Source organism: Vipera berus (assembly GCF_964194415.1).
Source record: "Vipera berus genome assembly, chromosome: 1".
NCBI lineage: Eukaryota > Metazoa > Chordata > Lepidosauria > Squamata > Viperidae > Vipera > Vipera berus.
The window spans coordinates 75,277,134-75,421,312 of NC_138202.1; the positions used below are offsets into that span (position 1 = coordinate 75,277,134).

The following is a 144,179-nucleotide window of genomic DNA, read 5'->3' on the forward strand; positions in this document are numbered from 1 at the left end:
GTATAATAGGCAGAATGTAATAAAGTAGTTAGCTTGAACTTTGCGTGTGTGGATCTAGCTGCTTGTGCCTAACGGGCATTGTATCTTAACAACCTACACTTGGTAAATCTGGCAGAGAAGGATCCCATTCCTAAAAAAAAAATGGGCAGTTACCTTATTCTTCCTTAGGCCCACAGCAACATCCCTTCTCAGTATGGGCAGAATCAAAAAGTACACTGTCACATAGGTAATATGGATACAAGCCATAAGCCAAGGGTGTTATAGGTCATCCCCAGCATTTTGTACTTGGGAAAACATTTAATAACTAGTGCCATGCCATAGCATGCCATAGGTGCTACTTTGCTAAAATAGTTTTCATCCTTAGGCAGCTAAATTTTTAAACAGTTATAATTTCCATATATCTGAAAAGGCAGCTCCAAGTAGAACACATTATAGTCATCTAAGTGTGAACTGATTGGCTGTTATGCAAGTCTCATATTCCACAAGAAAAGGTGGTTGGTGTACCAGATGAAACTCAGTGAAGGTCCTGCTGGCCATGTTTGTGCTTGCTTTCAAACAGGAATCATGAATCCGGGAGAAACCCAGTGCTCCATCAGATGGGAGTTGGACCAAATCTAAAATCTGTGTTGAAACTGCCATGAAGCCAGAGGGACTTCTGGACCTATGGCTATTCTTTTTGTTTTTTTACTGGGATTTAAACTGAATCGGTTTCATCCCATTGAGTCCCTCACAGCTTTCATACATCAGAGTAGGATTTCCACTGAGTCTGCTGCTCAGCCAAGAAATAGAGCTGTGTATCTTATCACCTGCGGTTCAGTTATGCTTCACCCCAAACCAATAGATGACCTTTCATAGTCGTTTCCTATAATGTTAAATGGAAAAGAGACAAACCCTGCAGTATCTTAAAGACGGGTGGTCAGGTACTTAACCTCTCATTCCTCCAGCATTCCTGATAAGGGCCCATTTTGTTAGGAAGAAATAGCACCATTTTATTTTAAAAGCAAAAATATATATATCGGGGTGTCAAACTGGCGGCCTGCAGGCTGGATGTGTCACGCGCAGGCCACGCTCACCCCGGCTCCGCAAAGGCAAAAAAACATCGTGATGTGTCACATGATGCAGTCGGGTTTTACACCTGGGATATATATTATTAAAGGTTGTGCAACGCTGGTAGCTCAACTGATGATTTCAGGAAGAAGCCCATCGCAGCTTCCTTCCAGGTGGTTGGTATGACTTCCCTTTTTCTAAGCATTTACTACCCCTAAAATGCAGTTGCCTGTTCTTTTCTCTGCTATCTCCAATAAACTCCCAAGGAGGCCGAGCTAATACAATGTAAAGCTGTCCATTTCCTTGGCTTCCACAGGTTCAAAAGAGTGCCAGGTTGACTTCACAAGAGATTGCCTCAGTCACCTCATTGTTTTCTGACTGTGATGTGTCCAATTCACATGAGCAATTTTATCCAGAAAATGCCTAGCAAACAAGTCACAGTGGCTTGGAAACCTGGTAGATTCAAAGATACTGTAAGGATATTACTTTGTTTCATGCTAATCCCTTCCACTCCAAGTGTCAATGTTTGTCATAGCTCCCTTTTTTAAAATTTCTGCTTAGTTCCCTTTTCATTTTCTTCCTTTATGCTTCCATGTTTCATATATTCCTATGTTCATTTCTGCACATTCTGTTCCCCCGAAGAAAACAGAAATAGCAGTGAAGTATCCATAAATTATCTAGCTTCTCGCAGCCTCTTGTATTCTGAAAATAATGTTCTTTGGGCTCACGTTTTCAGGAAAAGCTGATTGCAGTTCAGCCATTGGAATGAATGCTGTCTTAAGTAAACAGCACACTTTTTTCCCCTTTCATATTACAGAATAAGGTACACTATGCTAGGATGGGGTTTTAGGATGACTGTCAAATGACTGTCAAGTCACTGGCAGGTGACTTGACACAGAGAACAGCGGAAATACCGTAAGCTAGAATAATGAAAATTGACAAGCAGTAGTTCTTCAGCTGTTCCTCTTTCTTCCCCCAATCCTTGGTTGCCAAGAAACAGCCTGCTTTTCTCTCTCTCTCTCTCTCTCTCTCTCTCTCTCTCTCTCTCTCTCTCTCTCTCTCTCTCTCTCTCTCTCTCTCTCTCTCTCTCCTCCCCCCCCCCCATTATTTCATTATTTATCTCTGTCATGGTCTCCCAAAAGTACTTTCTTAACTAAAAATCTCCCAGCGGTCGCAACTTTCCTTGTGAGGTAGATAGAACAATCTCCTAGTTGTTTTGATTGTTCCTTTTTGCATTTTTATCAGTCATATAGCATTCCTTTTTTAAAAAAAAATCCAGTTGTCAAAGCTGAAACAAAATACTGTACATAAAAGGCTTGTTTCTAGCTCTATCTAGTGGTCATCCCACTGGAAATAATTCTAGTGAATAATTTTTCCCCCGTTAATTGGTTGAAGAAAAGCTTTTTTTCCTTTCCAAGCTCTGACAGTTCAGCTCCAACCCCCTTCAGTTTGCGTTTGCCACCGTACAATATAACTTGTGGAAGAAAGGTTCCATTTGCCCTCTGATATATTTATATAAAGGCAGCGTAGAGGGAAGGAGATTGGTTGCTCAGGCTTGCTTTCTGACCTTGGGGGTTACCAAGTCTGACATTCCTGTGAGATCACATGACAAGGATTGGCGGGCACAGCTGTCCCCAGTGGAAGGGAGGGGCTCGGGAGGGGCCATTCCGATTGAATTTCACTCCAGCCACTTAGGCTCTTTCCTTCTTTCCTGGCTGTGCTTTCCTTGTCTTCCACTTTCTTTGTGACTTGGGTTGTAGGAAGCGCTGATAGGATAGCAGCACCGAGGATGCTATTCTAGACGATCAGGGTGGTTGCTTCAACGTTTGGGTTGGGCCTTTCTTCCCATCTCCGATGGACATTCCTCCAGGCTGAGCCATCTGAGATTCTGGTGGGCCCTGAGCTTTGGCACCAAGCAGTCCATCCTCTTGCTTGAGCACCAACTTCACTTGTCACCGTTTCTTTTAGCCCATCTAAACAGACACTCCGACAGGTCTGCTGCTCTTCCGACAAGTTGGTATATGCAGCTCCGGAGCACGAAGGCGATGGGACAGGACCAGACAAAGCAGCAGATAGAAAAGGGACTCCAGCTGTATCAGTCCAGTCAGACAGAAAAGGCCCTTCAAGTCTGGCTGCGGATTTTGGAAAAAAGCACAGATCCAGCTGGCAGGTTTCGAGTCCTGGGTTGCCTCATCACTGCTCACTCGGAGATGGGCAGGTACAAAGATATGTTAAAGGTAAAACATTCTGATTGGCTGCGTGTCTTTTGCTATGTTACAGAGAGGGTGGCGGATAGAAAAGTAGGGCTTCCAGATTACAGTTCGGCCACACTCGAAACAGCAAACGTAGCACTAGTTAAAATTGCAGATACTGAAGCCCTGGCAAATTCTTACCTTTGAAAATTGCCATTCTGCATTTCCACCTGCAGTCCTAGACCGAGTGAGCAATTTACATGTTTCTCATCTGCAGAATTAAGTAATGTTGGGTGTTAACAAGGTTAGCCATTTGCATGCCTACCTGGGGGCTGTGTGGTTTTGCAAAGCTGAGATGCGGTGTGCTGTGGCGCTCCTTTGCTTCGCAGAATTGTCAGCTGTATAAGATAACTGTAGGTTAAACAGTGTGTTTGTGCGTGCACGTGTGTGTACACAAAGACATGTGCACACAAAGCTTATACTGTGATGCTAGAGAAGGTATGTTTCCAAATGGCACATCATTAGATTTTTTTTTCCAGTATTATTTATTTGAATGGAAAGTTTTCTCTTTTTTTTTCTCCCTGTTCAAATCACTACTGTCAAACTGTGATGGTTGCCCTAGAAGCTGCCCAGATCGCTTTTCAGAATGAGATGGGCAGCATATAAATCTAATAAATAAACAAATTCACTGAGAAGTTGTTTTCTTTTAAATGTTGCTTTGGAAGACCTTAAGTTTAAGATCTTACTTTTGGGAAAACACTGTGGAAATCTTTCATCATTTTCATTATACATTGCCTTGATTCCAAAAGTCCTTTCTTTTTAATTATTATTTCTGTTTGAGGGGGTGAGAAGGGTTTTTATGAGGCAATCCAGAGAGCCGTGCCTGAAATGAGATGCGAATTCGGATTTTCCTAATCTCTTGCGGATGCAACCTTAGTTCTTCTGGAAAGCAGGAAAGAGAAACCTGTGGAAAATCTCAGTACTGTAGTACTGAGCTAGAACCCTGCACCCCCACTGGTGTTTTACTGGTAGTCCTCAACTTATAACAGTTCATTTAGTGACCATTTAAAGTTACAACAGCACTGGAAAAAATAACTTGCGACCGTTTTTCACACTTACAACCATTGCATTGGTCACGCGATCAAAGTTCAGATGCTTGGCAACCGACTCTCATTGAGGACTGTTGCTGTGTCCCAAGGTCATGTGATCCCCTTTTGCAACGTTCTGACAAGCAAAGTCAATGGGAAAGCCAGATTCACTTAACAGCCGTGTTACTGACTCAGCAACTGCAGTCATTCAGTTAACAACTGTGGAAGAAAGGTTGTGAAATGGGGCAAAATTCACTTAACCAATGTCTCAATTTGGGCTCAGTTGTGGTTGTAAATCAAGGGCCACCTGGAGTTGCACTTTAGAAACATCCCCATATTTGGTTAAAAGTTATATAGACTACTATATTTATATTGTACAATTTGGGTTGCAAATGGTTTTAAGAAGTTTATTAAGGGATCGAGACTGATAAGCCCGTGGGCTTTCAGTTAAGGTACATTTGTGTTAATGGGCCCCTTGACGAAAACATTTAGGAACAGTATTTCTTGCAGATGTGGTAACAACTAGGTTGTAGAGCAGAGTTTTAGTAATTACATCCACATCCAAATGGGATCTATAAACAGTAAGCAAAAGACAGGTGTACAACTACTTTTGGAGGGGCTGATTAGAGATTTCTAAAGTTAATTTTTCAATTTATGGGAAGATTTTTTTAAACTAGCCATGAGAGATCATGCATAGAACAAAAGAATAGAGTATTGTTTGAACAGTGGATACCATATGCTGATTGGATGACAGGAAAAAAAAAAACTCACATTATTTTATAAGAAAAGAGTTCATCCATCCATGTATATTTTGAGGAGCATCCTGGATTGCAAATTTGCATTATCAGGCTAACTTTCACTTGCCTCTTTGCTAATAAGATGTTACAAAAAGCAGGGGGAGAGGAATAAAAAGACTTAATGTTGAAGTCAGTATATCTGCATGTTCATAAAATGTAAGTTCCATAAATTCGCAGTAGTTTGAACCTGATGTGATGAACTGACTCCTCTCAAAACTATTAGGATAAAGTCCATGGATGGCATTCTTAAAAATATAATATGCAAGTACATATTGTTTCAGATGCATTGGAAGGGGACTGTGTATATTCAGAATATCTATATAGCTTTTATAAGGTTTAAATAGAGCCTTGGTGGAGCAGTGGGCTAATGCCTCCTTAAGTAACACCAGCTGCCTGCAATTAGTGCAGGTTCGAGTCCCACCAGGCTCAAGGTTGACTTAGCCTTCCATCCTTCCGAGGTAGGTAAAATGAGGGCCCAGATTGTTGGGGGCAATTAAGCTGACTTTGTAATAATGCCGCTTGGGGGGAGGTGTGTGTGAAAGCCCTAATAAGCAGGCATATACACAGAATGAAGGCTACTGCTAAGCTTGTAAGCCGCCCTGAGTCTTCGGAGAAGGGCGGGATATAAATGGGATTAAAATAAATAAATAAATAAAATAAATTGGTAACATATTAAAGTAAACAGGTTAAATGGGATTGAAGGGGGGGAATCTATTGGGATCCTGAAAGGGATTTTCTGATTGTTACAATTTATTTTTATCCTTATTTCCTCCAAAGCACTCAAGTGAAATCTGTTCTGTGAACTCCACTGCCAACTGAGTATTTCAGTCCGTATCTCCACAATTCTGGTCTAACAGTACTTTCTGTGCTGAATTAGCTCTTTAGTCCATTCTGGCAGGCAGTTGTGATTTCATCACAGACCCAGATTGTTGGGGGCAATTAAGCTGACTTTGTAATAATGCCGCTTGGGGGGTGTGTGAAAGCCCTACTAAGCAGGCATATACATAGAATGAAGGCTATTGCTAAGCTTGTAAGCCGCCCTGAGTCTTCGGAGAAGGGCGGGATATAAATGGAATTTTAAAAAAAAATGCTTAGTAGTGCTATGCGAAGCATTTGAAAGAGGCCCTTTGCAATGCACATTCCAAAGAATATGGCTCGTTCAACACTTTGCACACCGGTATCCTACTAGTAGTAACTCATATACAAAAATGCCTGTTTCAAATGCTTTGCACAGCCCTAATGTTCAGTAACTGGTTTACAGAATACACTTTATCTATAGGGTTAAAGGGCTTGTCCAGGCAGTTGCCACAAAACAGCACTAATTCGAAAACACATACATACATACATACATACATACATACATACATACATACATACATACATACATGATAGTGGCACTAGCTGTAAATCACCCTGAGTGCTAAGGCAAGAACACATCAGCGAGAAGCTGACTTTGATATGAGAGGAGATAATATGGCATTAGAAGGCCTGTAGGAAAAAAAATAAAATATGGTTTGAGCATGCAAATACATAAGGCTTTACTTTAATCTATAAAGGATATTAGGAAAGAGAAGAAACTGCATTTTCTTCTGAGCTATGAGAATAAGAGTTAAAATAATACTTCAGAAATACAGCACCACATACGTACCTCTTTTCATGATTTCCCCTTTGTCTTCGAGACAAACTGTCCGTCAGGGTTAGAGATGTCTAGAGGAAGGGAAAGGAGCTTCTTCTGAACCTTCTCCATTCAGGACAGCATTTCAGTTTTCTGCCAGAAGTTAACTGAAGACTGATTTTAAAAGCATCCTATTGCTTATACCAAGAGACGCGGTGGCTCAGTGGGTTAGGACGCTGAGCTTGTCGATCAGAAGGTCGGCAGTTTGGCGGGTCGAATCCCGAGTGCCGCGTAACAGAGTGAGCGCCTGTTACTCGTCCCAGCTTCTGCCAACCTAGCAGTTCGAAAGCACGTAAAAATGCAAGTAGAAAAATAGGGACCACTACGGTGGGAAGGTAACAGCGTTCCGTGCGCCTTTGGCATCTAGTCATGCCGGCCACATGACCACGGAGTCGTCCTTGGACAAACGCGGCTCTTCAGCTTTGAAACGGAGATGAGCACCGGCCCCTAGAGTTGGAAACGACTAGCACGCATGTGCGGGGGAACTTTACCTTTTATTGCTTATACCAAAATAGAGACTCCTAAATATCCGGATGCGGTGGAAGTAGTTTTGTCTAGCATGAGTATCAGGCATCTGCAGCCCAGATGCATTTAATCTCTTGATCATGTGTAGAGAAACAAAATCACCAGGACTGGCTTTGCACAAGAATCTGTAAAAACACATCAATAGGAAATAAAAACAAGAGGTTATTTAATGTAATATGATTGCATTATAGTTATTTAGCTTGCTTACACAGTTTTCTTTTTAGCTTTTCTAAACTTCATTTGTAAAAAAAAGACCATATCTTTTTCTTTTTTTCTATGGATTTTTTTTATTAAAAATTGGATGATTTTTTTTATCAAAAGCATGTGCAAATAGGATACCGTATTCCTTAGAATTTGACTGCTTTCCTGAGCCACTATTTTGCACATGGCACTATTTGGTGGAGCTTAACTTTATAGCAAAAAACAAGGTAAATTTTGTAGCCCTGAGCCTTGTCTGCCACAGAGTAGGTCCAAATTGTCAACTCCAATCTTGATGTGATTAATGTGAATTCATTATGGTTGGTGAAAGTGTCAAAATTAGCCAGTTTGATTAGAGAGAGATTATAATTACATTTATCAGTGACTGGAAACCCCTTTTGAACTTTTTGCTGAAAAAAACTGAACTTATGACTTATGGGTTTATGGGTAGCTTATGGAAAGAAGGAAATTATGAAGTAACCTTAGAGAAAAAAGTGTAAAATATAAATGCATTTATAACTGCTGCCCAAAAGATCAGAAGCCACTTCTTTATCATTTTTTTCCTTTTTCTATTTTCTTTTACTTATTCACCATTCTTTGTTATTTTCTTTCTTTTTTAATGCCTGCATCTTGTTAAAAAAGTCATCAATAAAATTACACAAATTCATTATGACTGAAGTTTAGGAATAGATGTGTTGGTTCTTAAGTGTTGTGTTCTTTTGCTAAAAGTTTGCAGTCATGCAGATTGACACTACCCGAGAACTGGAGGATCCTGACTACCTTACTGAGAGCTACCTGAATTTGGCACGGAGCAACGAGAAGCTCTGTGAATTCCCCAAAACTATCTCCTATTGTAAGACCTGCCTGAACATGCGAGGTACAACACTGGGCCTGCAACTAAATGGCCAAGTCAACCTCAGCATGGGCAATGCCTACCTTGGCCTCAGTGTCTTCCAAAAAGCTCTGGAGTGTTTTGAGAAAGCTCTCCGGTACGCACACAACAATGATGACAAGATGCTGGAGTGTCGTGTCTGTTGCAGTCTAGGAAATTTCTACACACAACTCAAAGTGAGTATTGCAGAAATGACAACGGAAGAGAATGTAGATCAGAAGTTTTTAAAAAAAACACAAATGGAAGAAAAGGAGACACTTTTCCAACTGTGTGAAAGATTGTACAGATGGTAGATTGAGTGCAGTGGTTTCCATCTGTTTTCTTTCTGTGAACCCCAACTTTGCGTTCTGAAGCTTGTGAGGACCATCACACAAATCAGAGCTCAAGTGCATGCCACATGCATGACTCCTCTAAAATGGTATCTGTGGGATGTCAACATTAAATAAAAAATAATGTTTTGGTTAGGTAAGGCCCGAAATCTTGCAAATTTGCTTAGTTTCTCAATTTTTTAGAATTATGAGCTAAAACCTTGAGACATTAGGGAAAACATACCAAAATATTACATGATTTTGTAATATTGTGGAATTTTGGCTATTAGTTTGGTGCTCACACAATGTCCTAGATACAACCCTTTGTAATATCTTGCCTCAATGAAGCTATTGTTTCAACTCATATATTTAGATGGTGAAAATCTTCCAGAAAAAGTTGTTGTACCACAAACTGCCATTTGTGGACATGGGTATTATTTATTTGTCAGAAAAATGTTGATTAGCTAATGGGAAGACTTTAATAGTCTTTTTTTAACATTTTGGCCATCTAATTTTATCATTCTATTTTATTAAAGACTATTTATTTTTGGATATCATGAAACAAAAGAACACTGAGAAATCACAGTATGTATCAGTAATATTTTTCACCAGTCTAACAAGAAATGAAAGAAAGAAGAAAGCCTTTCTGCTAATTTCAAGGATTTAATCAAACAGTCATTTTCATAATATAGCTTAAGGCAGAATCACACAATATGGTTATCTGCTATCACATGCAAAGTATTCTATGTTAATGCCTATAGATTCATTTGTAAGAAAAGATTAGCAAAAGTATAACTTAATATCCATTACATATTGAGGTATGTAAAGCTCTTGGAGAATATTCTTTATTTTGATAATGTTTTGAACATGAAAGTTAAAGCTTTTTGCTATTTCTAGGAAAATTCATTCCATCAACTTTAACTTTGCTTATTTTGGTTTAAATTTGGACAAGTTTACTTACAATAATCATTTTTCAATCTTCTCACTGTGAACTCAAATGAAGTGCGAGGACATGCCTTATCTTAACAAAGACTTTGGATATATAGACTATAGTTTTACTACTTAGTGGAAACTTGCCATATTAAACTTTCATTACATATTTCAGAATGTGTGCATGTATAATGCACATGTTTACAGTACCATCACCAGTTCATTTTTTAAACCAGAAAAATATAATTAATGGGGTAATCTTATATTCCAAGGAGCTCACCATTCCAAATTCCATATTAGTGCTTCTTAAGCAGGCTGAAACCATGGCTATTTTCACCATAATTTTTAAATCAATCAATCTAGGTTACAAATTGTCATAAACCTTATTCCTTAGTGAACTTACATCCCACCGTTTACCATAGAAAAATCAGAATCGATCAAAAAAGTTTAAAAGATTTCATAACTTCAAACAATCATAGCTTTTACCATTTCTGCAGCCTTTCTGTGTCTTTCTTCTCAATCTCACTCCTTGCTTCTTCTTCTTCTTCTCCTCAAGGACTATGAAAAAGCTCTGTTTTTCCCATGCAAGGCAGCAGAGCTGGTGAATGATTATGGAAAAGGCTGGAGTTTGAAGTACCGTGCCATGAGCCAGTTCTACATGGCTGTAGCCTATCGGAAGCTGGGGCGCTTGCCAGATGCTTTGGAATGCTGTGAGGTACAAGCATGGCTTCTTGGAGTGGGGGGAAGGAGTCTGTTGGGTAAAGTTAAATGGGTCTCCGGTTTGGGAGGGTGTCAGTTGCATCACTTTTTGAAGGAGGCAGATTTGACCACTGTGAGTCATACTTTAATCACTTTTTTATTTAGACTATTGCAGCAAACTGATTAGTTCTTGGTGTGTTTTGTTGGCCATACTACAGCCATTTTGCAACAACAGTCCATTCAAGTTGTTTTTGGTTATGAAGCCCCAGTATGGGGCAAAAAAACCATCTTTATAAGTATCAGTACATGCCACTATTTTTATAAGAACTCAGATTCTTTTCTTGGGTGAAAGAAAGTGGCTTTTGAATTGCAAAGGAACCCAATGAAACTCCAAAGCAATGGCAAAGTATTTTTGACTGTTTGAGGAAGATCCAAACTGCATAACCTACCTCTTCCTTCAACCATTTATTTTGTTGAAACAATTTGGAAGAAGGGATGCTGTCTTTAATGTGGGTTGCAAACAGGACAAGACCCCCTTTTTCCTTCACTCAGACGCCCGTTTCTTAGAATAGTCACAATTAGGACTTAGTATGTAATAAAAGTTCAAATTGTGATTCTGAAAGCTTCTCTTACTAGGAGTCAATGAAGATTGCCCTTCAGCATGGAGATCGTCCTTTGCAAGCCCAGTGCTTGCTTTGCTTTGCTGATATCCATCGCAGCCGTGCAGATGTACAGGTATGACCCTCTCCTATGAAACAGGCTGTCTGAGGGCAGTAGTGGACAGCGACTGACACCTTTTCTTACAACCCCCAGACAGCTTTTCCCCGCTATGATTCCTCCATGAGCATCATGACTGAGATTGGAAACCGTCTGGGACAAGTTCAGGTGCTGCTTGGTGTAGCCAAGTGCTGGCTGATTCAAAAGGACCTCGACAAGGTCAGTAACAGACTGTAGTAAGAAACTGATTAGATACAGTCGCATTGTTATGAACCAACAAAGTGGGCTCTAAAATGCATGTTGTTTTTTTTCTATGGACAGTCTTTCCACATAGTAACATCCATCCTGAGGAAATGAGTATTCAGCATGTATTTTAGGCTAAAACTGTTTATCTAATGTACCTTTTAATCTGCAAGATGAAATACACTAGGTTGTGTGACAGTTCTCTCCAAGCAATTAAATAAATGGAGTACTGCTGGGATTCATCATGGGTTACCTTAACAAATAGGATTCACTCATTGTAGCTGAGCATCTGATCAACTGAAAATTGTTTCTCCATAAGATATGCTGCTCCCAGAAGTGTATATGCTGTTTTCCTTCTTATATTGCGGAAGACACTAAAAACCATTGCTTATAAGTAGGCTTTAGGCCCAGAATTAGAACCTGTGGGCTACCCAGCTAATTTTATGGCTATAGTTGTTTTAATATGGATGAAGAACATTATTAACCTTTATTGGGTTAATTAACTATGGTTTGTATACTGCCCAGAGTCCACTGATAGAATATATATATATAAATATAAACAGTTATGTATAATTTGGGTACCATTAAATCTCGTCTCTTGGCAATTTCATAAACATGGGCAGTTTTCTTGGAAGCATCGGGAAAGTGGTTTGAAATTTCTTCTTCCAGGGTGTTTTTCAAATTCCTAGGGCTGACTCAGGTTTAGGGCTGAGAGTGACTGACACTAAATGACCCATCTATTCCTGTGAGACGATGAGAACTCACTGTCTCCCTGCTCTTAGTCCAGTGTCTTTAATTACTATAGCAAACTGGTGTGTGTGTGTGTGTGTGTGTGTGTGTATATTTTTATAAAGTATATACACAAATAGTTTTGAATATGCATAGTAAAGGTAAAGGTTCCCCCGCACATGTGTGCTAGTCGTTTCCAACTCTAGCGGCCGGTGCTCATCTCTGTTTCAAAGCCGAAGAGCCAGTGCTTGTCCGAGGACGTCTCCGTGGTCATGTGGCCGGCATGACTAGACGCCAAAGGCGCACGGAACGCTGTTACCTTCCCACCGTAGTGGTCCCTATTTTTCTACTTGCATTTTTACGTGCTTTAGAACTGCTAGGTTGGCAGAAGCTGGGACGAGTAACAGGCGCTCACTCTGTTACGCGGCACTTGGGATTCGACCCGCTAAACTGCCGATCATCTGATCGACAAGCTCAGCGTCCTAACCCACTGAGCCACCATGTCCCTTTGAATATGCATAGTATGTAGCTATTATAGAATAAAGGAAGTAAATGTTTCCTAGTATTATCTAGACTTCCAGGGATTAGGTTAATGCAGTTTTCCCTATCTTGGCACCCTCGGGTACATATCATAGATTCAAGCAACAAGTTCTTCAGAACCACCACATATTTCAAGACATCATCTTGCATACCTTGGAACCTCACCCCCCGCTCACACCTATAAACACTTCATGGCATGGGGCCTGATTACTTGATGGACTATAGTTTTTGCCAGTCCCATACAATTGGACTGACAATCCAAATTCCTTTGATTACACGATGTCGTCTATCACGACCCAGGAAGCATTCCTTTTTTGTTTTGGCACTTTACTCTTTAAATAGCATCCCTCCTTAGACCTGCATGGCTCCTGCCCTGATGATGCCCTAGGATTTCATGTGTCTGGTTTTTTGTTTTTGTTTTTTCCGGGATGCACATGACTTCTATTCATACTGTTTTATTGTTGTATTATCTTTTAACGTTGTAAGCTGCCCAAAGTCTTATGGAGTTGACTCAATACATTTATGTTTTGCTTTCTATAGGCATTAGAAAATATTGAGAGGGCTCATGAGCTGGCAGAGGGACTAGGAAACAAAGTAAGTTGTCTCATCTGCATTTTTTTTACTCTGTTCATGTTCTTTGTAATGTGTGCGAATATATGTATGTCATAATTTTGCCTAAAGTGGAAGATGTGTAGTTCCTGACTTTTCTGAATGGTAGGGTATTTAATTATGATTTGGAAAGATGATGTTAGAAAAAACCATATCTTAACCCAAAAATCGTGAAACATTTTGAACCTATGGTTTTGGGGTATCAGGGATAGCCACACAAAATTTTCTCGCACTGAGAAATCCAAGCCTTAAACATTCTATGTTGCTAGCATTATTCACATGAAATTCTTCAGAAGGGGGCATTTTTGCAGGGTATACAATTATGGAAATATGAAAAAAGAAGTGATTGCTGAATGTATAAGACAAAACGATAAGCAAAGAATGAAATCCCCTATTTTCCCCCAAAGTGAGCAGTACAAATAGGAATGGTAAGAAACACAATTTGGGAAGAGGAGGCAACAGATGGCCAAAGAAAAGAAGGATCTGTCTGGCAGTTGGTGAGCTTCTGCTAAGTAAAATAAAAAGAAGCAGAAAGGATGGAAAAGAACATCACATTTCAAAAGCTGAAAAGATGCCATGTTTGGGATAATCAGGAAGTAGGAATGTGTTGGGCCCATAGATTGCCTCCTTTGTAATATTTTTCATGTGATTATTTTTCTCTTGTCTCTTATGCAGCTTTGCCTGCTGAAAGTTCATTGCCTATGTGAAGGGATCTATCGCACAAAGGGTCAGCAGAGGGAACTTCGTAATCATGTGGTGAAGTTCCATGAATGTGTTGAAGAAATGGAACTCTACTGTGGCATGTGTGGTGAATCCATTGGTGACAGAAACCACCAGCTCCAGGCATTGCCCTGCTCCCATGTCTTCCATTTAAAGTAAGGGGCAAAAGGGATGAACGCAAACCATGGTGGAATAAGAAAAAAACAAAACCCTAAAGACAAAAAAGGGGAGGTAATTCCTCCGGAATGAATGAAACAAGGAAGTTCTGTATTGGGATTCATGATTTTAAAAAATGCTTTCTACCACTCCATGGAAACAACTCATCTCTAAAAATTTTATCCTTGAAGCCGGGATACTTTTCCCAAAATTGATTTTTAATCTGCTACTTAAGATTTCCTTCTCAAGAATACATCATTTTATCAACGTCTTAGCTGGCTTCTTATATCCTTAAATCCAATTTTAATGACTTAGGCGTAATATCTGTGTACTTAGAAGTAAATTTTAGTCCTATTGCAATCAGAGACTTAACATTCATCACATTTTATTCTGCATTGCAACAAGTCGTGTTGCTAAGCACAGAGAGCTGGGTTATCTCCAAGTAGTTTGTGAATATATAGTATAGTGCAGGGGTCAGCAACCTGAAACAGTGAAAGAGCCACTCGGAACCAGTTGCCTCACAAAAGGAAAAACTGGGAGCCGCAAAAAATGTGTGCACATGCGCGTACATGTGTGCATGTGCAGAACAGGGTTTGACCGAAGAGTGGAGCCAAGGCGAGATATGCACCTACCCTGCATATTTGAATTGATTGAACTTTTTTTAGTCCCACTTATTTTATTTTTTTTGGACTGCACATGGCAGAGGACTGGGAGCCGCAAGAGATGGCTGAAAGAGCCGCATGCAGCTCCGGAGCCGTGGGTTGCAGACCTGTGGTATAGTGGATGGAGGAAGAGGGGAAGGAAGGATTCATTATTGCAGATATAACTATTAATTTTTTAAAATATAAGTACTTAAATATCTTTAAGAGACCAAATGTTATAGCGATATGTTATCCTCAAAGCACAAAAAAGCACCAGTTAAATGATGTTCATATTATTGGTTCCCTTCTTGAAGTAATCATTGCGAAAACTGAAATGGTTCTCAATGAAGGTGTTTATTCTTCAAATAATTTTAAATGAGTGAAATTCCAATTAAATTATTGTTTCAATTTGCATTGTTTATTTTAAGCATGTCTTAATTATATTTGTTTATATTGCATTTCTTTATAGGAACAGAAAGGTAAGATAGCTTTAAAATACCTATATTAAGGAATATGTTACAGTATTTAAAACAATCACTTCAATGAAAAATGCAGGAAATCATAGCAGAAAAAATCATGACCACCTCCATCAGAATTTGGAATATAAAATTGAGTATTAAGACTCCTGCCTAAGATATCCCCTACTGTCTTTTCCCACTGCAGGTGCCTGCAGACTAACAGAACACGAGGTTGCCCCAACTGCTGGCGTTCATCAGTTAAACCAGGGTTTGTTTGATCTGCTGATGAATTGATGACTTAAGAAAATTCATCCATTAGGTGTGAAAAGACAGAGCACTGGAGCAGTTCTGTTACAGGATCTAGAGATGAAACCCATCATATAGATAAAAAATCTCCTGCAGAATTGATGGAAAATACACAATCGTGGAAAATGTCATCTCCTTTCACACATCTGAGTTGTGAACCTCTTCCAGGAATTCTGAATCATCTCTTTCAAGGCCACCTGCTAGAATAACCACCTTTACTCCTTCAACAACTTGTTAGCTTGACCTTTCACAATCTCAATTTGATTTTAATTTTAATTCTCTGCTTCTTTTGCTAGCTTCCTTCAGGGCCAAGTCTGACACTCATACTTCACTTCAGAAGTTGTGGGAGCTTCATCATTGGAAGCTTTCAAGAAGAGATTGGAATACCATCTGTCAGAAATGGTGTAGGGTCTACTGCTTAGGCAGAGGGTTGGACTATATGACCTACAAGGCCCCTTCCAACTATTCTATTTCAATTCTAATTCTAATTCTATTCTGTTATTCTATTCTATTCATTCCTCATGGGAAGCATACTGATCCTGCCTACATGATGCTTCTTGGACTGGCACAATATTACTTTCTTGTAGGCATGGTGACAGCTACTCTTTTCCAGACATTGCTTGAAGTTACTTCAACTTAACATTCTGATTGATATTTTTCGCAATTTATATGGGTACCTAACAGCTGTTTATGCTTTAAAACAACTAAGCCATTCATCATGTGTCTTTTTCCATTTCCAAAGAACTTTTCTCAACTTGATGCTTCCAGAATTTTTAGGTAACGTGGGAATTTTGCGATTCAAAGTCCAGTTGTCTGGAAGGAGTCAGATTGGTTAACTAATATGTCATAGTTAAGAGACTGCCTCTCAGCAATGTAACTCTTTCAGTATGTCTCTGTTTTCTGTGTACAGCTGTATCCTTCAGGTTCTTCTGAAAGTATCTGATATCTTTAGTTTGCTTGCATTCTCACAGAACATTCAATTTTTGCATGGGACTAGGGGAAAAAAGCCTTACAGTGTCCCAGGGAACGTTTCTTGCCCTGTATTCCTTTCCCATCATCTTGCAATGTTACATGGGCAGTGATTGGTCCAATCATGGAATTGTCAGCAATGTATTTATACTTTCTGTAAACTGTTTATACTGAAATAAATAAAGTCTGCCTGTAAGTCAGTGTTTTCTAAAGTTGTAGCTATGTTTTCATCTTTTAGAAACTGAAGAAAAGAAAGAAAAGAAAGAAAGAGAAAGAAAGAAAGAAAGAAAAGAAAGAAAGAAAGAAAGAAAGAAAGATGTATATTGACTAAGTAATATAGGTGTTATTAGTAAGTGTCACCCTGACCCAAAATACAATATCATAACACTGTGTGAAGAAGCTGTTTTAGGAGAGTGGGAAGAACATTATAAGAAATTCTAAATGTTGGTTGTGGGAGATACATATATATGAGTCGTGGGGAAATATATGAGTGAGTCATCTGAAAGATGGCCCAAAGGCACTAGCAGAGAAGGGTCAAGGATGGATGCTTGTATGCCCAGGGCACTACAATATACTAAGGAGCCAGAATAGTTTAGAGAATTATATGTTGGAGGCAGAATTCAAGAGGCTGGATGTTGGAGGAAGGAGTGGGAGAGAGAGATCAGTAGGGACTCAAGAGAAGGAAGGAGGTAGAATGCCAATATAAAGGAAATGAGAAGTATGGAATAAAAGTAGAAGTGAATTGAAGCAACTGGGATACAAGGGTCGTGGATATAAATAGGAGATAGAAAAGTAAAAAAATACAGTTTTAGAAGAGATAAAATTAAGAGAATGAAAGAGTTAATAAACCATAGATTAGCTTGAATCAAACTAGGTAAAAGTAAACTGGTAGTCTCATAAATTAAGATATGGTATCACTGCAGGGATATTAAACTAGAAATAAGGTAGCAGAGAAACAAAATATAGAAATAAAAATACAAAATTATATAGTATAAAGAACAAATGTATGAAAGACAATAAAATAAAAGCTATGGAATGAGCGATGGAGTAATGATTAAAGTGTAGCTGAAAAGGTATAGCAAAAGTTCAAAGTTTATTTGACAGGTACTCGTCAATTTGTTGGAAATCCAGCCCTTCTATAACTGAGTTGTGGATGAACATCTGTGAACATATCAGTACCACGTTTACTCAACACTAAACTGCTCTAACAGATATACTCACTCTTCTGATTCTTTGATGTCTAACAATACACAATTCTCATTATTGGGAAAGGGGAAGAACAGAAATCAGCCATCTTTATAAAAAGCTTTGCCTCCTCTCTAGTGAACCACTGTCTTTGTTTTGCCTAAATTTGTACCAAACCTGAACTATAACAATCTTAGTAATGCTCCCCATCATGATAAAGAGAGCCTAGTAACTTGCACAAACATTCCAGTATCTTTTCTAATTCCACCAGTACGCAGCCATTTTGTTCATTTGACCTGACCATCTTTTTACTGATGTAATGCAGTAGAAAAGCAAGTGATGGGTATTAGCTATTAATTTGTTAATGGAAAATGGAAACATAGTCCCCAATACCATTTTGCGTTAAGTACTTAATAAACATACTTTTTTTTACATAAACTGTCTCCAATCCTGTAAGCCGTAGCATTTGTGATCAGTTTCTTTTAAACAACTGAAAAATACTTTATAAAAACATAGATACCAATCTAGTGTTCTCCAGGTTTATTAGGACTACAACCTCCAAGACTACTAAAAATAAAAGCTTTCTTGATAAAATTCTATGGAAACATATTTACCTCTCTTATCTGGATTTTCCAGATTTTTGCATGTCTTTGCTACTAAATACTATCAGCAATCTTGTTCCTACCAATATAAAAGGGGGATGTGAGTAAACAAAATTTGGTGCTTGTTTCATATATTCCATAAGGTCATGAATTGTGTGAAATGTCCATGTAACAGAATAATCATCTCTTTACATTCAGTATTTAGTTGCACCATCTTTAGCTGGAGTAACTGCAACCAGATTCTTCTTGTAATTGGTAATCTCTCTTATGCAAGCTTAATTTTACCATTACTCGAATACTGAATCATAGAAAAATATTAGCATGTATGACATTGCTCAAAGAAAAAGTCAGTGGAGGAGACAGTGATTTTAAGCAAATTCATGATACAGATCATAGTGATGAACTGTTGCTGGGGAAGGAATTAGTATAAACCTCTCTATACAGTAGAACTCAGAGTTATGAGTCCTATGATGCAGATAAGTGTGGGAACCATAAGAGTATGCCATGATCCATCTACAATGGTTGAAAAGCTAAGCAGGACTTGCAATGCCTATGCTAGGAATACCTGGAACCTGTCTGCATTTGAAAGACTGTAGCCTCTCAGTACTTCTAAATGCCAAATAGCACCTGAATCTGTATATATACCTCTCAAGCATGAGATTTAATTCAAGAGATCCTCTACCCCTCTTTTTTGTAGATAAAGTGGTTTGTTATTTTAAAACTGAAGGCAAAGCCCTGAGAAAACAGAGTATGCTGTTGTGTCTCAGCTGGAAAGAAACTACAAATATTCTCTTCGAAAGTTCTGATAAGCAGCTGGAATTACCCTACAGAAACTGTTCTACTTCTTTTGTTATATCTAATATTTGTTCTATCCTTATACAAGTGCATTTTGTAACAGTCCGGAATTGTATATTAGGCATGTCCTTGTATTCTCTTCTTTAACATCTTATAACAGTGGTGGTGAACCTTTTTAGAGACCGAGTGCCCAAACTGCAACCCAAAACCCACTTATTTATTGCTGGGTGCCAGGTGGGTGTGGCCCACTGGGTGGCTGTGGCTGTGGTGGTCATGGAAGATGGGTGAGTGTGGCCAAGGTGGGTGTGGTCACCTCAATGTTGCTCGTGGGGAGCGACACCTGTGGGGGGTGGGCAGGGTTGGGGGAGCTCCAGGAGGTCTCTGGCAGGTGGGGCAGTAGGCAGGAGACTATCCTGTGGGGTGAGGCGAGGCAGGGTGGGGGTGCCATTGCCATGGGGCAAAGCAAGGGCTGGGGCAGCTGCTGCCTGACACCATCAGCCCCCGCACACAGAAGCCAGTGAACGCATGGGGGCCAACGGTGTCCGTCAGTAGCCACAGCCTGCTGGCCCCTCGACAAGTGCACTCTGGGGCTCCACAGCCCGTCGCCAGCAGTTCAAAGAAGCCGCCTCCAAGGTGGATGGTCGGCCAACAGTTGAGGAGGTGATGCAGTGGGTCTTGCTTGGGAAAAGGAGAGCATGCGAGGCCAGGAGGGACGGGATGGGGGGGGGAAACCAGCCGTGCCGGGATGCATTCAGCACGTGGGACCTCGGTGAATTAGGCGGCTGGTTGAAGAGGGACAGTTGCCACCTCCGGGGCATGGCGCAGGTGCCCAGAGGGCTCTGAGTGCCGCCTCTGGCACCTGTGCCATAGGTTCGCCATCACTGTCTTATAATAACCATAATTAGGATGGAGAAATTCTACTTACCATAGCACCATCTTCTGGTCTACTGGGAGCATTAGATTTTTAATGATTTTTTTAAAAAAACTATTGTATCTAACTTCTGCAGCATCAAAATGCCTTTGCATTTTAAAATTAAAAATGTTATAGTTTGATTTTTATTTTTTCTGTAGTAAGATTGATCTAGCTCAGGGGTAGGCAACCTCGGCTCTTTTATGACTCATGGACTTCAACTCCCAGAATTCCTGAGCTGACTCAGGAATTCTGGGAGTTGAAGTCCATGAGTCATAAAAGAGCCGAGGTTGCCTACCCCTGAGCTAGCTCATAGAAGGGGAGAATGGCCTTTTTACAGCCTTCACACTATAAGACCAAGCGATTCCATTAGATGGGTGATTTTATTTTTACCTTTACATTGGCAGTAAAGCATTGCAGGTTATCAGCCTTCTCTCCCCACCCGCCACCTCCCACACACTTTCTGGAATTAAGGGACGAGACGCTGCCTGGAGATAAATGGTGGTAAAAGAAACCAAGGCACTATCGCAAGGAGGAAAAGTTGATTTTTACAAAACATTTCTTGCCTTTGAACACATACTCAAACAGCTATCCAGGCCTAAGATACAAGCACCTGTAAGAACGCCAAATTAAATTGAGGGTATTCTTAGTCTAAATCAGTGCTTTTTCCAACTTGGTAACTTTTAAGATGCGGGAACTTCAACTCCCAGAATTCCCCAGTCAGCATGCGAGAATTGTTTGTGAAATAAAAAGGGTTTGAAAACTTGAAAACCATGGGTGAAATTTCAGAACAACACTGAACGCGTCCGAGGTCCGCTCACACAGGTAATGTTTTCTTCCAGAAACCCGAGAAAATCGGCCTACGTGAAACCACGTGCGACTCTTGTCTATTTTTTTTTATCTCTACTGACTCAAGGCGGGCTTCCGCTCTTGCCCCTGACTAAGATGGCGGCGAGATCACCACCGCGGAACTGAGAAGATGCCATCACTCAGCAAATTTGGACGCGACCACGTGATCAGGGAACCGCAAACTTGGTAGATTCGACAAGTCGCTCAAGCTAACTAATCAATTGAAAGGGCGCCGGAGACCAACGTGGTGGCGGCACTATCCGAAAAGTTTTAGTTTTCACGGCAAGAGAACAGGACCCTGGGCGCTCTTTTTGTTCCACCGTGTGGTATCTGCTACCCGGAATTCAAACGTCAGGCCTTCTCCTGAGGAGGAAAAAAAATGGCGTCGGTGTGGGACGAGGCGGAGGTAAGTAAAGCCGGGGACGGGATTGTGGCCGAGAGGGAGAGGCCGGTGGGCAATAGTCGTGAGAGCAGTTGCCTTGTAGTCGGGGCTTGCAGAAATTCCCTCAGGAACCGGCGTGGCTGGGAAGGTCCGTGGTGGGCAGAGGCTGCATGTTGCCTTTTGCCATGACTGGCTGTTTCTTTCTAGGATGGCATCGGGGAAGAGGTGTTGAAGATGTCCACGGAAGAGATCGTCCAGCGTACCCGCCTGCTGGATAGCGAGATCAAGGTAGGTTTAGCCGGGGGTTCCCGCCTTGTGGGGGGGCTGGACTTAAAAAGTTTCTCTTCTTTCTAGAACAGGGGTCTTCAAACTTGGCCCTTTTATGACTTGTGGACTTCAATTCCCAGAATTCCTCAGCCAGCTTGTCTGGCTGAGGAATTCTGGGAGTTGAAGTCCACAAGTCATAAAAGGGCCAAGTTTGAAGACCCCTGTTCTAGAATGCCTACAAATGGTATGGGTGCTTTTTTGTTCTATATAGCCTCAACCTTGTTTACTCTTTCCGCTATGTATTCAAAATGGACAGTGATTAGCATTTATATGTATGTACTTATGTGTATGGGGTACGTAGGTGTATATGTGTGTGTACAGCAGGTGTATATGTGTGTTGTGTATGGGTAGATATATACTTTTTGAGAGCAGGCAACAGAATTTCATTTTTTAATGTTGGCCAGTGTGCTCATAGTAAAAAATGACAATAAAGGTTATCTTTGCGATTCGGGGCGTCTTGAGTATTTCATGTTTTTTTTCCTCCAGCACCAAAAGCTACACTTAGCAGGCCTTTCTTTTGATCTGCTTTTGTAGACAGTGAAAAGCAAATGTTTTTAAAAACGGGCTGACACCAAATTGCTCCCAACACCTTTTTAAAAGCAACTAGCTGAGGCTCCTTTGACTCCAGCAGCGCTGTCTGGGAATCAATGCTTTCTGAGGAATTCTGGGAGTTGAAGTCCATCCAAGTTGCTAAGGTTGAGAAACTCTGCTCCAGGGCAAAACCACCTGTGAGAAGGCTGTTCTGTAACCTTGGTGCTGATTCTTAAGCAGACTTATTGGAGAGAAAGAATGCCTTGATTATAGCTTGATCAAGGGCAGATTTGGGCTTTTAAACAACAAGGTTGCAGAGAGGTAAGCAATAGCGTGCAGTCCTGGTGAGACAGCAAAAGATTCAGTCTTGTAAATGTTAGAAACTGCAACTAGGAGATGCCCGACCCTTCTGGAGGTAGCCAAGTGACATGGAGGCAGTTTGAAGACTTCTCTCTCTAGCTTACCTTTGGTGTGGCCCCTGTTACAATTTTGACAAGTCAGTACTACCAGAGCTCTTTGTGAGGCCACACCATGTTCTCTAGAAATCATTGTTAGGATTATGGCGGGCCTGCAGAACTCACAGAGGAGAAAGTACCACATTGATAACAGATAATTAACCAGCTCTGCAAAGAAATACCTGGTGTGCCAATCAGCTGTTAGATGACTAGTGGGGTGGCAGCAGTGCTGGAACTGGTGGTGGCAGTGTGGCTTGAATGCGCTTGGCAGATTTATTACTGCCAAGATTTTCTTGGGGCATATTTATTACTTTTTTTAAAAAAATGTTGGTGGGCTGCATTTGTGCAGGCCAGGATTATGGGTTGCATATCTCTGATGTAATCTGTTTCTACCATTTAAAAGTCAACCTTTCTAAATTTGTTCACTGAGATAACAGATACAGAGCTTAACTTGGCTCATGGAAAGTTGCCCGTTCTGGTATATTCCCACAAGCTGTGTCTCCTATCTTTATACAACATTACACCTGTGTTGTGGTATGAAATAAAGTGGCCTTTATTTCCCTTATTATCACATGAATGCGTGATAGCCAGATACTGCTCCTTGTTCAGTTTTCACAGGGGCTTGCTACACCACATTTTTAAAATAATTGTTGATTTGGTGTTTTTTTCAAGAAAATAAATTCTACAAAACCATTTACCTCTATTAAAGCCAAGTAATTTTGCTATTTCATGTTTTCATTCAGTTCCTAGTCTTTCCCCCATTTTCATTATCTCTTTCCAGATTTGCAGGGAATTAATATTTTTTTAAAAAATAATTGTTCTGAATTTTCAGATCATGAAGAGTGAAGTTCTAAGAGTAACTCATGAGCTACAGGCAATGAAAGACAAGATTAAAGAAAACAGTGAAAAGATCAAAGTGAATAAAACTCTGCCATACCTTGTATCCAATGTCATAGAGGTATGTTTCTTATTGTAAAATATATAGCCTATAGCATCTATAAATATTGTAATTTTGTTGTGAGTGAATTCCTTGAAGAAAAGAATTGGAAATGGGTTAGGCAAAAATGAGATTATTATAACTTGGTCCTGCTTAAAAAGAAGTCACTTTTTAATAATCTGACTTGATATTCTTTCTTTGTATAATTTCTCAGCTGCAATCCAAAACATTTGTAAAAGAGAATAATGAGTCTTATTTCAGAGTAAGCATGTATACATCAATGATTACAATCAAATCAGGAATCCTGTTTTTCAAAAAAGAACTCAGGAAAATTTTGGAAGAAATGATTTTTGAAATGTTTTATGGGATGACAGGTTACAGATACAAGAGTCAAATTAATTTCTATTTTGCTAACCTAGCTATTTTCTGAGAAAGGTGCATATTTTTAGTACAGTTAGGTTGTTATAGGTGAAGTTGATTCCATAAACATTTGCCTTTCAGGAAGAAACAGGATCACTGCCATAATTTGCTTGTTAGGCTAAAATAAATGATCTGCCTGATTGCACCAACTAGGATTTATAACAATAAATAGATGATTTTATTACTTTATATTTTATTTTACTTATTTCTGTGAGGACCCTGCTTTCCTCAATAAAAGAAAACTTACTTTTTGAGAGGTGGGTCTATAACATTTTGTAGACCTTGTATAGAAGAACCTCTGCACTAGTTCTGACTAAATATCTAATGCCTTTATCCACTGCTGGGAATGATAGGAATACATATTGTGATAGCATTGTATGCTTGACCAATGTAACTATGTTTACATCTGATCTGTTTGCATGTTTAGCTGCTGGATGTTGATCCCAATGACCAGGAAGAAGATGGAGCAAATATTGACCTTGATTCACAAAGGAAGGGCAAGTGTGCTGTCATCAAAACCTCTACTCGACAGGTGAAAACAACATAATAAAGTGCTTTTAATTATATAAATTTATGGTGTTGCCTTATATTAATAAAATTCAGCTCAGTATTGACCATTCCACTGGCAGGGGCTCTCAGCGATGTGTGATGCTTGACATTCTTCTCACTAATGAGACCTAGAATTGAATATAATTTCTTGAACATGGAAAAAAACAGTTGAGTTATACTCCTATATGGTCTGATTTGGTAAATCTCATGATAATCAAAATTAATCATCTCCAAATGGATGTCCTCCAGATATGCATCTTTCAGCTTCCAGATTTCTCAGTAATGGCCATGCTTAGGAATTCTAAAGTTGCTCATATATCTAGAAGAAGTCCAGTTTGGAGAAGGTTAGTCTAGCTCATAGTGTGATCTGTTAAGAGCCTCCCCTTTTCATGTTCCCACTCAAGGATGTGTTTAAAATGTATTGAGTTCAGACATTTTTGAGGTTAAAGTTTTAAATTGAAATGTTCTTCTCCTTTGATTTCTGTCATTTTAAGATTATATGTTAGATGCAGAATATATTTTAACTGCTTTGTTCCTCTTTACATAAAAAGGCGAAGTTGAAATAAATACTGTAATTAAGATAAACTATTTTGTTCTTAACAAGCATCTGCAGTTTTAATCCAGGAGATCCTACATCTAAAGTGAAAATTGCTGCTAGTTCACAAAATAAGGTATGTGAACAATTCTGATAAGATTTAGGTCAAGCTGAGAATATTTTTGTTGCCTTTTCTTCAACAGACTTACTTTCTGCCTGTGATTGGCTTAGTTGATGCTGAAAAGTTAAAGCCTGGCGATCTAGTGGTGAGTAGTTACTATGCTGCGTAAGAATGAATAACCAAACATACTTTGTTTTTAAAAACAAAGCAACTTCACTGATAACCCAATGTTTCTATCACTTTCACATTATTTGTAAGCTTGCTTATTCCAGTTAATCCTTATGACTATGCAGTCTTTATTCAATCATTAGTAGGTCTCTTGCAATGTGGTTGGGAAGTATTTTATGCTGATCAACAGTTTCAAGTATGACAGATAATGAATTCAGATTGCAAATGCCTATAGTTCTTTAACAGAAAAATGGCCTAATATTGTTTTAGTAATATATATTTAATAATATTTATTTTCTCTAAGTCTAAATCTTGGTATATTTAATTTCCGCTGTAATTTAAATTACCATTTTGTATTGTACCATCTATTGCTTTTTTCTCATCTCAAAGCTGTTTAGTGCCATGAAATAACAAAAAAGCTTACATCTTCTTTCTCATTTTAATAGAACAAATTGATACAACAGTGCTCATCACATTTAATGTTCTGAAATAATAATGTTAGGGGCAAATTTAATATTTCTTAAGCTACTGAAAATACTGGATTCTGCCCTCTTTTTTCCTCACCTGCTTTTTCATGTTACTATGGAGTGAATCCATTTTGTTTATAATAGTAGTAGATTTCTCTCTTCCACCCTCTCAATAACTGCATGAGTAAGGTGTGAGAAAAATGGGGGAGAGGTAGAATTTTTTTTAAAAAAGCCTTTTTGTGGATTTCTTTTTGCAGGGAGTAAATAAAGACTCCTACCTGATTTTGGAAACCTTGCCCACAGAGTACGATTCAAGGGTGAAAGCCATGGAAGTGGATGAGAGACCTACAGAACAATACAGTGATATCGGAGGGCTAGATAAACAAATCCAGGAGGTAAGGAGATGTTATTAATTCCATTTATTTGGCTTAATATTTGCATAGCTTGGAAAACATTTTAGATGCTTTTGTAATTTTGACCTGTTCCGTAATCAAGATTACTGAGCCAGCGGCAATTCAGCAGTTATGAAGATGATTTCATTTACTTTTTTGTTTTTACAGCTGGTAGAAGCGATAGTTCTGCCCATGAATCATAAAGAGAAATTTGAAAATCTGGGAATCCAGCCTCCTAAAGGGGTGCTCATGTATGGACCTCCAGGAACAGGAAAGACTCTTTTGGCCAGAGCTTGTGCTGCACAGACAAAGGTAAAACTGATGTGCTTGCTGATGGCTTCTCAGGATGTATGTAATGCTTCGGGGGCGGGGCGGGGGGGGGGTTATTACTAAAGACATTGTACTGACAAAGGACCTATTCCCCTAATTTTTAATTTAGTATTCTGTGTCTTTGATAGATTTCTAATAGCTCTGTTGTGGTCTACGAAAATGTATTCTCTGCATGTTTAGTTTTTCTTGGATTTTGTTCTCCAGCACTTTAAAATGGCTATAAAGAAAGGTAACCAAGACAGTAAGGAGCCTAGAAACCAAACTTCAGGAGAAGTAGTTGAGGGAACTGCAGATGATTGCTTGCAGAAAAGAGGAGAGTAATGGGAAACGTGTTAGCAGTCCACAAAAAGCATATGGCCAAAAAAAAATGGAGCTGTTTTCTGTTTTAATTAAGAACAAGACAAGAACCAACCTGAATCTATTAAGATGAATGTATAGTTAGATTTATTGAGCAATGGAAAGATTTGTTTAAAACAATGGTAGACTCCCTCTTGCCATATGTTTTCATTTTGGGACTTGGATGGCTACCTGTGATTTAATGTTTTCCACAGTAAATATGGGGCTGAACTAAATTGCTCTGACATTATAGATTGTAGAAATATGATATTTAATACCATTTCTTTTGTTAACTGGAGTACTACACTACAGCAGAACATAGAGAACATATATCCTATTTCTTGCCTTGTTTTAGGCTACATTCTTGAAATTAGCTGGTCCACAATTGGTGCAGATGTTCATTGGTGACGGAGCCAAGTTGGTCCGAGATGCCTTTGCATTGGCCAAGGAGAAAGCACCTTCTATCATCTTTATCGATGAACTTGATGCCATTGGCACAAAGAGGTAGGAGCTGTATTCTCAATCTACAAGTTTTGAGTTAGAGCCGGCTTTCTTCATATATCCCAACTATGGCAATGGTGTTCCTTTGGAGATTGGTTCTTAATTAGTATCACTCCCAACTCTTCAAGGATATATATTGTATGCATTTTTTTTATCTAACCTACAACTAGCATGTGGTAGGGAACAAAGTTCAGAAGATTACACATGCTATATGCTGGCTACTATAGTAGTAAAACCGGATAATAATTGGGAAGTTTTTTGTTTGCTGTAAAGTCCAGTGTGAAGTGTACCTATTGAATAGCAACCGCTTATGACCAATTATGAGACAGTTCATTCTGTTACTGCCAACTTCATTTTTAATCTGTCAATGTTCTGTAGCTTTGAACATGTTGACAGATGCTTTTAGATTTTTTTCTTGCTTAGCTTCTTCCCCTTCAATTTATATTATGCCCCTGCAATTCTTAGGTTTGCACTCACCTGCTGGCATATTCTCTTGTTTATTTATTAAATTTTTGTGCTGCCTGTGTTTCCTCTAAGGTGACTCTGGGTGGCTTACAAGTTATAAAAGAAGTTGAAAAATAATTAAAATATTAAAACATTTAAACCATACAGATTAAGTTTACAAAAACTATACTAAAACCAGAATTAAGAGATGGACGGGACAGGAATGTGGTTTTGCCGCATCAGCTACCTCCAGTGGTAATCACCCCCCTCATGGGCCCTTGTTGTTAGCTGCGAAGTCGTGTCCGACCCATCGTGACCCCATGGACAATGTTCCTCCAGGCCTTCCTGTCCTCTACCATCTTCTGGAGTCCATTTAAGCTCATGCCTACTGCTTCAGTGACTCCATCCAGCCACCTCATTCTCTGTCGTCCCCTTCTTCTGTTGCCCTCAATCTTTCCCAGTATTAGGCTCTTCTCCAGTGAGTCCTTCCTTCTCATTAGTTGGCCAAAGTATTTGAGTTTCAACTTCAGGATCTGGCCTTCTAAAGAGCAGTCAGGGTTGATCTCTAGGACTGACCGGTTTGATCGCCTTGCAGTCCAAGGGACTCGCAGGAGTCTTCTCCAACACCATAGTTCAAAGGCCTCAATTCTTTGGCGCTCAGCCTTTCTTATGGTCCAGCTTTCACAACCATACATTGCAACTGGGAAAACCATAGCCTTGACTATACGCACTTTTGTTGGCAGGGTGATGTCTCTGCTTTTTAGTATGCTGTCCATAGCTTTCCTCCCCAGGAGCAAGCTTCTTTTAATTTCTTGGCTGCAGTCCCTTTCTGTGCAATATTTTGGATTTGATTTCAAAAGGAAACATTTTACTGCAGGAGTCTTCAAACATGGCCCTTTTATGACTTGTGGACTTCAACTCCCAGAATTCCTCAGCCAGCATGAGGAATTTGAAGACCCCGCCTCAAGAGGCTCTTTAGTTCCTCTTCACTTTCTGCCGTTAGAGTGGTGTCATTTGCATATCTTAGGTTGTTGATATTTCTCCCGGCAATCTTAATTCCAACTTTTGATTCATCTAGCCCTGCCTTTCTCATGATGTGCTCTGCATATAAGTTAAATAGGCAGGGCGACAGTATACAGCCTTGCCGGTCTCCTTTCCCAATTTTGAAACAATCAGTGATTCCATGTCCAGTTCTCACTGTTGCTTCTTGACCCGCATATAGGTTTCTCAAGAGACAAATAAGATGGTTTGGTACTCCCATCTCTTTAAGAACTTGCCACAGTTTGTTGTGATCCAATCAAAGGCTTTAGCATAGTCAATGAAGCAGAGGTAGATGTTTTTCTGAAACACTCTAACTTTCTCCATGATCCAGCGTATGTTGGCAATTTGATGTCTAGTTCCTCTGCCTCTTCAAAATCCTGCCTGTACTTCTGGAAGTTCTTGATCCACATACTGCTGGAGTCTAGCTTGTAGGATTTTAAGCATAACTTTACTAGCATGTGAAATGAGTGCAATGGTGCGATTGAACATTCTTTGGCACTGCCTTTCTTTGGAATTGGAATGTAAAGTGACCTTTTCCAATCCTGTGGCCACTGTTGAGTTTTCCAAATTTGCTGGCAAATTGAGTGTAGCACTTTTACTGCATTGTCTTTTAAGATTTTGAATAGCTTAGCTGGAATACTGTCACCTCCACTAGCTTTGTTGTTGCTCACATTTCCTAAGGCCCATTTCACTTCACATTCTAAGATGTCTGGCTTGAGGTCAGTGACCACCTCATCATGGTTATCAGGGACGTTAAGCTCGTTCTTGTATAGTTCTTCTGTGTAATTTTTCCACCTCTTCTTAATCTCTTCTGCCTCTGTTAGGTCCCTGCCATTTTGGTCCTTTATCTTGCCCATTTTTACATTAAATGTTCCCTTCATCTCCAATTTTCTTGAAAAGATCTCTGGTCCTCCCTATTCTATTGTTTTCTTCTATTTCTTTGCACTGTTCATTTAAGAAGGCATTCTTATCTCTTCTAGCTATTCTCTGGAATTCTGCATTCAATTGGGCGTATCTTTCTTTTTCTCCCTTGCCTTTCGCTTCCCTCCTTTCCTCAGCTATTTGCAAAGCTTCCTCAGACAGCCATTTTGCTTTCTTGCATTTCTTTTTCTTTGGGATGGTTTTGGTTGCTACCTGTTGTACAATGTTGTGAACCTCCGTCCATAGTTCTTCAGGCACTCTGTCTATCAGATCTAATTCCTTAAATCTATTTGTCACCTCTACTGTGTATTCATCAGGGATATGATTTAGTTCATACCTGAATGGCCTAGTGCAGACATGTCAAACATAAGGCCCGGGGGCCAGATCCGACCCGCGAAGTGTTTTCATGTGGCCCGCGAAGCCATCCTGGAAACAGTAAGGGAATGGCCCCCACTGCCTTGGCCCTGGCCCAGAGACCCTCCTTCTGCCAGAGACCCTCAGATCTGTCCCACTCCTGCCCAGGCCCCCATAGGCACCCTTGATATGAACGATGTAGAGTTGGCCATGCCCACCCAGTAGGCCATGCGCACTCTAGCCACACCCACCAGTAGGCCACGCCCACCCAGTCCATACCCACCTGGCCCCCTGAGGGCAACCACAATGCTGATGCGGCCCTCAATGAAATTGAGTTTGACACCCCTGGCCTAGTGCCTTTCCCTACTTTCTTCAGTTTAAGCCTAAATTTGGCAACGAGAAGCTCATGATCTGAGCCACAGTCAGCTCCTGGTCTTGTTTTTACTGACTGTATAGAGCTTCTCCATCTTTGGCTGCAGAGCACATAGTCAGTCTGATTTCTGTGTTGACCTTCTGGTGATGTCCATGTGTAGAGCCGTCTCTTGGGTTGTTGGAAAAGAGTGTTTGCTATGACCATCGTATTCTCTTGACAAAATTCTATCAGCCTGCGCCCTGCTTCATTTTGTACTCCAAGGCCAAACTTGCTTGTTATTCCGGTTAACTTTTGCGGCCTTTAGATTTCGGTTTGTTCAGAATTGTTAGTCTGGTGAACTGTTTGTCCCTGGGAGCATGTGATTCCTAGAAGCTGCTCTGTAAAGTCTTCCAGCCCATTTCTTGGCATAAATTGAAGAGCTGATAGATATTTTTGAACATTCTTAATATCTGGTTCCAAAGTATTTCAGAAGGCTTAGTTTCCTCCATGCTTCTTAATGTATGTTTTTCTTTTTATTCTGATAATGGCTTAGATTAGGCTACATAAGAGAGGGTCAAATCAATTTTATCTTGATAAGTTCTTTTAGCTTTTTTCTGTCATAATAAAGATGAAGTTAATTTGTCAAAATAAAGTTTGAAGCTACTTTTATCTGCTAGTATCTCTTTAAAATTGATTTTATTGGTTGCTCTTTGCTGCTCTGTTCAAATTTGATGTGGTGTAATGCTCTTGGATGGAAGAGCAAAGGATAGAAACTATGAAGAGTCCCTGCATTTTGCCCACTGTTCTACAGCTGTGGCTCTACACTGAAATCCAGATACATGGCTCCTAGTAATATTTCTTTTCAGGTAGAAGAAGGCAGTATTTGAGATTTTTTTTTCTTATGGTTTTCAATTACGATTCTAAATGTACATTGGCAACAATTTATGTAAAATTAACTGTCAACCGAAGAACAAAGCTCTATGACCTCAGCTGCTTCAGCATAGAAGAATACAGTAGATTAAATCTCTTTCCTCAATTGGTTCATTACTGCTGATATAGAAGGAAACAATATTTACATAATAACATGGTATGCTAAGTGTATGGGCTATGAGAACACGGAATGATTTTTTTGTTGTTGTTGATTATACTTCAAAGCAATGTTTTAATTAAAACTGTACATGTATATCAAAAGGTAGAAAGAAGATTTCTACAGAAAATGTGTAATAAAACAGAAAATGCCTAATAAAAAAGAAAAGTTTGTTTTTCCCACCAGATTTGACAGTGAAAAAGCTGGTGATCGTGAAGTACAGAGGACCATGTTGGAATTGCTTAATCAGCTTGATGGGTTTCAACCCAACACACAAGTCAAGGTAACTATTTGCCCGTTGTTAATATATGAAGCAGTTCTGTGACCAAATAATATTTGTAAACAGTTATTAATGTTAGAAATCAGATCGGTGACCAACCTGAAGTTTTTTAATAGCTTTAAGTCATTATTTTTAATGTGAAATGAAAATAAGTATCGTATCATAGTTGATCTGGGGGATACATGAAAACTATGGACTGCTCGCATCCATTACCATGATTTAATGGTGGTTGTATATAGAATCTGTGTCTGCCCAACCACAAAATGATGTCCTTTATCCAGGTGATTGCTGCAACCAATCGTGTTGATATCCTAGATCCTGCGTTGCTACGCTCAGGACGGCTAGACCGCAAGATTGAATTCCCAATGCCCAATGAAGAGGCCAGAGCCAGGATTATGCAGATCCATTCACGCAAAATGAATGTCAGGTATTAAATAGAAGGGGAATGTAATTTGGATGACGTTGGTGAACTATGAATTATGGAATCATTTTTATTCAGTGTATGCAACAATCAGTTACCTCAGAGTATGGCATTAACTAAAAACTATTACACTTTTTCAAAATTTTAGCTATTTTGTGAAAAGCAAGTTTCTAATCTGTGTGACTGTGAAGGTAGTACTAAAACATTACAGTAGTCAAATACGAGATGTCACAACAAAGGATGAATTTTAGTTTCAGAATTAGGTCAGGTCTTTATTTCTTGTCCTTCCCTATTTCTAGGAAAATGAGAATAAAGTAAGGGCAAAGTGGTATGGGTTATGTTCAACATTAAGTCATATCTTTCCCATTGAGATTTTTTTTTAAAAAAAATGAAATTCTGTTCTCTGCAGTCCTGATGTGAATTATGAAGAGCTGGCGCGATGCACGGATGACTTCAATGGTGCACAGTGCAAGGCTGTGTGTGTGGAAGCGGTAAGTAGGTTTGGCCAGTATTTTTACCCTAACTGCTGACCTATGGAGAATTTGGACAATAAAAGAGTTATAGTTTCTTATGTCAACTATATTGCACTTTTGCTGAATGCTTTTTCCTTCCTTGGATCAGGGAATGATTGCCCTTCGGCACGGAGCAACGGAACTTACCCATGAAGATTACATGGAAGGAATTTTGGAGGTGCAGGCCAAGAAAAAAGCCAATTTGCAATATTATGCCTGATTTTTGCTCCTGAATTGGATATTAAAGCCTTGATACAAAAAGCTCTGTTGTAACTTTTGCAACTGAATTATATGAACTTCTTTCACTTATGAAAAAAATAAAATTAATAATTGTTTCCTCTGACTGAGACTGCTATTATATTTGGCTGGAGATGGAGAACAAATATTGATTGTGCAGGATAGTCGTGTATAGGAAACATCTGTCATTAATCTCTTTAAACACCAACGTGTATACAACCCTGTTGCTTTTGTGCTTGAATTTTTGGTACACTTGCACAATTTATCTTTGGTTGTTAACAATCAGCATTTCAGTTCTTACCTATGTGGATTCTGAAGACACCTATATAAAATTTCAACTAAAGGCAAAATCTAAACTATTTGAAATGAAACTATATTTGTTTTTAACTCTGAGGTAAAACTTAGGTGTTTTTTTAAAAAAAATTAACTTGAAGGTGAGGAGCAACAAGGAGCCAAAGATTTCTGTAGGGATTGGGAATATCTCAATTTATCTTTATCTCTCTCTCTCTCTCTCTCTCTCTCTCTCTCTCTCTCTCTCTCTCTCTCTCTCTCTCTCTCTCTCTCTCTCTCTCTCTCTCACACACACACACACACACACACACACACACACACACAGGATAACAGTGTTTGAAGTTGATACCATCTAGAACACAGGTGTCAAACTCACCACGTCACGTGACATGACATATCGCAACTTTTTTTTGCTTTGACAGAGCTGGGGTTGGCGTGGCCTCCATATGATGCAACCGGCCCGCAGGCCAGCAGTTTGACACCCCTGATCTAGAACAAGAGGTGTATATATTTCTGTCACCACAGACCAACATTTTCTCCTTTGTTACCCCTGTTTGGCTTTGAGAAAACAAATTGATGCCTGAGTATATTCATTGGTAAAGACCAGTGCGGAGAATTAACTGGACTTCTCTGCAGTTTCTTCGACCACATTTAGTACCCTTGTCCAAGGCTCAAACCATGTTTGTAGCTAGTTTCCTGCTTTGAATATGAATACACACATATACATACACTTGACAAATTTTAATGTCATTTGGTTTATTAATTTGGTATATACCCATTGATATCTTTCACTCATCTTTTATTTGTTTGTGTGTTGTTAAAGGGTGTATTCTTCCCCCCCCCCCCCCTCAGTTGCACTAGTTTTCTATTTGGACAAAAGTTTCCTTATTCACTGAAGAAAATTTCTTAACTCTTAATGTTCTCTCTGATGTTATTTGATAACTTATCCTCTTAAATTTGATAGCACTTTCTCAGATTTGATCCACAATATACATTCTAATATGTATTGCATTTTTAAAGTAATATTGTGGCATTTTGGAGACCCTCATCTTCTTGATTTTCCCTTTTTCTTGAACAAATGATCTCATTTTCTTTAGAAAGTTTTTTTAAAATCATTTTTGTTGTAGCTTTGTGGGTGTCCTTTCCTATCAGTTCAGTCACTTTTTGACAGGACCTTAGTACTCCCTAAGTCTCTATAGATTCTCAGTCGTCCAGGTCATGGTTCTCTCAAAGGTACCTTTCAAAAGGCAACTGGACTTGGTTTTTTCCCTTAAAAACAAACTGGAGAAGTAAAACGTTTTCAAGGAAAAAACAATCATTCCTTTTATGGTTAACCCTTAAATTGTCTTTAAGGATATAAAACATGTTTTTGTGAGGTGGAACATCTGTTTTTATAGTAGAAGGGTGATTAGCAATAGCACTTAGACTTATATACCACCTCATTGTGCTTTGTGGCCCTCTCTAAGCGGTGTAGAAAGTCAGCATATTGCCCTCAGCAATCTGGGTCCTCATTTTACTGACCTTGGAAGGATAGAAGCTGAGTCAATCTTGAGCCGGTCAGGATTGAACTGCTGGCAGTTAACAGAGTTAGCCTGCAATATGCATTCTAACCACTGCCACCACAGCTCTCTTAGATCAGGGGTCTTCAAACCTGGCCCTTTTATGACTTGTGGATTTCAACTCCCAGAATTCTTCAGCCAGCATGCCTGGCTGAGGAATTCTGGGAGTTGAAGTCCACAAGTCATAAAAGGGCCAAGTTTGAAGACCCCTATCTTAGATTAAGGTCTTTTTTTATAGGTGCGTGTTGAATTTCATTGCCTATCTGAAAATCACTCCATTAGAAAAAGCATTAATAAGTTCTTAGAGTTAAATTTGTTTGTGGGCCTCTTGCATATAACAAGTCTATAAGTTTATATGAAAATGCTGATTTGTTGGAATATATGCTATCGTTGATAAGCAGGCTGACAATTTCCCACTAAATAGCCTCCCAATGTATTACAGTAAATCATTATCAATTCCTGCTTCCCTCTGTTCATTTGTTAGGTTGGCTACATGTGTAATTGGTAGACAACAGTTTGCTTACCTAGTCAGATAAACTATATAAAATAGTAAGGGGGAGGAAAAGTCAGCAGCTCCTTATTTTACTGCCAAATTGATCCTGATTCCAAATGCCTGTTTACCTTGAGATTTGGTTCCCAGGACTGATACTGGTGCTTCCTTATTCCTGTAGAGGTACTAAATATGATGTAACAGGGTTTCTTTTGCATCTATAACACGCAGAAGAAATCTAAAGCCAGAGAATTTCTCTGCTTTTAACGTAACCAAGCCTTTTAATTTAATGCCTCTTGAAATGTACAACTTCCATTTAAAAATCACACTTGCCATGAATACATTAACTTTAGCACTGAGTAATTAATTACATGCCACTTCAAAATACAATGTAAACAGCCCTTCAACAAAGGGTTCTGTGCAGTCTTTGGGGGAGGCGATAAAGAAGTACAATGAGGAAAGACCAGGGCTTCCCTTCAGCACCATTGTTGATGTTCCTGAGTTAGGCTCAGCTTGTTAATCATCTGTACACTCTGGACCCCTCTTGTGAGTTATGCCTCTTTATGTGTTAAAAGAGAATGACAGATTTTTAGGGTCTGTGCTCCTTTTCCAAAACAAAGTTTCTTCTGTATTCTGGAAGGATTGAAAGTGGACCAGAAATCTCAGGTTGCCTTTTAGAGAAGCTACACGATTTGAAGAGTGGGCGTGTCTCCCTTGCTCACTTGGCCTGTGATTTTTTTTTCCCTTGCAAATGAACATAGGGCTCCTACTGAATCAGCAAAAGATTTGTTGCAAGGGAGCAAAGAACCACATCAGATTTGTGCAACCCTGAACTGGTCGGTTTGGGTGATTACATCATTGCAACTTGCCCCCTTGTGGAAATATTCTTCAAGCATCTGAAATCTAATACGCACTTTACTCCAAAGTACCTAGTGCATAATTGACTTCCAGAACTTACAAGATACAGATAGTGAACAGCCTGGACTGAGAATATTTCCCTCTGAATGTTTAAAGCCTTCATCTAAACCAAGGTTTGCTGCAGGGTAATGGGCCAATTCCAGCATTGGGTCTCTGCGCAAAAGAGAATCAATTCTGAGACTGGGTGTATTTTTCCTTGGCTTTCCCTTATAATTGACCTTCCAGTTCTTGGAAATAAAACTCCTTGGCATCAAACAATTCACATTGGCTTCTGCTCCTAAGAAAAAGCTGATGCCGTTTAAACGATCAACAGGTCTTATAGCACCACAAGCCTATTTAACAGAAAACTGCCTCTTAGAAAAAACAGGAATAAGAATTAACCCAGACAGTTGATGTGAATCAGAAACAGGCAGACCAGAAGAATCACGGGCTGGCATTCCTCCACGCCTTTGCCAGAGCAATAGAACCCCTTAGTTCCAACCTGGTTTGCAGATCTCAAATGTCCACACTGTGTTCTGGTAACGGGCTTTGGGCTAATAAGACACTCTGGTATTCACATCACACAGCTCCGTTTTCCTGTCTAGGTTTCTGTACAACAGTCCGAGGGGTATTGAGAGAGGGAGCAAGGGTGCATAAGAATCCGGCCAGCAGCGTCAGTCCCAGGCCGCCCCAAGCGCAGAACATGGACCAGCCATAGCCATGGCTGATGTCCTCTGGCAATCCGTAAACGTATCGAGGGTAGCGAGACAGCTCAAAATTTATCCCTGCCACACACGTGCAAAGGGAAATGATGCAGCATGTCCCTGAAAAGGAGGAGAAGAGAGAGAGAGAAAAAACCAAGAGCAATGTGTAGTGTCTTTCCTGCCAAAGGCAGAATCAGGCATGTGAAGCTGCCCGTTTTTATCTTTGTCAGCAGCGCACAAAAATACAGAAATGAACTTTCTTGTACAGGCAAGATTCCTGATTTTTCCTCAGGCTCATTACTCTTTGATTCCTGTCTCTTCCTTGGCATGCAGCTGTCTTGACTGACTGGGTGTTTTTTACTGCTGTTTTGGATTCTTTGATCTTTACATTTTGAATACTTATCTGCAAGGAGATCCACAGGGTATAGTCCCAAAAGTCAAAATGGCTGTGATGGTACAGTGGAATCTCGCCCGTTTTTTGTGTGTGCTGCACATGCAGCAGACATATAAATAAAAGGTGGAGCCTCAGTCACACTGTTGTGGCCACCATTGACTTTTGGGACCATATTCTGTAGACACCCTGCTTGTCTGAACTCTTCTATCAACTGTCGTCCCTTTAAAGTCAGACTGCATGTTAATCTGGCCACGCAAAAACTGCACCACAATGCACTCAATAAAAGCACTGTAATATTCAGATTTTAGAGAATGGTTCTGGGGATTACTGCAAAACTTTCCAGGAAAAAGACTGAGCATATGATAGAACTGCACTGCTTCTATACAACCCTATAAGTAGCAATTTTCATAAAAAGCCACTAACCTCTGTATCATCTAACAATCCCAATGCTAGTAATAGAGAAGGGAAACACACAGTCTTTGTGGTTTTACTCTCTTATCTTGGTAAATAGTCATCACTCCTACATCTCAGTAGTTAGTAGTATTTGTTGACATCAGTTCCATGTAATTTTGGTCAGCTAAAAAAACCATTGTGTTTTTTTTAAAAAATATTCATACGCTTTGATGTTGTAAAACTCAAAATGTACTTTACACATACTGTAAATATGCATTTGCACTAATATTAAAATTCAGAGAAATAGGAGTCTTTAGTTACTGCTTTGACCCATGCAATTTTTTCCAACCTGAAATGCATGTGATCTGTTTCTAATTTTGTTATAAACCAATCGACACAGACAAATCATCTGGTGCTTTAATCATTTTGTTTGTAATTATCTTTCAGGTAAGTAAATACAACAGGGGCCAAGCATTGCTTCATTTTTTCTATTAAGAAGTTTAACCATTCAGTCCTATCAATATGAAAATGGTAGGTAGGTAGGTAGGTAGGTAGGTAGGAAGGAAAGGAAGAAAGGGAAGGAAGGAAGGAAGGAAGGAAGGAAGGAAGGAAGGAAGGAAGGAAGGAAGGAAGGAAAGTTTAGTTTGCTTGTTCTCTTCCTTTTGAGCTATCAGTTCTTTAATTGCTCCCCTATAGCTGTCCTTTTAATAATCATCAGATTGTTCTGTTTGTATTAAAGTAGTCCAGGGGTGTCAAACTACCGGCCGGCGGGCCGGAGCATCACAGAGAAACCGCGCCCATCCCATTTTCGGCAATGGGAAAAAGTTCCGATACATCGCTCAACGTCACGTGACGTCGCGAGTTTGACATGCCTGAAGTAGTGGGTTGATTTCTAAACCAGTGACTATTGATAGGTGTAAACGTTTGATTGTTTTTTCTTTATTAGTTTGTATTTTTAGTTTATGGTTGCATTTAAAAAAAACATTGTTTTGTTAATCATTTTTAAATAAATTAAATTGGGAAAAATAAAATTATATTTAAAAAAGCAACCCTCAGACTGTCAGCAATGAACAAAGCAGAGAAACTTTTCTAAATTTGAAGTCTGAATTAATGCAAAGGAGAGGCAATAAGGGGAGACTTTTTAATCAGTACTTTAAAAAGATAGTCCTCCTTCTGGCTATAATTTATCTTCATACTAGGGAAAGATTATTCATGTATTAATTCCTGCCTCTAACAACAGCTTATAGCACAGCCATAGGAGAGTGTTGAAAAGCTAACAACCCAAGAAAGGGAGACAGGAAACGAATTATATCACAGAGGCAAGCTGTTCAGTTGATGCAAAAAATTTACAGCTATGGTTTCAATGAAATGTGGCCTTCCAACACTTGCCTCTAGACTGCCATAGAAAACCCTGAGGCCTTTACGTCTTCCTGCAAACCATGCTACTATAGCTCTGAAAGATTGCTTTAGAGATGGACAATGTGGGGGCTCCGTTAATTCTGCACGGCAACTCCTAGCATCCATCAAACTAGCTCTGTTAGCAAGAGCTAGTGAAAATCGGGGATCGGTAGTATCTGCAGAGTTAAACAATGCCCATGTAAGGAGAGGAAAACCTTGTATCTAGCAAAGAAACCACAGCATACTCTCTTCATACTCGCGAATCAACATTGCGCTAGCTTTCTACATATTTAACCGGTATGGAAAGTTTAGGTTACAGCCTATTAGGTGAACACTATTATTTTGTTCGTTCATTCCTATGACAATTCTCCAAACATTTTAAAGCTGAGTTGGTCAAAAAAGTATTTGAGTTGGTAAAAGTACCATACAGTGGCCAAGGGTTGGTAATGACTGACGATGGTACAACTAATGGCATTCTCGCTTCTGTGTTCTTTTTTGTCTATGTACTTAATTCCTCTGTTAAAGCATGGATTTATTGCATATAATACATAATACAAATGCCAGAATTATATCCAAAAATATTTTGAACAATAATAATATTTTTTAAAAAAATTACCTCCCATAAGGAAGAGCAGTCCGGCTACATATTGCATGAGCTCATGTTGTTGACAGCAACCCAGCATGCCGATGATCCATCCAAAGAGGATTATGGACACCGCCATACCAATGAAGCCGGCTGTCATTCTCCGCAGGTCTGAGAGGAGGCATTGTTGGTGCATGGAAGGAAGAAGAAGGAGAACAATAGAGGAAGAAAACGCACAGAGAGTCACGTGGACAACTTTAGGGCAACTTTTTCAAAGCTGGCGCCCTCTAGACCAGACATGTCAAACACAAGGCCCGGGGGCCGGATCCGGCCCGCGAAGTGGTTTCATGTGGCCCGCAAAGCCATCCTGGAAACAGTGAGGGAACGGCCCCCACTGCCTTGGCCCTGGCCCAGAGACCCTCCTTCTGCCAGAGATCCTCAGATCTGTCCCACTTCTGGCCAGGCCCCCATAGGCACCCTTGATGCGAACGATGTAGAGCTGGCCACGCCCACCCAGTAGGCCATACACACTCTAGCCACGCCCACCCAGTAGGCCACGCCCATCCTGGCCACGCCCACCCAGCCCCCTGAGGGCAACCGCAATGCTGATGCGGCCGTCAGTGAAATTGAGTTTGACACCCCTGCTCTAGACTGATGTGGACTAGGGTTTCTAGCTTGCAAGAGCCGATTAGCATTCTAAGTCTAGCACAAATAGGCAAGATTAAGTGTAGAAAAGGCTGGTTTACAGATCTGCAACACGGGTTCACATTAGGGCAGGATATTTGTGAATTTTGAGAACTGTCTAAAGCAATGAAGAAAGCGAGCCAAGCAAAGCCTTAGTAGTTCCTAAAAGTATAAGGTCTCTTTCTTAACTGAACCATTATCTTGCAAAGAGGGAGGGATTAACTCTGTAAATCTGCCCCACTGAAAACATTCTGTTGGTTAGTGTTGTTCTCTTCTCTGGGATCATCTATGACTCTACGAATAGGCAATTTCCTTGAGTGTTCAAGCAGTCAGGCTGTTCTGTAATGCAGCGCAGTGCAGTACAGAGCAACCAGGCTGTGAATATGGGATCGTCTATGATTTGTCACAGAAGACATTATGTTATGATGTGATACTGCCATAGTCTCAGAGGACACTAAGTTATGATGTAATGCTGCCACTGCCTCAGTCTGATTGTCTCTTGACAAGAGCTCATAAGGATTCAAGAAGGTAAACAGACCAGGCAAATGGGAGAGGAATAATGGGAGTGGCCTAATAAAATGGATCGAGATTGTGGCAGTGAAGACATGGGGGCATTGCTAGCTAAGGTTTCTCCAATCTTATGCTCTCCAGATATATTGGATTTCAACCACCATAAAGGATTTGCATTTGCACTGGAGAGCAACAAGTTGGAGTAATACTTTCCTCTGAATTAAGGTAGACGATCCTTCCACTGAACTTAGAGTTCTAGTGATTTTCTGATCATATCTCCATTGCTTCCTTGGCAAAATATATATTTAAAAAATGGATTGCTTAGTCAGGACAGAACTTTACTTTTGGGCTTTTTTTAAATTTTTGAGAGGCAGGTGTGGCAACAAATAAAGTTGTGTCACACAGTTGGATAGGATCAGAATACTGGTTTCTTTGCTTGGGAGAAGGAGGATTTCCTTTTTCACCACATGGGTCAAGGCTATTTTAGAGTTTACCTAACAATTTCTACAGATTTCTGACCATAAAATAGCAGGAAACTACTCAGGTGGTTTTAGAGCTTTAGGGCTGCCAAAATGTTTTGGCAGAGCTACATGAAATCATGATTCAGCCTCAGGTTCCCTTCCTGGTATAAGGTATAAACTAACCCAAAATGATGATCCCAGAGAAATGAGCTCTTGAACATTATATAATAAGCATTTATAGCTGGCTTAAAAGTCAGGAACACTTGAACAAAAACATGCAAGATTCTTCCTGCATCTTTCAGTCCAGAATGAAATATGTGCCAGAATTTCCTTTTCCTTGCTTTAACTATTCAGAGCCTTCTGAGGAGAGATACCATGTTTCCCTGAAAATAAGACCTGGTCTTATTTTATTTTTCCTGCAAAAGAGGGGATGTCTTCCCCCCCCCACTGTGTCGCCTTGCGGTGGCAGCACCCACAGCCCTATCCAGCAGGAGTCCACATGGCCACTGCCAGCCCACTTCTTCTGTGGCTGGTTGGTGCCGCTTGCGAGCGTGCCTTACCCCCAGCCTCCGTTTCACTGGCAGAGGCCTTTCCTGAAGTCCTCTGCCAGTGAAAGGGAGCCTGGGGGGGGCAATGCATGTGTCAACCTGGAGCTCCATTCTGGACTGCAGAGGCCTTTCTTGAAGGCCTCTGCCAGTGAAATGGAGGCCAGGAGCAATGCGTGTGAGCAGCAGCAAGCAGCCACAGAAGAAATGGGCCAGCAGTGGCCACGCAGGCTCCTGTTGGATGGGGCTGCTGCTGGTGGTGCACTGCAAGTCAAGGCAGGTGACGGGGCATGGGAGGCCTGGCTGTGGGTGCCCTAAGGTATGTGGGTGTGGGGCATGCGGAGCCATCCCCCCACCCTCGTCCTAGCTTTTTACCCCAGAGTGGGTGGGGTCTTAACTAGGGCTTATTTTGGGGGTAGGGCTTATATTAGGAACAAACATAAAAATCAAGCTAGGTCTTATTTTCGAGATAGGTCTTATTTTCAGGGAAACACGGTAACTGCAGAGCAGGTAGTTCGCTTCTAGATAATCAATTGTTGCTGATGCTCTTTTCTGTGCTTCCATTAGATGATTAAGAACTGTAATTCCCTACAACCATCCTTTTGAGGTTTTGCTTTCTGGTCATTTTAGATGTAAACATGTACATTTTCAGCCATCAAAGAGTACCATATATTTATTTCAGTCCTCTTCAACTGAATAATTGGAAATTCTGGGGGGAAAAATCTGGAAAGAAAGATGGTAAATGGCTGATTTAGTTCCTTGCTTCTGAAAGAATCCAAACTATTCCCATGCAAGCAACTTGTTCCACTTATATTTTCCTACTTCTGGCTGAGGTATTCAAATGTGAAATATGTAAACAATCCAGCGGTCCATCCTTGAGCAAACATGAAATGTGCTTGTTTTTGACACATATATTAGCTTTTGGCACATATAGAAAACTAATACATCTAGTACAAGAATATCTCTCTCACTGAGATGCTAATGTTCATGTCCATCATTGTCTACAGAAATAAAGCATGCAAATACACAGAGAGAGAGAGAGAGAGAGAGAGGGAGAGAGAGAGAGACAGAGACAGAGAGAACAGAAAGTTCTAGGTGAGACCTGAAGATGATTCACCCAAGTAGCCATTTGGTTCTGATAATGCACATACAAGGATGTGCTTGGGACACTTACGAAGAGCATGCCATTCATCCTGGCGGATGGTATTGGTAACATTAATAGGCAAGTTGCGTGGCAGAGAAGATGATGTGTAGTGATATTTCACAGCTGTGCATCGCTGAATGACTCCTGCAAAGACAAATTCAGTATGCAATTGGGGATTCTGAACAATGACATTTGTAACACTGCTTTCCCTTTACTGTCCTTAAATCAGATTAAACTTCTACTGTAGCCGAGAAACTGAATTAAGAAATTACTGATTAGACTCACCCCCCACCATGCTAAACTGCTATTTGTTTTAATTTTAGGGTGAATTTTTTGCATTTTTTTTAAATTTATTGAAAAAAGATTAAAATACAAAATACCAAAAAATTTATAACCACAACAAAAAGGATATTAACCAAAAAAAGTCTCTTAAAAAAAACCACATGTACACATAGCATCTTCCTTAACTGAATGCTGATTGGTATCGTATAACAATTTTGGTTTCCCACTCCTTGCGAAACAGGCCAAAAGAATTTTAAACTGTTAAACTATTAAATCTACTTACAAATTGTTAGCCTGTCATTAATAAACTATCTTAATGACCAAGTAGTTAACAGAAAGAACAATAATAATGAACGTATTATGTAAGAACATGAAAATTATAAAAATTGTGAGCATTAATAGGAGAAAGACAAAGTTGAAATTCCAAAACCCTCTGTTAACAAGCTGTTATTGTAATCAACTAGTAGAAAATTTACCAACACTTCAATCCCTAATCATCCCAAATATTAACCTTAATTGGTTTTGGATCAAATATCCAAGGCTGTTTCTTTATACTATTTCTTATCAATTGCTGATTAACTGAATACAATAGGTCCAGTCCCCAAAGCCAATCTATCTTCCCCTAAAATTCCAGATAAAATCATTCCTCAATTAGATGTATTAAATCTGTTTCCCAATCTTCATCAAACCCTATTTGCCACGAAAAACCATTTGCCACTTGTCAACCCAGAGAGTTCTTTGCTATTATATAAAAGTACAGTGTTACACTTCTGGGAGGTGTGTGGAGTTGGCTCTCTAATTTCTTCTTGATGCCCAGGCTCTATAATTTCTGAGTCTATATTTCTTCCTGGACAGTTTATTGCTGGGAAATCACATTTCTTCTTCTCAATGTTTTCCACCATCTGTGTTATTTCCACATCTGTATTTCTTCCCAAGGAATCTGCTGTTTTAAAAACAAATTCTTCTTGTAGGCTTAAAAAATGTAATGTCTGTTTTTTAAAAAATGTTTTGTGCAAAGTTTATAAGTTCATTAAACTCTTTTGAAAAAAAAAGTCAGCCAAGGATTGCATCCCTGTTAGCCAGAATCTGTTTTCTCCCTTGGGTGTCAGCCTCCTCCTTCTCTCTGCAATCTGATCTGTTGTTGGCTCAAAGCAGGGAGGGAGCAGGGAGGCAACGAAAAAGATATGGAAAATATTTCCTGGACATTTGATCCAAAATGACTTTGCAAGTTAATAAAGTACAAACCCAAAGTCCCCTGCGTGTTTCCATATGGAAGGCAGAAATGAATGAGAACAATCAAATAAATCAAAGAAGGAAAACGAAAAAGGAAAACAGAAAGAATCCAGCAGGGGTCGAAACAAATCAGCATTCAACCGGTCAATTAACATTTTAAAAATAAAAAGCAAAAGTTCAGAAAATGAAAGTTAAAAGTCCTGGCTTGCTTACGAATACATCTGCTGTTTGGAAGAGGTGTAAAAAAAAAAGGGCCCTTGACTTTTCAGCTACTCCCTCACAAGGAGTTGCAATCTTCAAGATTCCCCTTCCTGGATGGGTCTGCAGCTGTCCAAAAGTCGTCTTGGGTCTTTCTTATGTGCCCCCATCAAATCCAAGGGGCAGGGCTGTCCAAAAACCCAGTTCTGGCAGCAAACACAACAGATCGTGGGTAAGAGGAAGAAAACTTTCACCCTACAGCAGCTATTGGAGAAGGAATCAAGCTAATTTTAGTTTCTTAAATAAGCCATAATATTCTGTTTCATTAGTTATAATCAAGCCACAGTGTTTTAGAAGTTTGTGATACTATACAGAACAAACAACACCATTTTTTTATGACCACAGTTGGGACTGACATTTCTGTTACATACTAAGGCAGTTGTTATGTGAATCATGACCTTTTTGCCCTGCTTATTAAGTGAATCACTGCAGTTGTTAAGTGAATCATGCTAATGTTAAGCAAATCTGGCCTCACCCATTGAATTTCCTTGTAAGGAGCTGGCTGGGAAGGTCACAAATGGCAATCCTATGACCCCAGGATGCTGCAATCATCCTAAATACCATGCCAGGTGCCAGGTGCCTGAATTTTGACCAATTGAACATGGGAATGCTACAACGGTCATAAGTGTAAATGTAAGGATGGGTTGTAAGTCACTTTTTTTCCATGCTGTTGTAACTTAACAGTTCCTAAACGAAAGGTTGAAAGTTGAGGGCTACCTGTATACTAAGTTGATGTTGCTATTGTGCTGCTATCTCCCATAATGTGCTTTATGATGATTATGATCATGATTTATCACTTGTTGCTTGTATGTACACTGAGAACTTATGCATCGGAGGCAAAGTTCTTCTATGTCTAATCACACCTGGCTAATAAAGTATTCTATTCTATTCTGTTCTGTTCTGTTCTGTTCTGTTCTGTTCTGTTCTGTTCCGTTCCGTTCCGTTCCGTTCACTCCGTTCCATCCTATCCTATCCTATCCTATCCTATCCTATCCTATCCTATCCTATCCTATCCTATCCTATCCTATCCTATCCTATCCTATTCTGGAACTACTGATATGCAGTGAGCTAGGTTGTCAGTTGTGAATACATTGAGAGCAAAAATGATGTCTGCTTTAGAAGAAAAGAGCAGAATTCAAGAAGCTTTTGAATTAATATTGTGATTTCACTCTTGGGCACTTTTGAATGGAACTGTATTGTATACTATGTGACTCACAAAGGTCTTCTATTAAATCTGCCCACAAATGGCCTTTTATAAGTTATTTTGCACTAGATAATCATTAGGAAGCCAAACCACAGAATTGGCAACGCATGACTCTATTGTTAATTGTGTAATTTCAGTACATTACACAATCCACCTTTCCTTTTAGCACAAATTTTACTGGCTTTGGTAAGTCAAAGAGGATTTAGGCATTCTAAAATTCTGGCATGAATTAATTCCTTATATTTGTCTTCCCAGCATTATTTCTGATTGATTTGTCATCACTTGTTTCAGTTACAATAAAACTCTGAACCAGACTCCTAGTTTGGTCCTAGAACGATGGCCCCCAACACTCTTGCCTTGTTCCAAAGTATGATTCTAACTTATTTGAATCAGGAGATGTCCAATCTAATGTAGTCTTTGCAAACCTAGAAAAAATATCTGTTTAATGAACATTAGGCAAGCAGTATTGCTTTTTCTCAGTTGTAAGGGAACAATGAAAATCAGTAAAAAGCATAATTGCATTGCCTCTTTGTTTAAAGGTATAAAAATTCATCTTTGCTGGCTTTTTACAAAGGGAAATTATGACAGAAAATGGATATTTCAGATGTGAATAAGTGGCCTTTCCAAATATGATTAAATTTTGGATGTGGTGGTGGTGATGGTGATGATAATGCATTTTTATTAAACTAGATAATTCATGATTTGTTAAATTGTTTCAGAGCTATTTCTTTACTAGATTTTTCAGTGCTTTTAACAATGGCAGAACTTCTAAAGTACTATAAAAGTTCTTCAAAATTCAGGGAGATATTAAGAGATGCATCTGCCCTGAAAGTAGCCCAAGACAAACGGTATAGCACAGTCAAACATCAGCAGTTGACCACAGGAAATGTTTTATGAAATTTTGTATCGTGTCACGAATGGTAATTAATGGTAATTTTTTATGTCATAAAACGTTTTATAAAAATTGCCAAATTTCAGTTCCATTGGGACCATGGGTCTCAGATTTTCGATGCATTCTGTAAGTTAGCCCACTTAAGTTGCCTTTGCTGACAAAGTTCTGCCCTATGATGCAGCACTTCTGCCAGTTAAAGGTTATAGACGCAAGAGTTTTAGTAGTATATAGATATACTTCAGCATCAGAATGGTAGTAAGACCTTTCTATGCACATGTAATGCAGCCCCATCACATAGCCATAAGCCTCAATCTCATCAGGCTGGAATCGAGTCAGAATTTTAGAGTTAGAAAAGGCCTTTGTGCTGTTGAGTTTTTCAGTGCAGGGATCCAAATTAAAGCATCCAGGATTGGTAGCTGCCCCAGACTCTGCTTGTAAAAAGAAAATGACACGTTCTCAGTTTTTGAAATCATCCAGTTGTTTACATTAGGGTCCTTCCTACCATGTTTCTCCTTCCTTTTTTGGTTATTTTCTTGTAACTTAAGACTCCTACATAGTTTGTTGAAGATTGTCTACTGATATTTGATTTCTTTTAAAATGCCACTTCAGCAGCCTCTGTTGTGGGTCCTCAGCTCGTCCAAAGTGGTGTCACAGGCGTGTGCTGACATCATCATACTAAGGCCACTTGCATTTTTGCATCTTGCCATTTGACTCACGGATTTAAGTCACAGCATTTGTGTGATAAATAGAATAATAACTTTAGAACAGTTATTCTATAACTTTAGATGTCATGCCCTTCCTTTTATCTCCTTCATCTGCCTGAGGGTGCCCATCTGCTATTTAACCAAGGTCTATAATTTCTTCATTTTAGTTATCTTTCTGAAACTTCTTTGCAGTTCTCCTAGTCTGAATTTCAACTGGTAGCTAAACATGACATGGTGCTTGTGTATTATAGAGAGATTAGTTTGGTTCCTGCTATTGTTAGGTACAATGTTATAATTTGTTCCTTCCCCATCTGTGCAGAAAGAAGTAATAATTCTTTTGACAGCCTGTCTCTCTATCTTTCAAATTACAAGTTCTGGATAAAAGCAGAAGCACATTCTGTGTTTCAAAGGGAAAATAATTCTCTGCTCTGGTGCTCTTTTTGATTGACTTCAACAAAATCAGAGGATCCAGGACTTCAAAACATAAATATACTGTATATTTTTTCTTCTCCGCATATTTGGTCCTGAATTGGAGTCATTCTCTATTGAGTTTTTCAAGTGTCTTCAGTGCTTCTGGTACAGAGATGTAATGGAGTAATTTGCCCTCAGATGTGACATATTCAGGACATCATCTTGTTCTGAGGACAGTTTTTCCTTTAAAATCTCCTGAAGGCAGCACAAGAAGCAACGGATGGAAACTAACCAAAGAGAGAAGCAACCTAGAACTAAGGAGAAATTTCCTGACAGTTAGAACATTAATCAGTGGAACAACCTGCCTCCAGAAGCTGTGAATGCTCCAACACTGGAAGTTTTTAAGAAGAGACTGGACAGCCATTTGTCTGAAATGGTATAGGTTTTCCTGCCTGAGCAGGGGGTTGGACTAGATGACCTCCAAGGTCCCTTCCAACATCATCATCATCATCATCATCATCATCATCATCATTATTATTATTATTATTATTATTATTATTATTATTATTATTATTATTATTATTATCAACAACAACAACATCATCATGATTTCCTATTGTTGATCCAAGGACCATTGGTGCTCTGATGGTCCCTATTGCAAATGTCAAAATAAAAATAAGTATCAAAAATTATCAAAATCTTGGGCGTTTTCTTATTCAAAAGTTTGAGGGATTTTAGGTGGATCCACCAATATATCATGAAGCTTAGCAATTTGCCATTGTTTCTGCTATTGTATATTTTTTAAAAATAAGTATTTCTTTTATTGTTTAACTGGGGACAATCTGCAGATGCGACTGGGGATATTGGAGAAAACAGGTGTTATCTGCAATATTGACTCTTGAGGTACATTTATTATGTATCAAATTTATATGATAGGCCTTAAACCTTACAGTCGGGGCTTGATGGCTCTGTGGTTAAAAATGCTGAGCCTGTCAGCTGGACCCAAGTGCTACATGACACGGTGAGTCCTGGTACTTGCCCCAGCTACTGCCCACATAGCAGTTTGAAAGCATGCAAATTCAAGTAGATAAATAGGTACCACTTTGGGGGAAAGGTAATACATGTAGTCATGCTGGCCACACAACCACAGTAGTGTGTTTGGACAACACTGGCTCCCTCAGCTAAGCAACAGAAATGATCACTGCCCCAAAATGATTAGAGAGAGGAAAACCTTTACCTTAATAAATCTTCCAGTGATGGACACCGTGATATGTGTAAAATAAAAGCTGGGAATCAGTACCTTATGAATTAAATTCTAGATCTGTGATTATAGCAGAAATGCTGATGCTAAAATAATAGTAGCACATATGAGATAGCTCTGTCTGTGGTTTTTCAATGCTCAGTAAGATAATTACCCATAGGAACTTGGAACTAAAAATAAATATAATATTCCCAGAGCACTGAGAGGATACTTCACAACTGCATTATCTTATCACAACAAGACGTGGATTAATCAATGCTGTCCACCAAACCTATTGTTTTGTAGTATCAGGAAAGCAAATCCAGTCTACTCAACTGAAAACCATCCTAGCTCAATGTATATCATACATTATAAATATCACATGTCTGTCAATTTCTTTATCAGGCCGATACCTACAGTAATGTCCAGCTTAGTGTGAAGGGATGTCACTTCATTTAAATGAACCCTTGGAATGTGGAAATTATTAATTCTTACCCAGACTCATGTTCTTCTTCCCTTGGCCATTTGTCTTCCCTTAGCCTGCCTTTTTAACATTAAATTTGTCTTTATCGAATTGATACCTGTCAAAGAAATCTGAACTTTTTGACCCAAGGATCACACTTAGAATTTGAATGGCAAGTGGCAGGGCCGAGTACTCTCTATGTAAGAAAGAAAAAAGAATGACTAAAACTGACTAATGTTAAAATTTAAATGCAGTTAAGTTGAATAAAAAGGGCTACTCCTCAAACTACAACCACAATCGAACCCATTTCCATTGCTAAGGAAGGCAGATGTTCATGAGTCACATCTCATTTTATGACATTTTTCTGCCACCTTTGTTAAGTGAATCACTTGCAGTTGAATCGTATAGTTGTTAAGTAAATCTGGCTTCCCCCACTGATTTTGCTTGTTGCGAGTCGGCTGGGAAGGTTACAAATGGTGATCACATGACCCCGGGACTTGTGGCCATGGGGACGCTGCAACGGTCATAAGCATGAAAAATGATGCATGTCAATTTTGAAGTGCTGTTGTAACTTTGAATCATCACTAAACAAAAGGTTGTAAGCTGAGAACTATCTGTATTCTTCCCATATGTTTCATGATTTACCCCTCCTGTCCTGTTTTAATTCATTCGTTTGTTTACTGGGACCTCTATGCTATTCCAATCCAACAGGATTCTGTTAAAAAGTACAAAGTAGTAATAACTACCATAGGGTGCTGGGAGTTGCACCCAAGGAACTATCTTCAGTTCTGGGACTTTAGATTGTGCTCCCTTGCTGGCAATTAAAATTCAATAACAGTAAATTTTAATTTAAAAATTAACTCTTTTGAGTTCTAACCTAAGAGTGAAGCTTACTACTGTCTTTTAAAAATGTGCCTTTAGCCAGCAGAAGTTGGTTTATTATATGTCACTCAGGAAACTGCTTCCTATATGCCTAAGGTGAGTGATATATTGTGGTCTGTGCTAAGATTAGGCAAGGAAAAGAAGAAAAAAACCATAGCCAAGAGACCAGATACAAATTGTGAGGTCAGGACCCTACTATACTTGCTGTGGACATGGATCCATACATTCTTCTCCTGCCCCAAAACCACAATGGCTAAAGTGATGTGATATTTTATTGGGAGGTGTGAATCTGAAGGCATGTTACCCTCGTAGGCTGGCAGCCTCCAAAATCTATTTCACAAAATGGAAGTCACAATCCAAAACAGAGTTAAGTTTAAAATGCTGGATTTAATGGGCTTATACACACCTAATGTGATATCAGATTTTAGCTTTATTATCTAATATGTGCATTAGCTTTGGCAGAGTCACAATGGAGAGAGAGGGAGACCAAAAGAATTGGTTTTAAATTCCCTGAGATCATTGGTGGACACAGAAAGCTTTTAGCTAGAAGGGAGGAGGGCATATCAGTAAGAAGAAAATATTACGCTGGGGAAAATCAATTAATAAAATAAATGAATTGCCTTTCAGCGGATAAAATCAGCATGGAAACTTAACAAAGGCAGTAGATACATACTGTATGTGCGAGGATTAAATGCAGGAGAGCAGCTGATGGTTTTGTAATAGATTCTGTAAACAGAATACTGCAGCTTTACTTTCACTACAAAGGTAGGAACAGGAGAATCTCAACATTATTTAGCGCCAGAGGGCTTAACAAAGGCAGTGTTTGACAAATCCCTTTCCCAAGCACAAACAACCGTAAAAAAACAAGCAGGCAGGAACAGGAAAGGGAAAATGGAGGCAGGAGTAATATGTGGAATACACAATATTCTATCAAATGCTGGTATCTTGTATTTGTTTCCAGACAGAAAGATCTAAAGGGATGAATTTTGAGAAAGGATTCTAGAGATGCATTTTGGGAGACAGGGTGTGTGTGTGTGTGTGTGTGTGTGTGTGTGTGTGTGAGAGAGAGAGAGAGAGAGAGAGAGAGAGAGAGAGAGAGAGAGAGAGAGAATTTCAAATTTAAGGGGAAGCAAAGGAGAGGCCAGGCGTTCTAGTCCCACCTTAGGCCCAAAGTCAGACCAGCCTCCCTGCCTTAAACCATTTCTGAAATTGTACCATTAAATCTGCAAGGTTTTGTCCAGGCAGGTGCCAGGAGTAAAAAAAAAAAAAGGACCTGAAGGCACATACCTCAGAAAAGGAAAATAATATATGGCTTCTTTACAAATATAATTGATGTTTACTGGAACTGGAATTGTTTACAATCATCCGTGCTGGCCCAGTGGTTAGAATGTGGTATTGCGGGCTAATTCAGATCAGTGCCAGGAGTTCGATCTTGACCTGTTCAAGGTTGACTCAGCCTTCCATCTTTCCAAGGTTGGTAAAATGAGGTCCCAGATTGTTGGGGGCAATATGCTGACTCTGTTAACTGCTGTAAAGCACTGTGAACCTGTATATACTGTAAGTCTAAGTGCTATTGCTATCTATGGAGGAGCTTACCAAACTAGAGCCTGCAGGAAATTCTATGGTAAAACGTAATCATACTTAGTTCTGTTCTTTCGTAGATGCCATAATGAAAGCACTCCCCCCCGCCTACTTTAATGTAATAGGACCAGGGCTTTTTTTTTTGTCATAGAACGCTCAGAACGGAGTTCCGGCACCTTTTTTGGATGGAACCTTGTAGGGTAGGCAAGACGTGTGTGAGTTCTGGCACCTTTTTCTTTTACAAAAAAAGCACTGAATAGGACAGAGTGTTCTACAACAATCCCAGAGAAAATGACACCCTCACCAGCATTGGTCCCAGCATATCTCAATTTCCTCTTTCACTCCAGTGGAAAGGCACTAGTGGCTGAGTGTTCCACAGGCAGCCCAATGGCATGAATTACTCTGCCAGCGAAGCAATAGGCAATGCTGGATTGGAGGACTTTTCAAGTAGTTTCAACCAGCAATACTTTTGCACTCTAATCCATTGTGAATTATTCCCAAACCACCTCAGACAGTTTTCTTCCAGGTTTCTTCAGATTTTTATGTGTGCCATATAGTTTATTGTTTAAGAATGATTTTTATGGGGGGGAAATGTTTTGGAAATGGATGAAAAAGGCGAAAGAAAATGTTGCCATCAGAATGAATGATTTAAGAAAACTGATGTGGAATGAAACTGAAGGGAAGAAATGCTAGATGAAGTATTTTAGAGATTTGAATGAGAATTCCAAACAATTGAAATAAATATGATCACTGTTAGTGTCCAAGAAAAAAAAATAAGGGAAGCAAAGTCCTAAATGCTGTAGAACGTTGAAAACTGGTAGAGCTTTAGGAGCAGAAGATATAACAGGAGAACTGTTCAAATGCAGAAATAACAGAATAACAAAACAATAGAGTTGGGAGGGACCTTGGAGGTCCTCTAGTCCAATCCCCTGCTAAAGCAGGAAAGCCTATACTAGTGGTGGCGAGCCTATGGCACGCATGCCAGAGGTAGCACTCAAAGCCCTCTCTGTGGGCATGCACGCCGTTGCCCCAGCCCTTCTTCCTCCCGTGGCCCCCTCCTCACCAGCAGCCCCCCTGGAGAAGAGTCACCACCAGGCGCGGCCCACGCAGAGCAGCCCAGCCAAGGACATGGCAGCCAGGCAGCGGGGACAAGACTCTGCCCTCAGGCCCCATCCCACGCAGATGATGCTGTGGGGCGTGGCCAGAGGGCGTGGCCACTATAGCACTGCAGGACTGCCTGGGCAATCTGCTGCAGTGGGAGGTGGAGGTGGTGGATGGCCCTGCAGGCGGATGGGCAGGCTGAGGCTGGGGTGGGGTGGGGCAGGGAGTGGAGTGGGGGGCAGGGGTAGGGGCAGGGGCAGGGCAGGCAGGCAGGTCGAGGGTGGGGGTGGGCTGGTGGGTGGGGCAGTTTTGGGGCACTTGGTCTCCAAAAGATTTGCCATCACTGCCCTATATCATTTCAGACAAATGGCTGTCCAGTCTCTTCTTAATAACTTCCAGTGTTGGAGCACTTACAACTTCTGGAGGCAGGTTGTTCCACTGATTAATTGTTCTAACTGTCAGGAAATTTCTCCTTAGTTCTAATTCTCCCCTTGATTAGTTTCCACCCATTGCTTCTTGTCCTGCCTTCAGGTGCTTTGGAGAATAGCTTGACACCCCCACCCCCCTTCTTTGTGGCAGCCATTTAGATATTGGGACATTGCTATCATGTCACCTCTACTTCTTTTCACTAGACTAAATATACCCAATTCCTACAACTGTGGTATGTTACGCTTACAGGAAGGCCTGGAGGAACGTTTTCCATGGGGTCGCGATGGGTCGGACACTCCTTCGCAGCTAACAACAACAACAAATGTCTGTGCATGAAGGCTACACAGGTGCCTGACAATGCAGCTGTTGATCCACAAAGTAGCAAAGCAAAAAGTAACAAAACCCAATGCAAAAGCTATAGATGAATCAATTTGTTAAATGTGCCATGGAAAGTTTTTGGTAGAATTCTAATCAAAGGTCTATAAAACATAACAACAAGGAAAATTTGGTAAATGCAATTTGGCTTTATACAAGATTTTATAGCTTTACCGAGATCCATGTTTTGCTTTCCAGGAGCTCATCAAGTAGTATATGACTGTTGATTTAGAGAAAACATATTTTTCATTGGTATTGAGTAGAAGGGTGATTTCTGAAGATGAGAAGAATCATATATGAAGTAAAGGATAAATGGGAATAAATGGAACGCTTAGCAAATGAGGGAAGTAGTTGTGCTTCACAGAAAAAAAAGCAGAGAACAATTGTGAGTTATACACAAGTGAATAAAAATAAGAGCAAGTTGATGAAAGTTTACTTCTGTAGAAAGTTGAAAGAAGGGGAACTTCAAAAATTGTGGTTGAATGGAATCAATTGGATCTTAAAAGAAAAAAGAGACAAGAGGTATAAAGAACAAAAGGCCATGTACAGGTAGTCCTTGACTTATGCTTACCTCTGAGCCCAAAATTTCCATTGCTAAGCAAGATGGCTGTTAAGTGAATTTTACCTCATTTTACGGACTTTCTTGCCACAGTTGTTAAGTGAATCACTGCAGTCGTTAAGTTAGTAACACGTTAGGTGAATCTGGCTTCTCCATTGACTTTGCTTGTCAGAAGGTCGCAAAAGGTGATCACATGACCCCAGGACACTGTGACCGTCATAAATGTATGCTAATTACCAAGCATCTGAATTTTGATCACATGACCCTGAGGATGCTGCAACAGTTGTAAGTGTGAAAAATGATCATAAGTCACTTTTTTCAGTATTATTGTAACCAAACCAATAGTTGTAACTAATCGTGCAGTACATATGTGGCCATGCATGTGCTCTGTCTATAATTGTTGTCTAACTTATTTCTATTTCTAATTAGTTTTTAGCTATTATGTCAATGCTGCAAACATTGACATATTTTTGCACTGACAGTATAAGAGACAGCCTGTTACTTTAATTGCTTCGCTTTGGGGGGAAATGTCAGCCGGATGTTTTGAGAAGATAAGAAAAGCCAGGTACAGAATGGGAAGTGAAACTCCATATGTAAAACTAATTGGATAATGTGATTTATGACATGTAGATAAGGGCGGGGATTGTGTGTGTTACAATGGGTTTGGGGGGAGGAGATTTCAGATTCTGGCATCCCTCCATGAGTGCCGATGTTTCATTATTAAGACTTTTTAGATAATGCCTGCATTTTGTTTGAACTGTCTCATTTATCGGAACCATGACATATTATACATACTTATGACCATTCCTTTAACAACCATTTGAGGTCGTGACAACACATGCATATGACTTACAATGGTTCCTGGCTTATAATCATTGTAGCTTCCCTGTGATTTTATGATCAGAATTGGGGCTTATAGCAACTGGCATCCATTTACAATAGTTGCAGCATAACAGGGTCATGGGAACGCCACTGGTGATGTCCCCAGGGCTCTTCCAACAAGCAGAGTCAATGGAGGAGGCCAGATTTGCTTAATGACGGTAGCAAAAAGGGTAGTAAAATCAGGCATGACTCCCTTCTCAACTGCATCACTTAGAGATGGAAGTTATAGTCCCAACTGAGCTCGTAAGCCAAGGACTACTTGTGGTAATGCTGAAGAGCAAGACATATATTTTAGGAAGCAGAAGAATTATTCATTCTCATTATCTGTAAGTTGTAGATGCTGCACTTTCCAGAAAGTGAAATTTCTGATACTGTTTATATCAGAATAACACATTGTTCTATTTATCATAACCAATCCATTATTTTTGCAATTTCCACAACTGTTTCATCTGAAGGATATCCTTTGGAAAAACTGTGTTATTCAGTGATTATCATAAGAAGCTCAACAGTCTCGGCCTTTGGCTCCTGAGTCAGTGATGTAGAAAAATGAAGATAACCGTTATCTCCTTTGAGTAACACAAGGTAATAGCTGTGCTTTATAAAAAGGCGGTTGGGGGCCTGTCAAGAATAATGGGGTTGAGGGGAAAAATGTTCTTTTTTTTTAGTAAGATTGGATAGCAAAAACATTAAAATTCAAAAATTAAAAGAAGAAAGTAGGCTGGGAGATACATCCATTACTATTTAACAGTCAGAACCAAATCACTTAGTAACAAATGCCAGACGGTACATCACAAATGCTCTGTTTAAGCCTCCACTACTTAATCCTCTGGAAAAGGCCTACAGCTGTATCTGGATTTAAGATTCAATAATGGTGCCCACTATCATAACTGGGATTACTTCTTATAGCTAGACCATGCAACTCAAGAACCCCTTCATTGGCCCCCAGGTGGGTCTGAAAATGGGCAGGCCATCCATTTATTTAATTACTTATGTGACTTTTATATAGCCACTCAACTTGCAATTGGCCCCTAAAGCAAAAAATAATTCACAACAGTAAAACAATAAAAGGCGTAAACCACAAATAGAATACAATGAAGGCCAAACCACAAACATATTCATAATCCTAAACCATTGCAGAATGGACTCACCCAACACCCTGGCACAATGCCCAATGGAAAGGCATATTTTCAGGGCTTTACAGAAGGCCAACAAAATTGGAAGCATCTGAATCTTGGAGAGTGTGCTATTCCAAAGGGAAGGTGCCTCAACAGAGAAGCAGTGCCTTGTGGGTTCCATCACATGGCATTCCTTCATAGAAAGGACACATAGTATGTCTACCCAATCAGATTTTATAAGATAAGTCATCAGGGATAGGTGGTAGTCCAACCTGTGGTATGACAGATTTTATAGACAGTAACCAGTACCTTGAATTGCACATATTAGCCTATGAGAGCCACAATACTTGACAAAGTGGTGGATATACCATATGGGTATACCAGAGTTAATTAATTAGTTAACACATACACACACACACAACTATCTAGAAGCTTCATTCTAGATATGCACAAAATGTAACTTCTAGATAATATTTAAGGGCAGCATTATGTACAAGTATTACAATAGTAGAAATGAAAAGTGACAAAGGCATGAGCAACCCTCAGTAGAGTCTCCTAAACTAGGAAAGAGTAGAATCTGTACACAAGACAGATTGGTGCATAAGGTAGATTTGCTTTTCAAACAAGATAACAGAATCTAACAGGTTTCCCAAATTGCATACTGACATTCTGGAGGAGTGTTATCCCATTAAAAATTAAAGTTGTAATAGTATTCCCAGCTCTGGGAGTTATGATGTGGTCTTCTGTAGGAATATTTAGCTTTCCTTGGGAATATTAGAAGAAGATAGATTTCTAAAGCACTACTGGAGAATGACAAACAGTAAATCCAACTGAGCATGTGTAAGACCCGTCATTAAAATTTCATTGAATTAATAAAGCAGTTATTTTTCCACTCTTCTTGTGTCCTATGACTTCTGAGAAAATGGACTGGATGCTTGAGGCTGTAAATCCAGTCATTTGTTTAAATAGATCCCCAGCCTTTGGGTTAGTTAAAGCCTCTGGGGACATGATACATTGTTGGATCTATGTAGTGTAAAATATTTTTGAGAGAGGGGGCAGTTGTGCTTTCCTTGAATGACATGGTGATGCACCCTCTCTTCAAGAAGTCATTGATGGATCCAATTTCCAATCTTTCCTTTTTGGATAAGGTTGTTGAGAAGATAGTCAGACTACAGCTTCTGAGGCTTCTTGAGCAAATCTATTATCTAGACCCCTTCAGCTCAGGCCAATGCATAGTATAAAGATCACACATTGATAACCTCTGGTGAACCCATTCTCTCAGACAGCTCTCTTTGACCTTTCAGTGACTTTTAGTACCATTGATCATGGTATCCTCCTGGACCAGCTATGGAGTATGAAAATAGGAAGCACAGTGTTTTGGTGATTCTCCTCCTTTCTTTGTGACTGATTACAGTCATGTTCGCAGATTGGGAGCAATCTAGCTCAAAGAGACCATGTTTGGAGGCAGGCTTGGGGCTCCACATACTCATTACTACTGTTTAACATCTATATGATCCTGAGGTATAGGACAGGGTCCTAGAAAACTGAGCCCTGCCACCTGCATGCCACCTCATGTCCTTTCAGGTTGTCTAAAGCTGAAAAAACACGTCACTGGGTCTAGTTGGTAGTGGTCCCTCCCTTGTGGGAATGAACAGTGCTGCCTGCTTTGAAGGAAGCTGCAGTTTCCCCTCTCCTCAAAAGCTCATCACTGAATCTAACAATTCTGGACAATTTTCATCCCATTTCCAACCTTCCTTTTTCAGGAAAGTTGTTGTAAAGTTGAAAAGCTCACTATACCAAGGAAATGGATTATCTGGACATCATTCAGTGTAGATTCAGGCCAGAATATAGCACCAAGGTAATATTAGTCATGCTTGTGCAAAGCAAAGGATTGTGTCTCTGTTCTGGCCCCCAGGAAGTTGGTAATGGAGGTCATTGTCCTTCAGCAGTTCTCTTCCTTTTTCTGAGGTTGATTTCAACCAGTGTTGGTGGATGAAGAGGTGCAGTCCTAGGCCTCTGATCTGTGAAGTAGCCCATGGCTCAGTTCTGTCTCTACTTCTGTGTAACATCTACATCAAACTGCTGAGTTAGATCATGCATCAGCACATTAGGTATCATCAGTGTACTGATAATATTTGATTATACATCTCTTTCCTGGGCTGCCCAAAGTATCTGGAGACTGGAAGTTTGGTGGGAGAAATAGGCTTCATCTGAACTCCAGGAAGACTGAATGGCTTTGGGTTTTGGGGTGCCCTAGACATGGAGAGTTTCCATAATTAAATCTAATTAGGTTTGCACTCCCTCAATCTTCCCTGGAACATAAAACAGGGGTCCTCCCTGTGTCTAGCAGTTTCTACCAGATCCAGCAGGATGGGGCATGCTCCAGGTCTTCTCTGCAGAACAGTGTCCTTTCATGGGATCTAGGAAGCGTGTTGTCTTGTTGCTGTGTCTGCCCTATAGAACAGCCTGTGCCCTGAAGTTCTAGGTGGCTTGATTGTGCTGAATCTTTGTAAGGCCTAAATATTTGTTTCTTCCATCAGGCCATAAGGCAAGGATAATAATAGATTCCAGCTGAGGATCTTTGCTTTGGCTGATGGAAGAGACAGGGGAGGGGCATATAAATTTGCATAATTAACAAGCAAATATATTAAAAATAAATGATTTGGTTTTACGATTAGATTAAGTCTAAAACCTATTCCTCCCCATCCAGACTTCCACAGCCGCCAGATATTGGGTAAAGCCCTTTATTGCACCGTTTGATTGACCTAGGTAGAGATATATCATTAATTAGCATAACATTTGACAATATTTAAACCCATGCTGATTGATCATGTCACCCAATAGTTTCAGGTAGATGTTAACTAAGAGCAGAGAGAGCATGGAGACCTTAGCAAAGTACAGGTCTAGGGTTAGATCTTTCCCCCATTAACATCAATTGGATCCAGCCCCAGAGGAAGGAGGGGAACCACTGCAACACAATACCCCTAATTCCCAATCCCCAAGATTGGCATACAATTGATACAATTTTTTACTCTTTTTTTCAATTTTTGGAAAACTTGTATTTTCAGATGTTTAGGAATGAAGATGTAAGGCACCCACTGCATCCCTAAAATCTCTCAAACTTTTCCTAGTTTGGGTTAGTTTTCCATTCTGAGGGGGTGGGGAAGATTACTGAGCAAAGTGGCTGCCATACAGCTTTGCAAAAGCTTATGAATCATGTAGCCCCTTAAAACTCTTTCAAGCGCTGAGAAGCACAGAAAACAGGTATAAAAAAAATCATCCTAGCTGGGTCAGTGATGTCACAATATCATTAGCCATGCCCCTTGGAGTCTTTTCCAGATCAAAAGCTACTTTTTGATATACTATATAATACAGCAACTGCTTAGGGTTTGGATCTGATGCTCTAATGTTTAACCCCCGAAGAGCAGATAGAATTCTTTGAATAATCTCATCTCACTGTTTACTGTGCAGAAAGAATATCCCCACCTAGTCAGGCAAATTAATTTTCTATAAATTGTCATATTCCTATATGCACGAGTCTAGAGACATGCATAGGCTAACTAACCTCTTACATACAGAACACCACATGCCCCTATCTTAACTATATTGGACAAAGTGGCCAATGCCTGGACAGAGGAATAAATGGATAGAAATCTGACATCAGACATGTCACTATTTTAAAAACATGAGGGAAACAATCTGTGACTGATCTCAAAATCGTAATTCTGCAACAAAAGAGTAACAAAGATTTATTTCATTATAAAATATCTGAGCTGGAATTAATTAAAATTGATTAAACGAAGGGAACTCTCCAATGCCAGGATGTTTGCATGCCAGACTCAGCAATTGTTTTCTGAACGGTTCCTATCAATAAGCAATTATTGTTTTCTGCAACTCCTGTATTTCATTTCTCTCTGACTCCACATTTTAGTTTCTCTCTTCCCCCCTCCAAATCACATAGACATGACCCAGGACTATATTGTAGGGATCTGATCAGATGAATTGTATTCCATAATGTTTATGCAGTAATAAGTACATTTGTTGAACATGATGATAGAAGACTTTGGTTTTGATTTAATAGAAGGGTAATGTTTCCAAGGATATACTGAATCAAATAAGGACACCTAATTCTAAGCAGATGGAAGACGTTTGGTAAAGGATGTGCTCATATGAAAAAAAAATCAAATATGAAAAATCAAATCAGCTTATCATATATACATCCAGCACCAGCAGTGCTTCCCCCAAATGCTGCAATCACCGAAAACCTTGCCAATCTTATCCACAATCAGTGGATTCATCTGAAGTCACAAGAATTTGCACAGAATTTGTACTGTAATTATTTTCATGGTCATGGCAACTCTATAGGTGGCTAGGGGTGTGCATGCACATAGCAACAGAAAATTCTATAGAGTCTGAACACTAGAAACCCGGGGCAAAGGAAGTAGACCCATTTTATGAATCCTATTACTTGTGAAGAGCCCGTTCTATGGGTCAGCTCTTCCTGAGCCTTCTTAGCCACCATCTGACGAAAGAAAAGGCTTCAGGACCTCGGAAACCTGATATTTCGAGGATAATCCCCCGAGAGGAGGGATCAAGAGGGTACCCTCCAAAGGAGCCTTGGTGGAGCAGTGGGCTAATGCCTCCTTAAGTAACACCAGCTGCCTGCAATTAGTGCAGGTTCGCGTCCCACCAGGCTCAAGGTTGACTCAGCCTTCCATCCTTCCGAGGTAGGTAAAACGAGGACCCAGATTGTTGGGGGCAATTAAGCTGACTTTGTAATAATGCCGCTTGGGGTGTGTGTGTGAAAGCCCTAATAAGCAGGCATATACATAGAATGAAGGCTACTGCTAAGCTTGTAAGCCGCCCTGAGTCTTCAGAGAAGGGCGGGATATAAATGGAATAAAAATAAAATAAAAAATAAAAGAAAGGGCTGGGGATCGTTATCACATCACAAGCGAGCTCAACAGCTAAGCTAAAGAGCGACACTTGGAGGCATCTCCCACAGCGGTTCAGCACCCTGGCCAGCGACATTCCCGGAGCGCCTTAAAGGGTAGCTCGAAGGGAAAGGCGCCCGAGCCCCTCGCCCGGAGCTCAGCCTGCCTAACCTGCCCACTGAATGGGGCGCGTCGCTCGCTCCTGCCCTCCGCACCTTTCCGGATAAGCTCCTCGCTCTCGGGTTCGAAGCCTGCGCGGTGACAGCGCCGCCACAAGCCGGAGACGGTAGAGTTGAAGCGGCGGCCGCACTGCGATTCCAAGGCAGCCGCAGCAACCGGGAGCCGAGCCGATGGCGGAATCTGGCCGGCCACCAGGGCCCGCGGCTGCCGGGCGCGGAGTGGAAGATGCGGGCTGGGCGCTGACATAGAACCCGGCGGGTCGTTGCTGTTGGCGTTGCGCTTGTGGCCAAAGCCCCGGCAGCGCTCCCGGTGTCGCCGTGCGTCGGTCTCATACCAGGAGTCGGTACCGATGGCCACGGTCAGCAGGGCCAGGGCGGCGGCGGCCAGCAGCAGCCCCGAGCAGCTCAGCGCCTGAGCCGCGGCCGCCATCTTCCCCGCGCCGCCGCCGCCGCCGCCGCCGCCGAGTCGCGCCGCCCGCCACTGCTGCTCCCCCTGCAGCCCGGCCGGGGGGCCACAGCGCCAGCCAGTCAGCCACCGGACCCGTTCCTCCCCGCCCGCCCCTGCAGGCTCTCGTGCCTTCCTTAGCCCCGGCTTAAATTATGGGACCGGGTGGGATGGGACGGGACCAGCGCCAGGCATCTTTTGCGCAAGACAGGGACGGCTGGAGAAGAGAAAGAGAAATCCCCCTCCCCGTCGCCTTCCCTCCCACCCAAAAAAGTAGACTTCGGATCCGGGCTATTTCAACCCCGGGTGCACGTTCCTGCTTCATACATCCCCGAGTAGTCTTTATTCTGTGTTTGAAATGTCTGTTTAAATATACAGTAGGAATGACGGGATTCAATTTTAAGCGCATGTTGCTCAAATCGAGACGGTGGGTGGGTGGGTGGGCGCGCGGGCGCGCGCGCGCCCCAGTGGCGTGAGTATGACACCTTCGTCAGAATGGCTACAGGCTGCTGACTTTGACCTCTGAGTATCAGGCCCACACACTTCTGGGATGTTTTGAATGGGAAAATATTCTGAAGGGGACTAAAGAAAATGGCTTCTTTCTCTTCATCTCACTATATGCAAAAGAACACCAAAGCCAGCTTCAGACAGCCTTAGCCCTTCAGCTTCTTTGGCATCATTTTGCTGGTGTCCCATGTGCTGGGTTCTGTCTTCCCATATAAGTACTCTCTTCCCCTGGCAACACTCCCTTCCCCTGCTAACAAGAGTGCAAAAAAAAAAAAATAGCAGCCCAAAATAATTCATCCTCCTCCCTTTACATTTATTGTTCTTGAGGAGGGAGAATGGCCCTCTTGGAGGGAAGCAGAAAAGCTGACCTTCAGAGCAACTAGGGAGTTGCAATGGGGGAGGGGGGAACAAAGCATATGTTTTCATCAGTAGGAACTGCACTCAACTCCAGTGGAAATTGTTGAATGGACACACGTCAGCCAGTTGCATCAATCCCTGGCTTCCTCGGTTGGGTCTGCCCTTGCTGCTCCATCAACAGTTTTCCGGCTGGGTCATTAGAGATTTTGGAGCACTGGGGCGGGGGTGGGGGAAGGGGTTAGGTTTCCTTCTTGGAGTCCATATCTACCATTTGTTAGAGACTTGAAGAAGAGGTGGAGTGGGTGGGGTATAACTCTGAAAAGCTGTTCCATTGTCCTTCTTAGATTGAGCAAACCATAGAAGCAGGAACACTGGACATCAAAATACCACCATAAATATGGTGTTACAACACTGTTACAACATTACCCCATCTGTGTAAAAACAAATAGATAGTCTCATGGACCTAAAGCTAGAAATTGGGTATACTTAAAATTATCAATGCTTAATGCAGGGATCTTTGAACTACACATTACCCTAGGCTCTCGTGCTGTCTTGTATTTAAAACTGAGCTGCAGCTCTGAGTTTTGGAAATGTGCCAAAATGCTGCTAAACAGGTGCTTTCAACAGTCAAAATAATTCGGGTGCTGCTTTTAATGACAGCAGAACTACAGCACTCTGCTCCTGATTGTTGGGGGAGGGACTAGGGAATGAAAACGTGTCATTGCTTCCTTTTTCCTCCTAGGGAAAAGGGCTCAAAATGGAGCAAGAATTCAGTGGTTTTCAGCCATTAGAAAAGATGCTTTCCAAAGCAGGAAAAAGTCTATGTGTGAGGGAAAAGAGATGTATGATAGATATATGTGTGTGTATCTATCTATCTATCTATCTATCTATCTATATATCATCTATCTATCTATCTATCTATCTATCTATCTATCTATCTATATTTATATCTATCATCTATCTATCTATCTATCTATCATCTATCTATCTATCTATCTATCATCTATCTATCTATCTATCTATCTATCTATCTATCCATATGAGCACATATGTAGGTGAAACCCCCAAGATCTAGGTACCTGGATGCATCCTCCCAAATAGTTGATCATTTTGGTTATTCCACTCAGCAGGAGGAGGAGGAGGAGGAGGAGGAGATGATAAGGGGTTATGAAATTATACATGGTATGACAAAAAGGTACTGCATACAGAAAGCGGTTTCTCCCTCCCTCTTAATATCTAAGTGATGTCAACAGTATTCTGATCAGACAAAAGTTTACTATCTCAGAATTGTGTAGTGACTTTAAAAAGTGCCTTATTGTCTCTGCTTAGCACCCCATACAGTATCTGCACATTGATTCCTATCACTGATTCTGTAAGATAACCAGATGTCACGGCCATTCCTTTAAATCATCAAGCCAATTTTATTTCTTTTCCTCCTCTTTGTTTTCTTTGCCTCACCAGTTCAAGGCTGACTAAGCCTTCCCTCCTTCCGAGGTCGGTAAAATGAGGACCTAGACTGCGGGGGACAATATGCTGACTCTGTAGACCGCTTAGAGAGGGCTATAAAGCACTATGAAGTGGTGTATAAGTTTAAGTGCTATTGTTAGGGCTAAGTCAATGAAAACCAATCTAACAAGACAATTCTTCGAAGAAGTGGGTGTTTGGTCTTTTCATTTTCATGAGGAAGGAGCTTCAGGAAATGCAATGGCTTTTGTAGTCCTGTATTTGTGCAGTGATTGTTGTGGGTCTATGGCAATTATTTCATCCATCTGCATGGACAACTTTAAAAAAATTAAAGCACAAGTCTAGAATGTCAGTAAACTCCAAGTCCACTGGTCTGAATTTTCCTCCATGCCTCATCTGGGCCATTCCTTCCAGTACAAAATTAATGTTTTCTTCTTCGTATACAATTGCAGACATTGGAATCTCTGTGGGAATGCATCATAACAATAATTCCTGTACATGACAATATAATTCTGAAATGGGAAAAGATATCACCACCCTTGCAGCAAATAATACCAACCACTACTCCTTAGAGAGAATTCCTTTATATATTGCACTTCATTAGCTAGCCTTATGAATTCTATTGGGTGCATTTGCAATAAAAGCTTCTTTAACTATTATCAAATAGAAGAGTAGCATCATAACAGAAATGTTTAAGAAAGAGACAATGAATTCTTGAAATATTCTGAAATTGCAGAGGTTCTACTTCATTTTTTTAAAGGATGTGCTTGCAGATTTTGAAACTTCTGCATTTTCTCATAGTTAGCACAATGTTCAATAAACAGAGGAAGGCAATAGTTGAATGCAGAAAGAAATAGGAAAAACAGTATGTAAAAAGCTATGTACAATCCATCACGGTCCCTTGTTCTCATTGAGATGGATGATTTATGGTGGATTCCACTGCAGTAAAACATGTAATAACACCGATTGTGTGAATGCTATGTTGTCTTTCTGCAACAAAAACAGGAGACCTTGCCAACAAACATATCAATCAATGGTTATTAGCCATATTGGCTACATGGAATCTCTGCATTTAGAGGCTCAATGCCCAGGAATACTAGTTTCCAGAGAGCAATAATAAGAAGGCGCTAATGTTTCCAACCATCTGGTTGCCTTCAGTGAGAAGCAATATATTCAGCTAAATGGATTTGATCTTTAGTGAGCTAGAGGGCAGGAATAAAATCAATGGACGAAAACGAAGAGAAATAGATCTGAGCTACCCCAAAGAGAAAAATGTCCAAATGGTAAAAAGGTGTCCTGGTCAGCAATAGAATTGCCAGCTTTGGGAAGTGGTCAATTTGTCCTTGTGGCATATTGGTAAAATAAAGTCCTTTTTGGAGAAAAAGGGCCACCCGTTATATAAAGTGAATTGGGCCACGCCGCGTGTATATTGAAGAGGTTTGGAGAGGTTTCTTTCTTTTCTTTTAAAAAAGATGTTTATTTTTTTAAGGTTGGCTAAATAATCTCAAAATGGAAGTAAAGATGACACCAACTTATTGGCAAGTGTAATTGGAGAGGACTGTAGGAGCCTCAAGAGCAGGGAAAGGGACTGAACCACGTGGAGACTCATAGCCTTAAACAGCCCGCTTCTTCTGAAGCAGAACAATTTTTATATCAGGAGAGATTTGGACTAAATTACATCCAATGAACTTTGCAATTTTGTGGTCTAACATAGCAGGGCTCTTTTTGTATCCTGCATGAAAGAACGCATGGAAACTGCGTAAATTTTCCCAAACTTCTAATCAAAATCACTAGATCTGCTTAAAAAAAAACTAAAAAAATAAGCCTCACATAAAGCAAGCTGATTTGATAGTTTTAAATGTAGAAAGATTATCTCCACTATTCAGCCATGTAATTTTTGTTGTTATTAATAGACCCACTTGCTCCTTTCAGAGTTAAATCCCAATAAAGTTAATCCCACTGGATAGTTTGGAATTATGTGTACTATCGGACCACAGATACTGTTTGCTTCATCTCCGCAAGTCAAGAATTAAAATTAATGGATGTCAAGGGACTGCAACTCCCTACAACACTCCAACATTACTGAGAATATTAATGGTCTGGAGAATATGCCCACTTTCTATCAGACGTTTAGCTTGTTTTGTCATTGTAGATAGTCCTTGGCTTATGACAACAGCTGAGACCAAGGTTTCCATTGTAAGTAGGTGCAGTTATAAAGCAAGTCATCACCTGACTAGGCCCTACTTTATGACCATTTTAGTGAGGTTGTTAAGTGAATCACTCCAGTTGTTAAACGAATCATGTACTTGCTAAGCAAATCGCATTGTGATTAAGTGAATCCAGATTTCCAATCAAGACTTTTTGTCAGAAGCTGTCTGGAAAAATCACAACAATCAACGTGACCAGAGGATGCTTCAACCAATCGTAAATGCAAACAGGTTGCTGAGTGCCCAAATTGCAATCATGTGCAAGGACAGAGTATAAATTACTTTGGGTGAGGCTGTTATAACTTAAGTTTTTAAACAAATGGTATTATAAGTCAAGGACTAATGAGTTCTAACTGGAAGAGATGTCCAAAAGTGAGCTTAACTGAGACTCTGGATTTTAAAATGAGAGAAATGATAATGTTGTTGCTATGGCAACCTGGCCTTGGCTCATCTATGAAGCCACTGGCCAATATGGAGAACGTACCAAGTTGGATACATCAAAAGACCTGGTCTTTGCCTGATCATTCATAAGGTTGTGATTGCATTAAGTTTCTCATGACAAAATAAAGCTGTTAGTAAAGACAAGCAATGCAAAGAGCCATTTCACTTCAAGAGCCCATCCACACCCTGACCAGCTAAATTTGGCTGAACTGAGTTGAGGCTATGAGGAGGATGGAAGAGGAGCAATCAGTGCAACCAGACGGCAGATTTAAGACTGCTGGGACTTTGTCTTCACTTCAGTTCTGTTTTATCAGGATTTTCTCAATGTCTTCCTTTGTTTCAATTTAAGCTGCTCACCAAAACTCGGAGGCAAAGGATCATTGCTTTCTAATTTCATTAATGACTTCCATATAAAGCACAATGAAGCAGTCACCTGCCATTTTTATTTCCTAAGAGTCTATGAGACTTAGAGGCAGACTTGGGACAAGTATGCTAGGCAAAACTAAAAGCTGCTTTGCTGCTTTAAAATTAAAATGTATAAAGTCAGGTAGGTGGAGAGCCTGCCAAGCATTAAAGGCAGTTTCCATAAGCACACTGATGCCAATAGGCATCCTGTGAACTTGATTTTCCTCTGCAATAAACCTTGTCATTTTGAAGTGCTTTCAGAAACTGTCATAAATGAAACAGCATCTCTCTCACACATATTCTCATTCTCCCCCCCCCTCTTTTTCATCCCTTCCTGTAAGGGAATAGCAGACAGATACTATGAGCTGCAATAGTTTTTCATCCAGCAGATCTGTAGCTATTACCAACCCATCCCTAGACCATTTCCAAATCATCATTTTTGTGTTTTTGTAACCATAGTCCTCTGAATGTAGCGAGCCCTGGGAGAGAGAGGTTTCTGTCACTGGATTTATCCCTCTTAACTTAGAGGTCTTTCTCCAACCAAAATATATGATCCTTGGGACATCATTCTGGAGATGTAGGACCCCAGTGCCAGGTTCAAACATCTTTTATTTTTATTGCAGCTTTACTCTGCTTCCCTTAAAAGTCTCTCACAGTGGTCACATGACATTAAGCTGATTAAATAATCAGTGAAAATAATAGAAGAGCAGAGTTGAACTAGCCAGGGGTGTCAAACTGCTGGCCCGCGGGCCGGATGCGTCACCAGGAGACCGCAATGGGGAAAAAGCTCCGATACGTTGCACGACGTCACGTGATGTCGCAAGTTTAACATGTCTGAACTAGACCTTGGAGGTCTTCTAGTTCAACCTCCTGCTCAGGCAGGAAGCCCAATACCATTTCAGACAAATGGTTGTCCAGTCTCTTCTTAAAAACTTCCAGTGTTGGAGCATTCACCACTTCTGGAGGCAGATTGTTCCACTGGTTAATTGTTCTGTCAGGAAGTTTCTCCTTAGTTCTAAGTTGCTTCTCTCCTTGACTAGTTTCCATCTGTTGCTTCTGGTCCTGCCTTCAGGTGCTTTGGAGAATAGCTTGACTCCCTCTTCTTTGTGGCAGCCCCTGAGATATTGGAGCACTGCTATCATGTCACCCCTCACCCTTCTCTTCATGAAACCAGACATATCAATTCCTGAAGCTGTTCTTGTTTTAGCTTCCTGACCCCTAATAATCTGTTGCTCTTCTCTGCACTCTTTCCAGACTCTCAACATCTAGAGTCTGAACATCAACATATCAAAAGGATATATTTAATTCTCTTTTAATGAAAGATAAGTTTTACAGTGAATAATTCCACCTTCTCTTTTGAACAAATATCTCAAGGGCTGGAAAGAAGAGCCAAGTATTCAACACCTTCTTAAAACCTATAGTGGGAGGACTGATTAGATCCCCAAGGGGTAAAGAGATGGGCAGCCATCCCAAAGGTCTGCTTCTGGACCCAAACCCTTCTGAGGCCACCATGACTCCTCTTCCTGGTGAAACTCCTGAGTAGACTGAATCTGGTGGAACCTGGAGTGCAAGGCATATAGCACATAAAAAGGATTATGAATTTAAGCATAGCAAAAGGTGTCTTTTCCTTTTGTCCAAACTGTTGCAAAACCAGAAATAGGATCAGCTTTAACCGCAGGAAGAATGGAAGATCAGAGACAAAATGCAGGTTCTGTTTTATGGACTCATGTAGCTGATTTTGCCTGCTGTAAGTCTTGACTCAGGAATACAATCATGAAATATGGCTGTTGACAGATCTATTTGGCCTTGATCAAGTGAGATCTGCATGTCCACAGGATATACAAGCTAGAACGTAGGAGCTAAAGATGGATAATGGGGATAGGGTTTTTCAAAGTTCACTGGATGAAATAGTGATGTGATCCAACACGTTTTCTCTCTCCTTTATCATCTGCTTTTTTATGAATTGTGATACAAAATTCCCCCTGAACAAAGGCTTAGCTATCATGCTTTAGTAGATATTGGCCTTCTACAACTTGATTTTCTCCAGATGTGTTAAACCGTAATTCCCAGTCAGAATTATCAGAAGGCTAAATCATATGGGAAGGGTAAATTATATGACCTTTTTGTTTGCTCTGACAACCTTCTCCTATTTAAAAATGAGATACATATGCAAGAGCACAGTGAAAGAGTAGAAGCATACATGTGAATAAGAGGCCACATTCAGATTTTTAAAATTTAATGTCTGCCTCCATGTGAAACAGAAGAAGGTGAATGCACAAAAAGCTAATGCTAAATATTGCCCAGAGTGATAAGTATTGAGGAAATATTAACCATCGTCTTTGTCTGTAGCATTGTGAGCTAGTTCCAAATGCAGTAGAAACTTCTCCTTTTGGATTCTGGATGGCCGCTTCAGGCAATGCTCCCCAGTATCTGCAAATTCAGTCCAGGCAGCCTGGGCTGCAAGCCAACAATAACAGCGCAGAGATTAATGAGTCAATGTCACCCACTTTGCATTCCTAAACAGTGAGCAGAAAATTCCTGCGGTAGCTTGCAGACTTAACCCTGATTTCAACAGCATGATCTTCTATGTACTCTCTCATCCTGGGAATGCACTGGAGACTTTTAATAATACCGGTCAGAATTTAAAGGGCAACAAGGATGCTTGGAAAATATTAGCTATGGTGCATAAAAAGGAATAAACGCACACAAGAGATGAGTAGGAAAAGGTGTCCTTTTGGCACTCCGTACTGGAAACAACTGGAAGCAACTGTGGGAGAAAACCAGCTCTTCAGACAGATAAAAAAGAGCATAAAAAGAGCAGGTGTTTTATTATGAGAATCAATAAGACAGATTACCTGCGACTATTATTGCTTTGTGGAAGAATTGATCAAAATACGTGAACATCTTTCAGTGAGCCACAACAGCAACAAGAAAAAAAAAATCAGAGCTGTTATCTATATAGACTTAAGGCTGCTACATCTATTGAATTTCTCTTTATGCTGCCCATGTGTGTTCCTATCAAGTTCTTTCTTCTCCACTGTGGGAGAATGTAGGTTTGTCTTACCCTTTAAATAGTTACCAAATGAGTCAAAAAAGGAAGCTGCAGCCAAAAACTTGTGGAACAAGACTAATCCTGCTACTTTTAAGCTACCTCATGGCCAGAATAAATTAAAAACTTTTCCATTTAGTGCTACATTTGGAAGAAGGATATTGCTGGCCTTCTTAGGTTGTATCTTCTGACTGTGGGCCCTTAGAGGTTTTTGGAGTTGCGCTCCATCGTCCCCAGTTACCGGTGACATTCTACTTTTGAGAAAAAGTGATGGCTAGAAATAGGGTTATTAAATAATCCATGCAGGCATTTCCAATGTAATTCCTGATCTCGTAATAAAAATGTATTGAAGGAGCCCCAGCAAAGGCTCAGCTGAATCCAGTCAGATTTTCAGTTGCTCACCTTTAGAAGTAAGAAATCATCAATTCTAGAACCAGATTAGGAAACCTAGATACCCCTTCAGGTGTTTTTGGATTACCAAACCCAAGTCCCTTGCTAATGGCCCTACTGGCTGGGAAAAATGGAAGCTGAAATCCCATACAAGTAGAGGGCATCAGAATTGTCTATCTCAGAAAAAGTGCAAAGATGCTTTAAGGGAAGGGAAGACCTCAAAGTGGAGGGAAACACACTTCAGTCTCTCCCGTCTCCATTTTAAAAAAGGATTTCAGAGAGGAAAGACCCGGAAAAGCTCTCTAGCTGAGACCCTGAAAAGTCTCTGCTGGCCCAGATATACTGAGCTAGATGAGCAAACATAGATTCCAATGTATGTCAAATAACAACCAAGTATTTTGCTGCTGGTGACGTACTTGAGCCCAGGAGAGAGAGATATATATATGCATTACAGGGCTGCAATCTTGCTTTCTGTATCATTCTGGAGTTTTGTCCAAGTGATCCAGCACTTCAGAATGGTCCAACAGGCGCCAGCATCAGTTCCACCAAAAGAGGTCCTTCCCTTTCTTTCATTGCTGCTTTTTTTGTTTTAATTATTATTATTTTATATATATATATAAAAGACACTCAAACCCTTCTAAAAAAATCCATCTTTTCTCAAAATTTTGGTTGTCTAGCTTTGTGCTATTTAAGAACAAAAAGAAAGAAAGAAAGAGAAAGAAAGAAAGAAAGAAAGAAAGAAAAAAGAAAGAAAGAAAGAAAGAAAGAAAGAAAGAAAGAAAGAAAGAAAGAAAGAAAGAAAGAAAGAAAAGACGCTTCCTTTGTTCACCACCCTGAGCAGCAGTCAGATCTACAGGCGCACGAGGAAAGAAAGATCCCTTGGTGTCCCTGACTCCTTTGTGGCACTTCAGAGGGAGGCAGCTTGGTGAAACGGCAGAAAAAGAAGCCGGAGCCCCTCATTCGGTTGTGAAGGAAAAAAGCACCATGACAACGATGCCGGCGCAGAGGCAGAAGACTTGTTGCACCGAGTTCCTAGGCAAGGAAAGTGGAAGAAAAAGACAGTCGTGAAATTTATTCCAGGCTCGCCCTATTATTATTATTATTATTATTATTGTTGTTGTTGTTGTTGTTGTTGTTGTTGTTGTTGTTGTTATTATTATTATTATTATTATTATTATTATTATTATTATTATTATTATTATTATTATTATTATTATTATTATTATCTTTCCTGGACCTTCAAGGCAATTACTATAGGATCACTGTATAGAGAAATTACAAATAAAAGCTTTTATTTTATTTTATTTTTTTAAAAATAGTGGTAGTTAACGCTTGTATGCTTAACTGCGTTAGGTAAAGATCAAGCAGATGCCTTGAAAAGCCATGCCAAGCTTTGGGGTTTTGGGTTAGGAGGGTGGGACTTTCCATGTTGAATTTAACCCAGCCTTTTACTAAGAGCTTATGATTCAGTGTACATTGCTAAGGGTTTATGATTCAAGGTTCATGGAAGGCTAGAAAACATTTAACTCGGTAACCAAGTTAAATGTGCTGTATGAATGCATTCGCAGTGTCAGACTTGGAGAGGGATAACTGAGGTTCAGGTCTTCATTTGAACATGGAAGTCCCTGGGTAACTGTAGTCTAGTCACACAGCGAACTCAAGTGTGGATTTCTGGGAGCTGAAAAACTAAGGTTGAGAAGCACTGCTTTTCTCTCTCTCTCTTTCTGTCTCTCTCTCTCCCCCCACCACCCCTTTACAAGTTGTTGTGGGTACAAAACAGGGAAGAGCACCGAAGAAAAGGTGGGTGACAAATCAATTGCAACGCACCAGGAATTATTAGTGGCCGAGGCCCTATGAAAAAAACTTACAACATTGCATCACAGCTTGTATTCCTTTTGCACTTTTCAAAATAAAAGTTTTGATTTGTGCTGTGATACCACAGAACCGCTCATCTGGATTTCCTGAAGAAATTGGAAAGGTCTGAAAAAGATGTTTTTCATCTGGGCTGGCCATTTTAATGACACTGCTACTCATGACCCTGCCTATGGGGTCAAATTCTCTTTCCAAATTCTCCTCAGGACCAGCTCCACGTGTGTAGCAATCCTCAGCAGCGAAGGCAAAGGAACTTAATAGAGCCCCGTCCTCATTAAAAAGTTATGTCGTAAAAGCTTTTCTAGGCTTCGGGGTTTCAAATGACTCTCTTTTGTTACGGCTACTCAAGCTTTTCTTCATTAAAAAAAAATCAATTAGAGCAACTCTTACCACAGATTCTTCTCTTCTAAGAGATCGGGCACCACATTGACCAACGCAATGTACAGGAATCCTCCAGAGGTGAAAGGGAGAATCCAAGCGATGGTGTCCCCTGAAGAGAGGATGAACAGCACGTTACTCTCCAAGGGGATGCCCATATTTTATATTCGGTGCCAGGAGTCCTCGAACCTGGCCACTTTTAAGACTTGTGGACTTCCAGCTCCCAGAATTCCCCAGCCAGCCATGCTGGGGAATTCTGGGAGTTGAAGCCCACAAGTCTTAAAGTGGCCAAGTTTGAGGATCTCTGTTCTATGCGAACACATTTATTTATTTATCTATCTATCATCTATCTATCTATCTATCTATCTATCTATTATTTATTTATTTATTTAATATGCCGCCCTTCTCCCTAAGGACTCAGGGCGGCTCACAACAATAAAAAAATTAAAAAAACATAGAATACAAAGATTAAAAAAGAATTAAACAATAAATAAAGAAATAAAGGACAATTTAAGCCAATAAAAATTAAATTTAAAAACCATGGTCAGTCCAGGCCCACTTGTTGGAGCAACCATGTCTTCAGGTCACGGCGGAAGGATCGAAGGTCAGGGGCCATCCACAGCTCCAGAGGCAGTTCATTCCAGAGGGTTGGCGCACCCACAGGGAAGGCTCTCCCGCTGGGGGTCGCTAGCTGGCATTGCCTGGCCGACAGAAGCCTGAGGAGGCCGACTCTGTGGGAGCGAGCCGGGCGATGGGAGGTTGACATTGGCAGCAGGTGGTCACGCAAGTACCCCGGGCCTAAGCCATGTAGGGCTTTAAAGGTAATTAAAGGTAATTACCAGCACCTTGAATCGCACCCGGAGGGCAACCAGAAGCCAATGCAGCTCACGCAGGAGTGGTGTAACATGGGAGTATCGAGATACTCCCATAAGCACCCGCTTTATTTATTTATTTACTTAAATTTATATGCCGCCCTTTTCCCTGAGGGCGGCTCACAAAGTAAAAATTAAAAAAGAAAAAAAAAGACATAGAGCAAAATTTAAAAGAGAATTAAGCCACAGAGAAGGCTCTCCCCCTGGAGGTCACCAGCCAAAGGCAACGGAGCTTCTGAGCCATCTGCGTTGCGTTGCAAGAACCTTACCTGTCCCTTTTGGTGACTGAGTACAGATGGCAAAGCAAGCACCCAGGATGCCCCCAAGAGCTGTAGAAAGTTGTAGCTTGGCTGCACTCCAGCGATCAAATCCAGCCCGGAGGAGAATGACAAAATCCCCCACCTACAGATAGGGAAAACAGACTGTAGCATTCAGGAGTAAGGCACCCATTATGAAAATGGTACGGTGGGCTGTTCCAGGGAGAGTGGGGTGACTTTGCTTAAAACTGGGCTCTGGAAGGGGATAATCAACTGGGGCTTAGCAATTTGCTTGTTTGTTATTTTTATTAAATAAGCAGGAAAACAACAGGAAAAGAAAAATAATATACAGATAGTCCTCGACTTACAACCATTTGTTTAGCAACCGTTTGAAGTTACAATGGCACTGATAAAAGTGACTTGCAACCAGTCCTCACACTTATGACCATTTCAGCATCCCTAGGTGTCAAGGTATTGATTTAAAAGCTAACCAGTTTATGTAATGTAAGATGTAAGATGTAATGATGGGAGACTCAGCAGGGTCTGTGTCTCTTTAAGAGCCTTTGTATAAAGGGAAGGCTCTGCTGATGTGCTCTCCTCTCTTCCGTTTCCTGCTGTAATTGTGGTTTGTTGGATCTTGCTGTATTACCACGTGTATGTATATTGTTCTTGGTATATAATATTGTAGGTGGTGTTAGATAAACCACCATTTAATATAGACCACTATTTACTGTGTTTACTCCTGGGTTATCTCACACAATAAGACTGTGCACGCTCTGACACTAGGGTCAAATGATCAGAATTCGGGGGCTTGGCAACTAGCATGAGTTTATGGCAGTTGCAGCCTCTCCAGGGTCACATGATCACCATTTGCGACCTTCCCAGCTGGCTTCCGACAAGCAAAGTCAATGGGGGGGAAGCCATATTCACTTAATCACTGCATGATTTACTTAATGACTGTGGTGTATTATTTAACAACCATGGCAAAATCGTCATAAAATTGGACGCCACTCTCTTAACAACCTTCTTGCTTAGGAATGGAAAGTCTGGTTCCAATTGTGGTCATAAGTCAAGGATTACCTGTACATTTAAAAAAAGTACATAACATAGTAATGCTTAATTCACCTATCCTGTTATTTGTCTTTTTTTGCTGTTGTTGCGGTTGCTGTTAATATTATTACTGTGCATTAAGCTTTGCGCTAAGGGTGCCCTCATAGTTAAGTAGCACTTACGAGATAGGGAATAGAAGGAGAGAAAAAAAGTAAGAGAGGGACTACTGGAATGCTTTTTCTCTAGAATGTCAGTAATACTGATATTATGCAAAAGATTATTATGCTGATTATGAATTTCCCCTTCCCCTCCAATTTATGGGCTGTTTTTTTCCCACCAACCATATCTCAGCCTAGGATTTACTGTGATAAGATAGGCTTGAAACATTTTAATAAATACGTACAATTGAAGAAATTCCAAGATTCAGAGCTGGGGGTAATTAATAACAAAGCCTCAGCTAAGATACAGTGCACTGCTTTTCTCAAACACAAGAGTCGTGGAAATGCACTGAAACATCTAGATGCGGTATAGCAGACATGTCAAACACAAGGCCCGGGGGCCGGATCCGGCTCACGAAGTGGTTTCATGTGGCCCGCGAAGCCATCCTGGAAACAGTGTGGGAACGGCCCCCACTGCCTTGGCCCTGGCCCAGAGACCCTCAGATCTGTCCCACTCCTGCCCAGGCCCCCATAGGCACCCTTGATGCGAACAATGTAGAGCTGGCCATGCCCACCCAGTAGGCCATACGCACACTAGCCACGCCCACCCAGTAGGCCACGCCCACCCAGGCCATATCCACCCGGCCCCCTGAGGGCAACCGCAATGCTGATGCGGCCCTCAATGAAATTGAGTTTGACACCCCTGCGGTATAGCCTAATATGTCTGGAGAGCACCAGATTGGGAATATGGTTTTTCCCTTATAGAAGAAGACAGCTCTTCTGCTTGCTTCATAAGAAGGGATGCTAAGCCATATCTACCATCTGCTATACCCTCATTTGGGCAATGAGGAAACAAAAAGATCAAGGTGGTGGGTTTGTTGTCATTGTGAGTTGTGGTGGAGGGGGGACACGAAGGGAGGCTCAGCCAATCTCAATGTATAAAGGTAAAGGTAAAGGTTCCCTCGCACATGCGTGCTAGTCGTTTCCCACTCTAGGGACCGGTGCTCATCTGCGTTTCAAAGCCGAAGAGCCAGCGCTTGTCCAAGGACGTCTCCGTGGTCATGTGGCCGGCATGGCTAGACGCCAAAGGCGCACGGAACGCTGTTACCTTCCCACCATAGTGGTCCCTATTTTTCTACTAGCATTTTTACGTGCTTTCGAACTGCTAGGTTGGCAGAAGCTGGGATGAGTAACAGGCGCTCACTCTGTTACGCGGCACTCGGGATTCGACCCACCAAATTGCCGACCTTCTGATCGACAAGCTCAGCATCCTAACCCACTGCGCCCCTCAATCTCAATGTATACATGGTTGTATTTTGACAATAAAGGTTCATTCATGTGTCCCCATCCACGGATGGCTTTTCCCCTCTCTTCCAATATTAATGTTCACACTCTATTACAAACAGAAGAAAAGCTTTGTCTGCTCATGACTTACATCAGTCTGCACAGCTCTCTGTGTTACTGACACTATGTATATCTACCCAGGATTTCTGTGCAACACGAGCTCAGCTTCCCAGCACGCCTATTCCAGATGCACTCACCTCGTGGGGTATCTCATGTAGAAGAATGGCCAGGGTTGTAAGGAGCCCAACCTAAAAATCAAGGAGACAAAACTAGCTATGAGAGATTTTTTTATAGCTCAATAGGGTGGCACTAGCAGCAATACATGGTTCTCCCTGGGCTTTCTGTGGGTAATAAAGAAACAGCTCTTTTATATATTTTTTATTAGATTTATATACCGCCCTTTCCCGAAGGACTCAGGGCGGTTTACAGGGCATTTTAAAATCACATCAATATAAAATACAAAGTTAAAAGAGAATTAAAAGATTAAATTATCCCTGAAAATAAAACCCCAGTTAAAATTCTCAGCCTATATCCTACAATGATCTGTGCAGCTTTAGCATTTAGAGTACTTACAGGAAACACCCAAGTGGAATTTGGAGGCTTTATTATTAAAGAGGAACATGGGAAAAAGATGAAATTGTTTCCTAAATCTTATACAGACCTTCTACCGGAGTAGGAATAGACAGTCTGTGGCCCATAACCTCATGAGGTCCTCAACCTTAAACAACAAAACCTGAAGATTCCTTCTTCCTATTTTTTTCCTACTGGCCAACTGATCCTTTTAATCAGCTACGTAGCTAGCTGGCAAAAATCACTATCTTTCTGTTGCCATAATCAACAGGAAACTAAACAATCCAAACTTTGCCAGTCACGTGACTATTTGATCAGTTGACTGATGGAATCAAATCAAGGATTTCCTGCTGCCGGCAATGCCATGGATCAAGTTATTTGTTTACAGAGAAAAGAGTATGATGGAGAGGAATGAGCTTAAGTGAATACTGTGTCTTTGATGAGTTGCATTAAGTGTATGTGTTACAATGAGTTTTCATGTTATGTGATGCCCCCCGTTCCCCTAGGTTGGCCATCACATCCTTTCATGTTTATATATCATAAGCCCCCCAGATTTTGTCTCAAGTTGGATGGCACTGAAATCAAATGAATCATCATCATCCTACATGTAATCTTGGGGGCAAAAGTTGTTATTTATTTATATACGATTAAAATGGCATCCTGCTTTTCTGTCCACATAACAATTAAGGCAGCTTACAAAATTAAAATATATATACTATGAAATGAATGAACAAAAAAAAGCAATTAACCTAGCAAGCAAGTGACAAACAGTGCTGATCTTTTAAGAAAGATACCCTAGGAGTCCTACATTTTGCAGCCAGATAGTAGTCTAGTTGCCAACCTTTACATTCAGTACCATTCTTGGACACTTCACAAGAGCAGACAGAGCTTTGCTGCATCCCCTTCCATGAAGTAGGATTACTCCATGATCTTCCACTACATGTTCAATGTAATTTGTCCTAAGAGTTCTTCCAGTTGCATTTGAAACCTCCTCCGTTGTACTTCATTGGGAAGAAGGCAGATCCTCTGAGCCATCTCCTTATTTCACAGATCTGCCAAGTCTTTAACTCTGTTGCCAAAATCAAGGCAAGAAATTCCCCAAGCATATTTAGCAAACCCCTGGGTCTATTAAGTGCTGGGCTGGACTATTTTAACTCTACAATGGTTTACAGCAGCCATTAATCTAAACTGACCAGACAGTAATCTGTCCAAGAGAATGGAATTAAAACGGTTTCTCTATTTGGGGATCATGGGAACCAATCAAATACCACACCTGCTATATGTCCTATATAAGTGTAGCCAGAACAAACTGGGTTAGATCAATGGTCATGGTGACCTGCAATCCTAAGCCTTCCTACTTCACAACTTCAGTATGGCCATTTAAGTCTTTCAAAACAAGAAATGTAGAATAGTTGCCTGCCAGATATCATCCTGATTAGCTTATAGAGAGACACTGTTGTGCAACAAGGTGAACAGTGCACCACAGTATCCCTGCATCGCCCAAGCCACAACCTAAAGGTAGCAACAGATATTCAATATAAACAGACTGGATGTTGGATAGAGATGGAATTCTTGGTATGTTCCTGTTAAAAGTAAAGGAAGCAACATATTTGGGAAAAGGGCACATGTCTTTTTAAAACATCTTCATGTTGCTAAAGGAGAGCTGGTGTCCTAAAGAAGTGAGCTTACCTTTCTGCTAACCAGGAAGCTGGCTGCCACTGCCAAGCCATGTGTGAAATTATCTATTGTATTGGCCAAGAGATTGAGATATCCACTCATCTGCCCAGGGAAAAGGGGAGGGGTGAAGAAAAACAAAAAGAAAGGAATTCAGAAGCTTCAGGATTAACCAACATAGATAGTCATTTTCACAAGCAAAGCAGAAAACATTTATTTCATTCCTAGTTTCTGCTTACATGTACATTAGCTTTTGCATAAATGTTGTTTTGCATAATGTTGCTTGCCACAGATGAGCACAAGCTTAATGGCATTCCCATATATGTATGTACAGGGAGTCCTCAATTTACGACCACAACTGAGCCCAAAACATCTGTTTGCTAAGTGGTGAGACATTTGTTAAGTGAGTTTTGCCCCATTTTATGACCTTCCTTGCCTCATCGTTGCTAAGTGGATCACTGCAGTTTTTAAGTTAGTAACACAGTTGTGAAGTGAATCTGGCTTCCCCATTGACTTTGCTTGTCAGAAGGTCGCAAAAGGAGAGCACATGATCCCGGAACACTGCAACCGTCATAAATACGAACAAGTTGCCAAGCATCCCCATTTTGATCACATGATTATTGGGGGGGTGCACCAGTCGCAAGTGTGAAAAACGATCACGAGTCACTTTTTTTCAGGGTCATTGTAACTTTGAACCGTTACTGAATGAACTGTTGTGACTTCTTATACAGTTGTGCAGAAAGGCACATCTAGTCAAGCTGTATGTTTCAATGAATCCTTATGTTGACAGAGCCTGACACAACAGCTTCATGATATAAAGCAGGGGTAGGCAACCTTGGCTCTTTTATGACTCGTGGACTTCAACTCCCAGAATGGAAATGCACTGAAACATCTAAATGCGTATAGCCTAATATGTCTAGAGAGCACCAGATTGGGAATATGGTTTTTCCCTTATAGAAGAAGACAGCTCTTCTGCTTGCTTCATAAGAAGGGATGCTAAGCCATATCTACCATCTGCTATACCCTCATTTGGGCAATGAGGAAACAAAAAGATCAAGATGGTGGGTGTGTTGTCACTGTGAGTTGTGGTGGAGGGGGGACACGAAGGGAGGCTCAGCCAATCTCAATGTATAAAGGTAAAGGTGAAGGTTCCCTCGCACATGCGTGCTAGTTGTTTCCCACTCTAGGGGCCGGTGCTCATCTCCGTTTCAAAGCCGAAGAGCCAGCGCTTGTCCGAGGACATCTCCGTGGTCATGTGGCCGGCATGGCTAGACGCCAAAGGCGCACGGAACGCTGTTACCTTCCCACCGTAGCAGTCCCTATTTTTCTACTAGCATTTTTACGTGCTTTCGAACTGCTAGGTTGGCAAAAGCTGGGATGAGTAACAGGCGCTCACTCTGTTACGCGGCACTCGGGATTCGACCCCACCAAACTGCCGACCTTCTGATCGACAAGCTCAGCGTCCTAACCCACTGAGCCACCACGCCCCTCAATCTCAATGTATACATGGTTGTATTTTGACAATAAAGGTTCATTCATGGACTTCCGGTGGCGACGCGACGCCGAAGACAGCCGTTTTCGGGCTGCCCGCTCCGCAGCTGTGTTTTTCCATGTAAACAGCGCCGATCAGCTGTTTAGATGGATTTGAAGCCCCCTCCTCGGGAGAAGAGGAGGGGGTGAGGCCCCAGGTAGGGGTTGAGCTCTCCGGGGCCGCCTGAGCTGAGAGTTTGGGCGGCTGAAGGATTGAGCCCCCCCGAAGCCTGGGTTGCTCCGAGCTGCGCAGCGCCCCTGCTCCGGGATTTATGGAGCAGAGCCAGACGTTAGCAACCACCCCTGCCAAAAGGAAATACCTTTGATTATCAAGATGCAGGCAGAGCGGTACAGGAGGTCAAGGTGATGTGGACTCTTATCTTTACTCTCTAGCTCAATGGATTTTATAGCTTCAAAGTGAAAGTGCGCAATAAGTGAAAGTGGGGGAAGATGGCGGCTAAAACTTCTAAAGCTCTTCGGAGTGCGGGGTCTTCCCTGGTGCAACAGACCTCATTGCAAGCTTTGCTTCCTCCTGCACCTCCTCCGGCATTGACGCTTAAGGATTTACAAGATGCTCTTGGAAAGCATTCACAATTGATGTCTGACATGATGGATGAAAAGCTGAAAAAGTTGGAGGAGAAACTGGAGAAGAAGATGGAAGAGAAGTTTAGAGCAATGAGGGTGGACATGTTGTCTATGATTGAATCTGTAGCTGAATGTGTGCAACAGCTGGATGAAAAAGTGAAGGATCTCAGTCAAAAGAACTCTATATTAGAAGCAAAAGTATCAGAAAATGAAAATATAAGGGATAAAATGGACGGAGAATTGAGCCTTGCTCAGTATCATCAGATGCAGTATGCTATTAGAATCAGGGGTTTAAAGGAGAACTGTAAAGAAGATTTAAAGCAGCTGATTTCTGAGGCTCTGGAAGGGGTATTGGGCCAGCCAGCATCTGAAATTGAGGGAAATATGGACAAAAATTTTCGTGTAAATTCATGGATTGCAAGACAAAGGAAGTTACCCAGAGATGTGGTGATCTATTTTACAAAGAGAGTAATTAGAGATGAAGTTATTCAAGCTGCCTATGATACTAAACTGGTAGTGGCTGAGCAAGAAGTCTTGGTTTTAAAAGAGATTCCTCCGAAGATTTTAAGGAGAAGGAAAGATTTTGCATTTTTAGTACAGGAACTTAAGAAATGTGATATTAAGTTTAGATGGGAGATTCCAGTTGGACTGGTGGTGACGCATGAAGGTAAAAGACATCGTCTGGTTACTGTGGCCCAGGCACGTGATTTTTATAGCAATGTGTTAAAAGCAACCCCCCTATCATTTTTGGAAGCTGTTAAGGGATACGGCGAGGGAAAGCTTCAAGATGTTGCAGACAGACAGATAGAGGACAATGGTGTTGGAGGGGATCAAGATACAGTTTCATTGGATGTTGCAGGAGGCCAGAGGAAGACGCGTGCCGCCTTAAGAAGAGTGAGACGAGAGCAAGAGCAAGACCAGCAGATAGTTATGGAATCTCCAAAGTGTATTTACAGTGAAGATGTGGGAGGGGCGCGGTCCAAAGAAGTTTTGGGGGTCATGACAGACGTGCTCCAAAAGTTTTGGGGCGTTTGAAATTAATATGAATAAGGACTGGGATTAAGAAAATCTATTCTGAGTAAAGCTTTTTTTTGTTTTTCTCTTTTTGTTTTTTACTTTATTTGTAATATTAATATTGTTTGTATTCATTTTACATGAGCTAGAGGGAGATAGAACTAATAGTTTATTGCTGATAACATAGGGGTGCTTATGTTTGTTTTTTGATTTTATACCCTGTATTTAGCTCTGGGAAGTGGGGGGGGGAGGAGGGAATGGGGGGAAGGGATAGGGAGGGTTGGGTGGGGGTGGGGGAGGGGGGGATTAAAGTTAAAATGTATTGTAAAACTTTTTAAATAAAAATAAAAATAAAGGTTCATTCATGTGTCCCCATCCACTGATGGCCTTTCCCCTCTCTTCCAATATTAATGTTCACATTGTATTACAAACAGAAGAAAAGGTTTGTCTGCTCGTGACTTACATCAGTCTGCACAGCTCTCTGTGTTACTGACACTATGTATATCTACCCAGGATTTCTGCGCAACACGAGCTCAGCTTCCCAGCACACCTATTCCAGATGCACTCAAGTGTGAAAAATGGTCACGAGTCACTTTTTTTCGGAGTCGTAACTTTGAACGGTTACTGAATGAACTGTTGTGACTTCTTATACAGTTGTGCAGAAGGGCACATCTAGTCAAACTGTGTTTCAATTAATCCTTATGTTGACAGAGCCTGACACAACAGCTTCATGATATAAAGCAGGCATAGGCAACCTTGGCTCTTTTATGACTCGTGGACTTCAACTCCCAGAATTCCTGAGCCAGCACAGCTGGCTCAGGAATTCTGGGAGTTGAAGTCCACGAGTCATAAAAAAGCCAAGGTTGCCTACCCCTGATAGTCTCCCGATACTCCCATGTCACACCTTTACTCCGCGAGCTGCATTGGTTACCAGTTGTCTTCCGGGTGAGGTTCAAGGTGTTGGTAATGACCTACAAAGCCCTTCATGGCATGGGTCCAGAATACCTTGGGGAGCACCTGCAGCCGGCATCAACTTCCCTCCGCCCAGTACGCTCCCACAGAGAGGGCCTCCTCAGGGTGCCACCGGTCAAAGAATGCCGACTGGTGGCCCCCAGGGGGAGAGCGTTCTCTGTGGGTGCACCAGATTTATGGAACCATCTTCCGGTTGAGCTCCGGATGGCGCCCGATCTCCGCTCCTTCCGGCGCGATCTTAAAACTTATCTCTTTAAACAAGCTGGCCTGGCCTGATGGGACGGGGTGGGATTTTTATAAATGACTTTAATTTTAAATTTCTATTAATTTATGGGCATTGTTTAATCATGTTTTAATAATTTTAATTTTTGTATCTAGTTTTATGTATTGCCCTGTTCACCGCCCTGAGTCCCTAGGGAGAAGGGCGGTATACAAATTAAATTAATAATAATAATAATAATAATAATAATAATAATAATAATAATAATAATAATAATAATAATAATAATAATAATAATAATAATAATAATAATAATAAAGCTAAACACAATATATTTCTATAAATTTGAATATAGACTTAGTATTTATGAGCTATTGACAACAATGAACATGACAAGTGCAGGCAAATAAACTATTGTTGATTCAGGGTTACTTTTCTTCTAACTGTAACATTCTTAGCAAGGCTAAAGAAAAAAAAAAGGTGATCAATCTCTTCAGCCTGCAAGGAAATAAAATTAATACCACAGATAAACAATACTCTGATCCTTCTAACCTCTCAAGTTGTGATCGTTTTCATCTCTACTTCCAACAACCCCTGGGTTTCTCCAAGCAGCTGTCTGAACATTTGAAAATGAAGCTAATTCACTGTTACAAAGCAGGGGGGAAAGGTATAAAAATATCGAACCAATTTTAACTAGGAGAGACAAGAGTTAAGAAACGGATATTCTGAAAAAACAGAAGCCATATATCAACGCAAACAACCTGCTTAAAAGTTCAGCTAAAACTGGAATAATTATCAAAGGTTCACAGCATTGCTTATGCAACGATGATCTGCTTGGAAGATTTGTCAGTAGGAAACCTTTCTTTCAACTTTGTCATTAAAGTCAGGTAGAAGAAAACCTTAATCCAGAAATATTGGCAACAAAGCGCTTTTTACTGATGGAATAAAAAGTGAATTGTTCAGTCATAAAAACATAAGATACTGTAGCTCAGAGAAACATCTGAAGAAAAAAAGTTTCTTGGCCAAAAATTATGTTCTGGGCTTACATGGCACAGAGTGGCACAAGAAATATTGTCCCGATGGCATGGTTCCATCTAAATCTCACTGGTCCTAAAATTAACAACTCATTGTCAGTGAAGAAACTAAACCTGAAAAGAAGTTGGATACTTCAACACGATCTGAAATACACGTCCCAATCAAGCAAGAGTTATTTGCAGGAAAAAATGATAAAGCTTTTAGTAATTTAGTAATGGCCTTCATTTTACCCAGACTTGAATATTATGGAAAATCTGTGAGGAGATTGTGGAATATCAGTTTTAGGGGCCTTGGATAGCTGCAGTTCTGCTCATGTGAGCCAGCCTTTGCAGTAAGCAAAAGGGGAAAAGGTAGCTCAGTTTTGGCCTTAAATGGCAGCTGGGCAATCATAATGGCTAACGTGCAGACTTGGCTGTTAGCCGGTCTGTTGTGGTGAGATGTTGAGACAGCTGTCCCACAGGTGTTGGGGATTAGAGACGGGGCGGTGGGGGGTGGGGGGAAGAGACTGTCCTCCTCAGTTGTTGAGGGGAATGCTGCTGATTTGGCTAAAAATTGGAAAAAGGGAGAAAGGAGAGGAGAGAAGGAGAGGGAGGGGAAATCTGCCCACAAAGTGAATTTAGTGGCTGGAGGGAAAAATTGGAGAAAGAAGTTAAATGTCTGAGGCAGTTGTCGGATTCTGACTAAGAAGGGAGAAGGTCCAGGCGTGGCTTTCCTGGAGGAAGAGAAATGAAGGCCCAGAGGGACTAAAGCTTTACCTAAGTCCCTAGAATAAGAAGGACTCCGCTGCAGGCAGCGGAGGAGTGGATCAGCTGTCATGGAAAAGCCATGGCAAAACATTAAAGCCCATTCCTTTCTTTTCACTCTCTCTCTCTCTCTCTCTCTCTCTTATCAAGCCCAGAAATGGAGAAGAGAATCAGAGAGAAAAGGGGAGGAAGGAGAGATAGAAGGGGATAGTCTCCGAGAGGGAGACTTAGGAGGAAACCCAACACTGGGACTGTGTTGCAAATATTTGTTGTAGTTTTTTTTTAAAAAAAAGCAAAAGTGTCTACTGTATTGCTTTCTGTGTTGCAAAAGAACAATACACCATCAGCTCAAAAAGAACCCATGCCACATGGTGACAGTGCAGGTACAGAAACCTATGCTATGAATATTTCTGAGCTAGGAAAGATCTGCAAGAGACAGGGGGAAATTCCAAATGAATACAGTAGAAAGACCCTCTGTTGACTAGAGGAAACATGAGAAGCTGTTATTCCTGCCGAAAGAGGTATTACAATGCTGACTAAATACCCAACTTCTGAAACTTGCCATTTTCTTCTTCTTAATTGGCAACAACTGTACCTGAAGAACTTGATTTCAAGTTTGCAGGAAATTGTTGTGTTTACCTTTGTAGAGGTTGTGCCAGCTTTTGTTCATTTAGGGATCCATTGAATCATAGAGTTTGATTAGGGTGCCTAAATTTTCGCATGCAACTATTCACATAAGAATACTTTTATTCTGTAAACCTTAAACTGGTCTGTGACTGGAATAAAGGTCTTTATTTTCTCTGAGTACAAATTTACACAATATACATTTATTCATGCTAATAAAATAATGAATAAATATTTGAATATGGGATCAAGGAGGTACATTGCTTTGGGAAAAGCGACATGGAAATAAATGATGTCCCTAAAAACACACAAATACAAAATTCAGCCGATTCAGCATTACTGCGTTTTGATGAGCATAACTCTATATGCCCTGATAGTTCTCAACAAGAACACAGCGCGTGTGACCAAGCTCCTCAATTGGAAAGTATATTTTTAAGAATACAGAGTTCCTGCACTGCAGAAAATAGCATTCCTCTAGTGATTGCAGAATAAGAATATTGTTAAAATAATAGACACTGGCTGTTTATTAGGGCTGTGCAACTATCTGAATTCAAAGAGGGGGAAAAAAGTAATTAGATATGTGTCTGCATGCACGTCACCCCTGTTGGAACATCTTTTAAATCAAATGTGTCTTTTGCTTCTTTATGGAAGGTATTACAAATCAACTTTTCCCCTTGGAATCCAGACCACTTACTTAGTCCTATTCTCTCTCTAAACATAACCTTACAAAGAATTAAAGTTAAGGAGGATATACTTGGGGACCAGGTATATGGGGCAGTGAGATGGAGTTGGTACCTTTGTTCAGTGGCAGAGGGTATCTTTTGTATATGCAAAATCTCAGATTTTGCAATCCTTGGCATCTCCTATACAAGGAGGCAGCCAGAACAGATAAGACTTGCACGTGTGAAAATGGGATATACAGGGTTGGGTGTCTTAATAGTCTCAGTCACTATAAAGCAGCTCTATATTTTATAGTACAAAGTGTAACAAATGGAAAGTTTGCTCTTCTTTAGGATCCTGTCCCATTTGCTTATTTTCAACAGGCCATGAACTTCCTTTTTGAGTGTTTTTCTTCAAGTGGTTTATTTCTCTATGGGCCATGGATCTCTAGAGCCCATCATGAAATGTTTTACCTTGATTTTCTGAGCTGATGATGAGAGTAAATGAGAAGACCCATTACAATGAGCAGTGCTTGACTTCTTTCTTTGGACTGGAGTGTTTGCCTCTTGCCTAGTGAAACTGCTGCCATTCATGGTGCTGTCGGTAACTGGTTTGCAATTATTGATCTAAATCATGGAGAAATGGCTGAACTTTATCCGTGTCCATCAGACAGTGGCTAAGAGGTTTCTCTTATTCCCTTTAAAACATCCCATTCCAAATGCAACACACAAGGTATCATTTTGAATATATACTAGGTGAGAGTAAAGTCACACAAATTAAACACCTTTATATACTCCAAACACTGCTGTGGAAGCAAAATCAGTATCATTCGCTCGTCTCTCTAATTCCACCCCAAACTACACACTTTTTTAAAAAAAAAAGAACCATGAAAAATTGCTGTTTTGAAATTTGCAAGACACTTCCAAAAAGATGCTTCAAGCGCACAGGGGCATAAATGTAGCATTTGCCTGCAACTCTTTAAAAAGCAACTCTGCCTTTCCATGGGGCTGTCCTCTAAAGCTGCTACATGATCCCAGACAACAATGTGGGCGCTTTGAAAAACAGCAGACAGGTGCTACATCTGGATCCTTCTGCGCCGTAAAGCCTATTTTGGGTATCAAATCTGAAGCACCGCGTAGCTATAGGATACACACCCATACACACTTTCAGAAACTAGATATTCGCAACAGTTTACGCTCAGTGCAGAAGCAGAGGGCAGAAACGGAAAGGAGAGAAATTCGACACAGTGCCTAAAGCTCTTCACTATTAGTAGAAGATTCCTGTGGGGCACAATAAATGGATGCCTTTCTTTTGCCCCCCCCAGTTTTTTATACACTGAATTCCTAAATCACGAAGGAAGCTTCAAAGGAACAGATGGGATAAAGTATCATGCGGAGCAAAGAGCAGCACATCATGCCGTATCTAAAGTGAATTCAAGTGCTCCTTCCACACTCCACTCACCAAGTTGGCGCTTTCTTGTTTTTCACTATCTGGGAACATCTTCTGCAGACTCAGGAAGGTCAGCAGGCCAATGATCACCCAGAGCCCCAGAAGCTTCTGCTGTTGGAAGCTCTGCCCTTCTCCTTGTAAGGGTGGGGAGAAGAAGTAGAGCAATCAGTTCCTACTGTAACCCTAAAAATCATGGCTGCACAGGATGATTCTTCACGGCTCTAAGCATCCCCAGGGAAACGGATTCCGCAGAGGGCATGTTTCATTGCTTTATTGTCCCAAAAGCTGGGTACCAGAAAAGGTAATTTGAAAAAAAGTATGATCCATTTATAATAAAAGTACCATAGCCTGTAATAAAATAAAATGTGAGAAAGGCCTAATTTGTAGCACATTGATAATGTAGTATCCAGCATGGAGTTTGTACTCTTGAAAAAAAATAATCTGATTTTCATCTTTCTAAAAGTTTGATTGCAGTTAACCACTTGAAATTATTTTTATTTAAAAGTTAAGGGCTTGTAAGTTTGCATAACTCTGTTTCCTTCTGGCTATTACTGTATATTTAACACTTTTTTCCTTCCTAGGTCCTTCATCGATGTAATTTCCTGCCTATCCAGGTTTTGCTACAGAATGTTGATTTTATTTTTTGAAAGCCTAAGTCCTGAAAGCTGTGTGTTTCATGCATTAGTCTTCAAACAAGACTAGGATTTATTGAATAAAAAATCATGTACAACTCTGGCTATAATCATGCATGTTCAAAGCTGAAAATTTAACATCCAAGCCTTCTTAAATTATACGCACAGCTGGAAACCTGCAGCTTGCAATAGCTAATATATCCTCCCGGCATAGCCTGGCAAGTTCTTAAATGGTACCTTTGATTAAACGCTCTTGACTGTAGCCAAGAAGCATGACAGCCAGAGATGTGTGAGATGACGAAGCCCAGAGGCCAGATAAGAGAACATTCCAGAAGAATCACCAGGACAGGGGCGACAGTTTTAAGAAAGATAACCTCTCCAAATTCAAAGCAGACAGCAAAACAAGGACAGGTACCTCTCTTAATGGTGCTCCTGGTGTGCTACAAGGTCAGAAGATCCCACTTCTACTAATCAATCTGTTAATTTTAGCTCTTCGGCTCCCTCACCATCCAAGACTGTTATAGCACATGAAGGTTCAATTTGTCTATATTTTTCCTTATTGCCCCTATAGATATACAGCGGCTGTGCCTGATTCTTTTATCATACCAGGCCTTTCTATGATTGCAACCGCACAAAATGAATCCGTTCCAGAATCTACAACACATCTTCACAGAGGTGATGAAGTGGACCCGTCTCATAATCTTGATATAGGCTTGGGTATTACCTGCAGCAGCACTACAAGTGTAGGCCCAGGCTTCCGGAAGCAAGTGGAGAAACACATTTCCCAGAAGCCCACCGATAGCAAAACTCAACAGCTGTTTCATTCGATGGGATCCCTCTGAAAAACAAATAGCAGCCAGTCACTGCAGGGTTTGCTCTTATTCTCCTACACAGGACAAGTCTCAGAAGACATTTGCATACAACAGATACAGCTATTCAATCAGCTCAGCTCCATTGCTTCCAACAAAACACTGATAAACTTTAAACTCTAAGTCAGGGGTCCCCAACCCCTGATACGGCATGCTGTGGTATCGGGCCGCAGCATGCCAGAAACTGGTCCGCACAAACAAGCAAAGCCCCATCCGCGGAATGCAGGCAGCACACAAAACCACACCTCCTCCACATAACCGGTCTCTGGTGCTCAAAAGTTTGGGGACCTCTGCTCTAAGTTGTACTTTTGAGAACAGCAAAAGCTGCACACTGGGAGATTCCCACTGCCATCTGTGTTGGACCCAACAGAGAGAAACAAGATAGTTGATGTCTGGCCCTTTGGCAAATAAACAAGTTATGGATATTCTAAAGATCTGATCACTTGCTAGAGAATATATTGATTGATTTAACCCACACACTTATTTAAGATGTAAGACAACACAACAGGGTGGGCACTGGCAAAAACTGAAAAGCCACTGAGAAGGTACCGAGTTGGCTTTCTTGTGGTCAGTGAGTAGAGCTTCAATCTTCTGTCTCATATTTTGGTCATTGCTATAACTAACGCAAATCAAATGGTACAAACTGCTAAGGTACATGCAAAAACACTTCCTTATCTTCCTTTACGTAAATCAGAGAACTCCACTTCTTGGGTTGTGAAATTTTGGTTAACGGGATAAAGTACGACGGGTGAAGTCCAACGTGACTTTCAAACTACTCCCTGAACAAAACACGAGGCCTCACCTTTAGCTATGAAGTTACTTTGCAAAAACGACAGAACAGATTATTACCACATTTCAGAGAAGGAGCAGTACATGGCCATAAATAGCACTCAAGCTGCTGCTTTAAACATACATGCTATCTCTCGTATTCACCGACTGGGGAGAACAGGCACAAATGATAAGAATGCACTCTAACAAGAATGCTTTGCTGAAGAACTGGTCTACCTTCTGATTTCAGCGCTGCTCCCGTCTTAAGAGGAACAAAGAGTACAGGAAGAACCCCACTCAATCCCACCATAAGGGAACCAATCAGAGAACAGATCCAGGCATCTAGGCGTTCTTCACTGAATACAGCTCCCCAGGACCTAGCATCTTTTTCACACAGGGAGCTCGTCTCTCGGGTTGCCTGGCTCAGTGGAAGATCCTGGGCCTGACAGACGACGCTGAGCAACAGGAAAGAGAGGATTCCACCAAGGAGCAACCTTTCCCCCATCGTGACTCTGTGGAATCAGCCTCTGCTGGATAATCCCTGAAAGCAAGAGAGAAAAACCAGATTTATGTTTCTTTTTTACTATCAGTAAGTTGAAAATCACCTCTCTCATTGCATTTATTCTCCTTGTTCCCATTCAGATCGCCTCTCTTTTTTATTTCAAGGACAGCAACGTTAATCCAGTTTTGTTTACCTGAAATAGGGAAATGTCACTCAGTGCAATTCCTGATTAACTGTTCTTAGGTACATAACAGGCAAAAATATTTATGAGCTAATTCCCTCTGCCCTTACCTACAAGGCTAATTGAGGAGACACTGAGGGACTTTTAAAGATCCAAAAGAATTGAGATCTCATCCCCATAATTAACACTTACGTTAATGTAAATGTGTGATTTATAAAATATTTAGATCAGGATTTCAGTAAGGAAAGGTTACAAGATTAAGAATGAATTATTTTATTTCACAAATAGATTTGAAAATAAGTGGGGTGGGGCTCATCTACATTTATTTGCTCTTCAAAGGTAGTCATAAAATTATTCACTATGTAATTGGGAATACACCTAATTGACAGCAGTCTCCTTAGTCAACAACTTTGCCATCTTTGTAATCTATGTAGCAAAGTAACATGTATCAAAGAGTTCCCCAATGTTTCTGGCTTTGTGGACCGGCGGGGGCGGGGAGAGGATGGATCTGAGCGAGTGACTGGCAAGCACCATGCACACAGCTCCATTTGTGTGAGCAGCATGCATGCACATCTGCCACTCACACAAATGGAGCATGTGCGCACACTCTCACCTGCTGCTCACGCAACGAGGATGCACTTGTGTGCGCATGCTTGCCGGCCATTTCCCCGGCCTGGTTGCAATCCCCTCATGGCCCACTAGTGGGCCATGGCCCACAGATTGGGGATCCTTGCCATACCCAATCCACCACAGAATTATAATAGGGATAGTGATGGGGCACACTCATCCCCAAGTATGTGCTTGTCATCTGCCGAGAAAAACCTTTACTTCTAAAGAAAAAAAACATTGGAAAAAAGAGGATATATGCCTTTGGCTCAGCTGAGAAACCAACTGCCGGTTAGCTCCTCCCCCTTCCTGAATGGATTCCATCCACCAGGCCTTAGGGCAGGGGTAGGCAACCTCGGCTCTTTTATGACTCATGGACTTCAACTCCCAGAATTCTTGAGTCAGCATAGCTGACTCAGGAATTCTGGGAGTTGAAGTCCATGAGTCATAAAAGAGCCGAGGTTGCCTACCCCTGCCTTAGGGCAAAGAGACATAGTTAGGAGGAGACATCCATTCCTGTGCTCCTTGAACCCTCAGCAGTTTTCTATACTGTTGACCATGGTATCCTTCTGAGTTGGCTCTGTGGATTGGGAGCACCATTTTATGGTGGTTCTCGATTTCTCTGGGGCCAATTCCAGACAGTGTTGATTAGGGAAATCACTCCCTAGGCCCCTCTTTGGGGTTAGCAGAGTTTTTCTCTCTCTCCCTCTCCCTCTCCCCCTCAATTGTGAGATTAACCATTGGTTTGGGTTCAGTATCATCAGTAAGATACAGTATCATCAGTTGAGGGACTGTCTGTTTCTTGTAACATCTGCCCAGCCAACTCAATCCTGCAGGGCTGGTGCACTCCAGATTCCTTCAATTAAAGGTAACCTACCAAGACCTCAGAAGTGCATGCACCTTTTCTGCAGCAGTGCCTGCCCTCTGGAAGTTCCCCACCCCCACCCCAGATCCAGATGGCCCAATTCTGCTGTTGTTTAGAAAGGCTGTGAAGAGCTGGTTCCTCACTCAGCCTCTGGGAAAGGGAAAGTGAGACCCTTTGCTTCATTCCATCTTGTCTATCGTGTTTGCCATCTTTTATCTTTCGTTTTCATGTTTTATTGATTTTATTGTAATCTTTTGCTTGTTGTGAGATGCCCAGAGTCACTGAGACTTGGGCAGCGTGCAAGTTTAATAAATCATCGTCATCATCATTACGTTTTCAGCAGTTGCATTTACAGGAAACTAAGAACATTTGGGATCTCTACAGATCTGATGATAGTGAAACCAAATACATACTTTTCTGATACAGATACTACAATGGCCTCACATGGTCAAATGGTCGCTTTAAACCAGGCGTCTTCAAACTTGGCCCTCTTATGATTTGTGGACTTCAACTCCCAGAATTCCTCAGCCAGGCAGGTTGGCTGAGGAATTCTGGGAGTTTAAGTCCACAAGTCATAAGAGGACCAAGTTTGAAGACCCTTGCTTTAAACAATCAAATTAAGCCATGTTGGATTAATCTTCTCTAGAAAGAAAATCAAAAATTAAATCCTTCCTCCCAAAGAATTTCAAAGGAACCCCTATCACAGAAATAAAGCTATAATGTTGATGTCACAGTCAACACATATTCTTTGACTTCTGGCTGACTATATCTGACATATGATATTAAAACTATTTCTTAGAGTGAATTTATATGAGACACTTGAGTATTTTTCTATTCAGCACATACATTCCTTCTATCAGCAGTGAATGGTCCCATTCATTAAATTGCCTATAAGTGAAAGCCAACTGGTGTAGGCAAAACAGTCTGCAACACAAATTGTGAGCCTACCATTGGTCACAATGAAACAATTGTTTTAAGGAGCAGTCTGGGGCAGCAATGTCAATTTTTCAGCCATCCCTCTATTGGAAGACAGATCTGTATGTTCCATTTGGATTCTGTCCAAAATTTGGTAGGGGATTCTATCCTATGGTTGGGTTAAGTAAGAGCCAATTGTCAATCTGGTCAATTTTTATACATCGAATTAACCTGAATACTCCTTCAGATCCCTCAACATCTGAAGTAGTAAAAGAGAAGTTAAGAAAAAGACTCCTCCGGAGTTTATTTTTAAGTCAGTTCTTTTTTTTTATTTTTACACACACACAATACATGGAAGTCCTTTTTTTAGATGCCACGCCTATAACAAACAAATGAACAAACAGTCATTTGCAAAAGGATGCTAAAATAGAACTTCTGTTTACATGGACCATACTCTCTTAGGCCAGATTCTAGGAGTAAACAAAGTATATCTTAATTAAGTCTGTGATCTACTCAACAGTATTAAATGAACATTTTGTTAAAACTACCAAAAGAATTCTAATAGCCTCAACAGCTTTGGGAGCATGGGAAATAACAGTAGTACCTGGATATATTACATCTGGGAGTTTAATTTTTGTTTATTGTTGTTGTTGCTGTTGTTACTGGACACATATCCTCATGAATTACTATTTAGGAGGCAGAGCTGAGTCAAGCAGGGAACCCAGCCAGACCAGAAGGTTTAGTAAAGGCATCAGTTCTCTTTCTGAAACCCCCCCTTTTTTTTTTGACCCCCTTCTTTTTCTTCCTCCCAAGTAGCAGGCTGCAGAGAAGAGACAGATATCTCTTATCAGCAGCATGAACTCAACTTACGTTTTTGAAATTCCTGTAAATCAAAATCAGTGTGTGGGTCTAATGCCTTAATTTTTTCTTTGCTGCATGGACACTATCAAGATAAGTTATTTTTGAGTCAGCCACAAGTTACAGAGCATTTTCTGCAAGTTGTGTTACCATAAAACTGTAGCTAGTAGTGACTGGGGGCATGAAGCAAGAGCAGCATGCTTCTATGTGGAGCAAGACAAGGATACTTGTCCTCTACAAATGGTGGTGGTAGCAAATTGGGACAACAATCTCAAATTATAATTGGGAAGCCCTTTATGAAAGGCCCACCACTACCTTCTTGTAATGTGATCTCTACTTATATTTTTTATTAAATAAAAAATAAAGAGAAATTATACAGAAGTATTGCATTCCTATTTTAACTATGCCTCTAATTACAACACAAAGAATCTTACGTACACATACAGTTGCAAGAAAAAGTATGTGAACCCTTTGGGATTACGTGGAGTTTTGCATGAATTGGCCATAAAATGCGCTCTAAACATCATGTAAGTCACAACAATAGAAAAACACTGTCTGCTTAAAATAATACTACACAAACATTAGTTGTTGTCATGTTTTAATTGAACATAAGATGGAAACATTCACAGTGCAGGGTGGAAAAAGTATGTGAACCTTTGGACTTAATAACTGGTTGACCCTCCTTTGGCAGCAATAACCTCAACCAAACGTTTCCTGTAGTTGCAGATCAGACCTGCACAACGATCTGGAGTAATTTTGGACCACTCCTCTGCACAAAACTGTTTCAGTGTAGCAATATTCTTGGGATGTCTGGTGTGAATCGCTCTCTTAAGGTCATGCCACAGCATTTCAGTCGGGTTGAGGTCAGGACTCTGACTGGGCCACTCCAGAAGGCGTATTCTGTTCTGTTGAAGCCATTGTTTTGTTGAATTACTTGTATGCTTTGGGTCATTGTCCTGTTGCATCACCCATCCTCTGCGGAGCTTCAGTTGGTGGACAGATGGTCGTACGTTTTCCTGCAAAATGTCCTGATAAACTCTGGAATTCATTTTCCCATCAATGACAACAATCCGTCCAGGCCCTGAGGCAGCAAAGCAGCCCCAAACCATGATGCTCCCTCCGCCATGTTTTACAGTGGGGATGAGGTTTTGATGTTGGTGTGCTGTGCCTTTTTTTCTCCACACATAGTGTTGTGTGTTTTTCCCAAACAACTCAATTTTGGTTTCATCTGTCCACAGTATATTTTGCCAGTAGTGCTGTGGAACATCCAGGTGCTCTTTTGCAAATTTCAAACGTGCTGCAATATTTTTTTTGGACAGCAATAGCTTCCTCCGTGGTGTCCTCCCATGTACTCCATTCTTGTTTAATGTTTTCCTTATTGTAGATGTGTTAACAAAAATGTTAGCATGTGCCAGAGATTTCTGTAGGTCTTTAGCTGACACTCTAGGATTCTTCTTTACCTCATTAAGCATTATGCGCTGTGCTCTTGCAGTCATTTTTACAAGACGACCACGCCTAGGGAGAGTAGCAACAGTGCTAAACTTTCTCCATTTGTAGACAGTCTGTCTTACCGTGGACACATGAACATCAAGGCTTTTGGAGATACTTTTGTAACCCTTTCCAGCTTCATGCAAGTCAACAATTCTTGATCGTTGGTCTTCTGAGAGCTCTTTTCTGCGAGGCATGGTTCACATCAGATAGTGCTTCTTGAGACCAGTAAACCCAAAACAGGTGTGTGTTTTTAAAGGGCAGGACAGCTGTCAGCAACACATCCAATATCATCACACTGGCTGGACTCAAGGTTGGCTCACTCCTGGCTCCAATTAGCTCTTGGAGAAGTCATTAGGCTAGGGGTTCACATACTTTTTCCACCCTGCACTGTGAATGTTTCCATCTTATGTTCAATTACAACATGACAACAGCTAATGTTTGTGTAGTATTATATTAAGCAGACTGTGTTTTTCTATTGTTGTGACTTACATGACGTTTAGAGCGCATTTTATGGCCAATTCATGCAAAACTCCACATAATCCCAAAGGGTTCACATACTTTTTCTTGCAACTGTATGCAGTCTATGGACATTACGCATGCATTTTCCTTAAGATGAGAGATCAAGGGAAACATTTTTAGAGCTCCTTGCAGCTCAAACAAATGGTTTCCAAAGGAGGGGAAAAAAACCTCACATATTCCTCTACAAATCATCAAGATTCAGATGAGCAAGTTCTGCCTGTCAATCAACTTAAAGAAAACAGCTATATTTGACTCAGCCTTTGATTGCCCAGGGAAAAAGCTTGAAGCAAAAAACATGCAGCCTCCTGACCTAAGGACACATCCAGAGGCTGACTCAGAGCACATTCCATGCTGGAATTCCAAGGAAAGATTTCTCTCCAAGCAATGGTGACATGACTAGCTGGGAAGCAGCTGTCTTCCTAAAGGCATCTTATCTGTTGAAGACCTTAAGCAATAAACTGCAGGGTGTGAATAATTTATCCAAGTCAGTGAGAACAACAAGTCACTGGAGAAACAACACTAGATGTGAAAACAATAATATGGCTTTTATTGGTGTATCTATTTGAATGATTTAAAACAGCTTTTTTTTCAACCGAGTGTCCTTCAAACATTTTATGAGTACAACTCCTAGAATTCCTGAACTGCATAATTATAGGCTATTTTGAATATTCTTGCTTGGAACTGTGTTCTATGTCACATTTGTCCCTCTGGCTAAGCAGGACATTTTCAGAGCTTGCTCTACTCATCAAATTCAGAGGTGGGAGGATTCCAGATGTCATCATTTACCAAACTTTCCCATCTTTATTTTTTTTAATTACACAAATTCCACTAAGGGGAAAAAAACAGAATAGCTGCACAGTGTCTTCTAATTTGCTTGCAACGACAGCTTTCTGTCCTCAGCTAAACGTCTACCACTTTCCTACACACACTGGCCATCACTACTGGATATGTAAGCTTGCACCTCATCCAATAAAGAGAAGGAGCAAAAGAAGAAATAGTCCAGAATATTAATCACATGGGAGATTTTTGGAGCTGCTAGATGGTACAATCAGAACTTCTCCTCTTGGTTTCCTCCCTACTACACACACAGCTGAGAACAGGATGTCCATTAACATTTTTTTCCAGCTGATCTCTTGTCCAACAAACCATTCTGGAAAATGAAAGAAATTACAGGCACACTTTTTTGGAAGTCCGTGGCTTGTCTATAATTATGCAAGTGCTTGCAGACAAAATGTCATCTTATTTTCTACAGCGGAAATAGAAATAGCAATGAGCAAATTCATTCCCAGAGCTTTTTTATAGTTCAGTAATAAGTGCCTGCAATTCTACTGAAAATCCTGATCTTCTGCCAACAGCTACAGCTACATAGCTTCCAATCATTGTAGCTGCACCACTGAGAGATTCAAAACATCCCCTCAGGATTTTCCATTCTCAGCATCTTCCCTAATGACTATGGTATCCCCATTCCCATACAGCACTTCTAATCCTACAGGTGCACAGTTCTCCATCTGTTGTTAAATAAAAATGAAATGTATTACAATTTTAGTTACTTTTGATCAAGCCCTTTCACTAATACACTGAGATCTGATCTAACTTTTCGTCTGACCCATTCCTTAAAGGGGTCAGATGGCAATATCTATTAAAAAAAGAAAAAAACTTTTCTTTCTAAATACTTTGCAGTATTTATTCTGTGATGTTTACTGTTTTTTTTTCCTAGTTCTGCAAGTTGCAGATAGACAAGTTCTGCCAGAAACCAATCACTGGAAATCTTACTAGATCCTAGATTAGGACAGCTATTTTTCAAGTTAAGCAGTGTGATTTCAGTCACAAAGCCAAGAAACAACTGAAAACGTTACAGAAACTTAATTCTCATCCCATAAATTCTGTGTTTTGCTACACTTCTACAGAATCATGTAAACAGAATGCAATATGTATTAACAGTATAATTTGCCAATCAGATGGCAATAGATCCATGAACTCAAATTAGCCAACAATAATCCACTTACAGTAGAGAGATCATTTCCCCCTAAAGTGTCTAGAATATCTAAACAAAGATTCTAATTCTTTTTTTCTGAATCTTTTATAATCTTTTGCAACCAATGCAAAAACCAATCACCATGGATACTCCTAGGTGTAACTTATGACAAACCCCATTTAAAACCATCTACAGATGCAGTGGCTCAGTGGGTTAGGATGCTGAGCTTGTTGATCAGAAGGTCGGCAGTTTGGCGGGTCGAATCCCGAGTGCCGCGTAACAGAGTGAGCGCCTGTTACTCGTCCCAGCTTCTGCCAACCTAGCAGTTCGAGAGCACGTAAAAATGCAAGTAGAAAAATAGGGACCACTACGGTGGGAAGGTAACAGCGTTCCGTGCGCCTTTGGCGTCTAGTCATGCCGGCCACATGACCACAGAGACATCCTCGGACAAGCGCTGGCTCTTCGGCTTTGAAACGGAGATGAGCACCGGCCCCTAGAGTTGGAAACGACTAGCACGCATGTGCGGGGGAACCTTTACCTTTACCTTACAGTACTGGTGCCCATCATATCATTTGGTCAGGATTTTTCTAAGTTACAGATTGTGTACACAAATAATTTTTCTTTTCACTACTTAGAATACATTGGATACGTTTCTACTTTTAATTAAACTAGAAAAGGTATTATATCAATTTTTTTCCACATCTCCTTGATGCTAGGTTGCAGTCTTTTGGGAAAAAAAAGGGAAATATCAAATCAAAATGCTGTCCTTAATAATCTCCTTCCCTGGGTAACAGGATAAACTATATAAACTAGGCCTGGCTGAAAGAAGACTGAGGTATGCATCATTTCAATCTTTAGCTGGCCAGGCTGGAATCACACATCTATAATATCAACGCTGCCTCCACCCCATGAATTGGTTCCTGTGTTTATCTAGTGTCAGTCAGATGTACTGAACTATTATTCTTACAACTCTTATAAATAACATCCAGCTTTAATCACACTAAATGGAAGCTACAGATTTTGTTTAATTCAGCAAGTCTGGAAATCACCACAGCAAAGAAAATTGTGACATCCAATTAAACTGGATTCCATGTCACTGACATTTGACATCACTATTTTACCTCCCTACTCCATTCCTATGTATATTTCACACATCAGACAAAAATTTTGCTGCATATGATGAAGTAAACTTTAGTCCACGAAAGGCTATGATACAACAAATCTGTTGCCTATTTCACTCTCTTACATCTGATAAGGCTTAGTTCTAGATAATCAGACCCCATTAAACATCACAATATGAAATCCACTTAATTGTTTTTCCAGGACAGCTGTTTTCATGACCCATTCCATTAATTTACTTCTGAATGTATAAACTGTTGGACAAATTTGACAGGAGCAGCTGGCATGCTTAAACTACTGCTGATGTAAAATAAGGCAACAAATATTGAATGTAAAATCAGATAGTAACCACAGGTAAGATTAAGTATGGCTGTGAGAGTCAACATCACAGTGATAACTTTCATTTAAAACAGTTGTAGTTGTAGTTTTATCTGCAGAATAAGTTGTATTTTTTTCTGGATACTACTATTGATTGATTGCTTTAAATGGAAAGATAAGTAATGATGTCTACAAAGTTTGCATTTTAGCACACTATCTTGATAATCTATGATTCTGACTGGTCAAAACTTTGATAAGTTGACTCTTCAGGCTATTTTCTATCTGAAGATAAAATGACGAGGTAAGAAGACAAATGTCCCAGCCCTTTTCCCACAAGGTTAGAGAGGCATTTGAAATTAACACTTAAAATACTCTGGAAATTCTACAAGGCTCACCATCATAAAAGTCTAGCCCTAAAATAGCAACCGACCAGGCTTTAATTAACGAGAGGGATAATGAAAGTATGCGCAAGAAGAGCAACGGATTTAAACGTGGAAGGAACGCAAAAGCCGCCTTAGCCCCAGGCATCAAGCAATTTAGTTGGGTTCCTGTTCTCCACTGTTGCTCGGGCAGAGAGGGCATCTCTCGCAGCATCCTCATCGACTCCACGACGGCGCGCGTATTGTCCTCAAACAGCCCCTGGCCCGACCCGGCCCAATCCCTCAGCCCCCCTAGAACGGAAAGGGAAGCTGTTTTCTCCCTTAGGGACGACTCCGACCTATGTTCTCACAACCCACCCACCCCGAACAGGGCTGAATGCATTACCGTCTGACACCCGGGAGCTCCAGATTGCCCCTGCCATCCAGCGCGCCTCCGCTCTGCACTCTCCCGCCCCTCCCGCCCCAGCCCCGCCTCCCAAGCTTAGCCACGTCGGACTCATCCCCCTCGAATCCAGCCTCCCCACTCCGGCGGAGGCTTTAGCAGATGCACCACTTCCGACGTAGTTCCCGAAGGGGGAACCTTAGTCAAGGCGCACTTCGTCTCTGAGCCGATGCGAAAGGAGTAGTAGGGAAAGCGGGGAAGCCTTTCGGATCGGAGCTGGGAACCGACGCCTTCCAAAACTGCTCGCCTTCGTAGAGTTTGTTTTGTGAATCGGACCCGAGTTGGGATCCCTGTTTCTGCAGGGTGGGCCTCGGGTGACTTCACTTTTTGGATCACATCCACGTCCCCTCTCCCGCCGCCCTATGTTGCCTATGTCGAGCTGGGCAAGCGGTCTACAGTTACGGGCGTGGGTTTTGTGCAACTCAGACGGGTGACGACGCTTTGCCGCTGCGGTTAACGACAGGGTTGCGCTCGCCTACTTCTGCTGGACATCTCGGACAAGGAAGGCAGTGTTCCCTGGTTGCTGTGTTGTTGCACAGAGGATCCAGTGGGGCTTATCCTCACAATGGAGTAGTCACTTGGGAAGATAAGGAAAGATCTAGCTTTTAAAGCAAAGGGGGAGCCGGCCGGGAAATCTTGGTCAGCCTCTGTCACACCAGCAACACCAGTCCACGAGAGTAATGTAAATTTTTTCAGATTTTTGGATACCGGATGAATTTAATTATTTGAAACAGTCTGATAGCAGTGCCCCTTAGTGTTTGTTGCTGGCTAAAGTTCTTGTTAAGACCTGGATAAAGGCATGCAGCTTGTAACTGATAATAGACTTGCCCTGCACCTATCTACCGTTTGTTGAATGATAATTTATGGATATTTGAATGAGGACCAGGGTATCTCCTGTTTGCAGATGATTCTGTAATCTCCAAGAATGCTGCCTGACACCAGGTTGAATAAGAGAACATGTAATGAAAAATAAAATACTCCATAGCAGAATAAGGACATTTTCTCCCTATTCTTTTTATTTTTTAATGATATTCCTACTGTCATAAGGACTTTCAAGTTGTCTGATGAAAGAGATACTTAGGAAGTTGGAGGGCATAAGGCTTACCATCATAAAAGTCCAGCCCTTAAAAAGCAGTTGACTCAGCTTTAATTAATGACAGGGATAATGAAAGTATGTGCAATAAGAACAACGGATTAAACGTGAAAGGAACCAAGAGCCGCCTTAGCCCCAGGCATCAAGCAATTTAGCTGGGTTCCTGTTCTCCACGAGGGCATCTCTCTTAACATCCTCTTTTAGAGATACAGATGTAATGAGTCTGTATCAAATGAAACACCTTGATGGATATCTTGGAATATTCCTAATGGTAGCCTGTTACCAGGAGAACCTATCGCATGTTCAGCTGGCAGCCTAATATGCCAGCTATGACTTTACTGGGGCCAAGACAGACTTATCTCAGTGACCCATTTCCTGTTAATTCTTTTTAACCACTCTAGGCTACAGGTTCACAAAAGATTCCTTTCTCATTTCTGTCAGCACCATTATTTAAATTAAGCTGGAATGGCTTTACTTGTGCCACCTGAAGGGGCTTTCTTTTTCCTAGTGTGGTAATCAGAATAGAGGCTTCTTAAGAACAGCCCATTTACGAAATGTTCTCAAAGAGAACATTGGCTCATCCACACACTATAAACCAGGGGTCTTCAAACTTGGCCCTTTTATGACATGTGGACTTCAACTCCCAGAATTCCTCAGCCAGGCATGCTGGCTGAGGAATTCTGGGAGTTGAAGTCCACATGTCATAAAAGGGCCAAGTTTGAAGACCCCTGCTATAAACTGACTCTTTACTGATGTATTTATGGCATAACAACTTTTTCATGACCAGATGTAGATGACCCAGCTGAGCCTGAGGGCGGGGTCAAATATATCAACAGTTTAGAGTCGCTACATCCTTATAAGAGACCTAAATCCAGCCCCCCCCCCTTGAAGTTGACTCTTATCTGGAACCAATTTGCTTTGACTGTTAGTAGAACAGATCTGTCTGTATAGGTTGCATGGAATAAACACCTAATGCTTTTGAACTCTATCCTGGCTTCTGATTTCCTGCGCCTGACACCAGACTGCTTAAGGCTTTTCTATTGCTTTCTTTTTTTCAAAAAAGTTTTATTTGTATTGTTATTATTGTTTTTTTTCTATTGTGATCATTTTAAGATATTTTTGGCCTACTGGTATAAACCATTGTGGGATCCTCAGAGGAAAAGCAGATCAGAAATAAATATTGTGATTTTTTAAATTTATTTGATTTGCCTAGAGTCATTGAGATTCAGATAGCATACATGTTTAATACATTATGGTGGTAGCATAGTGAACCAGATGTTTAGATTGGATTTTACAGAATAACAGAATTGGAAAGGATCTTGGAGGATCTTCTAGTCCAACACCCTGCTCAAGCAGAAGATTCTGTATCATTTTGTACAAACAGCTGTCCAATGTCTTCTTAAAAACCTCCAGGGATGAAGCACCCACAACTTCTGAAGGCAAACAGTTCCACTGATTAATTGTTCTCACCCTCAGAAAATTTCTCCTTAGTTCTAGGTTGGTTCATTCCTTGATTAATTTTCATTGATTGCTTCTTATCCTGCTTTCAGGAGAGGAGGTTGAACTCTTCTTTGTGGCAGTCCCTCCAATATTGGAACACTGCTATCGTGTCACCCCTAGTCCTTTTCATTAGATTAGAAATATAATTTTTATCCACATAGAGTCTCATTTCCAAGGACCTGGGAGAGGCAGATGTTGTTTGATGGTGTTAAAAGTATCATTGCAAGATGTAAGCTTGCAATGGTTGTAAGTCTAGACATATGTTGTATATAGTATGTTTAAATGTGTGTTATGTATGTGTACAGTTTGAGAGCAAGCAACTGAACTTCATTTTTAAGGTGTGCCATTGTGCCCACAGTAAAAAATGACATGTCTGTCTTTCCGTCCATCCATCCATCCATCCATCCATCCATCCATCCATCCATCCATCCATCCATCCATCCATGTAAGCTGTTCCAAATAAAACTGTCTTTTGCAGTTGCCTGATGACAATTTTGTCAATTTGGATGGATGGTTAGTACTATATTTTTCCCATTTAATTTAATAGTAGCATGATACAAAGGCGTGGCAACCTCTCTTTCTGCCATGCCCTTGGAATGTTACCTTCATCTGCTTCCCAACCATTCCCCAAAACAGCTTTGGGTAATCCTTAGCTGTTCTGATTTAAATGAGTGTTTTGCCACTTAAATAGGTAACAAGCCACAGCAGCTTTACTTTGAGTTCAATTTCATACATTTGACTAACCATGTTCTCAACTTCAGGGATGAGACCAGCATTTTCTCTGATTGCTGGGCTCTGTTCTCCATGGCCATTCTTCTTTGGTTAGTAGATAAATTGGCTTCTACCTACCTCTGCTCTCCTCCTTTATCCATTAACTTTTCTAACCAATACCAATTTATCGACCTGGGTTAGACCAATGAGCAGCTGACCAGAATTGGTGGTAGAGAGGAACTGCACAGTAAAGCAGAAAGGAGAAATGTCTTTCTGTTTGCCACTTAATGGTACAATCCTCACATGGTTGTTAAGTGTTTCTAGCACTTCCTAATCCTGTTTCCTAGCATGGGGATTAATGGCTAGGAGCTTGTTCAAAGTATGGATCAAGATTTGATAAGATCTAAGGAGCCATCAAAACCTGTTTCCTCCTCAGCCTCATTCTTTGTTAAGAAGATTGCTAGGTGGGTATTTTCTTACAGCTGGTGATGCTTGCTGAATGGGAAATCTGTTAATCCCTTTCTCTACTGTGTCTTCCATATAGGACATAAGGACATTTCCATTCAGGGCAGCTTTTCTGTGGTAGGATAGAGATTGGCAATGGGAGCAACAATTTTTATGCCATTAAGCATGAAGGACTGATTTATGTCCCTTTAACTGAAGAGGAAGAGAAGAATTCTTAAGTGGTGTTGTATATTTACATTCTACCATATAACAGTCCCTGCTTTATGACTTTACCTTAATCATTGACCTAGAGAGAAAATTAAGAATTGTAACATCAGAGAATAACCACACAGAGGCACCATTTAGCTATACAGTTTGGTGTTTCTGGCCTTTCAACACCTCCTCATTTCTTTTTTTCTCTCTCCTTAAGGTTGAGAACTGCTGCTCTTTTATGATTTGGACAAAAATATCCACACTCCCCGATCTTCCTGGCAAATAATCTGAAACAATACATTCTATAAACTGGAGAGAAACAAGTTTCTTAACTCTTACTAAAAACAGATACATCTAGCTTTTCATTCATAATTTGCAAAGCATTGATAACTTTTAAAACTAACTGAAACTAAAACCATCAGGAGATTTAAAACACCACTGGTAAAAGTTTTACTCTTGCTTTTAATGAAAGCATATTTTGGATGATAAGAGTATATATGTACTGCCACCTGCCCGTGGGAGTATAGGCCTGGGGTAGGCAACCTTGGCTGTTTTATGACTCATGGACTTCATGTCCCAGAATTCCTGAGCCAGCCAAACCAATTCTGGGAGGAAGTCAAGGTTGCCTACCCCAGGAGAGCCAAGGTTGCCTACCCCTGGTCTAGGCTGAAGCTACTATACCAGGGATAGGCAACCTTGGCTCTTTTATGACTCGTGGACTTCCAACTCCCAGAAATCCTGAGCCAGCATGGCTCAGCTTGGAAACCTCTCTCTTTTCCCTCAGCATGGCTGGCTCAGGAATTCTGGGAGTTGAAGTCCACGAGTCATAAAAGAGCTAAGGTTGCCTACCCCTGTACTATACCTAAAGATGAAAAAGGCATGCAAGTGGGGTAGACAAGAGCCAGGAATGTAAGAGATCCCTTCAGGGAGGTAGTTAAAAAGGAATCAAGTCATTAAGGAAACAAAAGATAAAATGTCACCTGAACCAGACATAGTTGGGCCTGGACACATGAGAACCCTCCCTCCCCCCCCCCCCGCCCCCGCCATCAACACCTACCAGATTTGAAAATCGGTAAGGAAGAGTAGCTCCCAGTTTTGTGAATCAGCAAGGCAAAGGCTTCTGGGGATAAAACGTGCTGAAGCCTGCCCACCCTGAGTCATGTTTGGATCCAGATTTGGCAGCATCTCTCCCTCTGGCTAGTGCCTTCCACCTTAACTGAGAAGGTCATGGGTAAGCGTGGATGGGTGTGTGTGCTTGTGAGAGTGAGAAAGAGCATTATAACCAGTAACATTTTGCTGTTATTTTAATTTCATTGGCTTTCCAAAGAAGTGGTTGTGCCTTATGTTTGGTTGAAAGCGATTTGAGTGTTGCTACTGAGCAGGGCTATGAGTGTGTGTGTGTCGGTAAGTGACCATAAGCTGAACCTGGGTGTGCATGTAACACCTGCCCCTCCACAAAACCCCAAGCTCTTAATGCTAAGGTTATATATTGGTGTGTTAATGCTTCCCACAAGTTTGCAATTTTTACTGAACATACTGTTCAAACATTGCTCTGGGTGTTTCTTCTATTGGGTAATGGTGAGAGGGCAAATTCCTGACTCAGCCCCAAACAGCAGAAAAAAGGGGAACTCCACAGATGGGAAAATATTGCAACTTTAAATATTTTTAATGGGCAGGATCACTTGGATTTTCCAGTATGTTTTCTAGTGCAGCTGCTGTTTCCCAGGCACATATATTAATGAAATCCCGGTATGTGTTTTCTTCATAACATTAAAAAGTTCACCTGTATCAGTGGATTTCCTTGCTCAAATAACATTGTCATGAATGACACACCTGTATCTTTGAGCAGATTTATCTGACAGGAGAGTCAAGCAAGGTATCTTTCTGCTGATAAGATATTATATTGATGGTAACAAAAACTGAGAAATGGGAAAAGATGGGAAAGGAAAGAAGGTTGAAAGTCACACTATATAATTTGTCTTTTTAATTCATGCACATGGAAATAGTACAGTTCTGTAAGTAGGAAAGACACTGCTAGTTCAGATTGCTCTTCTTTTTTAAAGGCTGACACCTCCGTACACACCTGCACAGCTACATAAGGATCGTCAGTTTAAAAAAATAAAGATTGTATCATTATTCACAGTATATGTAGTTTTATAGAATCCTGAGGGGTGGTGGCGCACTGGTTAAAATGCAGTGTTGAGGGCTAATTCTGCTCACTGCCAGGAGTTCGATTCTCACTGGCTCAAGGTTGACTCAGCCTTCCATCCTTCTGAGCTTGGTAAAAATGAGGACCCAGATTGTTGGGGACAATATGCTGACACTGTAAACCTCTTAGAGAGGGCTGTAAAAGCACTATGAAGTGGTATATTAGCCTAAGTGCTATTGCTATTGCTATAGGTGCCCAGTGAAAATAGTCCAAAATCTCAGTAGCTTAGATTTCCTGCCTACATGTCACTCTCATCTATGCTTGGTGTCTAAAGATAAGAGATCTCAAAACAAATTGTACGACTTTAAAATAATTCCCACTGATAAACATCATAATGCCATTGGATTAGAAAAGTAATGTAAGGAAAAAAACGGGATATTGAAGAAGAAATAGCACTGGGAGCTCATGTAGGACAGATGATCTGCTATGTGCAGATTCTGGCAGTATCCCCCTTGCAGAGTCTTCTAGTGCCATTCAGCATTGTGCTGAAATAATGATGACTTTACTGTAGTTCATCTCAGTTATAGCTGAGTTAGATGTTATAAATCACTCATGGGATCCTGCCATCAAAGCATTGAGATGAAATGAGTGGAAATTGGTCCTTAATAGATCCCAACTAGTATTCAGCTAGTTCTCCAATATGGGAATAGTCTCCTTAAGAATTTAGATCTCTGGCCTGTTAAAATATAACATTTTACCATAATTGACTGATATGCAATTTCATTATATCTACTGATGTTTAAGCACTGATCGCTTGTTAAACGTCTTGAAGAATGTCTCCATTTATTGTGAATTCACTTTTGCAAAACCACAAAATGAGCAGGCTATCAGTGCTCAAGCCCACTCTTTTAGTTAGAATAGTTGAATATAAGGCTATCTACAGTATGTAAGCATGGTTTAGAAATTAGCCCGGCACCATAGTTCCAGTTTTCCTATCATTGATATGATCCATATAACTCTTATTTTGAATTAAATTTTTATTTTGCACTTATTTAAGTTCTGCTTTTTAGAAGTACAGCCTCTCAAGAGGTTTACAAACATTGGAAACAATGTAATTTGTTTTCAATATACCAAAAAGCAATCAAAAGCCAGATAAATCAAATCTGTTCCTACTGCATATTCTAAGTCTGTGTGCCTTCAAGTCAGTGTTGACTCCTGGCAAATATCTGGACAAGTCCCTGAAGTTTTCTTGGCAAGATTTCAGAAGTGCTTTGCCATTGCCTCCTTCCCAGGGGCTGTGGGGGTGACCTGGTCCAGGGGTAGGCAACCTTGGCTCTTTTATGACTCATGAACTTCAACTCCCAGAATTCCTGAGCCAGCTATGCTCTGGGAGCTGAAGTCCATGAGTCATAAAAGAGCCGAGGTTGCCTACCCCTGACCTGGTCCAAGGTCACCCAGCTGGCTTTGTGCCTAAGGAGACACTAGTTCTTATTGTCTTGTTTCTTGCCTGGTGCCTTAACTACTACACAAAATTGGGTTTAAAATAAAAGTAGGTAAATTAAAGTATATCCTACTGATATAAAACAGATTACTAAACTGAATTCAAAGAGTTCCTCATAGTTAGAATTCCATAGGTCTAATGTCACGAGACCCATAAATCAAAGCTATATATTAATCATTTGTCTTGGAGTCAAATCTGTAGTTTCTCTCCCTCATATCATTAGACTGACCATAATTGTTCAAGATGTTTCTCAATCAGCCTTACCTGATAGTCTTTTAATTGGATTTGCGTAAAATTAAAACTCAAATCTGATATAAATAAAAGTGTGTACTCTTCTATAAAGTTATTGTTTCTGTGCTGAAAATACTAATTGTCTTGATGTCACGGTATTGGTCTTTTATACCATAACAGCTAACAAACTGGGAGTGTTTGAAAGGAAAATGAAACCATTTTTTCCCATGGCTAAAACTTTCTCTTTTCTCTATATGATCTCTTTAGATATATTTCCTTCACAATTATTCTGCTTTAAGTACTACTGACCAGTTTATTGACCAGATAAATTACCTCATGTTAGTAGGATGGAAAATAGACCAAAATCATCCTCTACAAACAAAGGCAGCTACTGGAAACTCATTACTAGAACAAACTAGAAAGATTTGCATGGGAATTTGGCTGAAGAGAAGAGGGTTGCAGGGCATACCCCAAACAACATGGACATTAGGAAAGCATAATAATCCCTTGAGAGGTAGCCTGGTGTAGTGGTTAAGGCATCAAACTAGAAACAAGGAGACCATGAGTTCTAGTCCTGCCTTAGGCACAAAGCCAGCTTGGGTGACTGGACCAGTCACTTTTTCTCAGCTGTAGGAAGAAGGCAATGGCAAAGAAGGTTCTGAAAAATCTTGGCAAGAAAACTTCAGGGACTTGTCCAGGCAACCTCCAAGACTTGGACAAGATTGAACAGAAGAAAATAGAATTGTTCACCTCCAGTGTCTACACAGTGACTATCTTCCTATCTAAAAAGACCGTGTTGCACCTGTTGCATATAACAAGCTTTTTTCCTTATTGGAAGAGAAAGGGAAGGGACTTAAGCGATTTGCTAGACTGAGATGCATCTGGCAAGACAAGAGGTCCCTGGACAGGATAGCTGAACTGCTTCAGGAAGGATAAAGAAGTGAACACCAAAAAACAGAGAAAATTCCACCCAAGGCAAATATGAGGAAGAATATGACCGCGTGTGATTTTGAATGAGAATTCAAGCTGAGTAAATTTTGTAATTATACATACGTTTGCTTGTACAAGTGTAAATTCCTTCCTTCCATCCTTCCTGTTATCTTTCCTTGTACCTTTCATGTTATACTCTTACAAATAATTGTAACATGAAATTTTTATCTGTGCCTGCTAATGAGTAACTGATTGTAGAGTTCATGCTTTGAAAATTCAAGAATTTATGTTACAATTCTTATCTCTTCCTGTTATAAATTCTGGCTCAGACTGTTAAAATATCAGTTGGCATCTTCTCTCTCTCTCTCTCTCTCTCTCTCTCTCTCTCTCTCTCTCTCTCTCTCTCTCTCTCTCTCTCTCTCTCTCTCTCTCTCTCTCTCTCTCTCCCTCCCTCCCTCCCTCCCTCCCCCCCTCTCTCTCTCTCCCCTCTCTCTCTCTCTCCCCTCTCTCTCTCTCTCTCTCTCTCTCTCTCTCTCTCACACACACACACACACACACACACACACACACATAATCTGTATTTCTTCCCAAAAATATATATAGTGATTTGACACCATGAAGGATTCCCAGGGTTTCCCTTTGTGGTGATCTTGATTCTTGTTAGATGTTAAAGCAATGACATTTCTATAGTTATGGCCCTCCACTAGAGAATAATTAAACGGTCTCTGATCAATATTCATTTTTAGATCCATTGTAACTCTTGTGACTCTTACTCTTAGTTCCTCTGGGTACAAGAGACCAGGGACTCAGTGTAACCTGCTAGCAATCGTTACCCCCCCCCCAAGGTGTTGGTTTCTTGGGTGTATTAAATTTGGCATGGTATATTTGGGGAAGGGAGAGCTCATCTGAGATAGGAGCCTTTTGATAAAGGGTCCTTGGGGTAGTTCCACTTGAGATGGTCCCTTTTCCCTTCTCCTTCAAGTGGAGTGATTTTTGTTTCAGCAGATTCAACAAGCCTGAAGGTAAGAGGATTTGTTGTTATATTTTTTTTTGTTTTTTTAGAAGACCCTACAAAGCTTTAAAAAAAGGGGTGGGTGGGTGGGGGAAATGAGGGAGGCCTGGGTAGAAATTTAGAAATACCAGTAAGATCATTACTGCTGGTAGCTATTAAGATGTACAGACCTTCTGCACTGACCAGTCAAGAAAGAAGTATTAGTGAAGTTAAGAATACACAGGAGTGAATGAAGGGTAGCTGTATTAGTCTTGTTTGTTTTCTCTTTCTGTTGAATGTTTTCCCATCTTATAAACTTTCCGCTGATCAGGGATAACCTCCAGGAAGTTTCAGATGCACCTAACCCTGCTACTGGGAAGAGATGTGTGAGTTGTTGGATTTCTTTGTGAGTTAAACTTACTATGGCAGATCCAAAGAAGCAGAAAATAGGATCTTAGAAGCCAACAACTGGCTACGCAAAAGGTGTCACCGAGGTGATTTTGGATTATCTGACAATGGATCATTCTACTTTCACAAAGATTCTTACAAAAACTGGGAGGGGTGTATTTGATAGATGCCTCATCATCCTTATCAGGAAGGTCTTAAACAAGAACAAAAAATGGATGATGCAAAAATCCAGAACTGAATACCTGGCCAAGGAGTGGAGGTACGAAAGGAAGAAGTGAGAGGTAGAATTGGGACTCACAGCTTCTCAAATATGCCAGTAGGTGGTACTCAAAGCCTCAGGTGTTTCTATACTGCACAGAATATACCGTATTTGCCATCCAGGAAGAGCTAGAGATCTTAAGTCAAGAATACAAATAAGATATGTTAGGCATTACTGAAACTTGATTGGATGTTACTTGTAATTAGCCCAAAGCATTAAAGGGCTACAATGTATTGCAGAGATCCAAGAGAAAGAGTACAAACGTTGCACTGCATATAAAGTAAAATTTGCTTGCACAGTAATTCAGGAATTGAAACTGGAAAACTTATACCATTTCAGACAAATGGCTGTCCAGTCTCTTCTTAAAAACTTCCAGTGTTGGAACATTCATAGCTTCTGGAGGCAGGTTGTTCCGCTGATTAATTGTTCTAATTAATTATTAATTATGGCTTCTCCATCTCTGGAGATTTTTAAGAACAGTCTGAACAGATACATCTCAAGGATGGTTTAATTTGTTTTTCTACACATTATAGAAGGCTGGGCCGGATGAAACTTGCAGCCCACTCCAACTCCACAATTCTAGGATTTTAGGATTTCTGAAAGATTGTCACACAGAAAAGGGAGTGGTGTGTTGTGTAGCCAGTTCTTTGGAGGCAGTAAGTGAGACGAGAGGTTGCAAACAGGAACATTGCTTTATTGAGGCAAACAGGAACAGAATGGAAACAGAGGCTTCTGCGCAGCTACTTATACAGTTGGCCACTAGGCGGCGGCCAATAGGTTTAAAGGAAACTATTCTCACTCCATGAATCACTCCAGTTTGCCATGAAAACCCTATGGACAGTACCAAAAGGCAAAACGATATGACGCTGGAAGATGAGCCCCTCAGGTCAGAAGGCGTCCAATATGCTACTGGGGAAGAGCAGAGGGCTAGTACTAGTAGCGCCAGAAAGAATGAAGCGACTGGGCCAAAGCCGAAAGGACGCTCAGCTGTGGATATGTCTGGTAGTGAAAGGAAAGTCCGATGCTGTAAAGATTTTTTCTCCATAGGAACCTGGAATGTAAGATCCATGAATCAAGGAAAGCTGGACGTGGTCAAACAAGAGATGACAAGACTGAACATCGACATCTTAGGTATCAGCGAACTAAAATGGACAGGAATGGGTGAATTTAATTCAGATGACCATCAGGTATACTACTGCGGGCAAGAATCCCTCAGAAGAAATGGAGTAGCCTTCATAGTCAATAAAAGAGTAGGAAAAGCAATACTGGGATACAATCCTCAAAATGACAGAATGATCTCAGTTCGAATCCAAGGCAAACCATTCAATATCACAGTAGTCCAAGTCTATGCCCCAACCACCGGTGCTGAAGAGGATGAAATTGACCGGTTCTATGAAGCCCTACAGCACCTTATAGAACTAACACCAAAAAATGATGTCCTTATCATCATGGGGGATTGGAATGCTAAAGTAGGAAGCCAAAAGATAACCGGAATAACAGGCAAGTTTGGCCTTGGAGTACAAAATGAAGCAGGGCACAGGCTGATAGAATTTTGTCAAGAGAATACGATGGTCATAGCAAACACCCTTTTCCAACAACCCAAGAGACGGCTCTACACATGGACATCACCAGACGGTCAACACAGAAATCAGATTGACTATGTACTCTGCAGCCAAAGATGGAGAAGCTCTATACAGTCAATAAAAACAAGACCAGGAGCTGACTGTGGCTCAGACCATGAGCTTCTTGTTGCAAAGTTTAAGCTTAAACTGAAGAAAGTAGGGAAAAGCACTAGGCCAGTCAGGTATGAATTAAATCATATCCCTGTTGAATATACAGTAGAGGTGACAAATAGATTTAAGGAATTAGATCTGATAGACAGGGTGCCTGAAGAACTATGGACAGAGGTTCGCAACATTGTACAAGAGGTAGCAACCAAAACCATCCCAAAGAAAAAGAAATGCAAGAAAGCAAAATGGCTGTCTGAGGAAGCTTTGCAAATAGCTGAGGAAAGGAGGGAAGCAAAAGGCAAGGGAGAAAAAGAAAGATACACCCAATTGAATGCAGAATTCCAGAGAATAGCTAGAAGAGATAAGAATGACTTCTTAAATGAACAGTGCAAAGAAATAGAAGAAAACAATAGAATAGGGAGGACCAGAGATCTTTTCAAGAAAATTGGAGAGATGAAGGGAACGTTCAATGCAAAAATGGGCATGATAAAGGACCAAAATGGCAGGGACCTAACAGAGGCAGAAGAGATTAAGAAGAGATGGCAAAATTACACAGAAGAACTATACAAGAATGAGCTTAACGTCCCTGATAATCACAATGAGGTGGTCACTGACCTCGAGCCAGACATCCTAGAATGTGAAGTGAAGTGGGCCTTAGAAAAGCTGAGCAACAACAAAGCTAGTGGAGGTGACAGTATTCCAGCTGAGCTATTCAAAATCTTAAAAGACGATGCAGTAAAAGTGCTACACTCAATTTGCCAGCAAATTTGGAAAACTCAACAGTGGCCACAGGATTGGAAAAGATCAGTTTACATTCCAATTCCAAAGAAAGGCAGTGCCAAAGAATGTTCAAACTATCGCACCATTGCACTCATTTCTCATGCTAGTAAAGTTATGCTTAAAATCCTACAAGCTAGACTCCAGCAGTATGTGGATCGAGAACTACCAGAAGTACAGGCAGGATTTCGAAGAGGCAGAGGAACTAGAGATCAAATTGCCAACATACGCTGGATCATGGAAAAAGCTAGAGAGTTCCAGAAAAACATCTACTTCTGCTTCATTGACTATGCTAAAGCCTTTGATTGTGTGGATCATAACAAACTGTGGCAAGTTCTTAAAGAGATGGGAGTACCAGAACATCTTATTTGTCTCTTGAGAAACCTATATGCGGGCCAAGAAGCAACAGTGAGAACTGGACACGGAACCACTGATTGGTTCCAAATTGGGAAAGGAGTCCGGCAAGGCTGTATACTGTCGCCTTGCCTATTTAACTTATATGCAGAGCACATCATGAGAAAGGCAGGGCTAGATGAATCAAAAGTTGGAATTAAGATTGCTGGAAGAAATATCAACAACCTAAGATATGCAGATGATACCACTCTAATGGCAGAAAGTGAAGAGGAACTGAAGAGTCTCTTGTTGCGAGTGAAGAAGGAGAGTGCAAAAGTTGGGTTGAAACTAAACATTAAGAAAACTAAGATCATGGCATCCGGCCCTCTTAATTCCTGGCAAATAGATGGGGAAGAAATGGAGGTAGTGACAGATTTTATTTTCCTGGGCTCCAAGATCACTGCAGATGGGGACTGTAGTCAAGAAATTAAAAGACGCTTGCTCCTAGGGAGGAAAGCCATGGCAAATCTAGACAGCACACTAAAAAGCAGAGACATCACCCTGTCAACAAAAGTGCGTATAGTCAAGGCTATGGTCTTCCCAGTTGCAATGTATGGCAGTGAAAGTTGGACCATAAGAAAGGCTGAGCGCAAAAGAATTGAGGCCTTTGAACTCTGGTGCTGGAGAAGACTCCTGCGAGTCCCTTGGACTGCAAGGCGATCAAACCGGTCAGTCCTAGAGGAGATCAACCCTGACTGCTCTTTAGAAGGCCAGATCCTGAAGCTAAAACTCAAATACTTTGGCCACCTAATGAGGAGGAAGGACTCACTGGAGAAGAGCCTAATGCTGGGAAAGATTGAGGGCAATAGAAAAAGGGGACGACAGAGAATGAGGTGGCTGGATGGAGTCACTGAAGCAGTAGGCGTGAGCTTAACTGGACTCCAGAAGATGGTAAAGGACAGGAAGGCCTGGAGGAACATTGTCCATAGGGTCGCGATGGGTCGGACACGACTTCGCAACTAACAACAAATTCTCACTCCAAATCATCCAATGATCTTGGAGACAGCAAGTCTGGCTAGTCAGTGACCATTACACAGACACACCAATTGAGCAACCTTAAGCAGCATTCAAACAGACACTTGAAACAGTTCAATTAAAATCCTAATACATTACACCCCTCCCCCCTAGAATGCACATACATTATTTAAGAATATAATCTTGTAAATATTGTGGTGGTCTATGCGACTGTTCAGAACACCTGGGGGACCCAGGCAACTCCTGGTCTACCAGCTTGCCTGCCGGGCTGGGTAGACCAGAGCTCTTAAGTTCATGTGAGTTGGATTGACTCGAGTTCCTTTGGCTGGCCATTCCTGGTCGGCCCAAACCAAAGTCCAATGAGGTAGCTGTGTCACAAGACAGCTGCCTTGTTTGGGTTGACTTTCCCTGTCAGGAGACCCATGTTGCACTTCCGGACTGAGTCCATCTATGACCACCTCCCCATTGTACTGACTGACTGAGTCTTCAGAGTGTGTGAACTGCTCTGTTAGGCTGCCAGTTGCCGGCTCTAGTTGCGGACCCATTGTGAGGTTCTCGCTTTGTCGCCGTTCTGAAAAATGCTTCCGCAGCTGATCAATATGGCAGCAAACAACTCGCCCCCCCATCCATAGCCACCTCGTAAGAAAGAGGTCCTGAAATTTTGACAATTTTACCCAGCACCCACAAGTTCCCATGCCCATAGTTCCGGGCCCACACCCCATCACCCACTTGCAACCCCCTTGGAGCCTTTGGGTGGGCAGTGTCTGCTGATACCCAGTCTTCTCCCCCAGCGAAGCTCTGCTGTGCTCTTGCCCGTTGCTGTGCAAGGCGTAGTGTGTTGCCAAAGCAAAAAATCAGCTAGCCTATGGTGCCAATCTGTGGTCACAATGCGCTTGAATGACTCCTTTGTCGTACGCACCATACATTTGGCCTGCTCGTTAGTTGAGGGGTGAAAGGGAGCCAATGCTGCATGCCTTTTAAGGTTAGTCCTCAAGAAGGCCTGAAATTCTGCTGCTGTGAACTGGGCCCCGTTGTCCGAGAGTACGATGTCCGGTAGCCTGTATGTGGCAAAAAAGCTTCCTAAGCACCTGGATGATCCTAGCAGTAGTCATAGTCGATATAGGAATTACTTCCAACCATTTAGAGTGGCTGTCGACCACTATCAAAAACATCTGTCCCTGAAAGGGCCCAGTGAAGTCAATGTGAATCCTTGACCACGGTGTATGAGTCTCCTCTCATCGGTGGACAGGGGCCTGTGGCATTTCTGGTCTGGACTGTTGACATGTGTAACACCCGTGTACTTGGGCTTCAATAGCCTTATCTAACCCTGGCCACCATAGGTAACTCTGTGCCAATGTCTTCGCTGGACTATCCCTGGATGGCCCTCATGCAGAGATGGAAGCACACGGTGCCTTAATGAACTGGGGACAATAACCCTGCTCCCCCATAAGATGCAGCCTTTGTGAGCTGAAAGCTCGTGTCTACATGTGAAGTAGTTCTGGAACTCTGGTTGACATAAAAATGGACCACCTTAACATTCTAGGGGAAAGTACTTGAGGCATCCTGTCTGTGGTAAATAACCCCAACAATGGTTTGTGGTCAGTGAATTTGAGGACAGTAGTGACTTTACTGCCTTAAAGCAGACAGCTGCGATGTGGCTGGATTTTCCACAGGCCCAACACGTGGCTGACTGGAATTGGCAGTCCACTCGTTGGTGGCGGCCACCACATCCCAAACATCGAAGGAAGGGACCTGCCTTGTAAAGAGGCTTCTGTTCTTTGTCTTGGGGCTGTTGAATCTTGTCAACTTTGTTGTCGGAGTCGACGTTTTCTCATTGCTCGGCATCCTTGTGGTGGATGGCTTCTTCATGTGGAGTGCTTTTGGCAGGCTGCAATGCCTTCACGGCCCCGCTGGCGGCTTCGTCCACCATAACTTTTTTTAAGGCTTCTTGGAGCGAGAGCGTCTCCTTCGTGAAAAGTTTTTGTTGGAGCTCTCTACTCCTTAGTCCACAGACGAGGCGATCTCAAAGTCTTTCTTCCAAGTCCGTGAACTGGCACAGGCGTGAAGCTTGTCTCAATGCCACGATGAACTCTGTGGCCGTCTTGCCGGGTAGTTGTACTCGCTGTTCGAAAGCATGCCTTAACACTATCACTGACAGCTTTGGTTGGAAATAGTCACCAAGCCATTTCTTCAGGTCTGCGTAAGTAACGGACTCCAGCTGTGCCGATGCGACTAAGTTCTTGGTGATGTCAAACGTTGCAGGCCCACACACACAGAGGAGTGTTGTGGCCTTCAGGCCATCTTTGGCAACTTGGTTTGCTCAGAGGTAGTTCTCCACTCTTGAGATGTAGGATGACCATCCCTCCGGATGCGTGAAATCGAATTCTTCAAGCTTTCCGACCTTCAACATGGTGAGAAGTCTTTGTGGCTCGTGGCTCGCATTGCCTTGTGCTGCTTGCTTCTTCGTAGGCCCTGGAACTGGTCCTCAGGGCGGGTGGTCTCTAGCGTGGCTTGCTAGGCAGACCGAGTGGGGGAACGCAGTCCCTGCCAGGTGCTGGCCTCACCCCCTAGTGACTTCAGGCTCTTGCGAAGAAGCAGCATCCCACCTTCGTCACCAGTGTTGTGTAGCCGGTTCTTTACAGGCAATAAGCAAGACAGAAGGTTGCAAACAGGAACATGCTTTATTGAGGCAAACAGGAACTGAACTGAAACAGAGGCTGCTGCGCAGCTACTAATACGGTTGGCCACTAGGCGGCGGCCAATAGGTTTAAAGGAACCCATTCCCGCCCCAAATCATCCAATGATCTTCTTGGAGACAACAAGTCTGGCTTAGTCAGTAACTGTTACACAGACACACCATTGAGCAACCTTAAGCAGCCTTCAAACAGACATGTGAATCAGTTCAAGTAAAAATCCCAACACATTACACTTAAAACAAGTGGCAGTGCAAAAATGGAAGATGTTACGTAAATTCTAATGATGTGATTTGCATGGGCAGGCCTATTTATGCAAATTACATGTGAATTTTATGATGTGTATATTAGGTGTTTCCCAGAATGGAATCACTGGGAAAATACATGCAGCTTCATGAAGGATGGGGAGATAAAAATAGCTCAGTTTTGGAAGAAAAGGGGGGATTTTTCTCAGTAGTAAAATTAGTATAACATGCTTTGAGGGGAAGAGCGTTTGCAAGGGATGTGAAGAAATTTGGGATTATGCTGAACAGAACAATGAAAATGTCAGCTCAGGGCATAGTTACTCTGCAGAAGACAAGCACCAGAACATAGAAACTGCCAGTATAATTATTCTTTTCACACAAATCTGTGGTGCATCTAATTGTAGTCCTTGACTTACAACAGTTCATTTAGTGACCATTTGAAGTTACAACAGCACTGAAAAAAGTGACTTATGACTATTTTTCACACTTATGACCGCTATGGCATCTCCACGGTCACATGTTCAAAATTCAGATACTTGGCAACTGGTTCATATTTATGATGGTTGCAGTGTCCTAAGGTCATGCGATCCCCTTTTGTGACCTTCAGACAAGCAAAGTCAATGGGGAAGCCAGATTCACTTAACAACCGTGTTCAGTGGTAGGATTCAGCTGGTTCGCACCACTTCGGCAGAACCGGTAGCTAATTTTTTCTTGCACAGGCCCAGAATGGATTTCCGGAAGCGGCATCCACACAGAGAACCGGTTGTTCACATATTTGAATCCCACCACTAATTGTGTCACTAACAACTGCAGTGATTCACTTAACAAAAGTGGCAAGAAAGGTCATAAAATGGGCAAAATTCATTTAACAAATGTTTCATAAGTCAAGGACTACCGGTATAATCCACTACCTCCCATTATCTGTTCCTCGGTCTCTCCTTTCCCCAGGCATTTTTTTTAAAAAAATACCTTGCTGTTCTGTTCAAATTCAGAGACAGACAGATATTTTGGTGCTGCTGGCCCATGTTATGCCTCTTTTAGCCCTCTGAGGCAACAATGAGCTGTTAGGAGCAGTCTTGTGGTGACATCCTTCAGGAGGGTGGGCAGGCTGTGCTGCTTTGACTCATCCCAGGCTGCAGTTCTGCAAGGCCCAGCAGAAAAGGAGAAGTCTGTGTCGGAAGGGGCGGGGGGGCGGGGGAGAGAGCTTGTCCCTTGGAACTCAAACAAGGGAATTTTAGTCTTACTCATCATATTATTTTTATATTTGGTTTTCAGATGTAAACCTCAAGGCTTCTGTCAGCGCATTAACTCTTGAGCTTTCGGCACTGCATCCAGGAGATGCCTAAATTCCTGTTGCTATCTAAGGACTGTTAAGAAGAGCAATGACACTCTTATAATGGAAAATTAAGTCCCTTGCTGGGGTAGCTCCAGATCTCTTTCTTCAGGACAGCTCTTGTGTTGCATGGAGGAAAACGCTCGTTTCCTAGCAATTGGATGACAATATTTTGTCACTGGGGGACAAAAGTTGTTTTTCCCTCAGTCAGCTTAATATTGTGGAAAGAATTGTGGTGTTGGGATGCCCAACTATGATTTTGCTCTGTGATCAGTGAGTGGGGCTCTAATCTGAATTATCTATAATTATCTCAAGAATTATCAGACTATTCTTGAGATTTAAACTTCAGTAAAAGATCAGTACTCCATGTTGGTTCACACAAAAGTATGATACTATAGCTTTTTTAAAAAAGGTTTTATGCATTCAATACATTAAACCAGTCTCAAAACATGACCATGTGTGAACCCAATCTAAAGTTTACAAAGCCTTAACTTTATCCTTCTCAACCTGGTGCCCTTCAACTAGGTTAGCACTACAACTCTTAGAATTCAGAGCCAAGACACAGGCTGGGAATTTTGAACACTTTTGTCTCAAGTTATTGGGAGAGGACCAAATTGGGAAAGGAAGCCCTAAAGCATCCCCCCATGAAAAGCCTTCTCCTACAGTCTCTCGCTACACTGAAAAAGTCCCATATGACTTGACTGACAGGTTGTTTATTGTATTTATTTGGTTATTAATCATTTATACAGATACCCATCTCCCCAAAAGCCACCCTTGCCACACAACAATCAGATAAAAACAACAAATATAAAAATAAAAAATACAAAAATCTGCATGAATATATATTATGAAAAGCAAATATACAAAACATCGGTGAAAACAGGATAAGAATGGCCACCTCAACAATAGAGCCATCTAAACATATCTCCAGTTTTCTGAGATTCCCCAGGCCTGTTGACATAATCAGGTCTTAAGGGCCTTCTGGAATATCGAAAGGAGTGGAACAAATCTAATTTTATCTGGAGGAAAGTTTCATAAGGTGTGCACTGTGGCCAGAGAAGGCAGGTCTCCTAGGACCCACAAATGTACAATAGATTCCTAGCTGATGGTACGCACATTGTGCCTTCTCTGCCAGATCTAATGGGGTAGGTTGATGTAACTGGGGAAAGGCAGATAGCCTCTCAAATAGCCCGATACCATGCCATAAAAGGGCTTTAATGATTAATTCCAGCACTTTGAACTGGGCCCAGAAGTAAATGGGCAACCAATGGTGTTCACAGAGCAGAAGTGTAACATGCACTGCTCTAGGAGTGCATATAAGTGCCCATGCCATTGTACTGTGTACCAGTGGAAGCTTCCGGATATTCCTGAAGGGCAATATTCAAGGTTAATAGATGTACAACAGGCTTTTTTTTCTCTTTTACCTTTAAGAGGTTCCTTTAAACAATGCTGACAAAGTGCAATAAATACTTTCCTTAACCCCCCATTTCATTGAATTCAATAATAGTACATCTGGATAGGTGGGGAAAAGAGTTTTAGTTAGCTCAGCTTGTGATCATTTGGGTTAATGGGCAAGAATGTCTCATAAATTGCAAAGATTTTTTTCTCTCCAAAATGGGGAGGGTGTTGCTCAAGAAAAGATTCTGTGCAAATTAAGATTTGCTGCTTTATCAGTACAGTCTAATCCCTTGCCAGGGTCTTCACATAGTAAAAATCAGTTGTACTGATACGAATGAGAACAAAGTTAGACACAATTAAATTGTAGCCTTGATCTCAAAGGTACACAAGTTTAAGTAACCTTTTCTGCTTCTTTATTTCGTGACCTAAAAACTATTCTTATAACTATGCAAGGGTGATAGCAATGATCTGCAGTGAATAAGAAATGTCTTATGGAAAGGAAAACAAAGAACAGGCCTAACAGCTGCTTGAATATAAGTGACTCAAATGGTGTCATGACGCTGGCAGTCCAGGAAAAAATTAACTTGCCCAATATATTCATTCATATTAGTATTCTGACTGTGATTAGAAAGAAGATATTTAAATAGCCTAAGTAAATAATGTGTCTAAACAAATAGGTGAAACAAAAAAACAAAACAAAACAAAAATAAAACTGCCTGCAAGTAAGACAAATGAGGTTTGGAATTTGGGAGCATGTGGTCCCGTGCTCTTCCCAAATGGCTGTTATGGGGGCAGGGAAGGGGATTTGTGACCATGGTATAAAACATTCTGTACCTAGAAGGCAAATTGTTGGTTCTTGTTTGATTCTGTTTATCTTTGGTTTACTTTGACTTCTTTATGGGCAGAGGGCACACTCCAAAGCTCTATCCACCCCCTTTTTTACTTTCTACAGATAACTATATAGTTTATTTGGGAGCTGAAGATATCCTTCAAAATAACAATCATGCCTGTGGCTACGTTACAGCAAGCTACCTCCTTCCAATTTAATTGCTATTTTTTTTAAGGATTCTTTTAATTAAAAAGAAAATCAAGCAGCCTTGCAGGTGACTCCCTCTGGTCAAAGAGAAAGATTAAAAGCAGGACAAGAAACAGACTGGAAGAGATTTATTCCATGAATAAAGAAGCAGAATGGCAAGTAGTTCCAGGCAACTTTAAAAGAAAAGCTGAAATATGCTTGAGCAATACAAAAATGATTATGAATCAAGGAAATGTACTCATGTCACATTGATGGGGAGCACATCTTTAAACAGAGATTTGAAACAAAATAAGAAGCCAACATGGAGACTTCTGAAAGGGTGACAGTAACATAATCAAAGTGATGAGGGAGAACATTTATTTTGGTATTGATATGATCTGAACAGCCTGGAACGGAGAGCTGGCCGGAATTCTCCTTGGAGATACACCATGAGCCACTATGAAAGCAGTAATTCAGATTCCTCCTCCTTTAGTTTCATTTCTTGTTGAGAGCAGGAAAATCTTGAGCAGAAAGACATTATGTCAGACATTTCATCTTACTACACACAAAGAAAGAGGAAAAAGCAACTTGATTCAGAAAAATGGCTTACTGTCACATCCATGCTCCTTAGGCTAATGTTCTTCATTTTTCCCCCCAGCACTGCTGTGATAAGAAGTGCACACATGTTTTCAGATACAATTGGCAGGATCCACAGATGGTTTAGCAGGATAGTTAGTGGACATTAGTGGTTCTGAATCTGTCTTTGAAATGGGAATTGAAGTGGCCTAAGCCCTGAGTTCTATATTTGTATGCATTTAGGTGAACCTAATCAGTGGTCATTTTCCCATTGGTCCAAATTCTTGCCTCAAGTCCCTTCTCAGCTGATACATTCCTTACCCATGTTTCCCATAGAGAGTCAATATCTTCATCTTGCAGCTTACCTCCTCCAAATCCCCAAATATGCTATAGCAGCAATATATAATTATTGTATTACAATTATAACAATAACAATAATAATTAATATACAATATATAGTTATTGCATGTGGAAAAGGTGTGCTGCAATGTTGCCAACATTTCATCTTAGCAATGACAAAAAGGCATCTGGGAACCTCTGGGGTAGATTTGAGATTTTATTTGTTTGTTTGTTTGTTTGTTTTATATTCCCATCATATATCTCCTCACCAAATTTGCAACCTCCAGACAAATGCTGTCACAAATATCTACTGTGCCCTAAAGCATCTGATAAATTGACCTCTTGCTGATGGTCTTAACAGATGGTGTTTTGTTTTTGTTTTCCAGAAGAATGTTTCCCATGCAATCTCATTTATACATAAATAGATGATGGAAACCAGACTGTACCTTTTTAATTCCACCAATGGACATTAAGGAAGGTGAGATTAGCCCATATATAATTTCTGATAAAGGGACGCGGTGGCTGAGTGGGTTAGGACGCTGAGCTTGTCGATCAGATGGTCAGCAGTTTGGTGGGTCGAATCCCGAGTGCTGCGTAACAGAGTGAGCGCCTGTTACTCGTCCCAGCTTCTGCCAACCTAGCAGTTCGAAAGCACGTAAAAATGCAAGTAGAAAAATAGGGACCACTACGGTGGGAAGGTAACAGCGTTCCGTGTGCCTTTGGTGTCTAGTCATGCCGGCCACATGACCACGGAGACGTCCTCGGACAAGCGCTGGCTCTTCGGCTTTGAAACGGAGATGAGCACCGGCCCCTAGAGTTGGAAACGACTAGCACACATGTGCGGGGGAACCTTTACCTTACCTTTACTAATTTCTGATATGATGGTTGGAGGCAGGACATCATAGATGGAACATTGTTCTTGACTGGCTAAGGCAACAGTCATTCTCCCAAAGTGATAGATTTTCATCTGTCCCCCCACTTCCTGTAAAACTAAAAAAAAAAGATTGGGTGGTGGAGGAAGGATTGCCTAGAAGTATCCAAGAGAAATCCAAGCTGATCTCTCTCCAGTCATTCTCTCTGTAATAAACACATGCTGAAACCTAAGAAGTTTTTAAAAGAATGATTGAGGAACTGGTTCAGCTAGGCAGACAGTATTGATTTCACTGGGAATTTTGTGATGTGATTATTGCTCTTCCTTATTTTATCTATATTTCCATTTCTTCAGTTAAATTCTGGGCATTTGGCTTAATTAGTTTTATAAGGGAATTTATGAATAAATGTTTCCCAAGTGCAAGAGTGAACCTTGTTTTAACATTTCTTCAAAGTTTATTAGATTCTATATTTCTGGGCTTTTAACCAGAAGAGTAGACCACCATCCTTTCTATTCTCCTAGAAATGAGCTAATACAAAGATTTGGGTAAGGATTCTTGAATGGACAGTTTAGAGGGTCAGAAAGTTCACCATGACTTATGGTAGTATTTCATAACCACTTTTTACTAGGAAAATCTTGAGAAAAGATCTGTCCACCCAGATAAGAAGTAAGAAGTTTATAATAAATGAACATAGGTAATGCACTACAAAACAAGATTGGGAGAGATTGCTAGTATTGCATTTTTATTTTTCCCCTCTTGTTCTTGGTTCCTTGCCGCAATCTATTGGCCAGTTACCAGGAAATAGAATGACCACAGTGTGCTCTGTGTTTCAAAGGGGCAGACCTAATGATGATTAGAAGTCAATTTTAAAGTGCTGTGTGAAGGGCTAGCTGGGGCCAAAACTGTGGCATGGAAGTGTCTGATTCTCTCATATAGTCAGAGTTTCTGAAGTCATTTCTAGACTTCCAGGAAAGAAATGGCAAATGGCTCTGCTAAAAACAGAGCAGACAATGAGACCAAATGAAGCCAGCAAGTAGACCAGTTATTCATAATTCTTCTCAGGAGAAGGTGAGGATTTAAGATCACCCAAAAGTGCTCCATACAGTTGCTTTTTATGAGAAAACGTCAAGATAGTGGTCTCTGATGGCTTTAGAATTCTGGGAGATGAGGGAATAACCATCTTCTCCCCCCCCCCACCAACCATAGTTGGCATCTTCAAAAAGACACTTCCTTTTCTAATTACTTTTGAATAGTCCTTGTTCACTGCATTTCAGTTATTAGGAACCTTTAGATCAGGGGTGTCAAACTCAATTTCATTGAGGGCCGCATCAGCATTGCGGTTGCCCTCAGGGGGCCGGGTGGGTATGGCCAGGGTGGGCGTGGCCTACTGGGTGGGCATGGCTAGAGTGCGTATGGCCTACTGGGTGGGCCTGGCCAGCTCTACATCGTTCGCATCAAGGGTGCCTATGGGGGCCTGGGCAGGAGTGGGACAGATCTGAGGGTCTCTGGCGGAAGGAGGGTCTCTGGGTAAGGGCCAAGGCAGTGGGGGCCGTTCCCTCACTGTTTCCAGGATGGCTTCGCGGGCCACATGAAACCACTTCGCGGGCCAGATCTGGCCCTCGGGCCTTGTGTTTGACATGTCTGCTTTAGATCAACAAGGTTTACAGCACTGGAGTTTCCTTCAATCCTTAGGAAAATAAATTTTAAACACAATTTTGAAAAAATATTTTTTTATATAAAATGAACAAGTTGTATCTGATAATACTGAGACTAATTTGAAAGTGGCATTAAAAATGACAGGCTAGAAGAAGGGTATGGAAAAAGATGTTACACTAGACATACAAAAGAAGACAGATGATCTCTTATTAATTAAAAGATACACACAAATAACAAATCAAGAGAGTAAATAGATAGGTTTTCTTATACTGGATAAAAAAACGCCTGTTAATGAGAACAGAGGACCAAGTCAAGTGATTTAACAGCTCAGTGGTAAATCCAAACTTGGCTATTAGTGAAATTACCATAAGGTGGGGAGCTGAATTGGTGGGGAAAAATATTAAATCACAGAATGATTGTGGGGGGGAGATTCAAACTTTCTGTGTATTTCTTCCCTACTTCAGACTGGCTTACATTATCATTCCTTTGCTCTCTTCTACTTTTCTTCTGAACAAATTTGCTAAACAAAATGAACTCTATCAAGAGGGGGAAAAATAGTGTAAGTGAGAGTTGTATGTGTGGGTAAATAGTTCTATTCTCCAGTCCTTCCCTATCTTAAATGTCTCTGCCCTTGTTGTGTTACAATTTATTCAGACTCATTTGCTTCACCTGGGAAAATAGAAAGTTAATTTTAGAACTTGCTGAAATTGAACAAGCACAATAAGGAAATTGAAGTTGATTTGATTTGATTTGATTTTGATTTTATTATATTTGTATACCGCCCTTCTCCCGAAGGACTCAGGGCGGTGAACAGGGCACATATAAAAAATACAGAATACAAAAATTAAAAAGAATTAAATAGTAGCCCAGCTAAAACAATCAATAACAATATAAAAATCCCCATTAAAACCCCAACATATCCCCCATCAGGCCAGGCCGGCTTGTTCAAATAGATGGGTCTTCAGACCGCGTCGGAAGGAGCGAAGGTCAGGTGCCATCCGGAGCTCGACCGGCAGCTGATTCCATAAAGCCGGAGCGCCCACAGAGAAGACCCTCCCCCTGGGGGCCACCAGCCGACATTCTCTGACCGGAGGCACCCTGAGGAGGCCCTCTCTGTGGGAACGCACAGGGCGGAGGGAAGTTGACGCAGAAGATATGTCCTAAATTCCAAATTAGTCCTATGATAATGACAACAAATTGCAGCATTTCAACATAAATAAGCTATAAAATTCTTATTCAAGTCTCTTCCAATAAAGTTTTCATGTCACCCTCAGTGTGCTGACATGGCATAATTATAGATATGCATTATTTGGCTTTTAAAAACCTTATAATATAATGAGCTAATCCAGTTTGTAATGAATTTTGCTTTTAACCCTTTACAAATATAGGTAAAAACCAGCAAAAATTAGGCAGAAGCCACAGCATCACTGCCAGGAGAAACTCTCCATTCACCACTTCAATCATATCCTCACCATTCCTTTAATCCTTGATCCACACAAAAGGAATAGAAAGAAGAAACCAAGCCAGCTAACACTTTGCATGGCCCTGCTTCCCTTGCCAAAGGAAAAAAGAGAAACCCAAGAACTCTAGTCTATTCCACCCCTTTAAGTCAAGCCAGCATTTCTTTTATAGGAACTTAAATCATCTGAAGCTACCTGGAGGAAGAATGAGGCAGTAGGCTTCTGTTTCTAACTGCAATGACACAAAAAATGTCAAAAAAAATGCATAGTGACATCATGATGCAAGCTCTAAGCTTCACTACTTGAATCACAATGACATACACAAGCATGTTAAGGGCAGGGGTTTGCATTGTGATGTCATAGCACACATTTTGTCATTTACCCCATTCCTTGTCTCACCCTGGAGATGCCTGTAGCAAAAGTCCTTTTCCCAAAATTGGCCACCCACAGGCCACCCACAAACTATGTATAGCTAGACTGTTGCAAAAAGAAATACTACTTTGCTATGATTTGGGTTATACCTCAGCAGGAAATAAATCAGCTCAGCTGCCAAAATTAGCCAACATCATGGGAACATAGAAGTGTGGACCTGCTTTTAAACTGTCCTGAAGTTATCTTGTGAAAGTATCTGAGATTAGGAAGAGGTAAGAATGGCCTTGAGGTTTCCAGCTAGTGATTCTTATTATACAAAATGCTAAATCATAAACTTCAGGTAGCAACTTGATTTGCTGTGTTAATTGTGGCTAAGCCAGAACCAACCAACCAACCACATCAAGGCTAAACATGAAGCCCCAGTTCACACATGCTAAGATATAATGTGGTTTGTTTGGTTTTTGCTTAGTTATTTTCATTTGTAAAGAACTGTGCATGGTTTAACAAGATGTGCACATTCTCAGGAATCCTCCCAACTTTCACCCTCAAAGATGAATACAGTCTATCTTTCAAAACAAATACTTTAATCTATAGTGCTATTTTTTGAAAACAGAACATAACAAAATGTATGTACTGTCCTAAAACACATTTGGAAATGTATATCTAAACGAATAGATGTATTTTCCATTCAGATTTTTGTACAGCTTTATAAAAAAGGCAGTTGTACATCCAGGTACAGGTCTTTCCACTCTTTCATCTATCTATCTATCTATCTATCTATCTATCTATCTACCTACCTACCTACCTACCTACCTATCTATCTATCTATCTATCTATCTATCTATCTATCTATCTATCTATCTATCTATCTATCTATCTATCTATCTATCTATCTATCTATCTATCTATCATCATCCATCTAGCAAAATGTAATGAATTATGGGATCAATGCATCTAAAGAACATTCAGATGTATTGTGCCATAAACACAGTGGTGGGATTCAGCCGGTTTGCACCACTTCTGCAGAACCGGTAGCTAATTTTTTGTTGCCCAGGCCCAGAATGGAGTTCCGGAAGCAGCATCCTCAAAGAGAACCTGTTATTCACATATTTGAATCCCACCACTGCATAAACCTAAATAGATTAGAAAGTGTTCAGTTAGAGACTGACTTCTTGTACATGGAAGCTTCCTACATAATAAATCTTTTTATCTTTAAAGTATGACAACACTCCTTGTTTTTGTTGAAAGAAAAGGGGCCACTAAGATTATATATTTAGAATGTCACAAGGAAATCATGGGTTAGTTGAGAGCTACAGTATATGCCTGGGAAAATTGCTAAGACAGTGCATAAAACCATGCAGCCCATTGTACTTTCTTTTTTCATTCTTGCTTCCTACGTTTTTGGTTTTGCAGTAGACTTTCTTGCTGATACGTACAACCTTCTGCTTATGGATGTTTGCTCCAGGTTTCAGAGGCAAGAGTATGAAACTGCTCAAGCATTTCTATTTTCATCCTAAGCAGAAGTAACTTTTTCTGTGGTTTCAAGGAGAAACATTTGAACATCAGAGAGATAAGACTGAGCAGGTGGAAAAGCTGAATGAAAATCTGGAAGAATTCTCTATATGCTTTTTTTTTGTAAGAATTTCAGAATACCTTTGGAACATAACAGTCTTGCTGTATTGGTGCTGTTGTAGTAGACCATGTGGTAGGAAAATTCTGACCCTGCTTTCAGATGCTATGATTTCATGAGATCAGCTGCCCTTCATTCAACTACATTGTCGCTGTCATCATTACCATCATCATAATCACCACTAATTTTGTCATCCCAAAAAGTTAGAGCAAAGTTTGGAGCAATATCTTGAGACATAATTGTCCTAGTCCAAGTTATATACACATCTTTTTACTTTTCATGCCTTGACATTCAAAATGGGTGACATTTGGTACTTGGTGCAAGATGAGGAGGATCAAAAGACCTGATTTTTTATTATATACCATAGTAACTCCTACTTAAGGGACCACAATGTGATTTAGCAAGAAGCAATACATTTTGTACAGGCCATGGCAGTTTCACACATAGGCAAATTAATTCATTTTTTCTCTGACAACACAGCAGAGTGGGGCCCCCAAGAAATAGTGGGAAGTCCAATACACTCACCCCACATTTTATGAGGAAGTTGGTATTTATCAAAGGTGAATCTACACATCTAATGGGAAGAAATGGTATGTTTCTCACAATAGATTAAGTTTCTTTTGTTCCAGATCAGAATTAAGTCTAAACTGGCGTCAGTGTAGTCAGTTCACCTCTTGTGTCACTGCCTTATACACAGGGCTTTTTTCTCTCATAGAACGCTCAGAACGGAGTTCCGGCACCTTTTTTGGATGGAACCTTGTAGGGTAGGCAAGGCGGGTTGTATGACATGTGTGAGTTCCGGCACCTTTTTCTTTTACAAAAAAAGCACTGCTTATACATAGCACAAGTTGTAAAATTGTGATTGATTATTTGCCATAAGTTCAGTACCAGTTTCTAGCAACTGTATAGTTAGGCTTCTCTAGGAAGGCCCTTTGGGTCTTCCAATGGTGTACTCATTGTGATCAAGTTCACCCACCTTGCTGATGATTATCATGTTCTCACTTCCCAGAATTATAGACCCAGGAGTTGGGTCTTGGCATAATGTGTCCAAAAATGATAACTGAAGTCTCATCACTTGTGCCTCAAGGGAGAACTCTAAACTGATATGTTTTATGATTCATTTGGGGTTGTTGTTTTTGTTAGCTGAACATGGTATTCCTACCTTCTCCAATACTAAATTTTAAAAGCATGAATACTCCTATCTTGCTACTTTAAAATCCAATTTACACTCTGCAGATATCACAGAGAAAATGATTGCTTGCACAATTCTGATCTTTGTAGGCATAGATACATCATAGCATCTGGATATGTTTTCCAAGACTTTTATGTTACCCCACCAAGCGCTAGTCCACAGCATATTTCTGACTGGTGGTTCTTTTATTATCGATACGTAATTCTAAAGGAATAAACTATTCATCACTTCAGTGCCTTCAGTGCCAGTTCTAAGGCTAGTTACTGTGTCTGTTGTCATTGGTTTGGCCTTTATATTTAGCGTAATTTTTCATTGCACTCCTTGACTTTCATTACTAGAGCTTCCAGATCATTTGCGTTTTCAGATTGATGACATCAGCTGTTCTGTACCAACCTACTACCGGCCCTGCAGAAAAGGCAGGAACAACCCCTTAACAAACAGTTCAAGGCGTGGCTTCTCTCTGCCTCCTTCTGAGGTGCCCCATTGCCTTCCTCTGTTTACTCTTGATTGACTGCCTCCTGCGTTGAGCGTCCTTGAACAGGGCCAGCTGTGGGTCATCTTCATCCACGCTGTCAGGCTCACACAGCTGGGTCTGCGTCGTAACCAGATGGGAGGGGCCTGGCTGAGGGCTCTGCGGAGCCTCAGGGCTATCCTCTGGAGGGTCTCCAACACCCCCCTCCTCCTCCTCCTCTGAATCGTCCAACCCAACTGCCGAACCCACAGGCTGACCCTGAATCACAACATCAGCATAGTGCAAGTTACTTATGTTTTTTTCCTCCAATTCTAAAACCGCACTCATTTTCTTCCAATTAAGACCCCCTCACTATATCTTCAGCGTATAGGTTGAATAAATAAAAACAGAGGATACAGTCTTGTCACACTTCTTTGCTGATTTGGCACCAGTATGTTTTAACATTTTCTGTCCCAGCTATGATCTCCTGCCACGTATATCAGTTTGCATGAAAGCAATGAAATGTTTTCAGAACTCTATATTCCTAAAGCTATCCAACAGCATGACAAAGTGGCCTCCTTCTGTGCTGTATGAAACTGCATTGTCGCAAAAGTGATCATTTACCTCTAGCATCTTCCTGTCCTTCTTATTGCTACTGCCCAATACAGATATCAGCTTGATTTAACTAGGCAACTTCAGTAATGCTGTTGTGAGTATATACTCTTGGGATTCTTTTCTGAAATTCTTCACTCATAACCCTCAAGAACATCCCATATATACACCGCCACCACAATAAGGCAGCACAATGGGGGTATCAGTTCAACAAAGTGAGCATAAAAAATAAGTCTAGGTTGAAACAGTATCCAGTATAGGGATCCCCAATGCTTACAGTATATCTATTGGTACACAAGAAATAAATTACAACAGATTGAAGCCTAAGCCAACTCAGTGCCCAACAACTATGTCTCTAAAGTCATATTCTAAGTACCTTAATAGCTACACTGTGTAGATGTGAGCTCGTGAAATTTATTTATTTGTTTGTTTGTTTGTTTGTTTGTTTGTTTGTTTGTTTATTTATTTATTTATTTATTTATTTATTTATTTAACTTATAAGCTACCCATCTTATGTCTAGGTAAAATATAAAGTATGCTATGTGCTCCAAATGTTATAGAAGCATTAACAGAACCATATCCTTGAAAAGATATCCTGGGTACAGATAGTTGTGTTGACTTGATCAGTACAGAACTATGTCAGAAAATGTATCTCCATGATTAAGCAGGTATGAAGATACCTTTTGTGGCATTGGTTGTCTTATCACATTGCTCTTAGTAAACACACACAACCAATTGGATGTGCTATGAATAACATTATGAAAGTAGAATGTGATAGAATAGAAATAAGAGGAATTACTTGTACTAAGAAACTCTTAAATTGGTTTACTACTGTGTTTCCATGAAAGTAAGACCCGGTCTTATATTATTTTTGCCTCCAAAAGAGGCACTAGGTCTTATTTTTGAGCGGTGTCTTATATTTTTCGTGACACCTGTCTCACCTTGTGGCAGTGGCACCAACAGCCCCATCCAACAGGAGCCTGCATGGCGGCTGCCCACTTCTGCTGTGGCCACTCGTGGCAGAAGGCTGTGCAGCACATTGTGCCGCTGCTGCCACAATGAGGTAAGGCAAGTGGGGGAAGGAGTGGAGCTGCCCAAAGTGCCCTGCACCCGCTTCCTTCAGGGGCCCCCCAGCCAGGCCATTCCTTGCTCCCTTTCACTCCCCTCCCGAGCTGTACTGCCATGCTACCATACGGAGGATGGGCGGGTTGGCCTGGTCCCCCTCCGCCATTTTGGAGCCAGGGGGGAGTGATGGCAAAAGGTTCTGCTGCACTGTGCCTCCCCCATCACCTCCCTCTGCCAGCCCTCTGTCGCCACCACTGGAGAGAATGGAGAACAGGAAGTGGAGCAGCTCTATGCAGTGATGCAGAGTAGAGAAGAGCACTTATTTGCCGCCCTGCATCACCCTGTGTCTCCCTTCTCTGTTCTCAAAATGGCAGCCCCGTTTTCTGCCGCTTCTCCTCCTGAAAGCAAAAATTTTCAACACTAACCTGCTTTCCAGCTTTGACGTGTTTCTCTCCTGCTGAAATGGAGTTTGTGGGCCTAAAAAAAGTTCAGACAGACCTTCCAACTTCTCACAAGATCTTTTTTTCCCAGTGGCAGTAACTGAGGGCTGGCAGAGGGAGGCAGTGGGGGAGGCTTGTGCCATCCAATCATGGCGCAAGCTATGGGAGAGTTGACAGAGGAGAAGGAGGTGGTGGCTGCTGCTGGGCAGGTGATCTGTGGGGCAAAGTGTGAAGGAAGCCCCTCCAGCGGCACACAGCAGCTCCACCCCTCCCCCACCTGCCTCACCTCATTTTGGTGGCAGCAGCACGATGTGCCACATGGCCTCCTGCCCCATTGTGGCAGCCAGGTGGGACGGAGTGGGCGGGGTCCTAATTAGGGCTTATTTTTGGAGTAGGGCTTATATTAGGCCCACCCCCAAAAATCAGGGCAGGTCTTCTTTCAGGGTGGGGCTTATTTTTGGGGAATCATGTTATATGTATATAGCTCACTGGATAAGTAGAAATCTGAAACTCCAAAGAATTAAAGAAATTCTTTCAGAGAGTATTATAACTACTCAACACAAATGGAATTCTTTGTCTGGCACAAAGATATTTTTCAAGCTGGATGAATATGCCCCAAACAAAGAAAACAATGTTTTCCCTATGTACATTTAATATTCTACATATTCAATTCAGTTTTAACTGCTTCATCATGCTATGCAACGATCAGTGGAGGTCATTGCATTAATCGTGAAATACTTGACATACTTGTATAGGGCACTACAGAAGAACATGATCATTGGTTAAAACTGGTACTAGAAAATTTCAGGTCTTCAAATACTAAGTTGAACAAAAGCAAATATTTGAACTTTCAAAAAATGCATCATTTGAGGAAAAATACCAACAAAACAGGGCATTAAAGTAATTTTAGGTTAAGTATACCCAGTTGTAGATATGTCAAAACTGACATGCCAGAAAGAGGATGAGATATTCATGGGAACAGTAAATTACGTGTTTTTATAGTAAATGATAAATTATGTATCCAGATTCATTCCTACCCTTCAGAACAGAGGGTTTTCTTTAGACCTATGAAAAACAACAGACAATTACTTGTTTACACTGCATGATAAATGCTATGCTATGGTAATAACATTTCAAATTAGGACTTGTTAGAACAAGCAACTATAAAACACCCCCAAATTTTCTTCACTATACAAGGTGTACCATAAGTTTTGATCATAGATCACAGACCACAGTTCATAAGCATTGTTTAAAAATATTGCCACCTGTGATGGATTTGAACATATGACATCAAACTCCTAATATCCACAAGCAAATGAATTTGCAGAGAATGGTCTAAGGATAGTCAAGACATTCTTAAGAAGACCTAGAGATGCTGAAGAAGATCCTTGTCTTACAATGCGGGAAGTCCCCAGCCGAGCTTTGTAAGGAAGACATAGTGGCATGTTTTCCAATTACAAATCCATGGAAATCCTGTAGTATAGAGCAAAAGAGACAGAGATACATACAATTTTCATCACAATGACAGAGCTTGTCTCTTTATTCACTCTTACCAAATGGAGATATTAAAGCAGAAGTTCCAAAATTTATGTATTTATTTAATTTATTTATCAAACTTCTACATTGCCTATCTCACTTAAGTAACTTTGGGTGGTTTACCAGAGACATTAAGCCAAATAACATTGTGAAGTTCTCCAGAATCCTATTGTTGTGTCTGTAAATAGTTGCAAACAAGGGAAATAGCAGATTGCAATATAGCTGGGTTTAGAGCGGGAGATTCCGGTGCAATCATTGGTTACAATAAATAAGAAGCGGGAAAATAGACTCCGTTGATTGGTTACAGTTCAAACAGTTCCACTAATAAAGCTTGCAACATTTGACAGTTGACAGTTGACTTATGTGTATTCAATAAACTCGTTCATTGTAAAACCACTCTGAGTCCTCGTCTATCAGAACCAAACAATTGGCGACGAAGGTGGGATAGACAGAAGACCAGAGAATTGGCGAAATTGTTGCGCAAAGGCGGCAAATTAGAAAGCGTGTCACAGTCAACCGAGCGGCCGCGGCGGAATAAGAAAAATTCTCTGAATGGTGCAAATAGGGTCATTGAAAGAATTCGACCCAAACTTTCCAGAGGATTGGGAAGAATACATCGGACAAGTCGAAGGGTTCCTGCTAGTGAACGGAATCACAGACGACCGGAAAAAGGCGGCAGCATTATTGACAATTTGTGGCACACCGGTTTATCAAATCGCTGTCGGACTGTGTCAACCGCAGCCGGTCTCAAGCGTGCCTTATGCCGACCTCCTAGCCAAACTAAAGGTCCACTTCACACCTAGGAGATCCGAACTATTCTGGTGGCGCATTTTTGAGAAAAGGAACCAGAGACCGGGCGAATCCATACAAAAATTCGTTGCTGCCGTCAGGGAAGCCGCAGTACGTTGTAAATACGACAATTTGGAAACAAGAATTCGGGACCGAGTAATACTGGGCTTGCGAGACGAGCAGCTGCAAAACAGAATAATCGCCAAACCCACCGGCGATCTGCAGGAAGTGCTGGATGAACTTTTAACGTATGAATCCACCGGGTATCGCGACCCCCCCCGCAGTAGCATGGCAGTGTCGGCCAAGATCAACCAAGAAGGCTATGTGGACTGCGGGGAGGTGGACCAGCAGTGGGAAGAAGACATCGCTGAAGTCTCCAGACGATTCGGAAAATCGGCGCCAAAAACATCCCGAAGTGAGGGGCCTGAACCTAACCGCCGTTACCAATCCGCAACACCGCAAAGACAAGCGATAGGGGCCCAACGACCATGGAGGGACACCACAACCAGACTGCGCGACAACGATAACCAAAACCGGTGTGGCAGCTGCGGAGGCAACCATCCCCGCGCCTCTTGCCGATTCCGTACCGCAAAATGCAGAGCGTGCGGGAAGACCGGCCACATCCAGGCCATCTGTAGGAGCCGTGCTCGCGACAACCGCCTTCACGAAGTCGATGTGTGGCCCGAAGGTATGGTAACCCCTTACTGTAGTGGCAAAGAGACCCCTAGACCCAGGGTTAAAATTCCAAATCTAGGGGAGGTGGCGCGCGTCAATCGCAGTAGGAAAGGAAAAAATAGCAATTTTCCAGAAGGAAAATTAAAAATCATAGTCCATCTGCAAGGGGTTCCTTGCAGAATGGAAATAGACTCAGGGGCTTCAGTGTCAATAATTTCCAGTGAAACCCTTGAAAGGATTGAACAAATAAGTGGAAGAAAAATTCCACTTAGTTCAACAAAAATTCAATTAACCGATTTTCAAAAAACCCCTATAAAAATAAAAGGGAAAATTAGCCTTAGTGTTAAATTTAAGGGGTTTAAGGGGGTTTTAGATTTAATAGTCACTGAGGGACAAAGGACTAGTTTAATTGGCCTTAACTGGTTCCCAGCCCTGGGCATTTGGATCGGGGGAATAAATTCAGTTATTAAAAATAAGACCCTCAAATCAGTCTGCAATGAATTTGCAGACGTATTCGATGGATCTAGGGCCCCCAATTAAATTTAATCTAGACCCCTCAGTAAAACCTATCAGGCTTAAGGCCCGAAGGGTACCTTTCGCCCTGAAGGAAAAAATCGAGGCCGAGCTCGACAGGCTTGTAGGCCAAGGCGTCTTAGAACCCGTTGAGGGTGGTTTGTGGGAAACGCCGATTGTCACACCCCTCAAACCCAACGGGGATGTGAGAATCTGCGCTGACTACAAGGCCACCCTGAACATTGGAATGAAAAAACATGCTTACCCGGTCCCGACGGTGAAGCAGGTCCTCGCCACGATCCAGGACGGCGCCATGTTTGCCAAGCTAGACTTGGCGCATGCGTACTTACAATTGACTGTTTCTGAAGAGGCTGCTGAAGCACAGACGATTGTTACCCACAAGGGGGCGTTCCGAGTCCACAGACTGCAATTTGGTATTGCAGCAGCTCCAGGCATCTTTCAAGAAGTGATGGAGAGGACCTTAAAGGGCATACCTGGTGTATGCCCTTACTTTGATGATGTCTTGATAGCTGGAAAAAATGAGGAAATGTTAGTGGAGCGGCTTGAACAGGTATTGGGAAGATTTAGGAGGGCTGGATTGAAACTAAAAAGGGAAAAATGTTGCATTGGGGTTAAGTCCACTGATTTTTTGGGGTTCAGGATAGACAAAAATGGAATCCATCCTACCCCTGATAAAATTAATGCAATCAAATTGGCTCCTGAACCAAGGAACAAGGCTGAACTACAAGCCTTCCTTGGCTTAGTAAACTTCTACCATACATTTGTGCCACACAAGGCTGCCATTGCTGAACCCCTCCATAGACTCTTAGATAAAAAGACTCCTTGGCAGTGGCTGAATAAACATAGAGTTAGTTTCCAAACTTTAAAGGACATTCTGTCCAGCCAATCAACAGTAACCCATTTTATTGAAAATAAACCAATTTATCTAGCATGTGATGCTTCACCTTATGGTGTGGGGGCTGTTATCAGCCACTTAGACAACCAAGGTATACAAAGACCAATCGCATATTATTCCCGGACGCTAACCAAAGCAGAGCGGAATTATGCTCAGATAGACAGGGAAGCATTAGCAATCGTGGCAGGAGTAAAAAAGTTCCATGACTACCTTTATGGTAGGAACTTTACCATACTGACTGACCACAAACCCCTATTGGGACTGTTTACCACGGATAAACAGACTCCCCAAATCATGTCACCCAGAATGCTGAGGTGGTCCATTTTCCTCTCGGCATATTCATTTTCTCTCCAATACAGACCGGGCAAGGACATGGGACATGCTGACGCCCTTAGCAGACTGCCATTAAACATCACTGAGGAAGACCCCGCCCCTGTGGGACAAATAATGTCCCTACAGGACATTCCTGACTGGCCTTTAACCGCTAAAGATATAGCTGTGGCAACAAATAATGACCATACCTTAAAGAGAATAATGGCTTGGGTCCTGAGCGGGTGGCCAAATGCCAACCCTGATGCCAAGTACATTCCCTATTTTAGAAGAAAAGATGAACTGTCAGTTCATTTGGGATGCTTACTGTGGGGAAACCGTGTGGTCATTCCCGAAATCCACAGACCAGCTATTCTATTAGAGTTACATGAAGGGCACCCAGGAATAGTACGTATGAAGGCGTTGGCTAGGAGCCACTTGTGGTGGCCAGGACTGGACAATGACATTGAGGAATGTGTTGCCAATTGCCATTTGTGCCAACGTTCTAGGCCGGAACAACAACACACTCGTACGCATAAGTGGGAGTTAGCTAGGAATCCTTGGTCCAGGATTCATATTGACTTTGCTGGACCTTTCCAAGGGTTAACATTCTTGGTAGTAGTGGACAGCTTCTCAAGATGGCTAGAGGTAGTGCCAGTCAGTTCATTGACTTCAGGTAGAACAATACAGGTATTAAGGGGCCTCTTTGCCACTCATGGGTTACCGGATGTAATTGTGTCTGATAATGGGCCCCAATTCACCTCTGTTGAATTCCAGGATTTCCTCAAGGCCAACTCAATTAAACACAAGACATCAGCACCCTTCCACCCATCCACCAACGGCTTGGCTGAACGAAATGTGAGGACCACGAAAGACGCCTTAAAAAGAATCATTCGGGGTGACTGGCATCAAAGACTGGCCGAATTTTTGCTGACCCAACATACGACCCCATGTACAGCCACCGGCAAAAGTCCAGCTGAAATGAGGTGGGGAAGGAGACTAACCACCAAATTGGACAGACTACACCCTGACAGACTTCTACCAAGTGCTGAACTGGACATTCCAAATAGAACATGTAAAGTGGGGGATTTAATCTGGGCCAGGAACTATGCACAAGGGGACAAATGGATCCCAGGAGTGGTTACTGAAATATTGGGCCCCCTGTCTTACACTATTGAGGGGGAAGGGAATAGGATCAGCAAAAGACACATAGATCAGCTGAGAAAGAGAAATAGGGGATGTTTGCCAGTAGATGGGGATCAAAGTATATTTGGGGGGAACCTTACATCCAGGTTCAGCGATAACAACACGCCAGATAGTGGGTTAGCAGAAACACAAAATAACTCATCCCCTGGTAACCAACAACAACAATTTAGTCAAATTGATTGGGAAATACCCCTGCGGAGTAGGCCAGCTATAGCTGATCTTCAAACACAGACAAATCCACAAAACAGCAACAGGGAAGCGTCTGATTCAGGTAGCCATGAGTCCAGGCCAAACAGAGGCAATCAGCCAAGCAGGCAATCAGAAAGAAGTGACCCCAGCAGCCAGGGCAATAGATACCCTTCAAGAGTCCATAGGCCACCAAAATATTTAAAGGATTTTGTACATAAATAACAACAACTGGGGGGTAAGGGGTGTTGTGTCTGTAAATAGTTGCAAACAAGGGAAATAGCAGATTGCAATATAGCTGGGTTTAGAGCGGGAGATTCCGGTGCAATCATTGGTTACAATAAATAAGAAGCGGGAAAATAGACTCCGTTGATTGGTTACAGTTCAAACAGTTCCACTATAAAAGCTTGCAACATTTGACAGTTGACAGTTGACTTATGTGTATTCAATAAACTCGTTCATTGTAAAACCACTCTGAGTCCTCGTCTATCAGAACCAAACACCTATGAAGTCAAAATAGCATCAGAACTGGCTCTTTGATATAATTGAAGACCCCTTCTTTCAATTTTACCCAAATGAAAGACACCAAATAGCCTAAAGCATTACAAGCAGAAATTTGAGAACAACCATTATTTATTAAAGATAATGAAGGATATTGAGATGATATTATACATGTAAATAGAGAGGGCATGCAATCAAAAAGTCAAACAGCCTTTGTATCAAAAGTTGAATCTGTCCACCTTATGAAGAAAAATAGCTTGTTCCTTGCACTATGTTAAGTTCCTTTTTGTTCCACATCAGAACTGAGTCCAAACCAGTCCTTATAAACATGGTCTTCTGACCTCTTGTATCATTGCCTTCTCATAAATGAAAAATATACATTCCAGTCAATGATGCTAACTAAACGGGGTGAATCCTAGTGACTTTAGGAACAAATCTATGAAGTTTTCTAGAGAGCATTTAAGAGTTTTTATTCACTAGCAGTGTTTAGCAGAACCCAGCCTTTGATAGAGTAATGGATAAGCTGCCAGCATAATATCTGTATCACTGACTGTCTTCTGTCTTTTTGGTGCCAGATGTTTTGCCATTAAAAAAAAGAACAAGACAAGGTTGCTTCAATTATGGCTTGATAGATTGATTAATAGTGCTCCAACATCATGGAAATAGGAATTAAAACTGGAGGTGCGAAGCCATTCCAAGGATTTTGCAAATGAATAAAATTTTACTTTCAAGCTAGTGATGGGGCAGCATAATATTAAAGAGAAAAGCAGATTGAGTAGAAATTATGTGCATGGGCCGAATCCTATACCCAAGTGTCTTAATTATGTACAGTTCTGATTTTTTAATTTTTTTTCTTTCTACCAGTGCACCACTGAAATAACCATGTTATACAGTAATGCAAGGGCTACAGCATGTATCAAATGAACAAAGCAAAATAGGCATAATCATGAGACTTACAGAATTTATGCCCTGAGTCATCTGATTGCTTCATTGACTGTTCACAATGACTTTCCTATGACACTTAGGCAATTAGGGGTAAAGCCAAAAAAAACATTGTCAGTGTTGGAGTGATGGAACAAGAGGATGGGAATTGTCAGGAGGAATGGCCTTCTTAACAAGGAAGGACCTCAGACATATGTTAGAAAAAGGACAGAGAACTTTGCATCATCAGTGTCAGATTTCCCTCCTTCTCTCTTTCTTCATTGTAGAGTGATGTTATGCAGTTGCACTGTCCTGCTAGAACCCAGCAGAGAGCCAGAGGAAGTTGTACAAGAAAACTTTGTCAACTCTGGTTCCCATATGGGCACCTCTTGTCTCCCTTTTTACTGTAAATTGGCACAAAGCTGCTGAATCATGAGGTAAAATCTCTCAGCCTCTTTGTGTTGGAAGAATGAGGTTGTCTTCTCTCCACTGAGTTCCTTTTTGTCTAAAAGTAGAAGGCCTGAATTTGCCTTTCAGATGTTGTCACCCCCCCCCCCACCATTTTGTACATGAGCTTATTCAAAGAGAATCTGTTTAAGGCTTGGACAGGAAATTCTTTGTTCTAGAGCAAACTTACTAGAAGGGATACAGCTTTCCCCCTTTTTGGGGTCATTATACTTTGCTTGTATGAAAGTTGCCTTTTCCTATCATTCAAATCACTAAATTAATTGCTGGGAAATATAGTTCTTGTTCTAGAAAAAGAGGTAATAAATGATGTAACATTATAACATATTTTGGGGATGTCTTTAAAATGTATTATTGCATAAACCTGTGTTGCCTATTGTCTATTTGAACAGGTATTGTACACTATTATACATTTGATAGGTTCAATATGGCACAATACTGTCCTTGCTTTTATTGCGACAAATTAAGATAATTATTTCTCCTTTCAAAATTGATATAGAATAGTTTCTCAGACCCAAGAAATCTTAGGTTCAACTGTTGGCTTAGCTCAGACATGTCAAACTCGCAACGTCACGTGATGTCGCGCAACGTATCGGAACTTTTTCCCATTGCCGGCAATGGGATGGCCGCGGTTTCTCTGTGATGCTCCGGCCCGTGGGCCGGCAGTTTGACACCCCTGGCTTAGCTGCTTAACTCACCTAGTGGCCTTAGGCATGTTGTGTAATAGCTAAGATACAACACAAAATAAATGCCCTATTCTCTGAATTTTTCTCTTTTCCATTTCATTTCTTTTTTTTCCTAGTGACTTTAGAGGCAAAACTATGAATTTTCTAGAGGACATTTAAGAACTGGTTTGCTATTGAGCGGGAACAATGGGCCAGGCTAACCTCATGGCTTTTATGCCTATGTGATAAAAAATGGGATTAGAATTCACCTTCCTGATTCTACTCCAGCACCTTATCTACTAAACCAGAGCGCCTTTCAAACTCTCAGTTTACATGTACATTGAAATTCTCATCAGAGGATTTGTTCTGAATGTTCCCACCATCAGTGGCACAAGGTGTCATTTCTTGCAGTAAGATCTTATCAGTGGTAGGACCAAAATGAAGAAATTATCATGCTCTGTCCCAGAAGGTTTGGTAGATTTCCACCATTGCAATTGTATTAAGGGAGTTATTTTATTTATAGTTTTCATTCTTTTTTTTGCATCTTAAGCTTGGTTTGAATTTATGTAGTTTGTAGTTTTGGTAGGTATATATCTTTATCTGCTAATTCCAAATGTGAAACTATGACCACCAAATTTTAGGAAAAGGTGCATTTTGAAGTCCATATTTATGTTTTGTACAATTTGGTGTCTTGTAGACTTTCAGGCTGATGGCCTTAATGGCTTAAAATGGAAACGTGTTGCTTCACCTTCTTCAAATATTTGTAAATTGCTCTGCTGCATTTCGGGAACCACTTTTTGTGTGTTCAGTTGTGTTGTGCACCTGAAGTAAAACCATTCTTGTCCATTTAGTGGAAAAGAATATATTACTATACTTCATATGTCCCGGCAATGCAGCATACCCTCTGCTTCACACTTTTCTATGTCCCCAACCTAATTCTGTGCAGCAAGGCATTGTGTACTCTTTCTGTCTGTTCTCACTGGGGGCAGCCCTCAATTATGTTGCATTGCCTCAAGGCTTGTGGGAAGGGGAGGAACTGGAAGCTGTCTGTGCGAGATAAGAGTCTGAGGTTAAGAACAGACCAACTGTTATGCCCCAGGGGATTTGCTGCTCTTTGAATAACCTTAGTGTGGCTAAGCGATACAAATCAGCAATATTTTGATATATTCCTCCCACTGAGACAACCATCAATATACTTCCAGCTTCTTAACCCAAAATATTGTTGGTGGAAACCAGAGGAATGGCTCTGTCAGAACAAGACAAAACGAAAAGGTCCATTCTTTGTGGGGCATGAATTTTGATAAACATACAAGACTGAAGGAAAGAAGGGCAGAGGTGTATTTGTGTGTGCATGATGTATATTTCAGAATTTAGACATATGGCGTTGTTGTTAGCTGCGAAGTCATGTCCGACCCATCGCGACCCTATGGACAACGTTCCTCCAGGCCTTCCTGTCCTCTACCATCTTCTAGATTGGTTAACAGCCTCATAAGAATAGGCCATAGGTCCTAACCAGCAATTTATCTCAATAGAAAAGTGAACAAAATGCATAGAATTGAAATTCAATATTTAACCAATCTATGGGAATATAAGCCTGAATGTTCTACTTTTTGGTGAAAGATTACTTTAAAAGTGCTCTTTGGTCTATAAAATTTAGCAGATACTGTACAGGTAATCTTCGACTTACAACAGTTCATTCAGTGACTGTTCAAAGTTACAACACAACTGAAAAAAATTGACTTATGACCATTTTTCACATTTATGACCACTGCAGCATCCTCATGGTCACATGAGCAAAAATCAGACACTTGGCAATTGATTCATATTTATGAGGGTTGCAGTGTCCCAAGGTCATGTGATCACCTTTTGCCACCTTCTGACAAGCAAAGTTCACTTAACAACTGTGTTACTAACTTAACAATTGCAGTGATTCATTTAATACCTGTGGCAAGAAAGGTCATAAAATGGGGGAATACTCACTTAATAAATGTCTCAGCCACAGAAATTTTGGCCTCAATCATGGTCATAAATCAAGGGATTCCTGCACAATATACAGAAAATTTTCATGCATGTGGGACACATCAGAGAATATTTAATAAAACCTGTTGATGTCATCTGCTATTGGAGATGTAATTAAACTGTTACATCATGAATGCACATTATGTATTTTAAAAATAAAACAGCTCCCACTCTTGTAGGAATGGAATGAAATGGAACTTATATATTTTGAATACATTAAGAGATGGACAGGACTAAAAGAAGAGTGCTTGATTCATTCCTATCCTCTAAATGCTTTTCAAAATAGCTCTTAAAGACTAAGAGGTTTCAAACAATTTTTTTCTTCTAAACAAAATGTGAGGATGTCTTGCCTTGAAAGGCAATATGAAAATATTTCAGTAAATATGGCAGATCCAAAGCTCCCATTAGAGGAATTCACACAGGTATATATTTTTCTGTATTCATATAAACAGGGGTGTCAAACTCGCAACGTCATGTGACGTGTCACGACATATCATGACTTTTTTTGCCATTGCTGGCAATGGGGTGGACGCGGTTTCGCTATGATGCATCCAGCCTGCAGGCCGGCAGTTTGACACCCCTGATATAAACAGTTTATATAATTCATTACACAAAGCATCTAGAGTCAGTTGGAGTCACTCAGTCTTTAAATCTATGTAATAAATAGACAAGCATTGGCTGAAATCAGAGGGTTACAGGTGATTTTTAATTGTCTTCTCCACCACACCACACTTCCATATTCCATATTCCTTTTGAATATTTTTCCCCCAAATGTTCCATGATCTTCCTGAGAGCAGGACCTCACAAAGATCACCCAATTCAGTTAATAGGAACTTCTATTAGATCAATAAACAAAAGGTCTTTTTTTATACATACAAGTGCACTACTGGATTCAAGCCATTATCTCTTCTCTTTTTTTTAAAAGCAATTGTTCTTAATGATGTTACATTTTCAAAATAGCTGTGATTTTTTTAAAGTGGGAAATCATTTTAGAAGTGTATCGCTAGCATGTTAATAAAAAAACCTTAAGCATTATATTGGAAAACTTAAGCAGACAATTGTTTCCAGTGTGAGACCTGTGGAATCAAATATAAGCACATTATCATAAAACAATTGGTTTACAATGGAAACTGATCTTATTTCATAAAAATAATATAGCACATATAGCATTAGCACGTATAGCACATAAATTTATTACAAAGTAATATCACTTAATTTTTTAGAAAGATTATCAGTGCCATATTTATTTGAAAGGAAAACCCACATTGATTCTCATGAATAAAGTCTTGAAAAATTATTTTCAATCTTTCTGCTAAAATCATTGTAAAAAGCTTATAGTCATTATTCAACAATAATATTTGTCTATAGTTCCTTGCTATAGTCTTGTCCTTCTTTAGTTATTAACATTATATTAGCTTCTTTCCAGGTTTCTGGCATTTTTCCACTTTGTAAAAT

At 41.0% G+C, this 144,179-nt stretch overlaps 4 protein-coding genes and 1 long non-coding RNA gene across 5 annotated transcripts; 3 read left to right on the forward strand and 2 right to left on the reverse strand.

The window, feature by feature from the left end:
* The first annotated feature begins 745 nt into the window (after positions 1 to 745).
* On the forward strand, positions 746 to 16,635 carry RAPSN (receptor associated protein of the synapse). The gene is made up of 10 exons (XM_081335190.1): positions 746 to 1,227; positions 1,364 to 1,520; positions 2,808 to 3,284; positions 8,252 to 8,590; positions 10,209 to 10,367; positions 10,988 to 11,086; positions 11,165 to 11,287; positions 13,121 to 13,174; positions 13,865 to 14,064; positions 15,370 to 16,635. The coding sequence occupies exons 3-10, from the start codon at positions 3,069 to 3,071 to the stop codon at positions 15,440 to 15,442; spliced, it is 1,263 nt and encodes a 420-aa protein (XP_081191316.1). The 5' UTR covers positions 746 to 1,227; positions 1,364 to 1,520; positions 2,808 to 3,068; the 3' UTR covers positions 15,443 to 16,635.
* A 4,276-nt stretch (positions 16,636 to 20,911) lies between these two features.
* Positions 20,912 to 32,979, forward strand: PSMC3 (proteasome 26S subunit, ATPase 3). Its single transcript, XM_081325550.1, has 12 exons — positions 20,912 to 21,186; positions 21,370 to 21,450; positions 23,308 to 23,433; positions 24,260 to 24,364; positions 25,120 to 25,182; positions 25,930 to 26,067; positions 26,233 to 26,376; positions 27,086 to 27,234; positions 31,617 to 31,713; positions 31,992 to 32,137; positions 32,541 to 32,622; positions 32,753 to 32,979. Exons 1-12 carry the CDS (start codon positions 21,160 to 21,162, stop codon positions 32,861 to 32,863), a joined length of 1,269 nt encoding a protein of 422 aa, XP_081181676.1. The 5' UTR covers positions 20,912 to 21,159; the 3' UTR covers positions 32,864 to 32,979.
* Positions 32,980 to 36,696: 3,717 nt separating this feature from the next.
* Positions 36,697 to 62,087, reverse strand: LOC308660493 (transmembrane protein 178B-like; the record flags this gene model as incomplete). Its single annotated transcript, XM_081314890.1, has 4 exons — positions 36,697 to 36,941; positions 39,623 to 39,760; positions 42,964 to 43,077; positions 61,694 to 62,087. 4 exons carry the CDS (start codon positions 62,085 to 62,087, stop codon positions 36,697 to 36,699), a joined length of 891 nt encoding a protein of 296 aa, XP_081171016.1.
* A 9,123-nt stretch (positions 62,088 to 71,210) lies between these two features.
* LOC308674909 lies at positions 71,211 to 71,637 on the forward strand. The gene is made up of 2 exons (XR_014028005.1): positions 71,211 to 71,295; positions 71,356 to 71,637. It is a non-coding gene; the product is annotated as an uncharacterized lncRNA (long non-coding RNA).
* On the reverse strand, positions 71,288 to 100,380 carry SLC39A13 (solute carrier family 39 member 13). The gene is made up of 10 exons (XM_081339743.1): positions 100,313 to 100,380; positions 90,436 to 90,739; positions 89,286 to 89,399; positions 87,942 to 88,063; positions 86,954 to 87,106; positions 79,113 to 79,202; positions 77,051 to 77,101; positions 74,314 to 74,446; positions 73,185 to 73,284; positions 71,288 to 71,954 (listed from the first exon to the last, which is right to left on the reverse strand). The coding sequence occupies exons 2-10, from the start codon at positions 90,701 to 90,703 to the stop codon at positions 71,879 to 71,881; spliced, it is 1,107 nt and encodes a 368-aa protein (XP_081195869.1). The 5' UTR covers positions 90,704 to 90,739; positions 100,313 to 100,380; the 3' UTR covers positions 71,288 to 71,878.
* Between the last annotated feature and the right edge of the window lie 43,799 nt (positions 100,381 to 144,179).

What these genes read in the sequence shown, in the direction of transcription:
- PSMC3 (XM_081325550.1), top strand. Translation starts at nt 21,160, where the DNA reads ATGGCGTCGGTGTGGGACGAGGCGGAG. An exon ending in GATGCCATTGGCACAAAGAG is followed by an intron (nt 27,235 to 31,616) that starts GTAGGAGCTGTA and finishes TTTTCCCACCAG; the next exon opens with ATTTGACAGTGAAAAAGCTG. An exon ending in AGGCTGTGTGTGTGGAAGCG is followed by an intron (nt 32,623 to 32,752) that starts GTAAGTAGGTTT and finishes TCCTTGGATCAG; the next exon opens with GGAATGATTGCCCTTCGGCA.
- RAPSN (XM_081335190.1), top strand. Translation starts at nt 3,069, where the DNA reads ATGCAGCTCCGGAGCACGAAGGCGATGGGACAGGACCAGACAAAGCAG. An exon ending in ATGCTTTGGAATGCTGTGAG is followed by an intron (nt 10,368 to 10,987) that starts GTACAAGCATGG and finishes TTCTCTTACTAG; the next exon opens with GAGTCAATGAAGATTGCCCT. An exon ending in TCCCATGTCTTCCATTTAAA is followed by an intron (nt 14,065 to 15,369) that starts GTAAGGGGCAAA and finishes TTCCCACTGCAG; the next exon opens with GTGCCTGCAGACTAACAGAA.
- SLC39A13 (XM_081339743.1), bottom strand. Translation starts at nt 90,703, where the DNA reads ATGGGGGAAAGGTTGCTCCTTGGTGGAATCCTCTCTTTCCTGTTGCTC. An exon ending in CATCAGCTCAGAAAATCAAG is followed by an intron (nt 79,203 to 86,953) that starts GTAAAACATTTC and finishes TTCCCTGGGCAG; the next exon opens with ATGAGTGGATATCTCAATCT. An exon ending in TTAGAAGAGAAGAATCTGTG is followed by an intron (nt 71,955 to 73,184) that starts GTAAGAGTTGCT and finishes TTCCTTGCCTAG; the next exon opens with GAACTCGGTGCAACAAGTCT.